This window comes from Ambystoma mexicanum, chromosome 10 (assembly GCF_040938575.1).
Source record: "Ambystoma mexicanum isolate Mex_15411 chromosome 10, UKY_AmexF1_1, whole genome shotgun sequence".
NCBI classification, from domain to species: domain Eukaryota; kingdom Metazoa; phylum Chordata; class Amphibia; order Caudata; family Ambystomatidae; genus Ambystoma; species Ambystoma mexicanum.
In genome coordinates this window covers 1,001,534,637-1,001,678,815 of record NC_090932.1, presented here as the reverse complement: position 1 = coordinate 1,001,678,815, position 144,179 = coordinate 1,001,534,637, and the positions used below count along the sequence as shown (strand labels likewise).

At 45.3% G+C, this 144,179-nt stretch overlaps 1 protein-coding gene across 1 annotated transcript; it reads right to left on the bottom strand.

Annotated features, from left to right (window-relative positions):
* Positions 1-24,187: 24,187 nt before the first annotated feature.
* On the bottom strand, positions 24,188-138,626 carry LOC138491920 (E3 ubiquitin-protein ligase RNF135-like). The gene is made up of 5 exons (XM_069618784.1): positions 138,377-138,626; positions 73,443-73,926; positions 70,386-70,491; positions 55,163-55,450; positions 24,188-26,279 (listed from the first exon to the last, which is right to left on the bottom strand). Exons 2-5 carry the CDS (start codon positions 73,896-73,898, stop codon positions 25,744-25,746), a joined length of 1,386 nt encoding a protein of 461 aa, XP_069474885.1. The 5' UTR covers positions 73,899-73,926; positions 138,377-138,626; the 3' UTR covers positions 24,188-25,743.
* Positions 138,627-144,179: the final 5,553 nt, after the last annotated feature.

The window sequence follows — 144,179 nt, the reverse complement described above, 5'->3', positions numbered from 1 at the left end:
ATCATATCAGTTAAAAGGAAGGTCATACTAATTTATTTATTTTTTAAAAGCACTTTAAGCCTAAAAACTATATTGTGAAGCCCACCTAAGATCTGCCCGGAGCATAATGGAAAAATAATGATTTCACAAAATACATATATCGCTGGAACATTTAATGTTTTACATTTTTCTATTTTGATCTACAGAATACAATGATCCTTATTTTATTAAACTCGCACATTCACATCCACATACATTGCAATTAAACAAAATGCCTTTCCGTAACAGGAGGAGTACAATTCCCTCCCGCATTTACATTCATGGGACTGGTGGAAACCACACCTTAGTCACAAGATGTGTGTAGGAGCTGAAGATTACAAGATCGATTGTACAAAGAACTGAGGAGGTGGAGATGGCAGGGAAGCTGAAACCATCTGGAGACAGAAGCCCTTTCAAAGAGAGGTAACAAGTCCATATTCAAAGAATGGTTTCAAGCAGCAATCTAAGACTGGCTGGTAATATCACAGGAATCAAAGGGGCTAGGAATCAAACCAGAGGATGCAAATGTGCCACAGATACAGCTGCAGTGTTAAATATAACACCCTATTGCCCCCATTTAAATTGAGTGCCAAGTGAGATGTAATTTCCTTAGACCATTATGAATTTTTGAACTGAGAGGCACAATTTAAAATTGACAACATGTTGGTGTAAATTACATGCAGGAGAGTTTTTGTGAAAGTAAGCACCAGTAAATAGAATGCTTGGTTCAAACCAACATAGAGTCACACTGGTCATAGTGTCCTCATAAAATGCTATTACTGAATCAGTAATAAGCACAGATAATTCATCATATTCACAGAAAATTGTGCAAAGTGTTAAACCCCTGACATCCCTTATCTTGAAATGTACAGGCAGACTTTGGTGTAATGTGAGAGGGCAAGGGTGTTTTGACATGATGCCTGCTACTGGAGAATGTACACCTCAAACCCAAATGTGTAGCACTGAAAGTAAATTCATAGGAATAGACTGAAAACTACATACATATAGTTTGAAAGATGCACATAGACACACGTATAGATTAGAAGCTGTGCACATATACTTGGATTGAAAGGTACATGCACATGTTCTTTGAAAGCTTAACAGACATGTGCTCAGAGAAGAGTGCATAATCACTGAGCGTATTGTTTTCCTAATCCAAATCTGTAGGGTTTGGTTTGCCTACATTTAAATGACCTGCACGTACCCAATACATTAAAAACACCCCACTTATACAGGGGAGCAAAGTCAAACAAATTTATGTTTACAGATGTCATTTGTTCAAGTAGCTTTCATCTGATACCATTCTTGCCTTGATACTGGCTAAAATAAAGTGGTTTTGAAGAATTGTGAAATGACTCTAAATGTGTACACAGACTGAGTGATTAGTGCCAATGCTATCATTGATGTATACTGTTTTGCGAGATAAAATTGATCATCGGAATGTATTTAGAATGCCTAGTACCTTTTAGAGTATAATATATACCTAGAATTGATTATAGAAATGAATGCTTGTGTGAATTGAAGTAGCAAGATTTATATAGGCAGGGACATTTTTATTTTTTACTAATTTTTTATGAGTCTATACCATTGTAGTGATTATTTGTTATAAAGCTGGAGACCACCTTTGTTGGAAGTTATGATATGATATTGTCATGAACTACAGAACACGCCCCTTTTGGACTTCCTGGTCCTTGTCTCACCGGGGGTTACAATCCCTTGTACTCCCAACATGGCTGTCCACTGTCAAACACCTTTCTCGTTCTACACCTTGGACGTAGCGTGTTCTATTAATAGACCACACCTCCCGCGGCTCTGTGCATCTCAATGCTATTGCGAAGTAGCGACCAGACGTGTGCTCCGTAGCTCGCAGTATTGTTTTCCTTGCTTCTTTCCAGCCAACCCCATTCCCAGTCCCTTTCCTTCCTTTCTTGATTCCTGGACTTGTGTGCTAGCAGCGTAATCTGTAAATATCCTGGATTCCTGGATCTTTGCATCCCGGAACTTTGAACCCACGCTGGAGTCAGAAGAGACTTGTGCAGCCTTATTCAAGACTCGATCCGTCCGTAAGAAGGCATTGATCAAGAAATCCAGCAAAGATCGAACTCAGGTGAGAAGGGTGGAACTCCTTGACAGATATGACATTTATAATGCGCCTATACACATGTGTTTCAAGGCGCGACCAGGCAAGGGAGGGGGAACAGAGGGAAGACAGACCTTTATCTTACTAGGCAGGTATCATTCAGATTGTGCAAGTGCAAGGGAAGGGGGAAAGAAAAGTGTGGGGTGGGGGAGGGAAAGTGCAGTACATGGGATAATAAATAATCACATAAAATAAAGAAAGAAAGGCCAGCTGGTGGCAAGTGCAGGGTGAGTGCATACATAAGTGCTGGTTTGGGGACTGTAGGGATACAGAAAACAGTCCCCCGGTGCAGAGTTGCCAGGGAGGCAGCGCAAGCCTGCAACTGGCAGGGCTAGGGCCCGAGTTCAGATGGGTGGCCAGGTAACCCGTGCAGTCTCATTGTCAGCCAGGACGTCAGCAAGGGAGAGGGGGGGGAGAAAGCAGAAGCAAAGAGGAAGGTTTTTTAGGAGATTCCAGAACTGAAGATGGTTCTCCTCAAGGTTCAGAGGGGCGGGCAGGCTGTTCCAGAGAGAGATCTACCACCAACTCATTGCTTGGAGAAGTGACTGACCATGAGGGAGTTGGAGGCGGATGAGTGAAGAGCTCGAGAGGGAAGATATTTAGGAAGAGGGAGTTGAAGGTATTGAGGCCCCAGGCCACAGAAGGCCTTGTCGACGATGCAGAGGGTCTTGAACTTAATCCTCGCAGCCACAGGGAGCCAGTGCAGAGATTTCAGTCCTGGAGAGATACGATCCCTGGGCTTGAGGCCAAGGACCAGTCTTGCAGTCCTGTTCTCAATGAGTTGCAGAAGGCGTAGAGTAGGAGCAGGCAGATTTAGAAAGAGGCTGTTGCAGTAATCCAGCCTGGAGAGAACCAGAGCTCTGGAGACAGTGAGCTTCTGGGGGAAGGAGAGGAAAAGAAGAATACCTCTGAGGAGATGCAGCTGGTAGTGTAACTTCTTAGTTCTTTAAATACATTTTGAATTTTGAGAAATCACTCCCTGTTTTCTTGCCAGAATTGTGGGGTGGGCCTATATATCAGGGACAAGAGACTAGTGATGCCACCCTAGTGGGAACAGATACATTTAAATGTCAAAAATAAATATATTTCACAAATCATGATGAGCTTTGAGGACAATACTACACATTAATGTGCTTTAACTATGCTGAAATACTGTATGTACTTGTAAGAAAACTGTTTTATTCTAAATAAAATTGTTGCATGAATGAAGTGTATGCAATGTACCAAATTAATATATTACACATGCATACATGTAAAAATAAATCCACATAAGTTGTTGGTTCCAGGGACTTTGTTAGTGAAGAAGACGTGCATGCAATGCAATCAAACTACAAGCACAAAGTCATATTGTAACATGAATTCCCAAACATTTTGCTTAGCCTTTCCTACACTCAACCACATACATAACGTATGCCTGGATAGTCTAGATTCAAAGGCTACATAAAGTGACAGAAAGTGGAGAGGAAGTCCCATGCTGGGAGTTAGTGAATGGGGCTGGTATGACCCTGTGGGCCCTGTAACCACAGCAAGCTGTGTAATGCAAACTTGGCGGGGAATATATATACAGGGAATCCCACAGGCTCCTGAGTCCATCCTTAACCCTGTCATGGTTCCCCACATTGTAGTTGAGACACTGTTAGCAGAATCTGTGCAGGTCCCAAAGTAGACAAATTAATAGATGTCTAACAAAAGACAGGTGTTTTATAGAAGCATGTGCATGGACAACCATGCACCAGAGCATACTTATGGAAGCACTTGGTTCATTAAGAGACACAAGCCTTCAAGTACTGCTCACGTGAATGTTCACAGACCCATCTTGCGGACATTCATGTGTGCTTGCATGTTTGAGAAACACAAAATTATACTTATGTTCAAATGAAGCGAAAAGAAAACGTTGCGCCCAAGAAGTGGCGATAGCAGGAATCCTCATTCTGGAAGCAATATGGTGGGCAGGCTTGAAGTAATCTCGACTGCCAAAAAAATCTGTCTGGCCTGTCATCCCAAAGGCTCCAACGGCAGAATTTATAGTTTCCTTTCCCATGACCCATTCCCGATCCACACTTGCACTCACAGTACACCACAACCTTCTAAACGTTATGTTTTAAGGCAGGGGCGCAACATAACCTAAATTTCAGGGTATCAGGGGCGAACCCTTCATATGTTGAAAGAGGCGCTAACTTCATTGGGGGAGAGGCAATCTTATTTATATGGGGGCAACTAACTTCTTTGCGCATTCCAATGAGACTATGCTAGTGCCGCTTCAATGTTACAAGCAGTTAACTCTCTCGCTTAAGCCTGAACGCACCCTCTTAAGGACTGATGTGAGAATGAGTAGTCTACTGTCCCCTCTCTACCCTTCCAATTACTCCCCTGGCAAGCAAGTAGTAACCCCACATCACATTTTCAATTGTCTAAAAATGTATGCAAATGAATGCAGGTGCTAATAATCAAATGCATTACATTAGTAATTGCAGAGCCTTTGTTAACAACAAAGCCCAGGTGCCATTTAACATCTGTGCCCTGTTCTGTCCTGCCACAGCTCTGTAGGTCAGCCATTTCGAGTCAACATAGCCCACGTTTTCTGAGGTTGGGGGTGGCTGAAGCCCGGTCATCTCAATGGTGTTGTGCCACTGTTTTAAGGCACGGACTGACGATGAATAAAAGGGCGCCACAGAGTGAAGGCTTGAGGTGGTCTGTGTGATGATTGTGGTAGAGTACGAGGGAGAGAGGAGAGAGAGAGAGAGAGAGCGAGCGAGAGAGCGATGAAGGTGTAGGAGTGGGAACGGAACAAGGCTTTGGTAATAAGAATGGGATCTGGGTTGTTAGTTTGTACTTGTTGTGTTCGTGGGTGAACTGCCCGCAGTGTAATTGCTCTGCCCCACCTTTTGACCTTTCATTGTTTTGTTTTTTTGTCCCCTGCTGCCAATGGTAAGGAAGCAGGGGACAACCCCTCACTCTTGAAACCCCCAAATACCAAACATGGGGAGCGGGAAACACCCCCACAGCCCTGCTCTTCATATTCAGGAATCGAACAAAACGGTAACACCCAATTCGGTAAAAACGTCCATATGGGCTGTTTTTTGGGTCAAATTGAGTGTTACCTAAAAATTGAGGAGGGAAAGAATAACGTGTACAGAGGAGCAGAGAGATGAGTAGGTAGAGTGGTAGATGTGAAAGGAAGAGCAGAGACAAAAACGGATGGAATTGTGGAAAGAAGATGAACAAGGGAGAAAAATGGGGTGAAAATAGCAGTGAGGCATCTGCCACCTCCTTGAAGAACTAGACCTTGATGTCCTTGGTCCTACTGAGATGTGGATTACGGCCAGCTCTGTCGCAAGTTTAGACACTCCCCGCCCTGATGACTACAAGATCCTCTCCACACCCAGATCCTCCCAGTCTGCGGTGGAGGGGTAGCCCTGATCTTTCCTGAGTGGATTTCTGTCTCTATCATTCCCACTCAGACCTACTCCTCTTATGAATGCCATGTCTGTAGGCTCTCTCTCTCTCACTCCTAAATAAAATATCATATCATATCCTACCCATTCTCTTACTGTAGCTACCATCTACCGGCCTCCTGGTCATATCACCTAATTTCTCTCCGAGTGGGCAGTCCTCTCCTCCTCCCTCCTGGCCTCTAACACTCAACTCCTCCTCCTCGGTGACCTCGATATCCATTTAGACTCTCCTTGTTCCTCCTCTGTACTCTTCTGTGACCTCAGTGACTACCTCTCCATGTCCATCCTCCCCTCTGGCCCGACTCACTCTGCAGGGAACACACTCGATGTGTTGATCTCGTCTGACCTCCCACTCTCCATTCCTCTGAATACTCCTCTCTCCTGGAGCAATAATTCCCTCCTCTCCTCTCATCTCTCCCTCTCTTCCCCCCGAGCCAAGCCTACCCCAACACTACTGTGCAGGATGGACCCCAGCCGGCTCATAGGACTGGGGGTTTCCAAACAGCACTTTAAGATGAGCAGCAGCACCCTTGAGATGGATGGGGATGCAGATTCATACTCTAGCACCAAATTAATAATGACAACTCAATAGTTTGACAGACGGAGTCTGTTTAATAACAAGTACAAAAAACGGGGAGTTCAATGAATATCAGCAATCGCTCGATCTTCCTTCTCGCTTCAACTCCAATTCATTTATACCAAAAACTCATCATCACTGACGTGTAACTCTTAAAACTTAGCATGCAAGTTGATTGGTTCTAGGATGGTAACTTTAATATAGGTACTATATCTGCATATGGTAATGGGGAGAGGGGATTGGATAAACAATGTCAGGTGGGGCAACTAAGCCCTCCCTTCAAAATGACTACTTTAAATGTCACTAAAAATACAACGTCTCATTGGTTCTACTGACCATAGGACACTAGATTACACGGTCCACTATGATTGGGTTGGCATCAACCCCACTCATGCTTTTCCACTTGTGATTAGCAGCGTGCAGAATAGCCAGCCAGGTGAAGGGAGTTTGTCTGCACCCAATCTTCCCTACAATTATTGTTACAATCAATCATTACCTCAGTGGTCATGTGTCAATTATTTCTTTGTAGTTGGCCTCGAGTCTGCTTCTTGGTCTGGGAAAGTTAAGGTGTCTGGGTACGGTAAAGGTCCATGCGTAGGTGTGAATATTTCATCCCTTTCTTCTTGCCTGGTCACGTGATTCTGACACCATGCAATCGGCCTTTCCTTTATGCATTTCCGTGTATTTGATTTCATTCTGCCAGTTGTCTGCCATCTGTGGCTTATCTTGGCCTTCCCTGAACAGGATACTCTGTTCTTCTTCTCCTTAATTGTATCCACTGTTGGCCTATTCCAGCTGATATGACCAAGGCTTCTTGGCATGGTTACCTTCGTCTGAACTTCTCCCCGTCTTTAATTCTCAATTTGTTTGCTGAAAAACACTCCTCTTGAGACCTTTAGTAACCTTTGGTTGATTCTGCTCTTGTGTGTGGTGGAAGTGCTTTGTGAGGTAGATAGATGTAAAGGTGGCACTTGCCGCAATCTATCTTACTACTAAGCATAAGCAAGCCTCACGATTTCTTGGCTTCTTGCGGTTTCTTGCATCTGTACATGTTTAAACTAACTGGATATCTTTATCGTGCATATGGCATAGGTTTCTGACACCTTGACATCAATTGTTTCACTTTAGGCTCAGGATGTCGTTTATCCATGGTATTTTGTCTCTTTTGTTATCATTCTCAGGTCATTATATCTTCTATATGTGTGTCAGTCTGGGTTCTTATGATGTCACTATTCGTCTTCCTTCAGTATCTGTAACGCTCACCTGGCTCCCACGGAGGCGCGGGCGTGGCTGGGACTGCTGTGACCTCTTCTGCAGAGCTGCGTAAGACCCGGAAGATGATCTGGACTGGATTCCCCAACCTGGCTTTTCTGGCTCGGAGGAATATCCCACTGTGTGTGAAAAGGAAGGGTTAATAGTCTGCGGGTGATGTTCCGACCTCCCACTTCCCTTCTCTCCCTCCGTGAAACCCTTTTGGGATTCCCTGCGAAGACTCACCTTAGGGACCAAAACGACAAGCTCTCCATCCTGCTTCTGATGCAGGGGCGCGTTGTGATTCCAGTTACTTCACTGGATTGATGAGTTTAAACTAGTTTGTCCATTCCTGTCATACCGCAAATGTTTATGGCAAGTTTGGGTTTATATTCACTCATCTGTTCTTTTCTTTCGCAGGTGCTGGAGAAGATTCCGGGCTGCAGGCGATTTGGATGAAGCCAAATTCTGGTAAGAATTCCGACGAGGGATTCCGTTGCAGTTTTAAGTATCTCCTTTAATGTCCAATGTCTTTTTCCCCATAGGTGCCGGGGTACGGCAATGCCGGAGGTAAGGCGCCGACCCGAAAAGAGCTGCTGTGTCTCTCTTGCAAATGGGTAAGTCTTGAGTGAGCGTATTGCTAATGTTCTAACATGCTCTCGCTAATACAATGTCTGTTTCTCTTCCCCTTAGGGGCCGGGGTGCTGAGATGCCGAAGGTATGGCACAAACCCGAAGGCGGAGAGGGAATTGAACCACAGGTAAGTTCTACTTAGATTCGTGTTTCCCTTCTCACCTCTCTTTCTCCTTCCTTCCAATAGGTGCTGGATGGCGGTGGAAGCTCCGGATGGACGTCGCAGGACTCGAAAACGCCATGTGCAGGTGAGTGAAATGCAGCGTGCTCTGCGCGACGCGATGCGCATTTAAAATGTTTGCCTTCTTTGCAGGATCGTCGGCGTGCAGGATCCGGAGTGCAGATGTATCAGGTAAGGTTCTTGTTTTCACCTGTTTTCTTCCCTTTTCTTCTTTAGGTGTTTCCAGGATGCTGGCAGGCGTGATGGAGGACCAAGGCAGGAGCAGGCACGGTGAGCGTCCAGCTGCTAAGTGCAGAGCAACGCGAAGCGTGGTCTGCTGCTTGGGTGTGGCTTAAATAGCCTTTCAAGTAGTTCCAGGTATGTATTCTTCCCCCAGAAATATGTATTCCTCCACCAGTCACACCCTAGAGATCAACTAGTCCCTAGAAAAATAGTTCCTTCCAGTCTTGGAAGTTGCAGCATGGTCTGCACAGATAAGTTTACACCAAGCACTACTCCCAACCTACTTCTGTATGAGCCTGGCGCCGATGGCGCCAGGACTGATGTCCCCTATGAGCCTGATGCCAACGGCGCCAGGACTGAGTCCAAAGGGCCCCCATCTGGGGCTGCTGGGACTTCCCTTGAATGCATGATGTCTGTCTCTGAGGGTGCCGGGCCTGGTTTGGCTCCTTGGAGGCAGGCATCATGACAGGATCTTCTTAACGTCTTTGGGTTTCACATTCTGACAATCGTCATTCTGTCTCACTTGTCGATATGGTTTTCTCAATGGGTACCTTACTGTCCAGGTTTTCTTAGGTGTCGGTACTTCAGTAGGTGCTGTTATTCTGATAGGTACTGGACAGAGCCCAACTGCGGCTCTGTGCTGGCTTATTTGCTCATCATATGTCACATATTTCGGTGTGAATGTTCCTGGTACTTCAAAAGGGGTGGCTGGAGTGCAGCTACGAGGAAATGGAGGGCTTCTTGTTCATCCTCTGACAAACTGGCCTGTCGCCTGCTCCAAAGGCAATACCGTCTCTCTGTCTCACCACATTCAAGCTTGTGTCTCTGCGGCACCTAACAACTCCGCCGAACTCTTTAAAATCTGCAAGGAGTGGCCAACTTGCTGCAATCTCTACCACTCCTGTTGCCTCCCAGGCTCTTTGCAATTTCCTTGCCTCTCACTTTATCTCAAACACCAAGGACATCCTGTCCACCCCTGCCCCTCCTCTCTCCGTCTGTGCTTGCTGACCCTCCTTCAGCCCCCCCACCCTCCTTCTCTTCCTTTCCTCTTTTCTCCCGTGATGAGGTGGCTAGACAGGTCCAATCTATGAAAGCCTTGTCAAAACAGGTTCATGCCTGTTCCTCTAAAACCATCAAGGACCACATTGACACCCACGCTCCAGCTCTTGCTGATTTTTGCAACCACTCCTTTGCCTCAGGATCCTTCTCCTTTCCTCTGAAGCACTCCCTGTGCATCCTCTTCTCAAGAAACCCACAGCTGATCCTTCTTGTCCGGCTAACTATTGCCCAATTTCCATTATTCCCTTTCTGGGCAAACTCCTGGAAAATCTGGCCATTTCTCAGCTTAACATTCATTCCAATACTGTTGGCCCTCTACATGACCACCGGTCTGGCTTCAGAGCTTCCAGGAGCATGGAAACTGCTCTCCTGAACATCCGTGAAGATCTGCTCTCCAACCTTAACTCTAACATTCCCTCTCTCCTTATCCTACTCGATCTCTCTTCTGCCTTCGATATGGTCAACCATACCATCCTGCTCAACCGTTGCCGTGATAACCTGCATATCACTGATCAGGCTCTGGCCTGGTGACCTCTTTCCTCTCTGATTGACCCTCCCAGGTCCTACTTGGGTCCTTCCTATCATCTATCTTCCTTTCTACCTGTTGTCTAACCTCTCGCCCTGGCTTTTCAACCAATACCTGGAAACTCTTGCCCACTGCATTGCCATGTTCTGCTCAAATTTCCAGTGCTACACTGATGACACTCAACTTATTTTCAGGCTGCCCTCAGCCACCTCCTCTCCCTCTCTCATCTCTGATTAGCTAACTGCCATTCAAGATTGGTGTGCCGCCAATGATCTTTATCTGAATGCCAGCAAGACGGAGATCCTCCTTATCGGCACACCTTCACCATCCTTTCCTCTCACTCTCTGGTCGGCCTCCGTTGGCCCTCCTCCTACCCCCACTTGCAAGGCTAAGAACCTCGGGGTCATCTTTGACTCCACACTCTCCTCCTCTGCCCACATCTCTGATGTCTCTAAAAAGTCAAACTTCCTACTGGACCTCCTCAGAGGTACTATGCCTTTACTCTCCTTCCCCCAGAAGCTCATGGTCTCCCAAGGTCTGGTTCTCTTTAGGTTGGACTATTGCAACAGCTTCTTTCTAAATCTACCTGCCTCTACTCTCCACCCTCTGCAACTAATCCAGAAAAGGACTGAGAGACTTGTCCTTGGCCTCAAGCCCTGGGATCGTATCTCTCCAGCTCTGAAATCTCTCCATTGGCTCCCAGTGGATGCAAGGATTAAATTCAAGGCTTTCTGGGGCCTGGGCCCCAAATACCTTCAGCTATCCCTCCACAAATACCTTCCCTCTCGAGCTCTTCTCTCCTCTACCTCTAACTCCCTCAGGGTCAGTCATTTTTCAAAGAAACAAGCTGGGGGTAGATCTCTGTCTTTGGCTGGGGCTGCCCTCTGGAACAGCATCCCTGCCACTCTAAAACTTGAGGAGAACCATCTCCGGTTCCGGAAGCACCTCAAGACCTTTCTCTTTGCTTCTGCCTTTGCTCCCCCTCCTCCTGCAGATCTGTTCTCTCTTGGCATCGTGCACCTGGCACCCTCCTGCACTGCCTCCGGGCCAAACCTTGCACTGGGGTCTATATCCAAATAGTCCCCCCTCCCTTTTTCTTCCTGCACTTATAAGATCTACCCTCTCTGCTGCCTTAAACCCAGCACTTGCCACTTGCTGGCTGCACTACCACTGTATGTTGCCTTTATTGTTTATTTATCTGTTTCTCCTTTGCTCCGCACTTTCCAATTCTCCCCCTTCCATGCACTTTTCCCCTCCCCCCCTCTCATGCACTTGCACGTTCTCAATGTCACTGGACCTAGTAAGATGCTTGCTTTGTTCTCCCCTGTTCCCCTTCCCTTCCCTTGTCGCGCTCTGAAGCACTTGTGTATGAGCTCAATAGAAATAAAATATCAATTTCAAATATCCATATCAAAGACAGTGAAAGGAGAGATGTAGAGGGAGCAGTACTGATCTGAAAGAGGCAGAGGAGAGTGTGAGAAGGAAAAAGCTGTCAGTAGAAGTGGAGCAACGCAGATGCCCAGATCTAAAACTGGGAGAGGAAAAGGAAGAACAGTGTTTTACGAGTGAGTGAAGGGGGGAGTCGGGATGTAGAGGAGGGAGGAGAAGTGAAAAAAGGAGGCAAGGCCAGAGGAGGCAGTAGAAGAGCAGAGAGATGAGTGTGAAGGAAAGAGGTGATTAGGTAAACATGCTGTAGGGGAGGAGGAAGGCTACGGGCTAGGCCAAGCAGAGGAAAGGTGATGAAAAAAAGACAGGAAGGTCTCAAAATTTCGGAGAGCACATCAGATCGTCCTGTAGTGGGAAGGGCTTACATCTCTGTTGGGGGTTGAAAGAACCAGCTCAGCCACTCCCTTAGAAAGAGAGAACCAAAGCATGCCACTGCTAAACCCCAGATCCAACAGGTGCCCTAAGACACCTGACTCTGTCCAGACAACCCGTGGCAGTAAGGGTGATGGTGTAAGGTTACAAGTCAATGCAAGAGAAACTATCTGACATCCTGACAAGTGCAGAACAAGGACAGACATACTCTAGAACCTGCTGAGATAGAAAGGCAGCGACTCTTAAAGCCCCAGAGCCTGTCACTGTTCAACGTGGTCCTAAGGAAAGCTGCTACTTTTGGAAGAACTTGAGAATTTGAACCCTGCGACCTCCGTTAAACCTACTCATCTATCGTTTGAAGCACACACCCTGACTTTGAGTTGTCTTTTGTTCCCTTGTTCATGACGAGTACAACAAAATACCCGATTGTTTCAGGTTGTTTGTAGGAAGAGGATCCGTTAAGAGAATTTTTTTTTTATTTAAAAAAGAATGACTTCACAAAATGATTTCTAAACTTCACCGATTTTCTGAGCCTAAAAGGCAACATGCGTTCGATACACGTTAATGCCCACGAGCATCTCGGATGTACACCCGCTTCCTCGGTGTGCTGTGACTTTACTCAGTGACGCAGAGTTCCTTACTAGAGTGTCTTAGAACTGAACGAGGGCGGTGAGCGAAATATTAAATAGGTACTTTATGCCTTTGTCAATCCTTTGTTGTCCTCTAGTGGCCAAATGGTGGAGCTGAAAATGCACTCTTTTCCAATAGAAGCCACATGCATCATGTCGGCAAGCTTCGCAGGCCATAGTTTGGGCTACACTGCCTCTATGTGGACGACGGTAAGAGTTCCTTTAGGAGCGTCATTTGCTGTCGTTCCTGTACTCTTTTAGACATTAATTAGGGCCATATTAAAGACACTTTGCATAAGCGCAGATGCAATTAGCATAATGATAAAAAAATGATCAAGTGACACAAATATATTCTGTCAGTGGTTTTTAACAGCAGGGCACGTTTTGCACTTGAGCTAGAACTGGGACCAACGTTACTCTGACACAAACATGCATTGAAAGAATATCTGTTTTACACCAGGGTAACGTGTGCCCGGGTGCTGGTGGTAGCACTTGCAAAGGTGCAACGTGTCTGTACTAGCACCCCCAAATGCGTGTGTGTGATCAATGTGTGGAGATTTAAGACCATTCAAGATAACATAAGTAGGGAAACGTGTCTCTAGTTCAGAACTTGCATGGCCGGCTGAAGATGTGTGGAGGCGCCCGAGAGCCCATTTCAGAATGATACTCTGGCACCCCATGCCAACATTTGGGAAAACCCGTCAGGTGCATAGATTATGAAAGAGTGCCACAATTAACCCCTCGCTGCAGCGTCGGAGGAGGCGGGGCTGTGGATTGTCACTGGTATCAGGTTTACTGTCCTCTGCCCGGCGAAGAGTTGACAAACTGAGGGACTGATTCACAAAAATCTTTCAACATGGAAAAGTCCAATTGAAAACATGTTTGTAAATCAGACCTTAAATGTCCACTTGGGAACACCTATTAAGCTCTCTTTGTCGGTTCTACATTAAAATAGCGAAAATAATATAACTGAAAAATGTATATTGCGCCCTGAAACACTTGTGTATGGTCGCGATATGAATAAAATATCATATCATAACTAGGATGAAAATAATAATTTATTTTTAATTGCGGGTACTCACAAACCCCCACCACATCTCCCCACCTTAAGTTATACCCTTACCCCACCAACTATCTATCTATTTAAAAAGGGTACCAAAATCTCACAAAAATGAGACTTTGAAAACTTGCTCTTTCGGCCTTGTTGTTTTGGTTTTCCTTTTTTTGGGGGGGAATACCCTCTTTGTCAGCAAGATGATAATGTAGGCAACAAGGTGATAAAAACGATGCTGGGTAATGTAAGGCCCGGAGAGCGGGGGCGGCCTGAGGACAGCAGTCTGAATCACGTGCACTGCAAAAACGCAAATGAAATGTAATGAATTAAAAACATTTTGCATGGAGACAGAGCTGCCCCCTGCCCCGCAGTTGGGTTGCAGGGGAGGCTGGCAACAGTATAGATGTGACTAGGTACGGCACAGCTCAGGGTTCACTCCAAGGCCCGGGCTAGTGCGCCGGGGACTGCAATGATTGGCAGTGTCCTGCTTTTAGGATGCCGGGGTGCCAGCCCCAGCCAGTGAAGGGATCTGCAGGGCAGGGTCAGTTGGTACTTGATTGTTGCACGGGGAGTCGTGCGCCGCTTTTATTAACATGGTGACATGGCTACCACGTGTCACTATGCACGTGAATTCAGACAAGCCCGGGAGGGGCTTCAGGTTACAACACCCCACCTCCCGCCACTCGATGCTCAAAGCCCATTTCAACTGAAAAAGTTGAAAGGCTCTGTCCCTGATGACATGTATTATCAGTGCAGGGGTGTTTGGGAAGATGTGGTAGACATGGAAATGCTGTCGGCAGATGGCTCTTTAGAACAAGGCAGTTTGGCAGTGCTTCTGCAAGAAAAGTGAGCAGCTCTTGGTGCCCCTCCCCACCCCCCCACACTCAGGGGTGGACTGGCCTATAGGGAACTCTGGAGATTTCCTGGTAGGCCTCTGCTTCCCGGGCCTCTTTTGTGTGATAACCTATTTCATTTTCAAATTCTCTCACAGGCAAAGGGCTGGGCTTGCTGAAAAAGTGTAATAGGAATAGGGGACCACTTAATTATTTCAAAGGCCTCTTTTGCTTCCCAGTCCACCCCTGCCCACAACCAGCGCCAGTTGGGAGAAATGAGCAGTGCCACTCAGAATGTTCAGCAGCATCCTACGATAATAGAAAGGACACCCACAGTGGAGGTCTCTGTGTCTACATAACCAGGCCACTCTGGAGATGTATGTACAGGCGGTGCTGCGGTATCCAGTGATATTTACGGAAATGAAATAACACATCACTTTTTAAACGAACCTGAAATACCGAAAAACACAGACAGGTTCATTAAATATAAAACTAGGGGTGGGGTAAAGGATGAAAACGTGTGGGAAGGGGTTTGTGGTGTGGTTATAATCATAGGAACAGGGGGCTTGGACGGGGAACCCCCTCTTTAATTAAAACAAATTAAGGTTTATTAAAAAAAAACGTTTTAGATATCCCAGTTTTGCTTAAAATCACAGTGAACCGGGGCTGCTGCTACATGTATCCGATTGTTTGGAGCAGTCCAAACTAAGCACAGTGGGCCGAGAGGGGCTCGGGCTCTCTGAGCATAAGGAGCTGCCAAGGTCATTCTGCATTCGGTAAATACTCACTTCGGTGCCCTGACAGTCAGATCCAGAGGGGCGCAGCGGGGTATTGATGGCAAGCCCAGATTGGGATGCTAGCAAGAGAAAAAGGACAAGGGAGTCACAGCTTCAAGAGGGAGAATGCCCGTTCCATGCAGAAACCCCAAAAAGCGGCCTTTAAGTGTGAATGAAAAAAAAAAGGTTTTATTAAAATAAATCCGTGCTTCACATGAGAAGACACCCCGAGAGACTAAGGTGGGTGCAGGCAGATTTCCTAAAGGCCAAGGTGGGCCAAGGGGTACCAAAGGGTATGAGAACCCCAAGAGGCTGGGGGAAACATAGAAAGAGTTGTCTGTCTGCCACAAAACATGGAGAATACACTTCAAGCAGGCCCTGGCACCTTAGTATAACAAATGACGAGCAATTGGTGATAAGGTGACAGGAATAAAAGGTTTGCACCCATTATTCATTGAGATATTTGTACAACAGAAACATGGCAAGTTTTGATGTGGCTGCTTCTGGGCACACTGACACTGGGAGCATCAAGGGATGTAACAAAGACCGTAGGGGCACCATACAGTAGCTTTACGAGCTGGGTCATTGTTTCTTCCTTGAAGGTTGGAGTTAACCTGGTGTTTGCTGTCCCACCGCAGGAGAATGTTGGCCAGCACTTGCAGGCTTCAGGTGCCTTGGCTCCTGGTGTTGTGTTGTCCTGCTGACATGGTGAGTTTCTAGGCTAAGTAGACGGAGCGTTGGACTTCAGTGGTTCAGGCCATCTTGAAGGTGGTGCAGCTTTAGAGAGGTACCCCGTGAATGTCCTTAACCATGAGAGGGTGTTGCTGTGGATGAGTATCTGCAGGCCTGCACAATGCTGGGTCACCTTCAGCAGGGTGGCATTGCACAGGGACACCAGCATGGTGGGAGTGCACCAACGGTTATACAGTGGTTCTGAAGCCGGAGGGTTAGATAAAAGGATGGCTTCTGCCAAAGAGTCAGAACTGGTACCAGGCAGCACTTTGATAAATACGGTGGTTCACACGTGTGGCTGTATTACAGAAACCTCGAACTAGTTGAAATATTGCACCCCTAAAAATGCATTGAGAATCTGTTTTTTGCATGAGGGCAATTATTGCCTCAGTGTGTATTACAGAAACGTTCAACCAGTGCAAGTGTAATGAGCACTAGGGCAGGGGAATGCAAGCTAAAGCCCTCCAGAGATTCTGCACTGTGACTCCCATGATCCTTCACCATTGACTATGCTGGCTGGGTCTGAGGGGAGTTGTAATTCAACACACCTGGAAAGCAAAAGGATCCGCACCTCTGCACCAGGGCAAACATTGCCATCGTGGAAAAAGCATATTCTTCCAATGCATGTTTGCACCAATTTTCTCTTGTTGCAAAAAAGCACTGAAATGTCTTTTTCACCAAAGTAGTTTTTGACCCAGTGCTAATTGCACTTGTGCAAAGGTACTGTAATGTGGCCCTTAGACTTTGTTCCTTTCTTATCGGTATTTACACAAAACAGACCTCTTCACAAAGGCTATAGTTATCGTTAAGACAGTCTGATAGCTCAGTGAGTTGAGCATGAACTTTAGATATTTGTGCGCATCATATATTCTAACTGGGAGGATCCTTTCTGGAGATGCTGAAGTCTTCTTTCTAAGTTGAAAGTTAGGAAGATCTGAACGCACACTGCTCGCTTCGTCCAAGAAGGACATCGCCAGACCACTGAATGCTTGCAGCCGACTGGCAGATGTCTAAACATGGAAGGCTGAGGGTGGAGAAATCCTTCTTCGCTATTGCACGGCCTTCGGCGTCAATGATAGAATAGAATCCAGCCATACCATAAGGCTCCTGACCAGCCGGGGTCTTCCAAGATCCATTGGCCAGAGGCTACATTCCAAAGTACCAGCAGTCCACGTTTCTGTTTTGCAGGGTTCGCTCTTAAGCTATTGTTCCGCATCCAGATCTGGGTAGCGAGTAGGCCGTCGAAAAAGCCACTAGTTCCATATCATCTAATCAGTACTTCATTTACAAATAAACTGGCTGTCATCCGCATTTTATATGTTGTGACCTACAACTCATTTAATGAGCTTCAATACGGTTAAAATGTAAACATTAAAAAGGTGGCAGACACAGCCCTGAAGGTCACCCCAATACAGCTGATGAGCTTTGAAGAAGAAAGGGGACAGTGCCCCAGATTCACCCCCTGTTGCATAAAAAAAACATTCAAATCCAGTGACGTTGATTGACCAAATTGATATCATAGGCATTATGGCCTTACCGGAAGTGGTGCCACATGACCTTTGACCCGACAGCATCAGAAGAAGTGATTTTACAAGAGCTTCGGCTCTGATTACATCATAGATAGTGACACCAATACTAATGAAGAAACCACAACATTAATAACATTTCAACCAGCCAATAGAGAAATTAGAAGGCTCTTGCACTGCCCTCTTGGCCATTTGCATTCCTGCATGCCAGGCCTAGTCGATATATGTAAGGTCAAGCTTAACATGCCCAGTCACTGTCAGCACCTGTCAGGTGCCCAGCAAAATGCCATGCAACGTCATCCTGTGTCAGGAAATGCCCCCTGTGCATGGTATATTCACTGCATGTAAGGTACAGCCTGATAAGCACAGCTGCTGCCACCATATGCCATCATACGTTAATCTATCATTAATGTGAATCAGAATATGCCCTGGATGCCTGGCACAGCGTCTGGGAAATAAAGCTGTTTTGCCAGAAAGAGGGACTCTGTTTCCTCTGTGTTTAGTGGAAAAGAGCTGCAAGCCACCAAGGGCCCGATTCATGGAATTTAAGTGATTTTGCACTGTCGACACAAACCCCGATTCATGGACCCGTGTGTATTTTTGCAGTGCAAAGTCAGTGCAAGTGGTCATTTTTGCAGTACAAAATTACTTTGCACTGACTTTGCAAAAACACACTTTGCACAGTTCCATGAATCGGGGTTTGTGTCGGCAGTGCAAAGTCACTTTTCAGCAGTGAGAAGTCACTTTGAACCCTGCAAAATAGTCAATGAATCGAGCCCTTATAAGTCGTCAATTTGTAGAGCACAGTAGGAGGTACTGATAAAAAGCAGGGATCTGATGGATATTTTTTTAATGAGCTCAGTGTTATCATAGAAATTGTGTTCTGAAAGAATAAGAAGTCTAATGAACACTGGACCGTGGAGAAAGACAAACAGTTAAGAGGTGGGGGGTATAGGGAAGTGCCTCGAGGGACCTCGTCTAGGCACTTTTTAGAGATGTATTAGAAATGTTCCATTATTATTCACTATGATCTATTGCTAAGGAAAGAGATTGCCCACGGTAGTGGCCAATCTCTGATATGGAGATCAAAAAGGCAGTCCTTTAGAATATTGTCGTTCTCTAGGTCAAAGGCTGATGAGTGTTCAGGGGATCAAGAAATACAAAACAAACACAAAAAAATACAAATACAACCCAGTGTACCTCTGTCGTGCAGTGTAGTACATGTGGGTTTCAAAGAGTGAGCCAAACATTTGATACCCAATATCCCCAGGAGGCATTGACTCCCTAAACAGAGGTCTGCAACATTTGGCTCTACAGATGCTTTCGACTACAAATCCCACCAGTCCTAGCAAGCATGGTCAATTGTCAGGGATCATGGGAGTCATAGTCCAAATATCTGGAGAGTCGCAAGTTGCAGACCTCTGCCCTAAAGCAATATCCATTTTCTAAATTTAAGTCCTCCATGAAGAGCTATAAAAAACAAAATAAAGAGATACTTTGGAGAGAGATAAAATGCAGGATATTATTTGTAGGTGCGGGCTACTGGTGTACTGATCGCCACAGATTTGGATCTTAAAGCAAACAACGTCTTTCAGATGGGATTACCCCAAAAAATTGAGGGAAAAAAAACTGAATGCGCGTTTATTGCGCATTCGGCATTAACCAAAACATTGAATGCCATAATGCCGAACAGGGGATGCAGAGGTTGCGGGGGTGTCCCCCTGCTCCCCTTGCTTGGCATTATGGGCTTCGGGGGTTGCAGGGACAATAAAGAAATAACAAAGAATAGCAAAAAGCACCCTCTAGTGCCAGCTCCGACCCACGTTAGTGGGAGGGAACTGACACTGCTGGGGTACAGGAGAGTCGCCAGCACACTTGTGTGTGTGCCACCGAAAAAGGTAAGTGGGGAAAGTGCCTCAGAGGGAGCAACACAGCAGAGTCTGATGCATAATCACCGCCAAACTGCAAGGCAGGACACGGACCTGGCGAGAACCAGAGTAAATAATGAGTCACCAGTCATAGTGGTTAGGCAAAGATGACAGTCTAGAACCTGGTAGCAGCCGAAAACAAGCATTGGCAATGCCAACGGTTTTGGCTTTTGTGCTGGCATGGGAAAGGCATTTGCCAGGCACTGCCATAGTGGTACTAACTGGCCATCAATGGTACCAGCTGTAAAATGGTGCGGCTACCTGGACTTCTAAATTGAGTGGCTGAGGGCTGACCTGGTTAAGACATTTTTATTACATCAGTAGCAGGTCTACAGTTCCAATTAAGTGCTTCATTGTCAGAAGACTGCTATGAAAAAACACTGGCAGGCACTTTGAGTGCAAGGTTTGATGGTAAGGTTTGTTTAAAGCGAGCTCAAAGAGTTCCCATGAGGGGGTGTTTTGGGTGGGGCAGGGCAGGAAGTGGGTGGCGATGGCCATAGGGATTACCACAGTCATGGGCAGTCAATGGGTGAATTTATAACCAAACAACACCTACAAGCTTTGTGTCCCTCCTCATGTGCCATTTCCCCCTGGCTGTACTCTAATGCAATAGTATCAGTTTATAGTTGGCACTTGAAATTGGCAGGTCTGGACGTCTCATCTGAAAGCTCACCCCCGGTACAGACAAACCAACCACTTGAAATATGCCAGGGCTAGTAAAAGAAAAAAAGGCAGTTGATTGTGACATCAAGGCCCGGTCACAGAAACTTTGCACAGACGCAAGCGACATTTCGCACCGTTTTAGCACTAGGGTAAATGTTGCTCGAGTGCAAAAATGCATTCTTTCAATTCATTTTTGCAATGGGAATGGTATCAGGACTAGGGCAACATTGCCCTGGTTCAAAAAGCACTGAACGCATATGTTTTTGTACTAGGGTAATTTTTCCCATAATCTATTACCGTGCAAAATTGCACCTACAGCAGTGCACATGTTCTGTAATCGAGGCCAGTAGTCTTTGATGCATTCCTATAAATACATTTTTGTTGTTAAAAATCTTGGAAGATATGGAAGATTTGAAATCGAACGACCCGTTCTTGGATTCTTCAAAACAAGCTTTTCCAGTTTCGATTCCAGACAATCCTGGGCATGGCCGACTCTTAGGGATTGGTTCGGGATCCCATATAACACAATGGGGATGTAGTGGTTCAATGACACAATGATCTTTGGCGGGCAAGGGTCTCCAGAGGAACCAGAGAGGTTGCTAGAGGTGGTCCGAGTAAGTTGCGTAAACCTGTGCCTATCTGTATGAATGTATGTGTTTATGCTTGTATAGCGCCGGTAGCCCGTAGGCGCTTGGACAATACAACACAAGTATAGTGAGAGACAGAACCTCACCAATTCCTAACCCTGTGTTAGCATTAGATGATAAAAGACTACATTTCTTACTTAAAGATGTGTATCTTGAGACGTTTCCTAAACACCAAATGGTTATTTTCTGTTCTCAGAGCCTCCGGAAGGTTGTTCCACTGTTGTGGAGCCAACACCACATAGGACCTGCCCAGACCAGATTTCAATCTGAATTTGGGAACAACCAGAAGGCACTTACCTTCCGATCGCAGCCGTCTATGAGGAGCATAGGGCATTATACCTGGGGCTTTGCCATATAGGCACTTATGCACCAGAGTGAGAGTTTTACATTTTATCCGCTCCTCAACTCTGAGCCAATAAAGGGACACACTTTGGCTCGTTACATGGTCCCTTCTTTTCAAATTTTTGACTAGCCTAACAGCGTCATTTTGAATAACTTGGCATCTAGCCACGTCCTTGGCAGAGTACCCTATCAATAAGGCATTCCCATAGTCTAGCCTTGATAAAACGATGGCTCTGGCTATTGTGGCCAGATTTCTTTCGTTCAGGAAAGGCTTTATGGCTTTAATAAGCCTGAGATAGCAGGCTGTGTTCTTTTGAAGATAATTGGTCTGCACATCAGAGTTAACCACTGAGTTAACCATCATGCCAAGGGTTTTGACTTGGGAGGAAGCTTGAATCTTGGCGTCCTTAATCTGAAAGGATTTATATTCCCCCCCAAGTTTGGCTAACTGACGGTTTGAACTGAAGATCATCAATTCAGTTTTTGTATCATTAAGACACATCCAATTAGCCTGCATCCACTCGTCAATTATCCTATAGACTTTACCTATCATGACACTATCTGCATCATGATTTCCCTTCAGCTCTAAAATGAACTGTGTGTCATCAGCGTAGTTCGTGAAAAAACACTCCGGCCTTCACTAGAATACTACACAGAGCCTTCATGTATATATTAAAAAGCATAGGTGACAAACTGGCACCCTGAGGGACACCGAAAAGAATAGAGCACGAGTCAGAAAAACTACTTCCCCAGTGGACTCTTGCCTGGCGATCGGATAAGAAAGACACCAGCCACTCTATCACTTTTTCGGAGCAGCCCACATTATCCCTAAGAGCTTTGATAGGGAGTTGATGATCTACGAGATCAAATGCTGCACTTAGATCCAAGAGAACCAGCATCCCTACTTTATTTCTGTCCACCAAGCTCAGTATGTGGTTCTGGAGGTCCAGCATCGCTGTCTCCGTGCTATCTGCAGCAAGAAAGGTCACACCTTCCCCTCAGTGGCGTTATTTAGATCAGAACAAACAATACTGAAGTAGGGTGACCAGAAGTTCCCGTTTTGCCCAGGACTGTCTCGGAATTGGCTGCTCCGTCCCCCTTTCTCAAGATTATTTTTCCATTGGAAAATCCAGTGGTCCCGGTTTTTGGTAGTAGGTCTTCATCTGTGATTGAAGTGAGCAGGAGCGGCTGTGAGCGGTGTTCCACTACTTTTTTTGTTTTCTGTTTACCATTCCTCTACGTTTTACAACCATATTTACCATTCATCCAGAGGATTTGCCCATTCATGTCCCTTTGCAAGTGTAAAGTTGTAATAGGAATGCACAATCTCACACAGAAGAAATGCTGCATTTTACGAATTAAGATAGTGGTAGTTTGTGATAAATTAATTATAACATGTGTTTATTCCACCAGTAACACATAAACCTTCTTCTCCTCCAACCATTACTGAAGTGTGGCGCCTTGATAGCCACTTTCAAGAGTTAGTCCTACATCTATGTTAGTTGTCCACTGCCGTTTTTGTACTTTTTAAATCTGGTCACCCTAACTGAAGGCATCAGGCAATGGTTCTGGGTGAGCCTCCGCAGTCTGCCTCCTTTACCTCTCCGGCCATGACCCGTGGTCGAGAACATTTTGTTTGAACCAGATCAACAGTACACAGTGCCTCCATCCCTGAAATTGTGCCTCCAGGAGCTTCTTGGCCTAGCATATGCCCATTTGTGCATCAATCATCTGAGAAGTCCTCTTGGGGGGCTGGTAGCTCTTCCTGGTTCTGAAATAAAGAGAGGGTGCAGATTTCATCTGCTTTTCTGGCTCTTTCCTCATTGACCATGGATAGCACACACTCTTTCTCACTTACCAGTAAATATGGATTAGCACACTCTGAGGCCTCCAATGGGCCACATATTGGTACTGCATGCTGTTTCTTGCCTAACCAATTGGCACGCAACATTTTCTGTTGGGCATGCATCTGGAACCGAGTCAATTCAAAAACAGAAAGAGAATAAAACCAAATATCGCCAGAGGCCCTGCCAGTTTTGCAGAATCATTTGACTGCACAGGCTAGGTGTGACTCTCAAGCACACAGGAGAGGTTACGTGACTTTTCTGGCTTACTCCCCACACACACCAGGTGTTTGGAGCATCGTAACCAAGATTGGACCTGACTGAAGAAATGTATGTCGTCATGACCTGCTGATCAATACCACACAGTCCTGAAACTCCCATCCATGGTTCAATCCGGACACGAACTCACAGGGATCTCCCATCTTCTACCACTCCGTCCTGATGAAGGCCCTTTAAAGATTGGCTATCAATGCAGCCGTTCCTGGACGAAACACAGTTGTCGTAGACTTTTTATCTCAGTGTTTGAATCCAACCACTGTTTCAATGTCGTGCTTAGTAGCACAATGTACTGTTTCTTGTTTTACCCATGTGTTCCTTCTATGGTGTAAGGGTATGCACATGTTGTCTAATACCTATCCAAGGGAATTACCTTGGTTGAGCACTACTTACATCAATTGATGTCCTGTATTTGTTTGTTAATCGAGTTTCCCTGTGATCATATTTCACCCGAAGATTTATATCATTTTGTGATGGTAATTAAACTTGTCTGCTTAGTAAGAACCATTGCTAAAATCGGGTGCATTCATTACAGGATTGTGTGTGCCTTTTGGGTCTTTGACCCTGTTCATTTGTTTTGCTTGAATGAGAATAAAAGCATCAAGCAAATGAAGCAGAAGAAACAAAAGAGTTAAAGATAACAAATTGTACATTGAAACTACTAAAATGGAAAGCCAAAATAACCATATTATGTGCCTGATTCAGCAGTGTGGTAAAAAACGTGGTAACGGAATTACCACTACTTTCACTGCGCTGTGAGATTATAATTTTGGCCTTGCACTGGAAGATTTGCCTCCAGAAAGATGCTGGAGGCAAATCCTCCTGGTCAAGGCCAACAATTTCTGGATTTAACGGAGTGAAGTTGATGCTTTTGTTGAATCTGCCAAAATCTGCATCGATTCCAATGGACTCCCAAAAAGGAGACTAAAACCATGTTGATACCATGCGTGACCCCGCAGTAAACCTGGAGGACCAAAAGGTGGCAACAGCAAATGAGTTTGGTGGTAATTCTGACGGAATTACTGCCAAACTCGTAATGAAGCTCTCATCCTTCACTTGTATTTTCTAAAAAAATAAATGAAATAATGCCCAAATGTATGTGTTGGTTTAAAAAATGTGTTTAGTGTTTTTTGTTGATTCAGCAAGTGTCCGAAGCTCCATGCATCCACCCCTGCAGCTCAACACAGTATCCCTTGCTTTTCACATAACTTTTGTCAGTTGCGATAACTGTTGTGAATCGTGATGATACTTGAGGTGGTACCTACAATTGAAATAAAACACATCACACATGCACAAAAGACAACAAAGAAGTAAGAGGATAAAGGGGTCAAAAACAGAGAAAACTCGGGTAAAACTAAGCGTAAGCACTTTTGCTAATCCTTAGTTATACCGGAGTATGGAAACTCAGGGATAATTAAGTGTAAGCAAAAGTGTAACGGGACCTTATCTGTCACACTTTTGCTAATCCTTAGTTATAGCAGAGTATGGGAACTCATAGATACCCAAAGGTCATCAAAAGTGACACAGCGCTTTTCCCGTGCCACTTTTGATAAGCCGTATTTATCCCTGAGTTTACTGTGTTTTTCACCCCATACCGGTTTACTTCTTTGTTGTTGTTATTTAAGGGTAAGGAAGGAAGACAACAAATGTAGCGCCATAGAAAAAGTACCCCTTTCAGGCATAAGTACACTACCAAACAACCTCCAAACCTGCTCCAAATCATACCGCTCGTTGCCAAGTATTGTTCTTTTTGTTTTATATAGTTAGGGATTTTTATTACTTGTTGAAGTCACGCTATTTTTTGCTTTGTTCATTTTTTGCTCAGCTATTTTCTGGAGAAATACATTTTGTGCCATTTTGTTTTCAGTGTTCTTCATTTTGCAGAGCTGCTTTTACTTACCAATACAAATACGCAGCGACTGGCTCCATGTTCAAATTGCCTGCAGTCGGAGAGCGTTCACATGACTGCGGCTATGAAAATGCAGAATGGGAAAATGTATACATTTCTATGTGGGTTCCATGTGTGAGGCATCGCTGCTGGGAGAAACGGCATGATGGGCTCTAGGATCCCTCATTATGTGCAGGACCTCATTTATGAGAGCCACGAGTGACAAGCTTCTTGGGCTCTGTATTTATCCCTGCATTGGATGAAGACTACCTGATTGGCTTATACTTTCCTTAACTCTGACATTGGCGTCAATGTCTGCTCCATTAGAGAGAAACCACTATTTATGCATTTAACAAACAGACATTTGCATTATGGTATAAATACATTAAGTCAATTACAATGTTACCACTTCGGCTATAGTTTCCATATGATCAATTTCCCAAATGTGGAGGTTCTTCATTGAGAAGTCTTCCAAAGAGTTATCGGCACAAACACTATCACCAATCAATACAACAGCTCCATAGGTCATGCAAAGAGAAGAGTCCTCGAGACTTCTGCATCCAATCTTATATCTTCCTGGACCATCGTCTGCCACTTGGAATACTGACCCTCAGCGGCACCTAGAAGATACTTACGGTATAATTAACCCTTCATCGTTTAGAACAGAGCACCATACAGCTGTTCCTACTGAGTGGCATACAAACATTTCCTTTCATGGTTTGTTATCATTTGGGCCCGTTCTGCTGTGCCTCACATTCATACCGCAGGCTTCGTGTGCACAAGGATTCTACTTTCGAGAAGATGTCCAGGTCATGGTCAGCTGTGTCAGTTCCAAGTCCTAAACTCTCAAACCTTTGGATGAAGGGGGAGATGGGCCTAAACATTAGGTCATCTTGCCAACTGCCGGTCCGGCCCTTAGTAGCTCGGTAGGCTGAAGCTTTGGTGGTGAAGACAAAATCTGGGACTGGAAGCCCCGAAGAGATGATGAGCTTGCCCTGTGTGAGGTAAAAGAAAGGCCTGACAGGGCATGGGAAGCTGATGGGCAAGGTGACAAGGTGCTCCTCTGTGATGGTGCTATAGAAGGACAGCGTGCCACCGGTGAAGTTCAAGGAGACACCAATCCTCTGCACCAGAGGTGGAACTGAGTCCAGCTCCTCAACCTCATCACCATAGAGGACCCTGAACGTACCCATGACCAAGCGCTCCAAGCACCAGGAGTGATGCGAGGCAGCAGAGAGAAGAGGGCTATTCACGCAGACACCTGTTTGGAAGAAATATATTGCATTAGAGATGCTTAGATGCAGACATTTAAAAAAACACATAGTATCAATTCAAAAGAACACCTCCATAGTCATCTCATGTCACATTAACCATGCATCCTGCCAAGTGCCTATCTATTACACATCCCCACCTAGAAAGTGGCACTCACGGGGAGGTTTGTTCTGGTGGATTGTCACGAAGTTAAGCAGGATCAACACCAGACAGACACAAAGATGAGTTAAGTAAAATGTTTGTTAAGGGTAGCTAAAACGTGGGGCTAAAATAAAGAACGTCCTCCCACCAATCCCAGATTTCCTAAGAGCTTATCAGACAGCGTTAACCATGGGGATCAAGGAGATTCCCTTCCTTAGGGATAAGCAGAGTAGCAAAGAATCAAGATGTCTTCTCCTTACCAAAAGCAACAGGTCCCAAGATTCCATAGGCCTTAATCTGGCTCTACCTTGCTGTGCAGCCTTGTCACTTCTCACATCTATAAAAGTAGCTCAAGTAAAACCGCAAATCTTCTGTGTTCAGCAAAGAATCAGGCTTAAGTAAAAGTCTCTGGTTTGAATCAAAAGGTCTCTGGGTATCCAAATCCCCACTCCAGCAGTCCCTTTCCGGAATGTGTTGCCCCTTTTGAGTGATTCATTGCCTTGGTGGTTTGAGTGGCCACAAACCTCTTTCTTGGATCTTAGGCCTATAGATGCAGGTTCTCTGCTTCTTGTCCACAACTCCTGGGAGATCCCTTTGTCTGGATCCCAGGCCATGTGCACTCCTATATGTTATGCCTTGATAGGGGCAAAGGGGACGGTTCAATGCGATAGATATAAGTGAGCCCCAAAGCTTACACCAAGGCAGGGCCCCGCTTTGTTTGTCTTAAGGTCCTGAAACGTATCCCTAACACCCCATCATTATTTACTTCCTTGAAGAGTCCCAGTGGTCTCAAACATAAGAGAACATTTCCTGCACTTTCTGACTTATCTTTTGTGCTCTTTCTTTCTCCTCCACCTCAATACTTTCTCACATTCTGGTACCTTCTGGCCTCTTTCATTCACACCTTTCAACATTAGGGGTTGTCAGCCCCTATCTACAATCTAAGTCTTCAACTCCAGTCTTCTCCTACCCACTCACAATATCTTTCTCCACCCCGCCTTGAATGTATTCCTCCTGCCTCCCATAGTAGTTTCTTCATCCTGCTCTTGGTTCTTTCTTGCTCCTCTTTATGTTCCTCCTCACCAGCCCCTTCCTCTTCTCCACTTCTCCTGATAGTCCTTCAATTCACCACCTTTTATTCCACCACCTCTTGAGGTTCCTCCTCAATACCTCTTTTGCATTCACCACCTCCAAGCTCCTTTCCTGCCCTTTGCATACCTCCTTTCAGCCTCCTTCCTCCTGCCATGTCACCTCCTCCCTTTGCTTGTGTCTCCAGCATCCTTCAACACTCGTCCTTCACCTTCAAACTCCCACACCACTATCAGAGGCCACTCTGCTTGCATAGCGTGTTGAGCCTGCTGTTGAATATGCCCTCCCTTAGCTGGGCTCAGGTGTTTATTATTTTCAGACTGGGAACAGGATTGGGTCAGTGGAAATGTAACACATCTTACATGTCATTTTTTCACCCACCCCTTTATATGTGCACACGTGGATTCAGCCTTGTTGAAGGGTGGTCTCAATGTTGAATCTCCATTCTAATAGTGCGGTGAGTGGGGTTACAGCTGCAGAGCTCTGTGCTCCACATTTGTACTAAATGGGACATATCTTTAGCACAGCATAGCACAGCAGAAATGCATGTATTTTCCACACCACATCACCCTCCTTGCCGGTGCAGCCATTTGATTCGGGAGGGCTGGAGCCAGGACGGACTCAGGAGGTTCGACGGAAGCCAGAAGGGAGGCTGGGAAACAGCACAACACACATTGGTGAGTTGAGGGCATGCAGGCGGTGTGCTGGGTAGGGAACAGGGGAGCCATGGACAAGCCAGGTGAGTAAATGGGGAACCGCTCAAGATGAAAACCTGCGGGATAAGGGAGGGGGCTGAGTCTTGCGGGATGGGGCAAGGAAGACATGTAGGGATGTGGGATGTTCCACCCATTCAAAGTGGGGTCTCATTGTGGAATAGGAGCACCGCTATTGCAAAATCAACATTGTAAAAGCTGCGAGGAAAATATTGAATTGGTAAAGGTTGCTGTACTGAAGACATGGAACCACGCCAGAAATACCCTGGCTGCCTATGGGACTTGGAGAAATACAGGTTTGTTGATGCATGGTCAACCACACAATCTGTCTTATTCTGGGGTGCCATATTTTTACAGCTAATCACGGATCTCCTCTTTTCTTGTGGCTCCAGGATACTTTTGTGGATCAGATAAAATGAACCCTCCCTCTCCATCAGTTGCCATACCGAAGGACGTAGATGCTCTCCAAACTGCACATATCGTCTGCGATGGCTTTTGGAGAGGGTTCGGGCATAATACTCCATTTAGAGAGTGCCCTTAAACAGGTTGAGGCAGAATCCTGGCCAATGTGATGAGCATGGAACCAGGGCCCCCACCCCACGCCACCCCAAGTCCCTTCATCATATATATTCCTTTTCCAAGAATCCGGTAGGGGCGTTTCTAACATTCCTAATTCATCACCCTTATAGTACACTCTGCCTACACATATCTCTGTTTCACGTGATCCATTTTAATAAAAGACATTTCAATTAAAGGTCATTGCGCCGGAACTGCACTCATGGAGATAAACACAAATGTATACAGTAACGTGGGGCAGGGCATTAAAACTGGGAAAAAGGGGATTTGCAAATAACAATATGCAAAGCATGAGAAGTGGTCAGTGGCTAAATGAAGGGTGTAATACTGGGATTTCCCCATCATTTAATAAAGGAGGGGCCAATAGAACTAAAAAATAAGAAAAGACAAGACAAGGAAAACCACAATTTGTTATGTTCAGTTGTAGAAGTATACCGAAAAAAGTAGGGGACCTGTGGTCTCGGCAGGGGAGAGGGTAGGCGGAAGCATAGTGCAACATGTGACAAGCTGTTGCGGATGGGGCATTGCAATAGTCTAAGTGACTAGCACCTATGGCTCCTATTACTGGTTTACACTTGCACAAGGACATGAATAGACAAATCCTCTGTATAAAATGGTGACTATGGTCCTAAAATGTAGAGGAATGAGAAACAGAAAGAAGTGGAACACCACTCCCAACCGTTCCCGCTCACTTCGATCACTGGTTATGCTGACTTATAACATGCACCGTTTACCACCCCAGGGATGGTCTCCAGGCGCTCACGTAGCACTGCAAGAAAAGAGGGTGGGATGTGTTAGTGAGGATAAAATGATAGGATAGTTTCAGAAACAGGAGAAACTGGCGTCTGTGTGTGTTGTCTTGCGTATGAGTTGGTTGTTTGACCTGGCTTCTTGTATCCACATAAGTATAAGACTCAGTGCCTCAGTTATGTACTAGTGTTATGTTGTGTATGTGTATCATGTGAAGTTTGGTTGGTAGTATAATCATACGCACTGGCTTGTTGTATCCATAAGGAGAGGGTGCAGTGTTGTGGTAGTTTGTTGTATGCAGGAGAAAGTTATGTTGGTGTGTATTTTAGTGCTTTTTATGAGTTGTTTGCCTCATGTATTTATGGTTGTATGCACTGGTTTGTTCTGTCTGTAGGGTAGGTCTAGTGTCTGGAATGTTTGTTGTGTGCAAATGTTAGTTAGGTTTGGTGTATGTTTGTGTAGTTTGGATAGCCCATAGGTGTGTATGGTACTTGTGAGTTATGTAGGATGGCAGATGGAGTAGGGAGGATTAGTTAGTACATTGGTTGCTCTCAAAATTCCTCCATGTTTGTCCTCAGAGCTCATCCAGTTGCAACTCAATGGTACCCTCCAAGTTTTCCAGCTGTGGTACCTCTTCAAGCTTAGAGTGCTAGCTCCTCCTTCAAGTTACTCTGAGTGCAACACATTGGCTACTCCCACAATTCCCTATTTGTCCAGCAAGAATTATTAGATACAATTATGCTTCTGGGTGTTGTAAGATTAGCAGCTAAAGTAACCTTCTGGAAGTGATGTATGGCTGATCTGCCCAGACTATCTAAGGTGACACATGCTTAGTCTACATAGTTCTATCTAATGTGGTGCATGACTAATCTTCCCAGATTTATCTAAATGTGGCACATGGGATATCTTCACAGATCTGTCTAATGTGAGGCATGGCTACTCTTTGCAGATCTAAGTGTGACTGGGAGAGGGGTTGGGGTATTTTCTTTGGGTCCTCATTCTTTTTGCTGCTATTGTCCCTTTGTGCTGGTAATTTCCTGAAGGTGTGGTGGTCTTCTGTGGTTCTAAATTCATTTTGTCATTGTGTTTAATAGGTTAGCAATTAGGCGTGAAAATGCAGTTACTCTGAATCTCCTTTTTTTGTATTGTTTCGTCTCTATTTGGTGGACGTAATGAGATCATTGCATCAGCAAGACGGAGATCATTCCCACTGGGACCCCTGTTCCCTCTTTTTTCCCCTCACTCTGGCCATCCTCCATGGGCTCTCCCCCTGCTCCTTCATTTGAAACCAGAAACATTGGAGTCATCTTCGACTCCTCTCTCTTATTCCCCCCTCCCGACAAACTCAGGACATTGCCAAGAAGTCCCACTTTCTACTCTTCAAAGGAATTCTCCCTTTTCTCACTTTCCCCCAGAAGCTCAATGTCACCTGAGCCCTGGTTCTCTCTAGGCTTCACTACTGCAATGGCCTTCTCCTGAATATACCTTCTTCCACGTTACAATCCCTCCAGCTAATCCAGAACAGGCCAGCAAGACTTATCCTTGGCCTTAAGCCCAGGGACCGCATCTGTCCTGCCCTAAAAACTCTTCACTGGCTTCCGGTTACGGCACAGATTAAATTCAAATCCTGATGCTTCATCCACAAGGCTGTCTGGGGCCTGGGACCACGCTATCTGCAACTTTCCCTTACTAAATACTCTCCCTAAATACTCTCCCTCTAGACCTCTGCGGTCCTCTGGCACCACCAACTCTCGTGTATAAAGCGTTTCACTAAACAGAGGGCTGGAGGCCGATCACTTTCTTCAGCTGGCTCCCTCTTATGCCACCCCCTTCCTCTTTGTCTTGAGCAGGACTTCCTCAAATTCCAGAAGCTCCTCAAGACTTTCTTTTTCACCGCCTCCTTCCTTTCTCCCCTGCTATGCTAATCTCACAGTTGCTGTGATTGGTGTCCAGGGCCCTTATGTATCCTTCAGGGACCTGGCCTCCCATATCCAATTGCCTTAGCCTCTGCCTACCTCACAGCACTTGCCTCGGAACCCACCAGCCTCAATCCTGTAGGTTTGCTCTTTCTACCCAATGCGGCAACAGGCCGCATGGCACTTACCATACTATGCACTTCATCTGCTGCTCACCCACGAGCACGGACAGTCCAGCACTTACCCCAACCCCCACTTCCCCTCTTCTCGCTGCATTTGCAAGTTCTGACTACTCAGAAGTCATAGTAGGTTTGTCTTTTACCTTCCACTTTATTCATTGTTTTTCAATCCCATGTTCCCTCCCTGCTGCCCTTTGGGCACTATAAAACAAGAATTGACTTACTGTATAAGCACCTAACAAATGCACATTAAATTAAAATAAATCTTGGCCTGGAGAAATTTGGTTCCTTTTCCATTTTGGTCAATTTACTAAACTGATAGTTTGCTTTGAATGGACTGCATTGAGTTGGGCTTCTGGTGAGATGGCTTTCAATGAAATATCAGAGAACCCCTGTTATACCTTGTTAGATGTACAGATGTGCTCTGTTCTCAACATCCAGGGGCGGTCCCTCCAATGCTCTGGTCTCTCCAGACTGGCTCCTTTGTGTATGCAAAACTGCGTGCTTGTCTTCATTTGAGTGAACTCATATAAGTACATGCCATGTCAGATCATTTGGTGCTGGGGTGGAACTATATGTGAACATTGGTAGCATTTGAATGAAGGTGCACTAATGTGTAGCCCACTCTAAAGAGTCATACACACACATTTTTCCCTTTACAACATTTACCATCTACAAAAAAGTAGAGAGCTAATTAAAATATACATTTTACAGGTCTAAAAATAAAGAAGGTAAGAATCAGAGCTACCTTTTCACCTCTGACAAGACAGAGCAAAATGCTCCTACCCGAATATCATGAACATTGAAGCTGAGGGGTCCATGGTTCGCCACAATGGTACCAAAAATAAATCAATTCAAGACACAGTACCCAACGCCCCAATGAACAACAGCATGGAGGGAGGCTGTGGAGGGAAGATTATTTCACCACCTGCCTGATCAGAGGGAGGGGGCTAATTAATGAAGCCTACCATAGGCTTGGGGCATAGGTCTTCAACATGTGGCTCAACAAATGTTTTTGACTACAAATAATCTCTCATTGTTGACTGTGCTGGCTGAGTGTGATGCTAGAAATGAATTGGAGGGATAGTGCCTCCATGTCCTTGTCCTGTACTCCTTTTATCATGTGTGTCCTGTGTTATTCTCTGCACAGGGGTCCATTTGGGACTCCAGGCAGTGCAGCTCTTCCTCTTTTTGGTTTGGTGAACAGACCCTTGGGATACCCTTATCGCACCCATAGGTGGGGGTACAATCCAGAACCACTAGTGTATGTTTCTGGGCACCTGTATGTGGCCCCAAAGAGCAGGGTATGGGCTGGTGGCAGCCTGTTGCTGAATTTGACAGGTGCTCTGAGTATCCTCCATTTTGGGATACCCATTCCCTGCCAATGGAATCAGTTAATTCCTGATGGGAGCCAAGATGGCCCCTGTGGCCTCTTGCTTTCTATTACCTGTTACCTTGTTTTCGCAAAGTCCTGGAAAGCCCTGACTCTGTCCCTTCCCCTGACTGGCTGTTGGGTGGAAGTTCCATACATGGTATTTTGGAGAAGTCCAGGACAGACTGGCTGGAGCCTTCCCAGTGACTGTATGTTGTGGGTACACCCTTGGGGTGGGACCTGGGAGAATGGAGTGTGTGACCAATATGCATTTCATGTTATGGGTGTCTGGTTTCTGGTATGTGGCACAAAGACTTAGACAGCCCTGCCTGAAACTGGTATGAATGCAGTGTGGAGTGCTGAATGACTAGGTGCTTGTCCCATTCTACATTCATTGTTGTGAGTGTCTGGAGGGAGAAGAATGGCCAGAATACACTGTGAGCCTGTTTGGCTGCCTGCATGAATGCCCTTCTGAATGACTGGTTGCCTGAGTGTGTGACCCAGCAGAGTGAATGAGAGACCAAACAGTATATCTGGGGACTTATCACTGATGGAAATTGTTCAGAAGCTGAGGTTGAAACTTGCTGCTTATCCTTGAAGCCCAGCTAAAAGAAGAAGGCTTTGTTGCTGCTTTCCTTTGCCGCAATTCGAAAGATGATGTGTCTCCAAGAACTGATCCAAGAGAGGACCTGTCTAGAAGACCTCTTCCCAAGCTTTGAGGGAGCATCGTGCACCAGCTTATCTTCACCAAGGCTCCCTGGAAGTCAGTCATCGAAAGGCTGCCGACCGGAGACGAGGACTGCTGAGGAAACTAAAGATCTGCTGATTGGAAGGAGCGTTTCATTTCTCCTACGAACGCTCGTGCTTGCAAGGTCCATCCCTCACAGCTGCACTGCGAGCAGAGCTCTTGCAGCCCATTCTGCTTCCTGGAGGGGGCGGACCCCTTCCTGAACATGTGACACAGCACGTGACTGCCAGCCTGCACAAGTTGCCGGCACAGCCGCCCTTGCGGCGTATTTTCTGCTGATTGGAAGGAGCGTTTCATTTCTCCTACGAACGCTCGTGCTTGCAAGGTCCATCCCTCACAGCTGCACTGCGAGCAGAGCTCTTGCAGCCCATTCTGCTTCCTGGAGGGGGCGGACCCCTTCCTGAACACGTGACACAGCACGTGACTGCCAGCCTGCACAAGTTGCCGGCACAGCCGCCCTTGCGGCGTATTTTCTGCTGATTGGAAGGAGCGTTTCATTTCTCCTACGAACGCTCGTGCTTGCAAGGTCCATCCCTCACAGCTGCACTGCGAGCAGAGCTCTTGCAGCCCATTCTGCTTCCTGGAGGGGGCGGACCCCTTCCTGAACACGTGACACAGCACGTGACTGCCAGCCTGCACAAGTTGCCGGCACAGCCGCCCTTGCGGCGTATTTTCTGCTGATTGGAAGGAGCGTTTCATTTCTCCTACGAACGCTCGTGCTTGCAAGGTCCATCCCTCACAGCTGCACTGCGAGCAGAGCTCTTGCAGCCCATTCTGCTTCCTGGAGGGGGCGGACCCCTTCCTGAACACGTGACACAGCACGTGACTGCCAGCCTGCACAAGTTGCCGGCACAGCCGCCCTTGCGGCGTATTTTCTGCTGATTGGAAGGAGCGTTTCATTTCTCCTACGAACGCTCGTGCTTGCAAGGTCCATCCCTCACAGCTGCACTGCGAGCAGAGCTCTTGCAGCCCATTCTGCTTCCTGGAGGGGGCGGACCCCTTCCTGAACACGTGACACAGCACGTGACTGCCAGCCTGCACAAGTTGCCGGCACAGCCGCCCTTGCGGCGTATTTTCTGCTGATTGGAAGGAGCGTTTCATTTCTCCTACGAACGCTCGTGCTTGCAAGGTCCATCCCTCACAGCTGCACTGCGAGCAGAGCTCTTGCAGCCCATTCTGCTTCCTGGAGGGGGCGGACCCCTTCCTGAACACGTGACACAGCACGTGACTGCCAGCCTGCACAAGTTGCCGGCACAGCCGCCCTTGCGGCGTATTTTCTGCTGATTGGAAGGAGCGTTTCATTTCTCCTACGAACGCTCGTGCTTGCAAGGTCCATCCCTCACAGCTGCACTGCGAGCAGAGCTCTTGCAGCCCATTCTGCTTCCTGGAGGGGGCGGACCCCTTCCTGAACACGTGACACAGCACGTGACTGCCAGCCTGCACAAGTTGCCGGCACAGCCGCCCTTGCGGCGTTAAGCCCTGGAGACTGTAAGGGCTGGAGATACTGTTTTGCTGTTTGGCTGTGATCTGTGAGTACACTGTTCTGGGCCTTCCCAAGCCAACCCAATTGAAGTTGTATTCTTACTACGAGGGTTTGGGGTGGAGAGTCGGACTCTGGCAGCTCCACAAGCCGTCGGGCGTTCCCTTCCCAGAAAATGACTATTACGCTGACACAACTCATTTACTAAAACTTTTATTTAATTGAGTGTGTAACATTGCTTTTTATTTTAATTCGCTCTTAATGCTAGGCTACATATATACTTCATAGGGTTTTTAGACAATGTACTGGTCTTTCAGAGTTTGATTTTCGCTATTTGTGCCATACTCTAACACTTGCATTTTTTAAATTTAAAAATTGCCTAGTATTTTTTTTGCTGTGTGTCTCTATGTCTAACTTCCCCTGACATCTAGGCTTATTTCCAGTGTATTTCTGGGTACCTTCTCTGACATAACTCTTATTTTCTTTCTCATTTTGCCTACTGTCAGGCTGAGGTTTTATCTGAATGACACGTAAGGGACTTAGAAGTCAGACTGCTATGGAGGTCTCACCTCCTTTGTCCCCTTCGCCCATTGTCAGTATGCCCTCCATGCCATCTACAGTTAGTGTGCCAGAAACCCCCATTCCTATTGCTATGGGGAGTTCTGATGATGCTCCACTTCAGGCCCATTATAACCCTCTCCTTTTAAGGGACATAGCCCAGGCCCAAATTCATGTGAGAGAGAGGTCTGAGGTTTGCAATGCTATGGGTATCACTTTACGTAACACAGCTCATAATAACTATTTTCAATGGAATACATGACATTTCTATAGATACTCAGGAAGAACGTCTAGCTGCTACTCTTGCCTCCAATCTTTTGGTCGGGGTCAGTTTCTCAAAGACAAAAAGCAACATGGCATATGACAACAACCCTTTGCCTAATATCCCTCTTCCAATGATTGCCTCACTGAATCCTAGTATGCCCATACCCCCAGTCATGGTGGATGAATCAGAAGTTACTGTATCACAACTATTAGAGAAGAAGGACAGTGGGAGCGTTGTTATCTCTCACACTCAACCCTCTTTAGGATCCAAAGCATTACTCAGTGATATTAAGCACACATCTTCTTCTCACGTCAACCTTTCTACTAGTGTGGTGGGAACTCCCTTCTCCCCTAATGGGATCTCTTTGCCGTTCAAAACCCCTCTCAACAAGCCCCGTAACTCAATATCAAAAATAAAAATTAATCTAGGTACCCAGGGTAATCCAATCCAGGGGAAAAACATCACACATTTTTTTGGTAAGAAATCTGTTTCTAGCACTCTGGCTAAATCTCCTTACCCTCTTCCTCCAGTACATACCCCGGCCCACACTAACTTAATTAACGTAGCTAAGAAACTGGATATTGAAGATCTCTCAGTCCAGGATATTGACGATATCAGTATCATAGAATGTGCAGATAAGGCAATTGCTGATAGCCACTTGGACTCCCATCTTAACAAAACAAATAATGTAACACAACAAATTTGTGATGAATCATGGGCAGGTTCCCCTTCAGATCTCACTAACTTTATTGACGAGTATACTGAAAAACAAAACTGGTTAAAAGAAAGAGGTCTTCTTCCGGACTTCAAAACTGATCCGCCCAGTGAGTCTATTCTACATCATACCCTTAAAGATGTTGATGATAGAATTAAACTCTCCCATCCAACTATCTCTGCGTTGAATATGGTTCTGAGTTCCTTTGTGAGTCTCTATGATAACATCTGGTCAGAGGTTACATCCCATTCACGTATACTTTCTGAAATATATTCTAGGCTGGAGGGCCTAGATAGATTTGAAGATTTAGTAAAAATTATAAAAGAAGAAAATCAATTTTTGAACACTCAAGGTCTTGACCCTACCTCCTTCAATCCACCTTTGGCCCCTATACACGATTTTCATCAGGGGCCTACGGGGACTACGGCAACTACTTTAGGGGTGGTCCCCAATGCGGCCCCGGGTCTTCTGGTTCTCCAACCACTAGATCTTGATTCCCGGGGCTCTTCCTCTATGACTCCCCGAGCTGCCTTTGATGGTTTGCGAGAGGCTGACGACCCTACAGATATACTTCCCAGTGTCCCGACTGTATTCTCTACGGAAAGAGGAGAGGACAAAGTACAGGAGGATCTGCCAAGGGTATCCCTCAAACCCTCTATACAAGATCGTTCATGTGCAGGTGGGACTGCAGAGTCGGCCGTCCGTTCTAAAGGTGACCATATCGCATCCTTAGGAGAAAACATGATTATCCTAACTCCAGAAATCGCAGCAATTTCCTCTGAGCCCCCAGAGGAAAATTCCTGTCCAAAAGTCCTCCCCTGTCTAGGAAAGAAAAGGAAAATGAGCCAACAAATGAAGAAAACAAAAAATCAGAAGAATGTCAAAAAGATTACTTCGTATACTAATCAATTTTTCAAAAACCTCTTTATGGCAAACTCTTTAGTCCCTTCAACCACTGTTGCAGTTCCACAGGGGACTGATAACTCTGTTGAACCAATCCCCTCTTCCATTCATGTGACCACTCCAGATACCACCAATGCTCCACCTATTTTACCACCTGCATCTGTTTTAACGGATGCGGTGGGTATGTTGATTAATACCTCTGCTTCTATAGATGCGGGGCCAAGGATTGTTGGTACTGGTGAAATTGCAGTTTCTAGCATTCGGATAACACCTCTTACCGTACCAGCATCCACTAGTACCAACCCTGTAGCACTGCCTACTGATATTGTTGCAGCGGAGGCTATGGACTCTGCCCCAGAAGCAATTCTCCCTTCTACTTCTCTGGAGTCTATTTCTGGAAAAAGCCTGAATCATCCGGACACTTCTCTAACTACGCCGACTGTTAATATGGTTAACATTGATATGGTTAAACATTTATTTCAGTCACTACTTGTTCCCAAGATCAGCAAGGTGACAGTGTCTAATTCCAACGTAAGCTTGTCACAGGACGAGGTTCCTACTACTCGGCTCTCTCCTTCTGACCCGGCATTCTTGTCTGCTCCTGAGGAGCCCCCTGTTAATATGGACTGCATTAAGAGGGATGGAGATATGACAGATCGATCAGACAATGTCTTATCGACTCTCCCCCCTTTTAACCTTGCTTCTCTTAGCATCTCAAATATGCGCATGTCTGCGGCTCGAGAAGCGGTCCCCTCTGGGTTTGACTTTGCCCATAATAAGAACGTTTCCAAATCTTGGGAAAGATTTCCACTGGGGCCAAATGTCAACCATAATAGGACTATACTAAGAGGGGCAAGGGGCTGTGATCTGGCGGCTGACCCCCTTGGTCACTTTACCAAAAAAATTACTGAGTCCTTACCTGTCTCTGCTACAACAAAAGTTTTTGGTGATGTTATACAGCTTTCCAGTCTTTGGGGCGAAGACATGCCAATCTGTTTAAATCGTGGTAACATACTTAAAATCTTTCACCAACTTCCTTCGCTTTCGCTTATCTCTAGCTATGACATAGACTGCATTTTATTCCCTTTCCATGATCGGGTAGATGTTAGTAATATTATTCTTAGATCGAAGGTAGTTTTAAACTTGATCATGGGGCATATGGAAGGGTTGAAGCAACTAGGATTTGAAGCAAAAATAGTGGACTCTTCTCAATTTGCCAAAAATAAAGGAGAGGGGGCTGAATATAGAGGTAATCTTACAATGGTCTACCATCCAGAAAGAACTCCCCCACCCCAACGGAGGCATTTTTTGCCCAAATCTAATGGAGACTCCGCGAGCTGGGCACATGTCACCGCAGGCTTATGGAAATGATTTAATTCCCGCTAAATCAGAATCCTCTTCGAAGGCCCGCCCTCTAAATAGCTTCAGTTTCTTTTCTTGGAACTCTAGAGGTAATTCCCATTTGTTCACGAACCTAGAAACGGTTGCCGTGATTAAGGCTTCGCATTGTTTTTTTCTCCAAGAAACTTGGCTACTTTCAACTCCAGTTCTTGATGGATTCGATATTTTCTCTCAATGTGCCAAACCTAGCCTGGGAGGCCGCGCATCGGGGGGACTCATTATAGGGGTAAGAACCTCCTTCGGCTCTGTTGCTAAGGAGCTTTCGGATACACCTTTTGGCTTTATGGCCTTAGAGGTGTTTTTTCCGGATTCTAATTGTTACTTTCTCTTGGTCAATGTTTACTGGCATATGGGAATCTCTCCTCTCGAATTGTTTCTGGAGAAGTTAACTGATACAATCCTTGCCTGGAGATATCTGCACCCCATGGGCAAACTCATTTTGGCGGGCGATCTAAATTCAGACTGCACTCTTTGTCTGGAATCCAATTATGATGACCTGGGCTTGGTTATGGAAGACGATCCACGTATAGGACTAAAACTTACATGGGGCCGATCTTGGAATCTGGCTTTGGATTCAATTGGCCTAACTTGTCTTAACAGCCATTATGATGCTATTAATCCTTCCTGCCCAACCTGGCGTAGATCGTCCTCATCTTCCACCTTAGACTACGTCTTTGTCGACCATTCCCTGATTCCATTTTCTTCTAATGTCGAGGTGTCCTTCAACTCATGGAGCGACCATGGTATTCTCCGGGTTCAATTTCTATGCCCCTTTTTCACCAAGCTTCTGCCGGAGGGTGGACCCACTCAGCTTTATACTGTTAGTCAAGGGACAGGGATAAGGTGGTCTCCTTTTAACATCAGTGTTCTTAATAACAAACTGATCTCTTCCCTTAACCACACCTCGCTCTGCTGGAAAATAGCAGTCTTTAACACCTCTTCTTTTGATAGTTTTCTCAATGTCTTACAGAGTAGTATTTATGGCCAGCTAAGGAAAGGAGTCTTCAAAAAATTTCACAACCATAGTTTCGACCAACAATTGGCCAATGTTAAGGCCCTTACTAAGAAACTTATTAGGGATGTTCAAGCCCTAGATATGGATTGGGCAGATAAAACAACAAAAATTAAAACCATTCGTCAAAAATACAAAAACTACTGTAAGCATAGAAAAATTACTATGATTCAAAATGACGCACAGTATATGCTTGCAGTACTAATAAAACGAGATGTGAGGGCTTTTTGGGCTTCGGTTTCCAGCCTTGATAACACATTGATGGCTGATCAGCTTAATGCAATCCCAGAGGCCAAATGGTTTGACTATTACTCTAAACTTTTTGATATTGGGGAGGAAGACTTGGCTTCGGATGCATTGATGATTTACCCATCGAACGACGCATGGAAACCAGTTTTTGATCTGGAGACAGTGTTCTGTCTTATTTCTAAGGCTAAGAAATCTAGGGCGCCAGGCCCAAATGGCCTTACGAACAATACATTCAAAGCCGAGCCCGAGATTTGGGCCAATCTACTCTTCCTGCTTTTTCAGGACGTAGTAAATTCCGGGAAGGTCCCTATGAGTTGGCATACGGCCCATATTGTCCCAATCTTTAAGAGAGGCTTACGCTCTGAGGTAAAGAATTATAGACCGATCTCTCTTATAGACGCGGACTGTAAGCTTTTTGCTTCTCTGCTCCTCTCCCATCTTAACATATGGATTAGGGACAATCATATTCTCCCCAAATACCAAACTGGCTTCAGGGCCGGCCACTCTACCAATCTCAATGGTCTTATTATAACTGCCCTTCAGACCTCTTCTTGGGGAAAATCTGATGGTCCTTTGTATGTCGCCTCAATTGATTTATCCAATGCATTTGATCTGGTCATTAGATCCAGATTATGGGAAAAATTAACTAAATGGGGCATCCCGGCGGGCCTCCTTTCTCTCATTATGGCCCTCTATGAAAACTCGGGGGTACACATCAGGCTCGATTTGGCTGGTACTCTTTCTAGGAGGATTAGGACGCGTATCGGGGTGAGACAGGGTTGCTCGTTAGCTCCCTGTCTATTTATCCTCTATTTGGCTGATGTGGATAACTTCCTGAAAAATGCAGGCATGGTGAGTGCTAAACTTGGGGACCTGAGATTCTCATGGTTGGCATATGCCGATGACTTTCTCTTGTTCGACCAGACCAAAGTGGGCCTGCAGAGGCTCCTGTGTAAATTTGAACAGTACGCACTGCTAAATGGGCTGAAGATCAATCCTGGTAAAACACGTATCATGGAATTCTCAAAGGGGAGAACCCGAAACAACAAAGTATGGAAAATGGGGGGAACAAACATTTCTCGAGTTAACAAAATCGTCTATTTGGGCTTTTTGATCTTGGCCCAACCATCGGTGATAGAACTGAGACGATTTCTTAGACAGAAACTGCTCCCTCTCATCTCCCAATCACGTACTTTGGAGAATAAATATTGTATGTTTTCCCTCAAACCTGTGGTAGACTTTTTCAAGGGTAAGGTGACTCCAAAGTTATTGTATGGTATGGAACTCCATTACTTTACACTTCTGCCCTTCTGGGACTCTCTTGAAGGTATTTACTGGAGGAAAGTTTTAAAACTGCCCAATTCAATTCCTACTGTTGCCATTAGATATGAGTTGGGTCTGGTTTCTCTACGAGCTAGGATTCTTTGGAAGGTTCTCTCATTGTTCTCAGCCTTGCTTTCCCCTAGACCTGATACTTTATATGTTGATGTGGGCCACATGATTTTTTCCCAGACACACTCGGGCCACAACATATATCTCCATCTTTTCTCCACTCTCTGCGATAAGACCCTGATGGACATATCCTCCGACAGGGATACATTATTTACAAACCCTAACAAGGTAAAGGAGTCTCTGTTCAGCCATGATTGGAGCAACACTATCGAAAAACTTCATGGTTATTCCTCACTGAGTGATCTTCAATTTGATCATAAGAAGAGAGGTGTGATGTCCTTTATTTTGATCCAATTTCCTAATAGACACTACCGCTCTCTTCTTATAAAACTCAGATGGAACCTTCTTCCCACTCGGGAAGTCCTACGTAAAAGGAAGAAGTTTTCTGATTTGGATCCCACCTGTCGTTTCTGCAAACTTTTGGGGGTCACTGAAACTTCTCGGCATCTCATTCTTGACTGCAAGGCTTTGACCTCTTTAAGGGACAAATATCTAGGCATTTTTAATGTTATGGGGCGACTGGGGGTAGACAATTGGATTTGGTCACAATGTCTCTCAATCTCGAACATCAAGGTTGGTCTGGCTGTGGCGGGCTTTATCAGAGCCCTTGACCTATATGCCCCTTTGGTCTGATTTCTGCTCCTATTCTTGGAACTATGAATTTTTTACTATATGAGCACAGTGTTTTTAATATGAGCAATGTATTTCATATTTTATACCTTGTATTTATTCTATCTGTTATTCTCTGTAACTAGTACTTTATATTGACTTGACTAATCTTAGACAATCAAATTTCAAATCTGAAACCGGTTGATTATCTATTGTCTGTCCCTTTTCTGTAAAATTTGCAAACTTTTGCAACTTATGTAAATCTGTAATTTCGTATTTCTTTAGCGGGCATTTTCTTTTTCTTCTTTTTTCAAATGCAAATGCAAAGCAATGAATGTTTATCTTTTTTTTTTTTTTTACTATTTTGTTTTTAATTATAAAGTTTGTTCTATTTGTAAAGGTTTTTTGTAAACCATATACAATAAATAAAAAAAAAAAAAAAAAAAAAGAGAAGGACCTGGACATCAAGGCCATCCAAGTACATTGCCGTCGACCAGGGTTCGGAGGATCGCCGTAACTGCTGGAGGCCCATCAAAGGTGTGTTGCTCAGAAGAAAGGACCGCTTGATACTGTTCCACCGATGACCAGAGCTGCAACGCTCCATTGCCTAAAGACATTTGAATCCAGGACTCCCTTGCTCATCACCGTCAACTGCTTTGTCCCACTGCAGAAAGTCAAGGTCGCTGACGAAGCGAGGAGAATCTGCCGGTGGGTTTCCCGCCACCCAAAGTCTTCAAAGACGCCAACGATGATCCGAAAGCCAGCTGTGGTCGAGTTCCGATCACCGACGCCAAACGCTGATGACCTGACACCCTTGCTGGGCCTATGATCATCATTGACTCTTGGCGGCAACTAACTATCATCGTCGAGGTGCACTGCATGCCTCATCTTTGCAGGATGTCCACGACCGATTGTCGACGAGCACCGTAAGGACCGAAGCTGCTGCCTCGACAATATTGTTCACCTTTTCTTCGAAGGATCCCTGGCTCCTGCCTGAAAGGGAGTTTCTCAAGAAGGATCCGTCGACAACCCGTCATCAAACTCTGCTAAACCAGGTACAGTGGGAGGGTAGAACATTTATAGAAGGAAATAAGACTCTGCTAAACAATATATGGACTGGGCTTGTTTATTATCTTATTTACAGGTTGCCCAGGTGGGGGGTCTTCACAAAGAACTGTGGCTAGGTAAACTGGGCCAGTATTCTGCCAATTGTCTAACCAACTTGTTTTCCTCCTCAAATCTATTGTTGGTTGACATTATTAATTGATTTGTATGTCATTTTGAAACTGTCTATAGTTGATGAATTTTAATGGAATCTAAGAAATAATCGTGGTAGCACATAGAGACTGTATACATGTATAATTTTAGACTTGCCTGAGCACAAAGTGTGTTATTGTATGTGTACATAATCAAAGCCTTATTTATATAATGAACTGTGTTTTCACTAACATTGTTAGTGGACATTCCTTTGTGGTTGCTTGGGGACTACACTGTACTTAAGAACCAGCCCGCATCACCTCCCGAGAGCTTAAGCCTTGATTGCTTGTCCAAGCTACCAAACCGAGAACCTTGGCAGGGGTGCTCTGTGCTTCTACTCTGCCATATAGAGAGCAGGAGTACAGATACCCGGCTCCAGTCTTTACACTATGGCTGATGGAAGTTGTAGTCCAAAACATCCAGAGTTAAAGGTTTCAGACCCCTAGCTTAGTTAGAGTCTGCTAAGAGACATACAAGAACTCCAGTGCAATACATCTAACTGCATTAAACAAGCTATCCCTGAGCCGCCCTTTGATGATGAAGAGGATTCGTCACTCACTTTCTAATGGCAACTGTGCCTATCGATGCCAATTACTTGAGAGGGGAGATTGTCATTCACATTTACTGTAAAATAATAGTAACATCAGCCACTTGGAAAATATCATGTCTCCAAGTGATACAATTGCGGCTACAGCAAATATTAAACATATTAACTTTCTAACAGAGTGATGTCAATTAGGTGATAATCACCTGCTCATATTACAATGCTCTGAATCTGGGGGTCAGACGGCCCTTTGAGGATTCATTGTTGGTCCGGCCGCCCGAGCCTCTCAGGACCTGCCGTTGGGGTTATCGGCTTGAGCACGGTAAGACCTGTTAAGAGAGGAATGACTACGCTGTTACCAGCTGCGATAGCCTGCTCTGTGGGTGGTTATCACCATTAGCACCCGCAGTATATTGAAGGAGGAGAGCACAGATGCTAATCATGACGAAAAAGGTACCTTTTTCAGAAATTTCAACTGTAACGCTGCCGACCAGTTTGCTCAATTTCCTTTTCAGTATTAATTACAGGATTATAACCAAGAATGGAGGAGGACTTCCAGGGCCCAGTAGGGTAGAGTGAAAGGGGAAATCTACCCAGGAGGTAAGTTTAAAAAAACTATTTTAATTCAAAGCAGTAGTTGTGGGGGAGATAAGGAAGCATTGGACGGAACGGACAATAGTCACTCAGAACAAGGTCTGGTACCAGCGAATGCAGCCATTGTTTAAAGCAATCTGATTGACTGGCCCTGCTGGTTGCAGTACTGCTAGATAGCTGATGCCACGGGCATAGCTAAGAATTGCTTTACTTTTTCGATGGTTCATGAATCCTGTAGTGTAGTGAAGTGTGTATAAGGAGTGCACCCTGTGAGACATTCGTATTTTGGGGAAACCAAATCCCAAGCTCTACAGGACCCTGGAACACATCTTGAGGCCTTTTGACTTTATTCCCCTCTCTCTCTCTACAGATTGAGGAGGCCCCACTAACCTATATTTTATATATGGATAAATAACTCCTGCTCTCCTTCACACCACCAACTCTTAGCCAGGAAAGGAAAGATGGCAACAAACTTAAAGGAGAAAAATATTTTTTTTCAAGAGACTCATGCCTGTGGAATAACCCTGCCACAATGATTCACATCTGCATGATCTCATCGAACAGCTGGCAAAAAGCTGCAACATTAACACTGAATCAAGTTTTCAATGAAAACAACGTACAGCTTCGAATTAATTAAGTTTAATTGTAAGCTGCACTCACAGGAGGTTGGTGGTATTTCTTCCCAATGAATGCAATCTTGCATGATCCTCCTGGATCATACCAGATACTGAGAGCATCCTCTTTATCCGACTCCACTATATAGTAACTGCTTGCCTCCCCTAAAGCAAACTTCAGGTTGTCTAAACGTAGGAGGGCCGTGGAGATTGTTGTGGGTCAAAGAATTTCCCAGATGGATTGGAGTCAAATCTGCTCTGAAGCTTCTCGATAGAAAGTAGAGCTTGTCCTACGAAGCAAAGGCCCGTTCACTAACTATACCGGTCACCGTGGAAGATGTGGTCTATTAAGGCGTTCCCCGCCAACACCTGTTGGTCGCGCAAGATTGAAGTGAGGATGGCCAGCCATGTGTCCTAGTTTTGCAGTAGTTAAAGTTAAGGACTTTTCGGAGGCGGTCCTTCAAATGCATTGACTTAATTCTGGTCTTCCCTTTCCCACATTTATTGTCTGCCTGCATCTTTGGCCTGATGTCACAGCTTCCGGAAATGACTAGTGCCAGGCCGAAATGGTCGTATAGGGCCCATATTTCAGCAACAAAAAAGGAAAATATTAAGGCGTTGGAAAATATTGCTGGTCCCCCATATAATCATAGACTGAGCAGCTTCATTACTCTGTCTTCAAGGGACTAGGTCTCCTTCCAAAAGGAAGACACACTAGACGAATATGAGGAGATGTGTGTGTGTGTGTGGTGGGGGGGGGGGGCATTTAATAAATCATAGGCATGATTCTACCAGATCTGCTAGTTGGCTATTGTTTCCCCTTGCAAATCGGCTTAATTCTATTCACATTGCTTTTCTCTCTAACTCCCCCCACCCCCACTGTAGTTTTAACGCACCGACTTGAAGGAGTGATAGATTCCTGTACATGGGTTGAGAAACCCTGTATCCTTCGTGTCTCCTTGTAAATATCTTCTAGTATTGTTCTGTTCCGTTTCCTGCCCTTTGAAAGGAAATAAAAGAATTGCCATCCAATTCTATACTGGCATATTACCAGAATCTGATGCTTTCAGCCTAATGCAGATCATACAATCTACTTGTCTCAAAAGTGACCTTGCTTAATGGACATGTATACATGGTGCGGGAATACACTATTTTGTCCACATGCCACAGATCATAGCATCCTAGAGAGTGAAAAGGGAGTCTGTTTGCCCGTATAAAGAAAATAAAGCGCCCGATTCTGCATCTTAGCAATACTTGTACTTCCTTATACCGTATTAACAAAGAATTATATTTAGGTGTGGACTGGCCTATAGGGAGTCTATGCATCCTGGACCAGTTTTCTGTGGTCACCTTTTGTATTTCCACATTTTCTCATACGAAAAAGGATTGGGATTGCTGAAAATGTGTTATTTGGGGCCTCTTTGGAAATGATGTCCAGGGTCTCTTTTAGTTCCCACGCCACCATGGTTATGTTGGAGCACATCTTAAGATGCCTCGAGTTAACCCATTGAATCACAGGCTCCAGAGATGCTTTCAGGGTGACTGAAATACAATCAAAGTGGAGCTACTACTACACAGCACAGATATTTTGATGAATAGCATACACTTATCTATTCTCTGTTTTTCATGCACGTGTGTATTTCTGAACTAAGCTAACACATCATTACCAGTTTACTTTATGCCCAGTTATAAAATTACCTCATGCCCACTTTTCCCACTTAGCAAATTGTTACCTGTTTACAGTATACCCAGTTGCCACATCATTGCTGATTTTAAGTATAGCAACTTAGCAAATGACTACTAAATTTAATTAGGCCCACTGTGCACATATTTCCAGCTTTCAATAGTCCCCACATCATTGACGGTTTCTTATATATTCATTTCACCCACACATGCTCGCCTTAAGTGCATCTCCCAGCAGGGTTTGCTTCTTTTCCGGGTGCCCAGGTGGAAGGGGAAGGTGAACACTTGCATGGTGCTCGATAGCCTCACCAGGCAGCATGCTAAACCTGTGGTGGCCAGAGCAGTGGCAGTACAGACTAAAGGCCTGATTCACAGAAGCGTTTTATAATGGCACAATCCCATAGGAAAACGCAGTGTGACGCAGGCCCAATGCAGCCTGGCTTTGATCGGCTGCACTCCTAAACTCAGCTGACCAGATCAAATCTGCAAGTAGACGGGTTTGGGTGGGATAGCCAACAGCACTTCCTTTTGGGAACCTCTTCCTGGCACACATACAGCGCCTGTTGTATCACTAGAGTATTGACCCACTTTGCATTGGTTTTAATGCTGGAGCTGTGATAGGATTTCTGTTGGTTGTTATGTTCTATGCAACATTGTTTCGCCTGGTTTGGTGCACGCAGCAGATATGTTCCTGGACTATGGTACCATCATCATATCTTTGCCATTCAACACTCTGTGTTGATGCTATGCGTTTGTGTTTGGCCGACACATGCTTCGTGTAAAAAACACTTTCTCAAGTCCATACAATTCACCTAAAAATCAAATTAAGTTGGTTTCAGTATGCTTGCACATTGAAATGAAATTAAAATGAAAAAAAAAAACAGAAAACGAAAATGTGCAGCTCCCCAAAACACTGCAGAGGAAAAGAAATCAGTGACACTGTTGTCAAACATTGACCAAATTTCAATTATTAGTTGTGTTTTAAAAGTTGACTTATTCACTTGTTAATTGGAAAAATCTTAGTGACAACGTCTTAACTCAAGCCCACATGCTGGAGAGGAGTCAAAAACGTACTGTTGTCTCATTTGTTGTCAGCAATAGTCTTAAATTCAGAAATGCCCATTTCATGGGGCTATAGGCGGATTCTGAATTATTTGCCCTTGTGCATGTTGCAAAGATCTTGGAGTTAGGCCTACTTTCCTCCACATGTAGTCCATGTATCATCTATATATTATTTAATAATGTATGAATTTGCATTTTTAAAGCACAGCCCGGGGGCTTCGAGGCGCTGTTACAGGAATATGTCTTAGTTGCGTATTTATAACGCACTTTATACCCAGAGGTTTCTAAGCGCGGGCCCGGGGATCAAACCTGTGTTGCTTTATGTCGTCTTGTTTCCAAGGCGAGCACGTTGCTGCTGAGCTATCCTCCCGAGACAATATATCTGTTCTAAACTTTGACATTTGATGTGTCTAACTCTTTTGTGATTTTAATTGAATGTAATTCCTCAAAACAGGACATCAATTTACCATTGAAGTGTATATTTTGCACCCAGAACATCACATTTCTTGTGTTCATAGATGTTATTGTTAAAAATGAAATATTGTTCTCTAAGGGGAATTCCATAATTCCCAGGATGTTCTAAATACAGTTCAGGTAGTTTGCTGAGTCATAACAAATTCTTGCTATATTCTACTTCAAGGCTATGATCAATTGGAATTTAGTGAATATCGTATGGAATTATTGATTAATGTTGTCTTCCCATCAATGGCTATTGTTTACCAGTACCAGAAAGAAGTGTAATGATGTCGATTGGTGGTTTAGGCTGTTTTGGTTGCTTGTGCTTATTACATGCCTGGACATATTGCTTTTTATTTAGTTTTAAGTCCACTTGGGTATATGTTTCTAAGTTGTTGTATGGTGTGTGGTGGTGAACCCCGCTACTAGTGTTGGATGCATGACTGTGTGCATAATTACATACCCATTTGCTCCATGATACTTGTGTTAGCATTGTGCAATTAGTTTCAGTAGACAAATTAGACACACTAACTGCCGGGCTATTATGCAAGTCTATGTAAAAAGGACGAGCATACTCGTCCTTGGCACTTAAGGGATTAAGGGGAGTCCATTTCAACTAAGTGCAGTTGTTAGCCATGCTAGGCTTTCACCAATACATACATGGCTTAATGCTACAAGGTGGCTTGGTAGTTACATATATTTTTCTTTTCAGGCTGTGGCAATTACAGTGGGGTAAAGCAAAGTTGAGTGAGCATACTTAATGGTTACAAATCTTAGCCACTATCCTTAGTCATATGTCATGTTTTATCCTATGTTATGCCATGCTATGTCATATGAGGATATTGTAGGTTATGTAATGTCCTAAAATGTAATGTCAGGCCATTCCATTATATAGCATGTCATGGTATCTTACGACATATGTCAAATATCATATGTAATGTAAAGTGATATAATGTAAAGTGGTCTTATATAGACCTCTTCGACCATTTCTGGTGACCTTTCTGGGGACGGCTTTGTAAGAAAAAAGGTGCAGAAGGTTGTTAGTGGGATCGACATATATCTTCAAACAAGATAAGGAAGATCTTCATAGGATTAGGACAGATTGGTTGTCCTGAGTCATCCAGCTATTACTGCTGGTAAGGTGCTGATTCATGATGAGAGGTGTAATCGGTGTTGACTCCTGGCATGATACACTTACTATGAAATGATGGCGTGTCATGATACATCATATGTCATATCATGTATTTTGTTGTGTCATGATATGTCCACTCATGCAATGTCATGTCATAAGCCATATGTCATGATATGCCATGTTATCCTATGTCATACTCCTTGTCATCATATGTCATTTGACATTGTCATGATATCTGTCAAATGTTGTGATGTGGTAATATGTGCCAGGTTTTGCTATGCCACTTTGCATTTAGTGGCATTATAAATGTATTGTGTCATAATACTTATAATATCTTAAACTATGTGAGGTCATGTCATGCCATGTCATTTGCCATATTATTTCATGCTATGTCATATCACTTGACATGTAACGTCATGATATGCTGTGTTATGTCATGTTCTGAGATGTTATCGTGATATGTCATGTCTTGTTATATGTAATGTCATGATGTCTTAATTTAGGCCATATGGTTTGACAAGTTATCATATGTCATGTCCTGATATTCTATGGTTAATCATGCCATGTTGTCACTTCATAATATGGCCTACAGTTTGACCATCCTAGTAAACCTATCATTCCTAGTAAGCTCCCATGTTGACCTGGCTAGTAAACTTAACATTCTCACGAGTGTGCCATTGGCCATTTCCAATACGTTTTAGAATGTCAGGGCTGTGCTGGCCTGGCTGCACTTACTGAGAGCACTGCTGCCCTGATTTCACTATAAATGAACAGTACAATAAATAAATACAATAAAAAATCCCCTTCCCTCCCCCTTGGCACTTCCCATCTCACTCCCCGCTGCACTTGCGTCTCACACTTGCACGATCTGAATGAATATCAAGTTCAATGGGACTATCACATTGGGAATTAACTGGGAGTTATAGACTGGGAGCTTACAGGGAATGCTAAATAGTGAGTTTACTGGAAATGAGACATTACGCAGGGCTGCCAGATTCAGCACCTGCTGGAAGGGCAATTAGAGTGCAGCGCTTGTGGGGCCATTTGATAAGGGATTGCTCCAGGAGCCATGGAATTTTGTTGTGCAGTAAATGCCAATTTCTTGGCATTTGCCAAAGGGACAAGGTAATGGGGCACTGCAAAATATTTCCTTGAAACACTAGAATTAATTAAATATGCCATGCCTTCAGGAACTAATAGATTGGACATTGATTTGGATGCCAGAAAACCGCGAAAGGCCTCTGGGGCCATCACATGGTCTATTGCTTTTGGGAACATTGCTTATGGGGTCAGAAAGTCAAGTATTGCTTCTGGGGTCCTAAGATAGGGAACTGCCCATAGTTGTGGTCCAGAGGTATCGTATTGGTTTTCAGGACATGAGAGCAGACACTGCTTCTGTGGTCATGGCACTGTAAGTGACTTCAATCTAGCAATCCCACTAAGTCAATTCCTCGTCTGGAATGCCCAATGGAAGCCCTTATTTATATATTTTTATGTCAAGTTCTTAAATCTGGATGATGAACCCTTATATAACGCCCCTCTCTTTGAATCCCCCTGACCTCACTGAGCCAAGAAGTAGGTTTGTTTTGTAAATTAAAAGATTTATTGGAAAAATTAAACAATATATATATCACACTTTTATGAATAAATTAATATTTGATAGCACACTTATGAGTATGAACAATGATCAACAATGGATAATATTACAGTAGCACAATTCCTTAATTACTTAGGAGTTGGTATAGAAAGGATAAGGTAGCAGAGAATACTTTGTATGGTTTCAAGGAAAAGCAATGATGGAAAGAATACAGCACAGAAATAAAGTGGATATGGTTTCAACAAGAGATAATCTGATCACTTTTTCCTTTGTGACAACCCACTCCCCCCCTATGCAACATGAAGAGATGGAAATGAGGGCGCACAGGTTTTCAGGAATATAATCAGAAGCAGTTCAGCTCCCGTTCCCCCCAGCAAGCTTAGAGAAACCGGGATGATTTTAAAACACAGGCCAAATACTTTTAAATGTGGTTGCAATGAAGTGAAAAATATGCTAAAAATGATTTTAATTCCCTATAGGAGATTCAGGGTAGGTGATAGCTACTTTGAATTAGTTCAGGTCAACACTAGCAATGATTCAGGAATGATTATCAGAGTGAAAACAAATTTCAGCAGTGGAAAGCAAGAAGCAGCTATTTTTACATGTGGTGAAATTGAGTCAAATTGCAATTCGCGGCACTTTTTCCGAGTGCGTCGATCGCGATTACGGAAAAACCATAAGGAATTGGAATGTTGTATTGGGTTTGTTGGAAAGCCTAGGTTCTTAGCTTTAAAATGACAGTTACATCTCGCTTCTAGGACATACGGTTCAAATGATACGGACATTTTTGTGGAGGTAGATTTTCAGAAATGAAGTCAAGATTTCAGAATGACAGATGACACTTTTGCAGCTTTGAAATCACAGAATAGACACACGATTTCTATGCAGTTCTGTACAGGTTGAAATGGTTTGAATACGATTACTTTAAACTAAGAGATGGGTTCTGGACAGTTCGAGATACTCACTCCTAGTTTTGGAAGGGAATAGACCTCGTCACAGATCTGGTCAGGTTTAGGCTGCGGTTCTCTTGCCCCGGGGCGGTCTCCGGCACTGGTTCTGCTCACAGCGGGGCCTCTGGTCTGCTATCGGCACTGCACAGCGGTCTGGTCTGGGTCTGGATACAGCTCTGCTTTCTGGGTCTGGATACAGCTCTGCTTTCTGGGTCTGGATATGGTTCTAGCCAGACTCAAACAGCTCGCCCGGCTGTTGAATAGTTTGGTTAGGTTGCTAGATTCTGAGGCCTGCTGAGAAGAGTTCAGCTTTTGAGTTAGGCCCTTGCTAAAGGTTCTAGAGCTGGGTTCTAGAGTCTGGTTTCTGGATCTATCTGGGTTTGAAGTCGTCTGGCAAAGTGCTGCGCAGAAATTGAATGAAGAGTGGAAAATGAATGCCCCCATCTGGGTCTCAGTGGTTCTTTTTTATGTCTTTTGAAAGTGGGTGGGAAGGCTGACTTTCTATGCCCAACCCTCTGAGTATGCTGATACGTTAGAGGATTTACTGTGACCTGACTGGAGAACGGAGTAGTGAGTCAGAATGAGTCAGAGTGATGCTATGTTTATGGCTTGGCTGAAAGAACACTCCCCCTTGCATTTACTTAGAAAACAATGTTTCATAACCAAACATGCTTCCCAGATACACAAGTTGTTGAATTTACATGTACACTTCACAAATTAATTAAGACAGGTCTCTGTTCAACCCTGCTCTTTCTAAGAGCTTGGGTTCAGAAATGACAACTTATTCACGCTTTTAGTGGGTTTTGCCATATTGGTTTTTCATCAAATCTGACACAGAGGTACACACCCTCTCTGGGCATATTACAGTACGTTTTGAGGTCTCTAGCATAAACACAGACGTTAAAATATTAATAATTACACGGCTTGGCCTCAGAACATCCCACAACGTCCAGCTTAGTCTTAAATCGTGGGTGCATTTTTCATATTAAGAATCCCCAAATGGTAAATTTCTGTCAGCTTGATACAATATTTTATAAGCAATTTAATAAAACATACATTTGCTCTCAATTCAGTACCCCCATTGGTTTGTCCCCGCCCCTAGAAACTTGGCTTGACTCAGAGATCAGATGTCTTGCCTTCCCCCAAAGCAGTGTTGACAGTTCACACCCAACATCAGCATACCCTATTCAGCTGAAAGAGTCTACTGTCTTGACTGAGGTCAGTAGATCAGGGTGCCACTCTGCATCTGGTTAACATGACTGTGTGATTTCCTGTGCTGTTGCTGGGAAGGCTAGGTGTGAAAGCTTCCCGGGGACAGCCAGCCTTTGGAGTCTCAGCTAACTCAAGTTACAGTTTATCTCCAGAAATACAGGTCTCCTGTTGGAATTTAGATCACCAGCGCCGGTCAGTGGCAAGCACCGGTATTGCACCCATTTTTGACAGCTGCCTTAAATTAATACATTTCAAAAAGGGGATTTTACTTGATAGCATATGATCCTTGCTAACATTGTATTGATGTGGATTCTGCAGTAGAGTAATGTAGAACACCCAACCAGAAGTTGGATTTTTTTGGTGGTTTTATGCCCATGATTTTAGCAATTTTGACAATCAAGAAAATGAATTGTTGAACAGCTCTGTATTCCTTTGTCTGCTTTTGTTCTGTGGGCAGCCAAAGGATGGGGCTGGCAATGGTCTCCTGTATTAACACTGACAGTTGCAAAAGAAGATGGCACTGCGCACTTTCTGGTGATTTCTGGCCAGCAGCATGCTTTCCGGCAGCCATTATGATGTTTCCCATGTCAGTAATGCACAATGATGTTGTATGGCTTGGATGCGTGGGTTGAAACATCCCACAGCACATGACATTGCCTCTTGTAACTGAGAAATAGGTAATTGCGGTTAGCATCATGAGATCGGATATTGCTAATTGTGTAATGTCATTGGGCATTCCCTTCAGAGTCCTTGGGTGGGGTGTTGCTTGGGGTCTCATCAGATAGGGAACTGCCTCTGGGGCCAATGTGATTAACATTGTTTCCATGGTTCATGCAAAGGGTTACTCCTTCTGGGGTTGGATAATGGGAATTGCATCTGGAACAAGGCATAGGTTCTAGGGCATAGATTTGTGGTCTCATATCATGGCACTCTTCTGAGGTTATGGCTAAGACATTGTCTCTTGGGTCATGGGATGAAGCATTTATTCTTGAGTTGTGTGATATTCCCTCCCAGGTTGTGAGATAAGGTATTGCATCTGGGGTTCTGAAATACGGAATTCTTTCATGCTTCCATTAAACAGTTATTGTACAAATTATGTGCAGTTTTGCCTCTACTGGTGCTTGAAGGAAAGAACCAGACAGACCTTCTCTGGTTATGCCCCCAGACTCTGGAGCCTCTTCCCCATGAACACCAGACCCGCCCTCTCGCTTCTACATTTCAGGAAGTAGCTGAAGTCCCTCCTTTTCATGCAATAGCTCCTCTTTAATAACTAGGTCCACACACCATCCACTTCCCAAAAACCTGAAGGAGGGCAACCCCCCCCACACTTGTTGCTAGTAGATCCCTTGCTCCCATATTGCCTGCCCTCCCCCACTGTTAGCTCCCCGCTCCTTTGCACTGATCCCTTTCAATCGGATTCCCTTGCCGTGTTCTTCCCCTATGACTTGAAAACCACTGTTTTGCTTCCCAAAGCTAGATTTGTGCTCCATATATTTCATAATAATCAAAATCCATGAGAAAGAGAATCTTTGCTCCAAAGGGCAAATGTAAAATTAGAGAGAAATTAGAGCTAGGATGCTCACTAAATAATGGCATATTTCAGGCAAGAATACACGATTATATAGTATGTTCTGGGGACTCACCAATTCTATAAGCACGGCAGTTGCAAACATCAACCTCCCAGTAGAAAAGGCCTCCCTTAATGCTCACGTCGGCCATCACCTGGGGCAGCTGTGGAGACCTCTGAGCATCACCTCTGTCTTCTCCCAGGTTGGAAGGAATTGATCGATGCACCGAGCTGAGTTTCTTCCTGGATTTGCTGCGCTTGATGCAGGATGAGGGATTTGCTCCCATGTAGGTCACCTGGAGGCCGGAATGGGAGATGTTCAGAAGTGGATGAGATGTGCATGCATCCAGCTGGAAGCGCAGGCCTAAAGTAAGAAGACAAAACATGGGAATGACCACACTGCTTCCAGGCCTCAGCTGGAAAGCCCCTGTCAGCAACTTTAATCACACAGGTTGGTTAGCTCACTGGCATCAATGTCACCCCCATCTTATCACCAGAAACTCCACCTTTTTACTATCAAACAATCATGCTGTGTTCTACAGAAGTGATAAATACACTGGTAAACCACTGAGAGACACTAAGTGATCTTGCCACTGACTTGCACAATCCACTATTATCCAACTACTTGACCACAAGGGTCTGCCGATAAGTCTGGAACCACACTTTGTAGCCTCTGCAAAGCTCTGAAATCCACTGTTAGGAAAGATTTCCATTTATGGGTAATTTTCCCTCCAGTTGTTTTCAACACCCAACTTTTTGCTTTTGTCTGACCATCCTAGCTTGACTTTAACCAGTGGAGCCCAGCCTTTTGCTGTACTCCGCTGGGCTTTTGCTCATCTTGTTAAGGGGAAACGGACATGCCCTTCAGACTGTACTGGGAGACTTTGTTTCCCTTAGTCTTTCACTTTGTTGCCATTACTTGGCAACATTTTATCAGGGCACAATCTACCTTTGTGTACAGTGTGCTGCAGTCTCTTTTTCATTTTGAAGGCCCTAGACAACCTCAAATGATTTTTCGTGAATGTACAAGTGTGTCCAGGATAGAGCTAGTGGCAGAAGTTACTTTTAAAGCATTTTTGACACTTTTCAATGGTCCATACCATGTTTGGCCTAGGACAGTGGCCATTGCCTAAAATGGCCATGGTTCTTTCCTTTGGCCATTTTATCCCTTGGCCTTCCCCAGGTCGAGCAGACCCGGGAAATTCCTTATTTGGTCATGCATCTCCCCGCACAAACCGAAGCTTTTGCTGGCTTCTACATGCCTTGTGTGTGTTCCCAGGATGTGAGCTGGAGCTGTGTAGTTCCAATACATATCCTGGGTGCCAGGATGTCTGGTGTGCTCGGATGACTGGGACCACCATGTTCTGGGATTGGTCCACGACTGGAAGGATAGCTCAGCGACAACATGCTCACCTTGGAAACAAGACAACATGGAGCAGCACAGTTTCGATCATCGGGTCCGCGCTTAGAAACATCTGGGTATTAAGCGCATTATAAACAACCTATCATATCTAGGGGTGTACCGAACTTCGGCTTCGAGTAAGTATTTGGCCGAATTCCGGCTGAAAAAAAGCTATTCAGCTCTTGCCGAATACTTTGACATTCTCATTTGAATACAATGCAACATGAACTCAGAAAGGCAAATATAGACTTCAGTTTGCAAAACTGAATAGAATTAGACCAGACAAATTGCTATCACACAGCTGAAAAATATCTTTAGGGCATGTTTTGTTACAGATTCTTAGACAAAAAAAGGTGCTTATCTTTTATGCTTAGACTGCAACAATACTGTAACATCTTTCAGTTTGGTGAATGTTTATATGGAATGGTCACTTTTTTCAGTCGGAAAAAACAAACTGAAGGAAATGTGCATAGATACTTTCAGTTCCTGTCATGTCGCTTCCCATTGTGTACGTCATAGTCTCCCCTTTTCTTTTTTTAAGGACTTGAGTCCTGAGTTTAACATTATCTGATATTTTATCAGGAAATTATAAGTTGCATATGTTTGTGTATTGACGAGAAAAAGTGGCTAGGATAAGGGAAAAGTGAGCAGCATTTGTTTGGGTGGGGTGAATAGTTGTGAGATGTAGTTCACACATTTCATATTTCCTCTTGACTTTTGTCCTGCATGAGCCAACATGAACCATTTTATACATTTCTATGTGAGCTGCAAAGAAGTTTCAAACTCGACCACATTGACTTTACAAATGGATAGAGAATGCAATGCATCTGATTCACAAAGGCAGTCCTTTTGCATTTGTGAAGCCTCCTACTTTAACTGGCACAGAATATGCAACAATCTTCTGCACATTTGGCCCCATCGTTTTGGTGAAATCTGCTTTATTGCTGGCTTTTATACTTTAAATAAAGATGCTACATTAATTACAATTATGAGAAATAAAAGTATAGAATGCATTTAAAATGGTGCTTTATTGAGTTTTTTTTAATAAGTGTGTTTTTTGAAGTTTGGGACATGATTTATTAAATAAAGAAACTATTCGGCTTCATATTCGGCTTTGGCCAAATAGTTGACAAGCTATTCGGTATTCGGCCGAATACTAAATATGCTATTCGCTACAGCCCTAATCATATCATATCAATGAGAGAAGATCTCTTATTGGTTTCTCTTCATGTGGGTGCAAAGGGACTTTGGATAAGAGAAGGCACTCTAGACCTATTCCAGGTCGATCTCCTGAGTTTACACCAAACTTAGTAAAGGAGCCAAGTATCCTTAACTGAAGAAACAGATCTGTGGAGTCCCTGGTGACCCGCTGGAAGGTTTGGCACCGTGACCCCCGCTGTTGTCCCGTCAGAGGCCGTGTTTCTCATCGATCACAGAAGGCCTGCAAGGGTGCTTTGACCCATTGGAGTAGTGAGACTAACCACTCTCGGCACCTCCTGCTTAACCTGCAAACGAGCCCCTTTGGAAGTGTTCCTGGACCGCCCAATGAACTGACCAACTCGTGCAGGACCTTTGCTTTGGAATCACCGCCATCTTCAGTTTCGACTTGAGATTTTGGAAACCATACGTTCTTGTAGAAGGCACTCTGCCACCGAGTTTCGCACGCCTATTATTCTTAGGTCTGGAATTAGGAGAGTCTGTCTGAACCTGAGCCTATGCGGTACCTGTGTCACCCTGCTCTGGTGATGAGCTTCATGGGGGCCTTGCTGCAGTGCCCTAAGATGACCTGCAGTGGAACTGGCCTGATCCCTTCCCCAGAAGCGAAGCCAATGACTGAGGTCCCGGAACGCAGGCCTGAAAGCCAGAGAGACTCACAACTGCGGGACTCGAACCTGCTAGTGAGCTGGACTTGACTGGTGAAGTTTGGTCCAGACTGCATCGAGGGTCGGTGAGTACTTGCAACACTTACCGGTGGCCCCTGTCGCATCCATAGACTTTTACGCAAAACTGTCCCCCAGGGGCCACTCACCTTTGTTAGGATAGTCTGAACTACCATCCTATTCCCGATTCCTGGAAAAAGCTCTGTGCACTTGTTAAGACCCTCCTTGAATTGTGGAATTCTATTCTTCACCTTAGCCCCCTTCCTGAGACACTACAGCCCCTTGAAGAGATCCGTGTTGTACTTCAATGCATGATTGAGCATAGCCACACTGAAACATACCTTTGAGCACAATGCTCCACATTTTGTAGGGATTGGACTGCCTATTAGGGTTGAGACTCCTGAAGAATTGCTTAAGTATATTTGCACTGTCTGACCCTCTTCTGTTACAGGTTGCGGATCATTACTTGTTGAATATTGCTTTAGGCCAATAGTTTCTTATATATGTTCCCTAGTATAGTGTTGTGTTAGTATTGTTAATATTGCTGTGGTTTCATCTTGTGTTTGACTTAAAAGGCATTTAATAAATGTATATGGATTTTTGATTTATACACCTGACTGAGAGTAATTTGTGATGTTGTTTACAGTGTGTGCTCATTGTGGGCCTTCGATTACCCTCATCCTTCCGGAGACCTAGTCTTGACTGACGCCAATGTTACCATAATTGGTGTGGCTTGTCCAGAAGGTTACGCTGTTCCAAGAATGTAAGCTAGCCTTCTGAACCTCTGCCCACCAGGTCAGAGTTCAGAAATCCATCTTAACATCCACACACTGTTGCAGTGCATTGGGCTTCCGGGGACGTAGTATCTAGAGAACAAATGGTGAAGGAAGGATGCTGTCGGAGGCCGGAGCCCACAGCAGTTTTCTGATGATGAATTTGTCTTAAGACCTGTGTCTAACAGAAGTTAGTTCTCCCTGGTGTGCAATACAGATACAAAACTACAGCTACAACTACTACATGACTCAATGACTGGACCACAATTCTGGAAAATAGCAAATCCTTATGTTCTAATAATGCTCTGACAATTCATCTCAAACCTGACCTTCAATATTACAGCCATTTTGTACTCGAGTACTCTTTGATTTTCCAGTTCTTTGTGCTGCACATGCACTGCCCTGGCAGCTCACCTATGTGTGTATGCATGGATGTAATCCTATGCCTCATTTTCCATGTGAAACCCACATTCTCAATGAATTTGTGTTATTTCAGTTTGCCCCACATTTTTTAATAGATTCGGATGACAGAGTTGGGCTCATGACAATGTCATGTTGATTAAATGTTGCTGTAAACATTGGGTTGAAGTGTTCAGACCTTTCCCTGCTAGCATATGTTCAAACAAAACAAAGTATACAGTTAATAGAATAGGTCAGATATTTCTGCCAGGAATGCTCAATTAAAGCAAAATGTGTGAATGATTCATGTTTTCCACCTGGCTATTTCTTTTATATTGAAACCAAAATAAACTTGGTATTTCCACTTGACAAAAAATGGTAATGTGTTAAACATTATACCAAATTCAGAAAAAGGAATGCAAGCAGAAAAATGCACAGATGATGCATTACTTTTATTTGCATTACTTTGAGTAATGATATAATATGGTATGATATGATAAATCATTTATAACACGACTGTACACAAGTGTATCTAGGCGTGACAAAACATAGAGGGGGAAACAGAAGGAGGACAAACAGCGATCTTACTAGGCCTTGTGTCATTCAGATCGCACAAGTGCGTGGAAGAGGGGAGGGAGAAGTGCCAAGGGAGTGTAGAGGGGGGAAGTGCAGGTGACTCAATAAGTGCTGCCAGAGGGTGGCTCTTAAGTGCAAAGAGAAGGGACTGCAGGGTTACAGATACAGTCCCTTAAGTGCTGAGGGCGCCCGGAGGCAGTGCAAGGGCAACTGGACATGCAGGAGCCTGGGTCCGAAATCAGGCGTGGCCAGGTGACCAGTGTGCAGACCTATCAGGGACATTAGCAGGGGAGAGGATGAGAGAAAGCAGAAGCGAAAAGGAAGGTCTTGAGTTGCTTCTGGAACCGGAGGTGGTTCTGCTCAAGATTGAGAGAGGCAGCAAGGCTGCTCCAGAGGGAGGCCCCAGCTGAGGAAAGAGATCTGCCCCCATTCCCTGCTTGAAAAAGCATCTGATCCTCAGAGAATTTACAGGTCACCTTATTCACACACATTGTGAATAGGGCACATCTTCGTTGGGCACAAGTGACTGGTTACACTAGCGCATCACATCAAATACACTCACAAAAGATTTGCAAATGTGCTTCTTTCTGTAGAAATGTTATGTGTTTTTTCCCAGGTACGGAGCTCAACATATTTCAAACCTACATGACTAAATGGTATTACTTTAAGGAATTTCAGAGTTTACAGCATGAATGTTTAACATGTGACTGACTTTTGTCTCGGCCCTTTGGGCCTTTCTGAGGTCATTGACCCACAGACACAGACTCTTCCTATTAATTGAATAAATAACCTCAGTAGTCCTCAAGAAAGCAAATTCAGCAGGATGAATCTTCATGCACCCCTCATGCAAGACTGACTCTTGCCCAATCTCATAAGCTTTCAGAAGTACATGTCGGTTACGTATTCCCTTTATTGTAAATCTATAAACCGCAATAATACTCAAAGTGTCAATCTCTGAACGATGAAAAAGAGACCCTGGAACCCATAGGATGACCTCCCGCCCCATCTCCCTGTGATGATTATTAGCTTGTTTTCTTCCCAAGGCAGAAGAGTTGGATGTGTGAGTCCTCTCTCTTCTTTCGCTCTTGCTCGCTGTTATTTTGTTCTCTCACTCTCTTTCTCTCTCTCTCCCCCATTCTCCTTTGTCTCTATTTCTTTCTCTACATTGTGAAACATAGATAAAACTGAATTGTTGATAACCAGGGTCAATCTCAAACCTCTGTTCTCTTCAGTTGTGACTGAACCCACGGGAAATTGCCAAATAAACTTCAAGTAAGGTTTTTATATTAGGTTTTGTGCCCAACATTTTTGTGGTGTACTGTGCGGTTGTTGCAATTTCACGGTTGCTTTCAAATTGGTTACCCCATGCCCTGTTTCCACTGTCTCAAGCACTAATTTTCCACACTTGTCTTGGCCCTACCTAACCCCTCCCCTATCTATCTATATAGCTATCTATCTTTCAATCTATGTCCTATGCTATACATAGCTGTGGAGATGGATTTACCACTTGTAAAACATACACTATAGGAACTGGGGGATAAAACTGATGAGGACTCAAGTAAGGTACGGAATCTCGGCCTCCTTATCAGCTCTGACCTTTCTCTCTAGCCTCAAATATGGACATCATGGGTTTTCTCCATTTTAGGAAAGATGTTACTTCCCTTATTAGGAGACTAAACATGCTGCTGTTCCTACCATATTATCTTTCGTTGATTATGGCCATTTTCTGCATCAATTGCTTTGACTCGGGGTGATTCAGAATGAAGCAGCAAGAATAATATACAGAGCGGGCAGAAGGAAGCAAGTTTCCCCTCTCCTTCATGGACTGCACTGACTTCCTGTGACCAGGCAAATGGATTTAGGTATTCTGGCTTTCATTAAGTATGGCGCCGATTAAATACGTGGCAGTGATGGATTTACAGCCACTTTTACCATGCCAATGGGTTCCGAGTTTGAAGAAAAAAGTGGAGAACAAACCTCCAACACTTGGCTAGTGTCTTTTTCGCCACTTTACCAACAGAAAATGGAAGAATTACCACCCACGGAATCACCACCGATGGCAATTCCTCCACACAAGAATGCAGTCCTCTAGGACTCCGTAAAGGGCAACAATACGACTTTAGAACCAGAAGGATTTACATCCAGTTCTAAGGTAGTACTATGTTGATAACATTAATTAAATATGGCAGAATCCCCACTGTTACTTCCACCTTAATTTGTATGGTGCAAAGATCCTGGCATGTCAGAGGCCCCTCGTTCATGAGGTTCCATCACACTGACACAGATAATAAAATCTCTGTCTATGTCTATATGCGCAATTTCGATTCAGGCAATTCCGGGTCGCTCCTTTACTCTAGTGGCACCCGGGCTTTGGAATTTAATGCCTCTAGACCTTAGACCTAATTGATTATGTTTAGAAATAAGGTTAAAGCATGCCCCTTTGCAAAGTCAACCTAGATTTTCCCCGGTTTGCTTTAGTTGTCAAATACTAGCACCTTGAGAACTTCAGGTGTGGATTTGCCCTAGAAGTATCAGTGAACATGAACATAGGCATTAACACTGCTTCAATATTGCCCTACCAGTTCAGTAATATTTATAAATGCTATGAATGTTGTTCTATAAGGGTGTGGGCCTTTGCTCCCGTTCACACTGACTCCTCTCTGTCGCCTTTGTATGTTGCTTACATCGTCACAACAGCTTTAACAACATAAAAATGTATTGGAGCAATGTTCCTGGTAAGAGTGGAGTTGTCATTGGGGGTCATATCATTGAGCAACAGATGTGCATGCAGCTGTGTGATGGGGCGGGTGTACGGGCAAGTGAATAGGGTGGCAAAAACATGAGGGCCTTTGTGGTGTGACAGATTGCCATTTGGCAAGGGTGTGAAAGCCCTGGCTTTTCTTTATTTTTATTAAATAATAAAATGATGCAGGTAATTCCATCTCTGAAAGGGGTCATCTGCTGATCAGATTCCCCTTTCACATGCTCCATAGCAAAAGCATAGTGTGTTGAACCTGGAGGACCGGGCCTCTTCTTTGATGTCTTTGTGAGGGCAGGACACACCCTCCGCCAGAGACAGCTGCATAGCATTCAGCTGTTCTGGGCCAAGGTATCAAAGGAGCACACCCATTGAGAAGGAGTAGCCTCACACCAGGTTGCTGCATCTCTAAAGGCCTTTATTCTTAGCGAGAAGGTAAGGGAAGTTAGAGAAGGCAGGAGTGATCTGGTCAATGGAAGGAGATTCCACCATTGTATTTCTCTCTGTCCCTCTTTCCCTTTCCTGTCCCCTCCACTTCTTCTGGAGCAAATCACTTTGGGTGTGCCCAGAGCAGGGATTGGACCACTAAGGGAGGCTAGCTTAAGTCCAATCAGATGGGGACTTTTGCCTTTAAAAGAAGGAGTCTTCCACCCCTTATTCAGATTATCTAAGATCCCACCAAGTCTCTCTGACACTCTTTGAAAGACCTCTCTGGACATCCTTTGGGAAAGTTGTACTTTCCAAAGCCCTCAGCCTGAGGTGAAGAAAGAGCTGTCCAAGGCAGTAGGAAGATATGTCCCCAACCCTCTCCTAGAGCCCATAAGGATTGCCTTTGCTTTGGACCAAGACCTACCACCCTTCACCAGAACCTCCTAAAGCTGGGAGAGCAGCCCCTGAACAGAACCATAAAAAAATACTCATAGGCGCCCCTCTACAAGAACGGACATGGCTAAATTACCTGTTCTTTGGGAAAGTACTCACTCAAGAGTCCGCAGCCACACTTTCACTCACTGTACCTTTCACAGAAGGGACAAATCCATTTGCATAGCAATCTTTGTCCTGCCCACATGAGAGGTCCAGCACCGAAATGCTATGGCAATTCTCTTCTGAATAAGAGTACCAACAGCAACCCCGGACACGGATCCATCCTGTCCTTGAGTCCCCGAGTGGGTCTCACTGCAACTGAAGGGTCAGACCAGCCAAAGCTCCCGGTCACTTTGTGTTCACCACACCTTGAACGAAAGGGAAGACAGCAGCGCTGACATCGTGCCCTAGCTATGTCTGTCACTCTGACTAGGGGATACAACCACGGTTCAACCCAACTAGTCCTTGAACGGCCGCCTCATTGACCTGCACATCAATGCCCCCAAGATCACCATTTCGACAACCATTACCTGCCACTCGAACCTCTGGAGCATCACTTATCAAGCGTTCCCAATGGCTAAAGCCTGATTCGGCCTGGCACAACTGCGAGCAAAACTGTGACTGCCCACGACCGGCATCCTTGATAGCTGCCCTTCGACCACACTGACCCCTGCTCAATGCCTGCTTGCTGATTGGTCACACACAATAAAACGTGCCCGAAATTGAGATTGATCCACTTGCATCATCGTTCAACACTGGGTCTGACTCATCAAACCACCAAGAACTAAATCCAGGTACTGTTGACTCTGCACTGCCCCCTCATTGCTCTTGGACCCTAGTTAGGTCATGATCGCTCTTGGTTTCACCAACAACATAACCATTTTGTGGCTAGCAATTTACCTACCACCGCTGAAACTACCATCAGAGTGCTACTTTCCTCGATCTGTTGCATCTTCTCTGTTCTTTCTTTAGATGGGTTTTTACAGAATATTTTCTATTTGTTCTATTTTAGATGGTGTGTTTAATTATATAGCAGGTATATCTCTTAACGGTCCCTGTTTTACCTTTATGACTGCCTTGTGTTTTGGTTTGTAGACGTGAGAGGGCTGAGTGGGCCATTTTGTTGGTGTGGGCTATAACTCAACATTCTCCATATCTTCCTTCTTCTTTGGCCTCGCCCCTTCTTCCCATGTCCTCCTCTATTCCGCCCTTTCCCCTCCACCTTAACACTCCACCACATCCTTCCCCTCTTTCCTTTCTTCTTTCTTAGTTTAACACTCTCTTTCTCCATTCTGTCACATCCACTGATTTCCCCTCTCTCTCGCTTGCCTGCTTTTTCTGTCTCTATCTTTTTCCGTTCTTCATTCTCTATTATTTTGTATCACCTCTCTATCTCCACTCTACTCCACACTCTCTTCTTTATGCCAACTCTCCTCCTCCTCCTCTTCTCTAACCTGATTCTTCGCCTTCACGTCCCCTGCCCCCTCTCTTCTCCTTCACCTCCTCTCTACTTCGATCGTCTCCTCTCCTTCTCTCTATTCTTTCTCCCCACCTCACCACCTTGCGAGACCAGCATGATTTTACTGTCTCCTGCACCTCTGCATTGTAGAATCCACTATTATAGACGTGCTTGCTTTGATTCAGCTCAGCTGAGTGAGTGATGTGAGATTGGCTTGTGATTGGACAGGGCCTGCACAGACTACAGGTTCCTCAGGCGATTGTGTTGGATAATCGACCACCAAACAGCCTTGCTGGAGCAGTTTACTAAACCGCTATCTGCCATCTTAGAATCACTCGTCATGCAAGTTATGTTTCTGCAGCAGTTCGTGAAAGCTGTCGGTTCATTGACCTTGTATCTTCATAGGAATCACGATATCCGGTTTTATCAGCTCAGAGTGTCTCTGGCTCACCCCCAAGCAACCCTCATGAGCCTCTGTCTATTGGCAAACCAGGCTTTTCACGTTAAATTCTGCTGCTTTCGGTGATAGGGTTACAGAAATCTTGGTCTGCGTCCACCCCAGCACTTGGTATTTCCCTCACTAGAGCTCTGCTTTTGAGGCTGTACAAGAGGAGTGTGTGATTAGTAGAACTCTTCACACATACAATGCTAGGGATCACCTGGAGAGCCTGCTAAATACCTCCTCCAAGGCCAGATTCACGGGGCCACAGGCATCAAGATCACGAAGTCACATCCTCTGACCTCATTTATGGGACTTCGTCACAACCCAACTGTATACCACTCACATAGTCAACATGTTTGGTTGTCACAATGTCGTATCTGCCCCTTTTATTCTTTATAAACTTCAGCACTCGCTTCTCTCAGGAAGCCAGCCTAACGCAAGCCTTCACTTACCTTCTTTGATTTCTGCTAGCCCAACAAGCTGAGTTGCCAAAATGGACACAGATCTGAACCCAGGAGAGGCGGTAAGAGAGCTTGGACCAGTGACGCGCTGGTCTTGGCCGCCCTCAAAAACGAGAAAGAGAACATTCTAAAAACAGGACCCTGCCTTCAAGTGGGTCAAAGTTGCTTCCAATTGCATTACTTTTAGGAAATAATTGGAATGCTGTTTTTGATGCATGGCCTTTAAAAGTATTGTTCTCCGTTCTTTTGATAGAGGCAGCTGTGTCCTGTACATCACTCACAGATCGTTGCATCAGGCACATGAACCCCTTGAATGCTGCATTACTGGGGATTTCGGACATGTAGATTACAAATATAGCTCTGCAGCAGGCACTTTAAAACCATGGGCTATTTTTGTATCTTGAAACCTGCATTTTAGAATTCTATTAATTTTTATGATTTTTATATTATTCTTTTTAGTTTTTACTATTGATTAATCATACTATACTTAACACAACATTAATTATATAGGGCCTCATCACGACCTTCGTGGTATCTCGGCGGTAAATCGGCTGGGATACCGGCAACTCAAATAGCGCTACCGCAACTCGTTCCAGCGCTATCAGAGTTGTGGTAAGGCTGTTACTCCACATTTTATTAAGAGTCCATAGGCCTCCATGGGGGAGTATTGGCGCTATTAACGCCGGCCCAAATAGCGCCACAGTATTAGTGGCGCAAGTGGGCAGAACATGGAGAGTTTTACGTCAAGTAAAAAGCCTGAGGTAAACCATCTTTCTCCCCAAACTCAGGATTGGACAAACATCCAACTTTCTGCCCAAACTCAGGATTGGGCGGATCGGTAATGCGGTGGAAATAACGGTACCGCCACATTTTTGCCTCTCTGCCCAACCCCTGATGAGGCCCATAGACTTTTTTCCTTTGATAGCAAATGTATTTTGTAATAGAAAACGTACCTGTGTGTGTGGGCAAATGCATTAGTTCGAATTTGAAGCCACACACATTGGTTTGAAAACCTTTGAACCAAGATCAAACTTATTATGAAAAGTTCAAACTGAAAACTCAAACCCCATACATGGACGTCCTCCTTAGGTGGTCGAGCCCATTCGAGCCACATTTAAACCTATAGAAGCAATAGAGGTTCGAAGGGTTTTGAAGTTGGCTCCACTATTGCAATACTACTCAATTCGGGGATACTGGAGCTTAAGGGAAGTTTTCTCATAGGTCCTGCACTTGCTGTCTGGACCATTTGCTTTGCAAACACAGCAGAGAGAGCCATCTGTGCCTGGATTTGCTTAATGCACAGCCATACGTTATTTCACCACACATGCACTTTACACATTGTGCTGTTTTGTAGTTAAAACATTTTAATTTAAAAAAATAGTTTTCTTTTGGTTAAATTTCGTTTAGAATGGCAAAAGAAATGAGTGCCTCGTTTATTAAGGGCCAGTCTTTAGAGCACATTGTATAAAAGGGAAGTCAGAGCATGTATGTGCATGTATGTGCAAGTGGCATCACTGTAGTAGGTGGGCATCCCTGAGAGTGAGGTTAGGTTGGGTTTCTGGTCCATGGGGGATACACAGGCAGGACTTGTTATTGGGGTCTGGAGAAAATAACTGTGACACTGGGTAGTGTAAAGCGACAGCCCTCAAGGGAGTCAAGTTATACAGACTCTAGATGTTAGAGCACACGTGCAGTGAACGTAACATATAATGAGACTTGGGTGAAGGCATCCAGGGAGTCATTAAGATGCCTACAAACAGTTTTCGTAAAGAGTAGACCTGCACACGTGCCCCTGGATAACACTTGGGTGCAGGGAGGAACGTAGAATCCCTTAGCAGAGCGTGTGCTATTGTGTGTTGAGACAGTGATGTGACACTTGGGGTGGCAGAGAGTTACAGAAATCCTGGTTGACAGGACCTTGAAACGAGTGACCCTCCGTCTCTTGAAACGAGTGAACTGAGAAGGCCAGACAGTATTACTGGAGTACAGGAACAATGCAGAGCCAGGGGAGACATGCTGCCCGTGTTCGCTTTACACCAGCTGCAACACAACAATGGGCAACAATGATTGTGCACCCTGACTTTTTGGTGAGGTTGCACTTTCAATTTGATCCGTTATTGCAGGAGGTGAGACACCCTGGCAAGCCTTTCCATTATCTGCCAGGCAAGAGGGGCCAGGATAACGCATGGGAGCAATGCATGCTTGTCTGACAACAAGCAGCACTTTGCATGAAAGGATTTCAGGGCAGAAGCCAAGGGGGGTGTGATATCTGGGAGAAGGTGGAGGAGGTATAAGCAAAGTGGCTAAGGCCTCATAACTTGCATTGCTGCCTTAAGAACTGGCAATTCTATGCACATTCCATGCTTTACACGTGCACTACACCTGGTTGTCATACACTTTGTGAACAACTGAGATCAACGCCGATTTTAGCAGCTTACCATACAAAAAAATCCTGATGCAAATAGCTTCCTCCTCTCTGGTATATCTGCTCTGTTATACCTCTGCAACATTGCCAAGGCCCGACACTTGGCCGGAGATGAAGAGGCAGCACCAATGGTGAGGGGCATCCTTACAACCTTGCGTGTTGATCCATAGGTAGGTGAAGTCAAATGTGACGTTGGGTGCCTGCTAGCTTTGTTTTTAGACCCACATTTTGAGCTGAAAGTGGGCGTTTTTAGTCACCCTGTGGCAGGGGCGGAGGATTTGCAAGGAACAATTATAAAAAAAGGAGGTACTTTGAAAGCATGCAAGGATGCATTGCTGCGTGTTTTGGATAATCATTTGGAGGAGGAAAATAGACTACAAGAAAAGCTGCAAGCACCCCTACTTTTGCAACACCAGGAATCGCCGGATTGACTGCACCAATGGCCACAACAGCACTGAAAGCAGATGAACACCTCATGACCAGTGCAGCCATAACCCATTGAGAGGAGATCCTGTGGCACACACTTTTCATGAGCTCTGGCATGTTGAATACCGATTACGCATAAAGCAAGCGGCGGACCATCAGCAGCACAGATACTTGATGCCTATCTGCTGGCCTGGGAAGTGATGACTGCCCAGTACAGTACTGGAACAGGAACTGGTCCATACGGCCGGCGGCTCTTGTGAGAGTTGCACTGGAATCACTATCCTGTCCCCCCTGCAAGTGTACAGTTTGAGAGAGTTTTCAGTGCGGCTGTGGCTATTGTCTCGGATCACGGGATTACCCCACCAGTGCTGCATATAGAACAATTGACTTATTTAAAATTAAATCGCCACTTCATTGTGGCAAGCTTTGGGAAGTCATATAACCAAAGCCGACACAGAATCTCTGATGATGACATTGAGTTGTCACTCGCCAGTACCGATACGTGTTTGACACCAAAAAGTGGAGCAGGGTTGTTTCATGAGGCATCCGGTTAGGAAACAGATTGCTCTGTTAGTGACCAAGATGCCTTCAGTGTGTGCAGACTTGTTGGTGATGAGGACATGCCATTGTTTTCTGACCCTGTAAAGTGTTACCAGCCTACTGTGGTAGGTGTTCTGGCTGCACGTCTTTGTGGGCTCTCAGATAAAGGATGTATGTGCATGTTTTCACCTATCTATCACTGCACTGAATGTGTGGGTTCCCATCTTCTGGGCTGCATATTTGAGTGGTGACTCAGAAAAACTATGCTAGAAATGATGCAAGTTCTCAAGGTGTGTCTTGAATGACCCTTACATTTTCAAGTTGCATTTGTCATAAAGGGGATGACCCTTCATTTTTCATGGTGTGTCTTTCCTACAAGGGATGCCCCTTAACCATGTTTTGAAGACCTGCTTGCTACAAGGGATGACTCTTAACTCTTAACTTTTTTTTCCAGGAGTTACCTGCTACAAGGGATAAGCTTGGCTTGGACCTAAAATGTCTTTGGACCCCTAAAGAAATAGCCCTGCACAGGAAGTTTGCAATTTTGTTTACCTTTCTCTTAGGTTGCACCACTTTGACATGGCGTAAACTAACAGAGTCCTGCGGTTCGAAAAGATCAAGCTGGTTCAAATCAATATGCCTATCCAAGAAATGCTGTAATCCCATTTGAGCCATAGAGACTTATTGACTGAAAGTGGACCAAGCTGATTCAAGCCATTCTCAAACCCTTGCAAGTTTACAATTGATTTGAACCGTTCAAGTCAGTTCGAGATAAGGAATGAGGAGGTTAGTGACTGCGGGAATGAGGGGGTTACTCACTGAGTGAAAGAATGGGTGTATTTTTTTATAGTGCTCATTTTATTGCAGTCCCATATGCACAGCGTCATCACTTACCTATTAAGGATAGTTCCATCTCCTCCTCATCAATTTCCACGCCCGTCTCCCAGCACCAACCATGAGGGTTTCCAGTTGGAGGGCTACATAGTGATCTCCCCTCCGCCTAGGAACACAAAAGACTGTTATAGTAATTTAAGTGCAGAGAAAACTAGATGAACAATGGCCTCTATGTCCACCCCGCCCCCACAAAAATAATACAAAGAGGTGAGGGAAAGTCCTTGTTTTTAGTTTGGGCTATTAGATGGCACTTTAGTACCACCTATAAGCCGACACTATTGCATTAGAGTACATACATGGAGACAAGGCATATGAGGAGGAACACCAAGCTTGTAGGTGTTGTTAGGTTATTTGCCCACCCATTGACTGCCCATGGCCAGGATAATTCCTATGGCCATTCTCACCCAGTTCCTGCTCCTACTCGCTCAAAACACCTCCTCATGGGAACTCTTTCAGCTCACATTAATCGAGCCTTATCATCAACCTTTGAACGCAAAGTGCCTGCTAGGGTTTTCTCAAACCAGTCTTCTGAGAGTTAATGGGCCTCATTACGACTTTGGCGGTAGCCATGCCGGTAAATACCGGCACGGCTGCCGCCTGAGTCATGAATTTTCTGGGGCACGGGAATGGGCAATTACTGGGGCATTACATCCCTGGTGGATCCGGTAATTGCCCATTCCCGGGCGCTGGAAAATATCACTCCCCATTCCCATTTGAGTCCCATTGGACTCAATGGGCAGGTCGGATGCACCAGCACCATTCGTGAATGGTGCATCCGACATGGTCTGCGAGTGGGTGCCGTTCCACCCGCCAGGTCAGACCTGGCCGGCTGAAAGTCACCCACTCGCTGAACTCTGCATTTTGCCTAGAACCGCAACCTCAGGTAGTGCGTTCACTCTGTACATGCAGCATTATGTGACAGTGTACTGATGGTAACAGCTGCTCTGTGATGCAGAACAAGTACTTCCTGGTAAAAGCTCTGTTATAGTGTCAGTCATTTGTTATAAGCTAGTAGAAATGCATAACTTGGGAATAGCCTTTTTGGATTTTTCTTTTTAAAGCTTGTGTTTCCATGCTCTTTGCCACATTGATGGTTTTTTTTAAAAACATTTCTGCTGAGTTGCAGAGTGGTTCAAGAATGTAATGATGAGGCTTCAATTCCATAACAAGCCGCTGTTCCATGATGTACAAAGTGTGTTATATGGACCAATTGTTCTAACTGAACACTATTTTTACATAGAAAATGTTGGGATAGTAGAATGTATCTGAACATGTTATTGTTAATTTATGTGTGTTAACTCTGTGGTAATGTTTCTGCTTGGTGCCTTCTTCTCTGTGTGCCTGCTTTGTGTGTGACAACAGTGTGCAGCATTTTATAATGATGCATTTTAGTGAATGAAACACTGTATTAAACTGTTGTGGACCATTTTTGCTGTGTGCATTTTCCTTTTGTGTGACAACTTCGATATGCTCTGTGAGAAACCTGAGGGCATCCTCACATCTACTCCCCTTGGGTCTCCTTCTCGGGTGGCCAGGGAAAGGCCACTGCTTTTGGATCCTAACCCTGGGGGTGGAGAAGTCCTTGGGGACTGGGGATGAGATGTCCTTAGGTGAGATGCGGTACGCCACATTTCCATTTCAGGAGGAACACTCAATCCCAGAAACAGTTATGAGGTATTGTCAACAATGTCCCCCTGACCGAGAAAACACCAGGAGATCTTATAAATATAAGAACACCAGGAACGGGTGAAGAAGAGAAGGTTTATGGGGGTGACCCCCTTTTCCTTATGCTGACCACTCTAACCCTTCACCGGCCTATATAGACCATTGCAACACATATCCCCACATTTTTCCTTATTAAAACTATTCTAGTACTGGGACGAGGAAGAGGCAACAAGGAGTAGTGAACACTAGTAACACATTTCACCATTCTAGTACTGAGACAAGGAAGAAGGCTGCAGAGTGTTCTAAGAGACCAACAGCATCCACAGACAGGAAGCGGAGCTGCCAGTCTTGTGCAGAGCGAAACTGAAGTGTGAGCGAGGCTTGCAGACGAAACCAGATATGCAGGCGAAAGCGGGAGCAAGGTGCACAGCTGCCCGGTGGCCTCTCCGAGAACTGGTGAGGGCAGAGGCAAGCCACTAACTGATTTGGGGTACATTTCCTCATCCCCATGCATGCACATTATTTTCACCAGGAAAGCTCCTTTCAACTTTTTTGTTGGTATTAGGTCAGCCCTCTCTGTGGTCTGTTTGCTGACAGAATTCACTAAGGCCTGTACTTGGACTGCGTTAACCACAGTTGATTCTTAAGCGGACTTGGAAGAGGTGACACAAAAAAATTACTTTGTACTCAAGTGTGTTACAGGTAAAGACTTCTTGGAAGGGCACTCGAGCCTTGTATTTTGGAACAGATTCAAGCGAGATCATTATTGTGAAGTTTGTGGCAACCTTGAACGTTGAACAGAAACACGACTTGCCTTGAGGAAGACCATTAAATGGTCAAAACACGTGTTGGTTGTGGCTGTTCATTAAATATTATTATGTTGATGTTTTGGTCGTTTGACTACCTGGTCAATCTTTTTTTGACACTTGTGAGGATAAGTGGGAATAGGTTGGGCGCAAGTGGCTAGTAGTGCTGCTCACATTTTAAATATATGTGATTTATTTATTGATTAATTCATGAATCAAATATATCTAAAGAGCATAGATCCTGTTACTGCATCTTGGTACTGAAGAGAGGCCAAGTAATTGCATGCATTATAATAGTCACAAAAATGTTTTTGACACACTATCAATTTTCATTAAACTATGCAGAGAAAGCACACGATTTTACTGTTTTTGTATCTGAACTCCAACACCCAGCAAAATGTATCCAGTTTAGAAAGTATGCCCTTCTTCCATTAACACACACATAACGCCACCTTTGGACTGGAAAATCCCAAAGTGCTGAGAGGCCCTGCAAATGGCAAATATTGTGCTATAAGAAAGACCACTAACATAGCATAACATATCATAGTGGAAAATGTCACCTTTCTGCATTAAAGTGATAACTTACTTCTCCACGTGTGTTCAGCGTCTCTTTATGTGACTTGCTGCCTTTTCCTAACACAGTTGGTTCCTGGAACTCCCATTCCAAGATGTCTTGTTCTTTGCAGTCCTCCTGCACAATACGCTCCTTACTTGACTGCAGACTCCTCTCCAGAAGATCCTTTACAGCCCAGTTCACGGGAAGATATGCCATAGCTGCCTCCAAGGAAGGGCTGGGGAGCTCCACCTTGCTGTGGCACCCAGGGCAATAAATGCTGCAGCTCTCTCTAAGGAATTTGGCGGCCTGGGAGTGACCGGCACAGTTTGTGGAGGCAGCCATCTTCTTTTCCTGATGTATGCAAGTCCTGCATAGGCTGTGAGAGCACGGGAGGAGCAGCGGGAGGTCGTAAAGCTTCTGGCATGATGGGCAGACAAGGTCCTCCTGGGACATTATCCCAAACCCTCCAGCCACGCCGGGTCTCATTTAATGCTATTTTGTAGAACATAATTCTCTGTGAAATAAGCAATAGCACATCTGAGTAACCCATATGTTTGAACAAAATCTCAAAAATAATTGAAATTATCATCTCTTTTATTTTTAAAGAATCAAATATCACCACGCACACACGCGGGTAAACCAACAACTTTACAAAATAACATTTCAAACAGAAGGTATAAATGAAAGAATTTCACAACTGGAATCGCCTATTATATTGGAAATTCTTGCAGCAAGACCAAAATAATGCTAGATCGGATATACATCTAAAGTTTTGGGGAAATAAAGTGATTCCAGGAGCTAAATTCAAGACCGAACACATAAATCATGAGAAGGTTGCAGTCCCATCAGTGTGAATACCATGAAGCTCCATGAGTTGTTGCGGGGGCCTCATACTCTCCACTGCATGCCCCCAAGATGACAGATGACACCCACTGAAGCAGCCCCGCAGACCATAACTAGATGACATCACCAAAGTAATCATGAAGAGGTGATATGGCTGAATACACATGTAGAGGCATTAGCCAGGTTCCAAAGACACACATGAACTGCTTGCAGAAACCTAAAAGCAACTAACATGAACAGCTGTGACAATAAAGATGGAAGCTGCAGCTGCATTGAAATGAATGGAAGCCATTGGAAAGGCTCAAAACACAGGGAGAGGTCTCACACACTGATTTCCTTGAGAGACTCAAAGCAGAGCTGGCAGTGCAGCCGCTGTCCCCAACCTTGTCAAGGGAGCTGGGAGAGAGTGTTTTGAGTTAACGGAAACATATGCAAGGGCTGGGAGCTGAAATTCATCATAAATGCAAGCCGGGAGCTCAATTCTGTGGTCCCTATAGACTTGATCGGAGCCTGGGGAACAAGGCCCATTCATTCGAGGCGAGCAGAAACTGTTGTTCCTGTCAAACCGAAGGCAGAAGTTTCAGAAATGTAACAGCATGAAGCTGCAGGCTAGAATGTCTTTGCTCAGGGCCAGAGGAGTCAGAGAGATGGTAACATTGGTGGGAAACAGGCGGGACCCTGAAGCCATTCTCTCCACCCATTATTGTGCTCACATGGTGGTAATTTTCCCAAAACAAGAAGGCTCACACTGGCCTTCTGAGGCGGGTGCCAGGCAGAGCTACCTAATATAATCAGGCCAGTTAGGTCACCTGTTAGGCAGAATCCTGTGCCGTTACCTTAGGGAGCACTACAGAAGATTAAGACTACAGGTATATGCAAGAAATCCCCTTTGGTATTAGTCTGTACCACAAAGATTTAGTTGGTAGCTGTGGCTAAGCAGTCAGACTTATCTCAAGAGGGAGATGAGCAGTATTCAGGGTTTACACAATAGGACTACAATACTGTGGAACAAGGAAACACTGAGCAAAGCTTTGTATCAAAAAGAATATATATATATTTATTTTACACACTCTGATGTTCACACACAAATCACTATTCTTAAAGTAAGTTAAACTAGTCAGGAAAAGTATACACAACTCCCTATTTAAATTGTAGACAAGTTTGAGCAAGAGTGAACACTGAGCAAAACGGCACAGTGATAACTGAGCAAAAATGGCACTCTAACAATTTCTCAAAGGGGAGGGAAAGGACAAGTTATACAGGTTTAGACTATTTAACACACCAGCGATACTTCCCAAGTAGATTGTGAACAAGTTAGGCAAGGCAGTACTTTAGCATATGCAATACTGAGGTGAAAACCGAGCAAAATGGCACTTCACAAGTTTAAAAAGAGGGAAGGAAAAGGTGGTTATAAGAGTTAGGTGCACCAACACATTTCTAAGTGAGAAGCAATCTAGAGAAGGCAGTTGTAACAGATTTAGCCAGAATCAATAGGCCTGTGCCAGTGTCAATGGTGCAAGGCAAAGTGCCTAGGTGCAAAATGTTCTAGTAGCTGCAGTCAAGTCTTTGTTTAACGATTCAAAAAGGCGGTTGCAGAAGGTGAAAGACAATGTTAGATGATAGGGGCGGCCAACCCAGTAGGTAAGTAAAGGATTTAAAACACCTTTAGCGATACCAAACAAAATGGGAGGCATGGCGAAACAATGTACCTTTAAAGTAGAAGAGGCTCCAGTGGTGGCGGTAGTTCCTAGCAGTTCCTGCAGTTCAGGAGATCCAGCAGAGGAAGAGAGGCTCTCATCATGGAGGAAGGTTTGAGTTACTGCACTGCCCAGGGATGAAACCAGCTGCGGTGCTGCCAAACGAATAAAAGGTACATTCCTTTAAATCGCTGTCTGGGTGGAAAGGTGCCTGGCTATCTGGTCTCCGAGTGCAGGGCACTGGCGATTCGACCAAGGCAGGTCGTAGAAGGCGACTGGCGAACTGGTTGGCCCCACCAGCTCAAGAGAAGAAGACTCTTGCAGGTGAAGATCTTCTCGAGTCGTTGGAGAAAAGTGGTGAGGATCTGCAGCAAGGTTTCACCGGTGGTTCAGTTGTTGCAGATGTCTTTGGCTTCTCTCCTCTTCGGTTTCTTAGTTCCAGTGGCGACGTCTTGTCCAATAGTCCTCAGGACCCTGCTTTTATGCAGCAAGACCCTCATTCATACAGCCTAGCTGTCACTCAAACAGTGGGGTGGCTCTCATGGCGGGAGAACCCCCCAGCCTATTAGGGCAGAGTGCGACTTGGGTTGCATAGGAAATCCTGTCCAGGGTGCCTATTCCCCCTCCCACACATCCTGTCTACCCCAGACTCAGTGGCGCCGAGAGGAGGGCTTCTGTGCAGAAGCCCGCCAAAAGGACGAACAAAGGATCCCCGACCTGGGTTAGGATTATAGAGAAAGACACGGGAAAGAATTATTATTAAAGTTCTGGCAATAAAAACCTACCGGAGTAAAGTTAATATTAAAATAAACCGGCGGTATCTTAGAGGCTGTCAGTAAAAGTGGTAGCCTCGAACAATGGGAAAATCCCATAGGGAAATATTCGCGTTCGAATATTTACGGTAGTAACCACTGCCACCAGCCAGAAGCATTTGAGAGAGGGATTGTACGGTAACCCCTCGAAAATGAACATAAGGGAAAAATGATTAACCCTTCCCAGTACTTCCATATTAAGATGGGGTGTACTGGTTTAGTTCATAATTATTGACTAGTAAAGTCAATGGGGACTTTACATGCCTTGGGAGACAGTAGTCAGTCCCAGGGTATGGAGTCTATGTATGGGGGTCACTACAACACCCCTATGGTACGGCACAGAGGGTGCTGTGTACCACACATGTTAAAAAGATGATTCCTATGAGAGTGCGAAAAACCCCATAGACCATAAGCACACAAGAATGCCTAAAACACACACTAGCAATCTGTCTAAGAATGGGAAAAAAGGGTCTCACTCTTAGCAGGAGATTCACTCTCCTCCTCCTCTTGAGCTGAAGCTAGAAGCAAAGCTCCCAGTTCTGGTCTCGAGACATAAGCTTTTAGATGGTTGGTGTGAAAGAATCTGGGAGCCTCCTTAGGATTGCCTAAGTCCACCAGATAGTTCACCGCTCCAAGTTTTCCCACAATCTTGAATGGTCCTATCCAATTGTCCTGCAAGGCCCTCTGCCTTGGCACCATAACAAGAACTAGCTGGTCTTGAGCGAACTCAACCATGTTGGCCTTCTGGTCATGCCAATGCTTAACCAGAGCCTGACCTGCTTTCAAGTTATCACTTGCCTCAGCCATCATGTGTGACATTCTCCTCCGGAGTCCTATCACATAGTCAGTCACTCTGACTGGCTTGGGGGAAGGAGCACTCTCCAACCCCTCCTTGATCAGGGCCAATGGACCTCTGACCAGATGGCCATAGAGAAGTTCGAAGGGACTGTAACCCACTCCCTCCTGAGGAACTTCTCAATATGCAAAGAGAAGGCATGGCAGTAGAAGATCCCACTTTTTCTTAAGGGGGTCTTCTAAAGCTCATATCATGCTCTTCATGGTTCTGTTGAACCTTTCCACCAACCAATTTGTCTGAGGGTGGTATGCTGTTGAGAACTTGTAGGTAACTCCACAGTTTTTTTCACATGGCCTTCATGTAGTGCGACATACAATTCGACCCCCTGTCGGATATTACCTCCTTAGGAAACCCAACCGTGGTAAAAATACCAAGGAGGGCCTTAGCCACAGCCTGAGCTGTAACAGTCCTCATAGGAATTGCTTCAGGGTACCTAGTAGCATGGTCTACTACAACAAGGATGAACCTGTTGCCTGAAGAGGTTGGAGGGTCAAGAGGACCGACAATGTCGATTCCCACCCTCTCAAATGGTACTCCCACCACAGGGAGAGGCACTAAAGGTGCCACATTCTTGGAACCACTCTTACCAGAAGTTTAGCAGGTGTGGCAACCTTTGCAATACTTATCTACCTCAGCCCCCATTTTAGGCCAATAAAAGTAGAGAGAGAGCCTTTCCTTGGTCTTCTTGAAGCTCAAGTGACCAGCCAAAGGTATCTCATGGGCTAGTTGCAAGAATTGGAGTCTGTTCTCTTGGGGCACTACAAGTCTTTTGTAGTCTCCAGGGGTGGACTCAGTCAGTTCACTATATAAGGGGCCATCTTCCCAGTGTGACCTATACTTCCCAGGCTCTTGCCCTTCAAGCTGAGAAGCTACCTGGTGGTGAAGACCCTCCAGAGTTGGACATTCTCTTTGTCCCCTAATGAAGTCTGCCCTGTTGGGGGCACCTTCTGCCAGTAAAGACTGCAGCTCAGGATGGTCCAAAGGGTATAGATCTCCAAAATGATCCTGGCCTTCTACTAAATCTGAATTCTCAGGCCCTAGTTCAACTACACAGGGTGGTACCTCCCTCTCAGCCTCAGCTGGTGGAGGAATCACAGGTGTGATTTGTGACAACCTAGGAGATCTCCTGGTTGGAAGCACTGGAGTGCTTTCTGCTGGTTTCTTTTTGGAAGTCTTGGGTTTCCCCTTTGCTTCTGGTTGCTTAGACATGGCAGTTAGTAACTGCAGTGGAGCAGGAGTGATTTATTTTTCTATCAACTCCTCAGGAGAGCCTCTCAAGGTCCTCTCCCTTGCAGGTCTGGTGAGCTCCTGTAATCTCTTACTAGGAGGCCTAGGAGTACTTGACACTACTCTAAGATCTTTAAGATCATTGCCCAACAACACCCTTCAAGGTACTTCAGATTTGATACTAACAGGTATTCTGACAATCATGTCATTGCACTGGATGGGAGCTGGTAACTGGGGAAGTATCTGCACAGGCCCTCTAGCTAACTTGGTGAGGCATTTGGGTGCCGTAGCAACATCCTCTACCTTGAAAATAGATTCATCCAGCACAGTTATGCTGGACCCAGTGTCCCTAATGGCAAGGTCCTCCTGACCATTCACTAGGACACTGTCCTTATAATACTGTTTAGTATTATTTGGGATAGAATTATACACATCTAAATTCTGTTGTTCCCACAACCCCAAGGATAGTAAAGAGACACTAGCTGAGACTCAGATGGGGTCTTCAGCTAGTAGTTGAAAGTTTCCACTGGTCATTGGTACTTCCTCATCTGGAGTGAAGACTAAGGAGACTGTATGGATCCCTGAAGGTTTACCCTTACATCTGGGATCCCCTTTCACATGGTCAGTTGAACCACAAACATAACATTTTCCAAATGTCTTTATGAATGGTGGTTTGCTCTGACCTCCTTCTGGTCTGGGACCAGAAGGTACTCTAGCCTGATTCGATTTCCCTTGTGGCTTACCCTTAGAATTTTGTTTGTGGCCCTCTTTGGAATTGGAATTATTTGAATTCTCTTTGTTGTCTTTCTTAGGCTGCTTTCCCTCATCCTTTTTCTGAGTGACCCCTGAATCCTTGTGAGTAGCCCTATTGGCAACCCACAAGTCAGCAGCCTTATCTAGCTTCTTGGAATCTAGTTCTTTTGAATCAGCCAAGTGCTGTCTGAGCTCAGCAGAGCAGGCATCATAGATAGACTCCAACATTACAAGATTTCTCATTCCTTCATAAGTGTTCACTCTGTAACCCTTAATCCATCCCTCTAAGTTTTTCAAACACTCATTCACCCAAGTAGCCCAAGGGGTACTATCATGCTTTTTATGGGTCCTAAACCTCTTAAGGTACTGGCAATGGGTCTTCCCAAATCTAGCTATCAAAGCTAGTTTCCCACATTCATAATCCATCCTATCCACCTCCCCAACTCCATTACCACATCAGATGCAACAGGGGGGAGCCTAGAGAATAACGAGGGGATCAACTGATTCCCTGTGATATCCTGGAGTCCATGATTGTATTCAAACATAGCTAACCAATCTAACACATCCAACGTAGGTTCATACATACCCACAATCTCTTTAGGCATCCGGGGTCTTTTTGGACTGGAGGATCTAGAGGATTCGGAGAGAAGCATTTTCCAAACACAATTTCTTCATCTCTAGCTCATGATTGAGCTCCATTTCTTTGAGCCTTAGTTCTTGATGTTTCTGTTCAGTTTGGGGACTAATTCCTTTGAATTCCATCCAGACTTTGAAGTCTCATTTTTTCTAGAGTGATAAATTCAGGACTTAATGTGGGACCTGAAAATGGTCCAGTAGCCACAGGTTGAGGCCTTTGAGCAGGCAGAGGGCCAGAGGGGGTTGCATTGTTATCCTCCTCTTCCTCATCTGCTTCAACAATAACATTATCAACATTATATTCCTCAATGTCTGCTACATTTGCTGGAGGGGCAGGCACTACAGCCCCACTCTACAGTCTTTGGTGTTCTAACAATCTTTCAATCATTTCTGATTTCTTGCCTTTGACAGGAAGACTTTTCTGTCTGCACAGATCCCTTAAATAATCAGCAGTATTTACAAGGAGGGTCTCCTAGCTATAGCTTTCCATATTTTACTTTTTTTAAATGAACTTTTAGTGATTGTTAAGCCTTGTGGTTAATTGAACCAAGGTACTAGCAGCACTCTAAAATGTAAATCCAATACTTTTATCCTCACCGCTGTACACCAGTGTTAGGCAGAATCCTGCGCAGTTCCCTTAGGGAGCACTACAGAAGATTAAGACTACAGGTATATGCAAGAAATCCCCTTTGGTATCAGTCTGTACCACAAAGATTTAGTTGGTAGCTGTGGCTAAGCAGTCCGAGTTATCTCAAGAGGGAGATGAGCAGTATTCAGGGTTTACACAATAGGACTACAATACTATGGAACAAAGAAACACTGACCAAAGCTTTGTATCTGTTACGCTCACCTGGTATCCACGGGGATGCCACCCAGCCCTGGTTGGATGATTTGCACTCTCGAACCCTATTCCGGTCCCTTGGTAAGGCCTCTGGTTAACGATGGGTCTGCAATATAGGAGAGCTGGATTCAATACCAGATTGTCTTTATGTTTTCCCACCTCCCTTGGCCTCAACTCCTTCCTACCCCTTGGGCCTTCTCCTCACCTTAATATTGTAAAAGGTGGATTCTCGATCCTGCTCCTCGTGGCAGGGGTGCGTAGATGTGGGGTGCGAGCAGCGACCAAGTTACTTCACTGGTGCAAGCCCCACTGTGGGAATCCAGGCCTGCTGCGACTCCGTAGGTTTGTGTCGCCTTTTATATTGCTAACCTGTGTCTTTTCTCTCCTTGCAGGTTAAGATGTTCCTCGCTGAGTGCCATAATGTTCCAGCAATGATACTGACCAGGAGATGACTACCCAGGTAAGAATTGTGTGGCTTTCTTCATTCGGGAGGAAACGTGAGTAAACGCTTACTAATGCCGTCTTTCTTTCTCCTCTTTCCAGGTTATGGCATTCCAGGATGCATGCAGTGCCGGATGATGGAGTTCGTACGTTCAGGTGAGTGGAACTGAAGTCAGCGATGGATTGAAGACAGGATACTGTTCCAGGTAAGTTTCGTAGTTTTCTTTCTCTCTCTGCAGGTCCTTGGCTTCAGGTAAGCTGGCATCAAAGAACCTGACACAGTGAGCGTTACGCTGCCCGCAGCAGAATAACGCAAAGTATGTTCTGCTGTTTGGGTGTGGTTTAAATAGTCTCAGGTAAAGTAGTCCAGGTAAAATAGTCCCAGGCCTGCCACTCCCAAAGTAGTCCAGGTAAAGTAGTCCCAGGCCTGCCACACCTAAAAGAGTAGACCGCATAGCTCAGTTCCTTGTAACTGAGCTATGTGTGTGCCTCCATGTTGGCTGAACCCCCCAAGTTAAATAGTCCCAAGTAAATAGTCCCATTCTAATGTTGGTCTTCATGATGGCTATGAGCCTGGCACCAAAGGCGCCAGGACTGACTCCAAGAGAGTCTTGGATGAGGTTTTAAGGCCCTTGACCTGGCCCTAACTGGAAGGCTGATTTGCCAGTGAGGACAAGGGGCAAGGATCATGACAGTATCAAAAAGAATATATATATTTATTTTACACACTCTGATGTTCACACACAAATCACTATTCTTGAAGTAAGTTAAACTAGTCAGGAAAAGTATACACAACTCCCTATTTAAATTGTGGAAAAGTTTGAACAAGAGAGAAAACTGAGCAAAACGGCACAGTGATAACTAAGCAGAAATGGCACTCTAATGATTTCTCAATAGGGACAACAAGTTATACAGGTTTAGACTCTTTAACACACCAGCAATACTTCCCAAGTAGATTGTGAACAAGTTAGGCAAGGCAGTACTTTAGCATATGCAATACTGAGGTGAAAACCGAGCAAAATGGCACTTCACAAGTTTAAAAAGAGGGAAGGAAAAGGTGGTTATAAGAGTTAGGTGCTCCAACACATTTCTAGGTGAGAAGCAATCGAGAGAAGGAAGTTTTAACAGATTTAGCCAGAGTCAATAGGCCTTTGCCAGTGTCAATGGTACAAGGCAAAGTGCCTAGGTGCAAAATGTTCTAGTAGCTGCAGTCAAGTCTTTGTTTAACGATTCGAAAAGGCGGTTGCAGAAGGTGAAAGACAATGTTAGATGATAGGGGCGGCCAACCTAGTAGGTAAGTAAGGGATTTAAAACACCTTTAGCGATACCAAACGAAACGGGAGGCCTGGCGGAACAATGTACCTTTAAATTAGAAGAGGCTCCTGCGGTGACGGTATTTCCTGGCAGTTCCTGATGATATACTGCTCATATCACACCCTTCTCAAAATACCCCCCAGGTCACACTGGATCAGAAATCAGGCTAGTTTGTAAAGGTAAATATTTATTATTTATTTTATATTCAAATCACACATACATTTTAATATATAGATATGGGGCAGCAATCACCAAGCGGTGACAATACAGTACAGATAATAAGTAAAGCAATTGAATTCACTTATAATAATGTAGAATAGAAAACAAAGGAGAATGAACAGTTTTGGTTTGTGAACAGATTGCGTTCAGGTTAATAGTTCCCCAAGCAATGTACTGAAGGTACAAATGAGCAATCCTACACAGGTGTCAGTAATCAGCAGGTATTCTGGAATGAAAGACAATGCCTAGGGTTTAAATACAATCTTCCCTCCCCAAACAAGAGAGAAAATTGCTTAAATGGAGAAAAATACTGAGGAAAGCAACACTAAAAAGGTCCTAACACACATGAGCACAAAAAAACACGTGTAGGCTTTTGAAAACTGCAAATTCGCAGCAAAACGTCACTATGCAATTTTAGATATAAACGGGTCAAATACACTGTTCTGTGATGTGGTTTCTGGTTGTGGATGTAGCTAAGGGTCTTAGGGTTTTAGGTATCAGGGAGAGCTGACATTTAGTTTCTATCTATAAAATTGAAGAAGTTATAGAGGTTTTAGTGAGAGGCATTTTTTGCAAAATAAGCGTGAAAATGGAAACAGAAATTTGGTTTTAAAAATGACAGATTGGTTTCATTACACTATTTTAATGACTATGAAAAAGAGGATGCCACCCGGGAATCTTCACAGTTACGTGGCCACCGTAACCCTTTACATGGTGGATAATCGATTCCTTTCTGGGATCTACTTAGTTACTCAAAATCACTAATGATTTAGGGATTTGTAACACAGATGAGAGAAAAATCAGCACAAGAATGGATCTGAAGTTAAAGATGGGATGGGTTGAGATTGGGATAAGACAATGCAAATATACTAAGGGTCACTGTTCTTCCTATTAATACTTACAGTCCCTTGTGATTAAAATGGACAGTCAAGGTTCTGGTCATGGATCGGGTCAGGTCTACCGGCAACAGGGCACTTCTGGCGGGATTGGATCAGCGGCGCAGTTCTGGTCAATTTTGGACTGCACCTCACACTGGATTTGGATGGGCCCTTCTGGTCACTGGACACGGTAGGTTGCAGGATGCAAGTTTCAGCGGGCCAGCCTTAATAATAGCAAGCCAAACTGAATCAGAATTATTCTTTTAAGTTTTGGGATGGTTGAATTTGGGCCTAGCTAAAAAGAGTTCATCAATACTAAGGCCTGGATTCTGCAAATAAATCTGGAGTCAGCTGCAAGATGAAGAGTTCTGGACAAGATGAAGAAGTCGGGAACAAGACGCTGCGTGGAAATCTGGATGTGTTCTGGAAGCAGTGTGTCCTATGTGGAGTGAAGTTCCTATATTTATACTATCACATGACATCACCAAGTTTATGGTGTGAGCAGAATTTCAAAACACACCCCCTGGCTGTGAGTGGCCACAGGCACTTGCCTTGTCCTGGTTGGCAGTCATAACAGAACTGTCATCTTTACAATGAAATTTAGGAACTCCAACATTGATTTTGACCAGAGCTTCACTTTTACACAAAGGTAAATTTCTAGAATTATGTCCCTAATAAAATCAGACATATCCATTTATATTTGATGGGCTATATTCACATTCAATCCCCATCTCTGTGCGAGCTGTCTTTCTCATTCTATGGAATTTTCTCAATTTTAATCATAACAGTTTGGATTAATAATTTCTAATTCAGTACATCTCTGGGCGCTTATCAATGGATCATGTACATACAATCTTAGACTTGCAAAATTAATAGTTCTGCTACAATTAGAGTTTTTCCTAACTTTTGTCCTTAAGTGATACAGGTTTCATCAATGTCTTCAAAGCAAAAGCCTAAAATTGGGTTAACATCTACCAATGTTCAGACTTATCCTTCTTCCGGTTGCAGAGTTAAAGAGTTTCACATTTCATCAAAAATAAAGGTTTAAACATCAAAAAGTTCCACCATTTTTTTTCTCTCCTTTCAACAAACAACAGCTGTCAGATCTCTTTGATCAGGGTGGGGTGTAGAGGGAAGCATCCTGCCCATCTCCAGCAGAGGTAAATGTGTAGCCTGTCCTTTGTACTTGGCACAGCCAAAAGATGAATGTCTAATGAGGCCTCATTGTGCTCCTTGTTGTCAATATGCGGGAACCATTAGGCTTCCTGTATCAAGGAAGTGTCAAACTGAGATGTCAAACTTTCCCAGGCTGTTCACTGCCCAATCAGAATTAAGCAGTTACTTAACTCCAATACTGGGTTGCTTTAAAAAATTCACAATAAAGTATGTTTTTTAACACATATCAAAATAAGCACGGTTTATAAGGGATTTGGTCATTTAAAAGAATTAAGCCCTTCACAAACAAGCTTTAAATAGGTGCATTTTGAAATTTCTTCAGGAAAAAGAAACACCCCTAAACTGGGTTTGACAGCTAATTTTCTTTTGCAGCTGTCAGTCAGTGAGGCCTAGATTCCTCTAACTACCTGGAGAATCTATAGTTCCAGCACTTTTCATTTTCAATAGTTCACCTGGAAAATACTGAAACTAGGGCCAAAACAGCACTTTGAAGGTTGCCATTGATTGGGAAGCTGTATATAAAGGCATTTTCAGAATTTAGCCCACTTTTGTAGCCTTAATTCATGTGACAGGTAACAGCCCCCACTGGCATTCTCCTGCAGGGAGCTCTTGTTTTGACATCAACTTTGCCTGTGTTTGGCAAGGTGGTTCAGCCTTTTTGTGATTGATGCACCATGCGCAGTTTTGCAGATTTGGCGCGCACACGGGTTGGTGCCTCCATTTTTGGCTGTTTTCTTTCCACATCGGCAAAGGGGTGTATTAGGGTGCATTGGCATGGGTTGAAATATCCCACACCCCCCCCGGTGACTTCAGCGTGACATCCAGTCGTGGGGGAGTCGGGCACGTGGTATTTTTTTCCTTCAGTCCATGTAAAGAAATCCGGGTGCTTCTCCCATCAGCGATTGATGCGACACGCTCTCCTCGCCGTTCTGGTTGGAAGTGTGGAATGACACTCCGGGTCTCTTGTTTTTTTTTTTTCGTCCCAGTCCCCGACGACGTCCTCCTTGGTGATTAGGTGGATTTAGTTTCAGTACTAGAAAACAGAACATAGCACGGTTATGGACATTTCCCCACTACTGTTCCCCAAGGGGTGTAGTGGGGCAGATACATGCATTTAATAACAATATTCCCCGCCTATATTCAGTGATAGTCTTAACACTTTCCTCGCACGTAATTAATGAACCTTTAATACATTTTTTTAGATTTCTGGATTTTCCCCCTCTGGGTTTCCGGTAGGCTCTTCTATTTGCCACAAAGTATGCCTGGGCTGGCAACTCTTTAGCTGGTTTATGTGGACCCACTTGTCTTCCCCTTCTTTCAAATTTCCTTGGGGATGCGGATTCTGTAGGTGAGGCCTAGGATGGTGACCTCTCTTTCTTTTCTGAAATTCCATTTCCTACCCTAGCACTAGTGCTGACCGGAAGGCTTTCCTTAGGAGCACCAGGACCCTTAGATTTCCTCTCCAATTGGGACCGGGCTTGGCCATAACTGGGGTCCAAATTAATTTCAAGTTGGTTGAGGAGGTGACTGCTCATATAAAAGGTGGAAGGAACACCTTGCACGACCCAACAATGATGTATTATGCTTTTCTTATCTCTAGAAATTTTGATCATGCAACTGCTAAGCAGAGAATGTTTGAAGCAGGGCGTTTCCAGGTCCCACACCCATTGCTGCACCGACTCAACAGCGGGTAAGGTCTGGTCTTTTGGGAGTTTCTTAAATAATACTTCGCTGATGAAGCTTTCTTCACTATTCAAGTCAACTCAGGCAAGGACAGACTCCTTCCCATCATTTAACTGAATTGGGAGGAAGAGCTGTTCACCCTTCTTCAGAATGACAGCTATGTTTTGTGCTGGTTTGATATCAATTTTGGCTATGGAATTGGGATTTTCTGATTGTGAATTTGTATAGAGCTTTAGAGTATCCCCTTCCAGTGTGGAATGCCACTTGAGACTGGAAGGTTGATTTGCAGAAATAGAGAGGAGTTCCCATCACCAGTTTGTTGTCCCACAGCTATGATGGTGACGTCAGGTATGTCATTGTTTTGAAGGTACAACTTAATTTGGTCTGGTTTTTGTTCAACCATGTGGCATATGCCATTTAGACTAACATGGTTGACACTTTGTTTTAATTTAATTGGCCTGTGAGTCTCTGTCCAGAGTACCTTATTCACGCCATGTTATAGGGGAAACAGCCTACGGAGGACGTCATTCCCTAATAGACACAGGTTTCCCTCTGGCACCACGACTATGACCAGGTGCTTCATTTTGTGTTGCCCAATTTTAATTTCCAGCTCTGCAGACCCCTCAACAGGAATTTACTTCCCGTCAAAGTTCTGGAGCTGTCCAGAAAGAGGATGTGGTATCTCTCCCCCCTTCATGAATTTAGCTGCTCAAAGATCCTCTTTGACAGCAAAGTTGCTTGGGATCCAGTGTCCACCAGTGCTGGAATTGCACATTGCCCTTGCACTTGGACGGAGGCGTAGAATCTACCTTCCTTCTCCTCCAATGAGCAAAGGTAATGGGTGTTCTTGGTAAGCTGGATGGTCCATTTACTCATTTCTGACGCTGACACCGGCATAGTTGGGTCAAGAGACGGTGTTGGAGTTGAGGAATCTGGCAAATAATTTGGACACACTGCTATTTGGGGAGTTTCAGGCGCCCCTTGTTCTGGGCTGCCTCCCCTTTCTGGAGGCAGTCAACAGAAGTGGTTGGTGAGGTTTGGGGTTCCTCTTGTGCTGCCCCCCCTTCTCGGAGTAGGTTCCCAGTATGGAGTTGGGTGTTTTGGGAATCTGAACAGGCAATTTCACACTCAGTGAATTGAGGAGTCCCGGGCTCCTCCTTTTCTGATTTGGGGCTCCCCCCCTTTTTTGGAGACAGTCCCCAGAATGGCTTTGGGGAGCTAGGGAATCTTCTTTCTCTGGTTCTGAGCCGCCCCCCCCTTTTTGGAGGCAGTCCCCAGAATAGGTTTGGGCATGACTTGGTGTGGGAGCTTGGGGATCTGCAAAGAAAATAGGGCAGTTGGATATTGGGAGAGTTTTGGGCTCCCCTGGTTCTGACTCTGGGCTCCCTCCCTTTTTGGTGGCAGTCCCCAGTCTTGATTTGGGCAAGGTGATTTTCTGGCTTGTCATTCTGGGGTTCAATGATGGGCAGTTTTAACTCAGTCCCCACAATTACCCAGTCTTGATTAGCATATCTCGGGACCCATTTTTCTTTGGGAAGAGTTCCCCCATACCGGAAGGAGAAGATCAATTTCCCAGAGTCCTCTGGAGACCCCTCTCCTTCAAATTGGAAGACTGTAACCTCCTCCACAAAATGGGTCTTTTTAGGCCCTTTATTTCTCCTACCCGCCCTCTGTTCCTCAGGTTGCAGACTTTCGGGGGTAGGAGATTTTGGTTCCAGTTCCTGGGTTTCCAGGGGCTTTTCATAAGTGGGGAAGGTAGCTTCCTCTAAGGCTTTGCACCTCGCTTCCCCCCGTCCTTCCTCCTTTGGAACCGGTGGGTTATCGGGGTTCTCTCCCTGTCTTTGCTCTGGAGTACCAGACCCTTGATTGGTGGAGTTCTGAGCTGGCATGCTCATCTGAGGGTTATGCTGAGCCCTCAACATGTGACCCAGATCCTGTCACAAGTTCTGGACCTGGCGCTCCAGTTGGGAAACACGCTCTGGCTGGTATGGGGGTCTCTGGTCCATCCTAGGTGGATCACGAGAAGGGTAACTGTCCCTTCTCCCATAATACCCTTGGTTGGGATAGTTCTGGTAACCCTCCACCCTTGGCCTCCCCTCTCCCGGATTGGGCTGTCTGGGCTCAGGAAAGTGGGGAAAGAACGGAGGGTTGTTTTGGGTGTTGGAGTTTGGCAGATACCGGGGAAAGAAGCTTAACCCGGCATTTGGGGGGTTACTGCCCTCCTGGGGAAAATTAGGAGCGAAGTTTCCTGGGTTGGTAACTACCTGGTTGGATCCCCCCCTTGGGCTGGGGGAGTCCACACATACCCCAGGATGTGTTTGTTGCCCTTGTAGCGGGGGCTAATATAATCAGGGGAGTTATGGGTCCCATGGGTGGGGTTACCTCCCTGACCACCTGTTTGGGATTGGCCCAAGGGCCTTCTGGTTCTTAGGTTAGAAGAAGGATTCTGTGCAGGAATATTTTTAGGCCCCCCATCTCCAGATCTAAAATGGGGGCAACCTTCACCTCCGCCACCTTAGCAGCAGCAAGGGTGTTGGCTGGTTTGGGGTTTTTATTTGTATTTTTATTCTCTACTTGCTTCTGCACTTCTTAAATACAAGTCACCTGTTCAATGACCCAGTCTAGTGATCTCTTCTCGTGAAAGTCCCTCACCAGCTGGGTCATGATGTATTTAGGGAATGCCTGAAAGAAGGTATTAATTAACTCCCTACTGTCTGTGTGCACCCTCCCGGTGGTCTGCGCAAAGGCACGTTTCTGTTCTTGCAAAACAATTTGTGGGGCCTGGTCTTCCCCACACTGTAGGTTGTAGGCCGCCTTGCGGGCCTCTTGGGGGTTCCTATGTACAGAAAAATGTTTTAAGATGGTCGCCCTGTAGGTGGACCATCTTCAGTGATTTTGATCCTCCAGCCCTGCAAAGAAGCTGGAGTATTCAGGGGAAAATGTCCACTTGACATATTGGATACAATTATGACTATCTTTCAGGTGGACAGTATCCATCATTTGCTCGTATAACTCAAGGTGCTCCCAGACTGAAGACTTGGCATTTGTGTGATAGGGAGTTATGACGCTCCTAATGGCCTTGATCTGTTTCAGGGGATCTTTTAGTAGAGCCCTCTTAATTTTGTTGGCCTTTTTAGTTTTAGTCACCCGTGTCCACTCATCCTCTGACTCAGAAGCACTGCTACAGGAGGTGGCTTTCTGATCCTCTAGGCCCTCCCTGATTCTGCGAGCTCGAAAATGGCTGGCAGAATGTGGGGGCCTAGTTTCTTGATGCCTATGGTGCTCAGAAGAATCTTCTGACTCCCCCTTGCTCCCAGGATTGGCAGAGTACCCACTCCCCCCCCACTGCCCTATCTGGGAAGAGGTCTTTAAGATACTCTTTGTTGGCCTACTTTCAGGGAGTTCCCCACCAAATTTGACAGACTGATCCTTTGGTAGGCAGTATTTTTGGGGATCCAGTTCCCTGATTCTCCCCTTAATGGAGTCTTCCTGATCAGAGAGGCTAGCCCTAACTTTTGGGAATCTGTACAGAGACGCCCACCCATCCATTCCTGGGAGGTGCTGATCTGTCAGTCCCATATTGCCAATTCTATTGAAGTCTACCATCCCCGTGGCTCTGGGTTCATATGCGCCAGTGGACATGAATGTGGCAGAGTCCATGGTACTGAAGGGGTTAGAGTCCCTGATTGCACGGGTCCTGATGTTATGCTCAGGGGTTTCTCTGTCCCTTCCTACCTTTTTCTTTCAGCCCCTATTCCCTGGTGACATGCCAAAATCTTACTCTTTTGCTCCTCTATTAAGGCCTTACTGGTCTCAATGAGTTGCTCTTGCATGGCTATCTGTTTATGGAGCCTATCATTCTTTTCACAGAGAGCCTCATTGTCTCTCTGTGCTTCCTGCCTGGATTGGAAATACTGGGCCAATTTTTGCTGCAGGAGGCTCACCTCCTGAGTTGTGTCATTATTGGTCTGAGTGTTCTTTTCCAGAGCATCCTCCACTCTCCTGGTGTGCTCTAGTAGCTTCTCATATTCACTTTTTACCTCACTGAGCTCCTGCAGGGCCAGCTTTCTTTCCTCTAACTTAGTTTTTAATTGGCTGACTTCCTGGCCTAAGGCATCCCTCTCCTGACTTATAGTGCCCATCTGTTCAGCCAGGTCATCCCTCTGTTTGTTAAATGCACTAGATTTCTGAGAGTGGATGTCTTTAATAATTAACCTATTGTTTTCCTCTTTTAATTGGTCTATTTGGTCTTGTAGGACGACCATCTGTTCTGCGCAGACTCTATTAAAAGTTAATTGTTGCGCCAGCTTTTGTTGACTCTGTTGTAAAGAGTCAACCCTTTCCTGACATTACTTTTGCAGTGTCTGTACTTGGGTATCTTGCTCTGCCTTCTCTTGCTGTAAGAGGGCCAGATCTTCCTTTAGTTTTGTCAAGTACTGTCTAGCTTCTGTCTCTGATTCGTGGCTCTTCTGGAGCCTTTGCTCTGCAGAGTCCAGATTGGTTTGGATTGCCTGTAGTGTTTCCCCTTGCTTCTTTGCCAGAACTATGTTTTCTGCATGCTTTTCCTGTATTATTCCTATGTGGAGGCACAGGTAGGCCGCTATTTTGGCAATTTTACACTGCTCCTCTTTTATTTTTGGGGCCATGTACAGTTCACTGAGCGCTTGGTGTAATGGGCCTTGTCCTGCCATTTATCTGGGTCTATGGCAGTGACCTGTTCTTTTATTTCCTGCAGCCATACCTGTTCATCCGGTTCGGGCCACTCACCCCTGACAAACAGTTTGTGCAGGGGGTGTCCCCTAGCAATATTAATTTCTACTGGGATCGCCATTTTGGAAATATCAATTTCCTTATGACTTATTTCAGGGTTAATTTACTTTTACAAACGGGCACGATTTTTTGAGTATTTATTTTGAGAGGTGCTTCTACAATGCAGCACAGTACCCCAACCCAGCAAGGTGTTTGTACCCTGCAGGCCAGTATGCTGTGCAAGACTGTCACGGGTGGTACTTCAAATTCAGAATAACGGCACGAGCCCCCAAGCTGTTAAGGATTTCAATCAGGCACACACCCAGGTCTCGCCTAGCATGTAGTGCGCAAGGACATACTTATTTTATTTGTGTCTATAAGTTCAATATTCTGACTGATATACCACTCATATCACACCCTTCTCAAAATAACCCACAGGTCACACTGGATCAGGAATCAGGCTAGTTTGTAAAAGTACATTTTATTATTTATTTTATATTCAAATCACCCATACATTTTAATATAAAGATATATGGAGCAGCAATCACTAAGCAGTGACAATACAATTCAGAAAATAAGTAAAGCGATTTAATTCACTTATAATAATGTAGAATAGAAAACACAGGAGAAAGAACAGTTTTGGTTTGTGAACAGATAGCGTTTAGGTTAATAGTTCCCCCAGCAAAGTACTGAAGGTACAAATGAGCAATCCTACACAGGTGTCAATAATCATCAGGTATTCAGGAATGAAAGACAATGTCTAGGGTTTAAATACAATCTTCCCTCCCCAAACAAGAGAGAAAACCGTTTTTGGAAATAGACACTTTTAAAATGACAGGTGAAAAATGGCTTTGTAAAACAGTGCAAAAGGTTGCAAAATTGCTTAAATGGAGAAGGATTCTGAGGAAAGCAACACTAAAAAGGTCCTAACACGCATGAGCTACAAGATAAACAACAGTATGTACTTTAGATCAGGATGCGAGTTTAAGAAACACTTTAAATGGGAAAACAAAGTGTAAGCTTTTGAAAACTGCAAATTCGCGGCAAAATTTCACTATGCGATTTTGGATAAAAACAGGTCAAATACACTGTTCCGTGATGCGGTATATGGTTGTGGATGTAGCTAAGGGTCTTAGGTATCAGGTAGAGTTGCATTTCGTTTCTATCTATAAAATTGAAGAAGTTATAGAGGTTTTAGTGAGAGGCGTTTTTGCAAAATAGGCGCGAAAATGGAAACAGAAATTCGGTTTTAAAAATGACAGATTGGTTTCATTACACTATATTAATGACTATGAAAAAGAGGATGCCACCCGGGAATCTTCGCAGTTACGTCGCCAGCGTAACCCTCCACGTGGTGGATACTCGATTCCTTTCTGGGATCTACTATAGTTACTCAAAATCACTAATGACTTAGGGTTTTCTAACACAGATGAGAGATAAATCAGCGCAAGAATGGTTCTTAAATTAAAGATGGCATGGGTTGAGATTGGGATAAGACAATGCAAATATACTAGGGGTCACTGTTCTTCCTATTAATACTTACAGTCCCTTGTGAATAAAATGGACTGTCAAGGTTCTGGTCATGGATCGGGTCAGGTCTACTGGCAGCAGGGCACTTCTGGCGGGATTGGATCAGCGGCGCGGTTCTGGTCAATTTTGGACTGCACCTCAGACTGGATTTGGATGGGCCCTTCTGGTCACTGGACACAGTAGATTGCAGGATGCAAGTTTCAGCGGGCAAGCCTTAATGATAGCAAGCCAAGCTTAATCAGAATTATTCCTTTAAGTTTTGGGATGGTTGAATTTGGGCTTAGCTAAAAAGAGTTCAGCAATAGTAAGGCCTGGATTCTGCAAATAAATCTGGAGTCATCTGCAAGATGAAGAGTTCTGGACAAGATGAAGAAGTCGGGGAACAAGACGCTGCGTGGAAATCTGGATGTGTTCTGGAAGCAGCGTGTCCTATGTGGAGTGAGGTTCCTATGTTTATACTATCAAATGACATCACCAAGTTTATGGTGTGAGCAGAATTTCAAAACACACCCCCTGGCTGTGAGTGGCCACAGGCACTTGCCTTGTCCTGATTGGCAGTCAGAACAGAGCTGTCATCTTTACGATGGGATTTAGGAACTCCCACATTGATTTTAACCAGATCTTAACTTTTGCACAAATGTACATTTCTAAAATTATGTTCCCTAATAAAATCGGACATATACATTTCATATTTGATGGGCTATATTCACATTCAATCCCCATCTCTGTGCAAGCTGTCTTTCTCATTCTATAAAATTTTCTCAATTTTAATCATAACAGTTTGGATTAATAATTTCTAATTCGTTACATCTCTGGGAGCTTATCAGTGGATCATGTACATACAATCTTAGATTTGCAACATGAATAGTTCTGCTACAATGAGAGTTTTTTTCGTAACTTTGGTTCCTTAAGTGATACAGGTTTCATCAATGTCTTCAAAGCAAAAGCCTAAAATTAGGTTAACATCTACCAATTTCCAGACGTATCCTTCTTCCGGTTGCACAGTTAAGGTGTTTCACATTTAATCACAAACAAAGGTTTAATCATCAAAAAGTTCCAGCAGTTTTTTTTTCTCTCCTTTCAACAAACAACATCTGTCAGATCCCTTCCTTTGATCAGGGTGAGGTGTAGAGGGAAGCATCCTGCCCATCCCCAGCAGAGGTCAATGCTCAGCCTGTCCTTTGTTCTTGGCACAGCCAAAAGACAAATGTCTCATGAGGTCTCAGTGTGCTCCTTGTTGTCAATATGCGGGAACCATTAGGCTTCCTGTATTAAGGGAGTGTCCAACTGAGATGTCAAACTTTCCCAGGCTGGTCACTGCCCAATCAGAATGAAGCATTTACTTAACTCCAATACTGTGTTGCTTTTAAAATTCACAATAAAGGGCCTCATCACGAGATGGGCGGTAATGCCGGCGCTATTACTGATGGCGCTATTAGCCCTACCCCCAAACCCCCGGCGCTATTAGCGCGGGATCACGGGTTTGGCAGAACGGTTAGTGCACATTCCCCATTGGGCCCATTGGGGAATTCCTCATTCCCCATTGGGCCCAATGGGGAAAATTCATGCTATTACCACCAGCGGATTTCCTGAAATCAGCCAAGGTCATGATCTGGCGGACCCTTAAATGCGGCGGTAATAGCGCTACTACCGCATTTAAGGGTTACTGCCAGACTCATGATGAGGCCCAAAGTATTTTCTTTAACACATATAAAAATAAGCATGGTTTATAAGGCATTTGGACATTGTAAAGAATTAAGCCCTTCACAAACGTGTTTAAATAGGCACATTTTGCAATTTCTTCAGGAAAATGAAACACACCTAAACTGGGTTTGACAGCTAATTTTCTTATGCAGCTGTCAGTCAGTGAGGCCTGGATTCCTCTGACTGCCTGGAGAATCTATGGTTCCAGCGCCCTCTTCATTTTCAATAGATCACCTGGAAAATACCGAAATTAGCGCCAAAACAGCACTTTGAACATTGCCATTGATTGGGAAGCTGTATTAAAAGGCATTTTCAGATTTTAGCCCACTGGCATTCTCCTGCTGGGAGTTCTTGTTTTGACATCAACTTTGCCTGTGTTTGCCAAAGTGGTTCAGCCTTTTTGTGATTTATGCACCATGCGCAGTTTTGCAGATTTGGCGTGCACAGGGGTTCGTGCCTCCATTTATGGCTGTTTTCTTTCCCCATTGGCAAAGGGGTGTAGTAGGGTGCATTGTCATGGGTTGAAATATCCCACACAACACACCCCTGGCCTGCCTAGTACAAAAAATCAAGTCACACTAAAAACTGACTAACAAATGTGATTCTCTCTCTGAGATGACTTCTACGATTTTGTTCTATGGGGTTGTCTCGTGTTTTACTACTAAAGCCTCTAAAATAACGTGTAGACTGTTCCTGGATTTCACCGCGCTGAGAGTGCCAGGTCCGATCAGTGACAGGCTACCCTTAGGATGGATCACCTTAGGGATTCCCTATGGATGGATCAACTGTGTGCTGCCTTAGGTCTTAGCCAAGGAGCAACGAGGCAAGGGGAGGGGGCAGAGGGAAGACCGAGACAACGATCCTGCTAGGCCAGGTGATATTGAGATCATGCAAGTGCAGGGGAGTGGGGAAAGGGAAAAAGTGTGACGGGAAAGGGAACGGGGCAGTGCAGTACATTGGATAAAATAAAAAACAATAAATAAGAAGTGCAGCAGGATGGTGGCAGGTTCTGGGGTAAGTGCAGACAGCAGGCGTCAGGTGCTGGTAGGGTGCTGTAGGGATACACAGGACAGCCTCCGAGTGCAGGGGGCAGTGAAGATGTGCAACTGGCGTGGAGGGGAACTGGGCCCGAGAACAGAGGGTAACCTGGTGACCAGTGCAGTTTCAATTTCAGCCAGGAGTTCAGCAGGGGGGAGGAGGAGGGAAAGCAGAAGCAAAGAGGAAGGTCTTGAGGTGTTTCTGAAACCAGAGATGGTTCTCCTCATGTTTCAGTGAGGCAGGGAGGCTGTTCCAGAGGGAGGCCCCAGCCGAGGAAAAAGATCTACCACCAACTCGTTGCTTGGAGAAGGGACTGACTCTGAGGGAGTTGAAGGTGGATGAGGGAAGGGCTCAAGACGGAAGAAATTTAGAAAGAGAAAGTTGAAGGTATTGAGGCCCCAGAAGGCCTTGTGGGCAATGCAGAGGGTTTTGAACTTTATCCTCTCAGCCACTGGGAGAAGAGGGCGGAGTGTAGATGCAGGCAGATTTAGAAAGAGGCTGTTGCAGTAGTCCAATCTAGAGAGAACCAGAGCTCTGGAGACAGTGAGCTTCTGGGTGAAGGAGAGGAAAGGAAGAATGCCTCTGAGGAGGTGTAGCTGGTAGTGTGACTTCTTGGAGATGTCAGATGTGAGGAGAGAAGGAGAGTGTTGAGTCATAGATGACTCAGAGGTTGTTAGCCTCACAGGTGGGAGCAGGAGGAGGGCCAAGAGAGGCCGGCCCAGAGAGTGACAGGAAAGGAGGGAGCAGGTGTGCCGATGAGGAGAATCTCAGTCTTACTGGCATTAAGGCAGAGATCATTGGCGGGACACACCACTCCTGGACAGCAGACAGATAATCAGAGATGAGAGATGGAGAAGAGGTGGCTGAAGGGAGCCTGAAAATGAGTTGAGTGTCATCCACATAGAACAGAAAGTTGGGGCAGAGAGCGGCAATGCGGTGGGCAAGAAGTGCCAGGTATTGTTTGAACAGACAGGGAGAGAGGTTAGACCCCTGGGGAACACCACAGGTAGAGATAGAGATAGAGTAAATGAACGACCCAAGTTGGACCTGGGAGAGTCGATCAGAGAGGAAAGAAGTCAGACACGCCAGGCCATGATCTGTGATACCCAGGTTATCAGGGAGACGGTTGAGCAGGATGGCATGGTTGACTGTGTCAAAGGCAGAAGAGAGATCAAGTAAAATGAGAACACAGGGGGTGTTGGAATCGAGGTTGGGGTGCAGGTCTTCACAGATGTTCAGGAGAGCAGTTCAGTGCTTCTGGCAGCTCTGAAGCCAGACTGATGATCATGGAGACAAACAACAGATTCAGAGTGGAGATTAAGGAGGTTCTCTGAACTGAGCGTGCCAGATATAGTTTGGGTTGCCCAGAATGTTCCTATGGATGTTAAAATGTGTTTGAGATGCTTTATGTGAGCTGTTTGGTTGGAGGTCTGGTAGTGCTAACTGCCTCTTGGCTGTGCATGGAATACCCTATCAGATTATACACGTGCTAGGGAAATCCACATTATGGGGTTGAGTTTTGCAACCTTCCATGATATTCTTGTGCATTTTGTTTTAGTCTGTGTGGTGAGTCTATTTGTAACGTTGCCTGGGTGTTTTATAAAATGGCTGGGTCGTGGGCCGTGCAGTTTGGCGGTTAGTCTAGTAGCACTGGCGGGCTTGCTTGTGAAGGGAATGTTCAGTGTGGGCTCTTGTTCAATGGTGTACATCCAGAGTGGTGTAACACAAAATGTGGGGGCACTCTTGCAAGCCCTACTGAGGCCCTCTCCACACAGCCCCTTGTCCCCAAGCGCTGGGCATGGGCAGCATGGGGCCTCCACACCGCGGGGACTGCTGGGGCCCATGCGCCGGCTGCAGCTGCAATGCAGGATATGTAAGACTGAAAGATGCAGATGTTGTCAGCCCTTGTGAGAGTGGCTCAAGCAGATTGTCTATTTGGTGTCGACTTATCCTCGGAATAAAATGCAGGTATCAAGCTTCTGCATACATTATGAATAAATGACACTCCAATTCATGAATACTCTTCACTTCTTAGCCCTGCCCCTTTTCCCAACTTACACTGATTGTAACACTACCCCACTCCACCGAATGTGACCACTGTGAACTTCTGGGATTCTTCTCACTGTCTTTATTTACTCTGAGTGTGCTAAGTATTGTTTTCCAATTTCAAGTCAGGGTAGAGAGTGCTTTGCCCTCCCCCTGCTCGTAACCACGCAAGCCGTAAAACACAAACCTGGGTTTGCACGGAGGTTGATTTTTTTTTTTTTAAACACAGGCTACCCAAAGGCAACCAGAGGTGGGAGAGGGTTTCGGAGAGGCTGCGTATAGGAAAGGAGGAAGTAGAAAGTAGTCATGGACACGGAGAGGGATTTCTTGGATAAACACAATTGCAATAAAATGTACCACTGTTTTCTCTCCATCAATATTACACTTACACACAATGGGGGTCATTTTTGAATGAGCAGAGTGTACAATGAAAGCATACAAGCTTTCATTTTGCACTCAACAACACAGTAATTGTGATAAAGATACATATATCAACCAATTAAGCAACACCAAACTCTTAATTGTCTCGGGCAATAAAATAATTCCATATATATGCCTTATTTTTCTCTCAAGCTCATGTTTGTGCAGATCCAAGGCGTAAGAAGGGTACGAAGTGGAGTTTGCACTTTAGCTTTGCTTTCCATCTCCGTATTGGAAGTGAACCAAGTTTTACATCTGCTTCAGATTTTCATGCAGGTGTAAACCCACTGGATTCCTATGGAATCTGCTTTGCATTTCATCTTCAAAATAGTAGCAGATCGCATGGGAACCCATTGCCAAATGATGCTTGCAAAGTGTATGATAGAGGTGGCATTTATGTTTTGCAAGATAGAGCGTTAAATTGAAGAGTAAAGGAAATTTTGCCTTGCTTTACTCTTCACAATTAATTAATTAATTTATTTTTGGAATTTGTATAGAACACTAAACCCGTGGGCAACAAGGCACTGGTTACAGTAAAAAAAAAGTTACAACAAGACAGCAAACAATACTTGGAATATTGACAATTAAAGGAGAAATGTACAGAGACAGAGTAAGCCGTGCTTAGAGGCTACCTCTTGTTTACAGATCCTGAGAGAAAAGCCACGTTTTAAGGTGCTTGCGGAAAGCGCAGTAAGAGTGCTCCGATCTTAATGTTAATGGGATGGCATTCAATGCTTTGCCACAATAACTGGGAAGCTGAGACCTCCTAATTTTTCAAGTCTTAATCTCGGGGAGGTGAGGCGGTGCATGTAGGTAGATCGGGTAGGACAGACAGACTGAACTTTGTTCAACTTTAGCGACAGGTGTTTTGGGGTAGTGTTTGAGAGACATTTGTAAGTGATGGCTAACAGTATTCGCTCCCGAATTGGCAACCAGTGTGTATTTCTTCTAGCTGAGGAAATATGATATTTTTTGGCATGTTCAGGGCAGCTCTCAGCGCATTGTTCTGTATGATCTGCAGCATATTCATGTTGCGGGCACTAGTGCCAGCGAATAAGGCGTTGCAATTATCGAGCCTGGACCAAATGAGCGCTCTTGCAATTGTAATGCAGCTGTCAGAGGAGAGGAATGGCCTTCAGGCATTAATTAACTTGGTGGTGTAGGCCGCCCAGGAGGCGATCACATTTGCTTACTTTGTTAATGACAGGTTGGAGTCTAGGTAGACCCAGAGGGTTTTTACTTCATGTGAGACTGGGATGGTGATACCCTCAATAATGAAGGATTTGTTAGCTCCGTCAAGTTTGTTTCGTAGGGATTGCGACCCGACCAGAAGCAGCTCTGTCTTGTCGTTATTGAGGCATAACGAATGAAGTGCCATCCACGTGTGGATGGTTTGGTAGACTACACCCAGTGTGTTAGTGTCAGTGGTGTAGTCTCCTGTGATAGGGAGGAGGATATGGGTATCATCAGCGAAGTTGGTGTAGGAGATACCCTTGTTGTCAAGGAGGTCGAACAGAGGTTTAGTGAAGATATTATACACGGTAGGTGAGACACAGGAACCCTGAGTGATGCCACATGTGACAGGGGCTGGAGGGGTTGAAGCTGATGAGTAGAAAACTCTCATGGTTCTGTTAGAAAGGAAGGAAGAACTCCAGGCAGATGCTTCCCTAGAGAAGTGAGCTGATGATGAAAGGTGTTGGCAGAGAATTTGGTGATCCACCAAAGCAAAGGCAGCTGAGAGGGTGTGCAAGAGGAGGAGAACTAGCTTGCCAGTGTCTTTGAAATTGTCAATTTGGTTCTTTAAGTCAAGTAGAGCCGATTCTGCACCATAGCCAGGCCAGAACCCTTATTGGCGTAAACCCAGGAGGTTGTTAGATTCAGGTGTATCTGGATCTGTAGGTACACTGCTCTGTCCAAGATTTTGAGGAGGAATGGGACAGTATTGGTGGGGCGGTGGTTAGTAGGGATGTTAGGGTCTGGGGTAGTTTTTTAAAAGAAGGGTAGAACCCATGCATCTTTTAGGTTGGCTGGAACTAAACTGGAGGAGAATGAGGAATTCATGAGCAAAGAAATGAATGGTGTGAGTGCTTCTGCACAATCGTTGATGACTGTGGCAAGGCAGATGTCCCATTGGCATCTAGAGGGCTTGAGGCCATTGATGATTTTGATTACATCAATTTCTGAGAAATGTTTGAAGTCAAAAAGATGAATGTTGTGTTTTGCTTTTCTTTAGCAGGATCTTTTTTTGAAGGGATGATATTTTGTCAAGTAAAGCATTTTGTATGTTTGTGTATCATATGTCATCTTTGGTGCAGTTATTATGGAGGGACTGGGGATTCTAGTTCCCGTAGTATGGCAAAGAGCTCTCAGGTGCATGAGTTGGCTTTGTCGATTCAAGCATAATACTTGGAGCTTTTAGCTTGAATTATAGCCTGTTTGTAGCCTTTTGCTAGGGTGGTTAAGTGTGCTTTGAGGTCGGGGTGAACCATGTGTTGAGGTGGGCCACTGGTTTGGCTTTGTGTTTCCCCAGAGGTGCACAGCATCGGTGGTGCTCCGTAGAGATAGATTGTATGTATCTGCCATTGTGGAAGGATCGCTGAGCATGAATTGATGGGCAGTGAGTGCCTCCAGCAGGGGCAGGATATGGACTGGAGTGATGTTCCTGGAGTTTCTAGTTAGGGTGACAGGCAAGGGGGTTGTCAGGACTGGTGATTGGTTATAGATAGGAATATTAAAGGATATGATATGATGATTTGACCAAGGCCAGGTCACGTTAGATACAATCACGATGTTACAGTTGTGGTCTGCAAGCCAGTCTAGGTTGCAGCTTTTATCATGGGTATGGTGAGACAAAGGTAACATCCCAGATACCTTGCACTTCTTGATTTAAAGGATATATATCTACACAGTAGTTAGATTGTAAACCAAAGTGGTTTTATTATAGTAGTGAAGACACATAGGCTTAGTGAGTCAGTCGACACGTGTTTCGACCTCTATGGTCCTTTTCAAGGCTGTCACTGTACATACATGTGTTATAGTGGTGATTGTGACAAGTGGAAATGTGTGACATATGTGCACAGCAGGATTGGGACAGCCCCATTTCTCATAACAATATAGAATGAATTAGAGTATGTCAGTCATACAGTGTTTGCCACATGTTGCAAAACCAGAGGTATCATATATTATAATCATCCAAGTTTTAAGGTTAAAAAACAAAACAATTTTCAAATGTGGTCATGGGGGAGAAAGGAGAGGAGGGGAGAGAAGAGTGTATAGGTTAGACTCTTGGGGTTGTAGGTGCATGTGCCAATATAAATGAGATTGTTTAACCTGGTGTTCTGTCCTTGTCTTACCTAAAAGTTGCTTCCTCATGTCCAATATGATTCCTAGGCTGGTTGGCCTCCTGAATAGGCTAGAGCAATGTTATGTCCGTCCTCTGTGATTCTGGGCTGGTGGTTGTCCTGGATAAGCTGGGGAGAAAGTATGCACACGTTGAGTCAAATGGGTGGAGGGCTAATCCCATCCACATTGCCAGTGTTCCCTGGTCCTCCATGTGCTGGTGCGGTGCCAGGTGTAAGGTGCATGTGACGACAATGTGTGATTGATCCTGTATGAGATCTAGAGTGTCCTGTTAATTCCCTCTGTTAAAATGAACTGGGGCGGTGATAGTGGTATAGTGGTATGGTGCGGCATGTGGGTAGTAATGCCCTATGCTGTGATCATGTAGTGCCTGAAGTGATGGGGTATGGCATTAGGGTAGTAATGCCCTATGCCGTGATTATGTAGTGCCTGAAGTTGGCAGTGAGCATGGCGCCGGTGGCAAAGCTATAAATTGTGCCCTTAGCCTGCAGACCCATGTCTAATTGAACAGTGTATGTCATGGACATCCATGGCGGTGAGTGAGGAGGGATAGTTGGTGAAAGGCGCGGCGTTGCCCAGTCCGGGTGTTTGTTCAGTGTACGGCCAAGTATTGGGATTGTCAAGACTGTAAGTGCTGTCATGGCTTCGTTTACGAGAAATCAAACCTGTAGAGGTTGTAGTACATGCACAGTGTTTCTGGTACCGTCAGGGAGGGGGATTGCTTAATTTGGACCACTGGGGTTTACCTTTGTGTTTGCTACTCCGTTGCTATGTGTTCCTGCTCCTGATGAGGTGACTGTGACTAAGGCGCCCTGGTGCACCATATATTGACATTAGACATGCGGAAGTGTAACTACACCTGTGCGCATGCTTTGTGACTCAGCTAGTGTCCATGAGCGTGCAAATGTGTGTGTGCCAGGTCAGGCATCACAATGGAGACAGTCTTTCTGTGCGCATGCGCTTGCCTGAAGGCATTAGCTCAGTAATACTTAGTATTGAGATGAGGCAGGGACTGGTAATGTGGTGTTATGTTGCGTGAAGCCTAGAGCTTCGATGGCATTTGCTAAGGCAAGGGCATTGGTGTCAGTGTTGCCATTATAGCCTATGTTTGCATCGCTCAAGAGGACAGTTCTGGAGGATGGCTTGGCCTCCACTGAGAGGAGATGTGTGATGTTGTCCTCAAATGATAGTAGGGGGCCTGGTGGTCGATAGATGAAGTGCAGGGCTATAGTGGCAGTGTAGGATAGGGTCAATGTAATAGTCAGTATCTCCCCTGATTGGATGGCGAGGTTATTGATTTCTCTAATACCCAAGAAGTCTTTGGTTGGAGGTAATGGCTACCCCCCCGACCCCTTGTATCCAATCTATCTTTACAAAAGATTGAGTAGTTGTTAGGGACAGCAAGGGATAGAGTAGGGCCTGAGGCAGCATGCAGCCAGGTTTCTGTTATGGCTAGTAAGTTTAGGTTATGATCAGGTCACTGATGTCCAGAGCTTGAGCTGTGAGAGTTCTGGCATTGATCAATTCTCCTTTGAGTGGTTTGGTCAATTGGCTATGATGCAGCATCGAGTGTGGGTCTCCAATTAGTGTAGGAAGGGCTAACGCTAGGGTGGAAGTAATGGACTTATGTCCATTGCTGGGGTTAGATGCAGCAATGTTAAAGTGGTGTGAGGTAGAGTCTGTGTGTTCTGGGGACAAGGCGGGAGAGTCTTGCTTGTTGCAAGTGGGTGGAGACCGGAAGGGCAATGGTGAGCATGAGTGGTCCGAAGTGCTCCCAATAGTTAGCAATGGCCGTGCCTTGGTGTTAGTCACCGCTCCTGGTTTCATTGTGGTTCAGGTGAAGGAGGAGTGCTTAATGGTCTGGTGGTAAGTTATATAGTAATTTTGGAGGACTTTCCTGTGGAGGGCTATGGGGGCACAAGGTGGTTGTACATGCTTGGAGGCGTTTGTTCCACGTTTAAGTAGGTCATGGTTTGCAGGGAAGACCTGAGCGGTGGGCGGTACGTGCTGAGCGGTGCAGATGCCTTGCTGCACTGCAACATGGTCTAGCAGTCCAGCTTTTAGTGGCCGCTGGCTGGATATTGAGGGAACATTGTGTATGTTGTGAAGTGGAGATGGTTTGGGATGTTGGGAGGGGCGTGTTGCAGCGGGGGTAGGAAAGTGGAAGGAGTGATGGATTTGTTAAGGGGTAGAGCGGGTGAGACTGACAATTAAATAGATTGCTTATCAATGCACGTAGGGATGTACCGTGGGGTGTAGGCAGCCTTCAGAAGCCTGACAGGGACAGACAGGGGATGTCGAAGGCCATAACAGAAGGCCTTTGCAGGGGGCTGCGTTGCTTTTGAATGTTTAAGATTGCAAGCATGGGACCCAACAGCACGTAGTTGCTAATATTGGTGGTTTTCTGCTTGCAATTTGCATTTAATTTAAAATGACCACGGGTAAATCACACACAAGAATACAGCCCTAGGTCTCTGAGTTTTCTAACTCGGGAAGGACTTAAACAGAGTTCAATGAGGTACTTAACTCACCAATGACTAGAGAACACATTAACTACAGACACTCACCACTGCCGTCCCGCTGCTGCTGTGTCTCTAAGGGACTGTGCCACGTCTCAGAGGAAATAGGTTGCCGTGCGTGTCCAGGTCTATCTAGTCAAGTCAAATCAAGCCAAAAGTGAAGCTTCAAATGATTTGGACATCCTCATGATGATGATCGACACCCACTTTAACCCAAAAACAAGCACAATATTGGGACGATATAATTCTGGTGTGCCTGTGCAGGAGAGTGGCGAAAGCTTTGAGGAATACATAATGGCCCACCTAGCTTTGTCCTGCAAATCTGGTGATACTCTAGACGAACACATCAGAGATCAATTTATGATTCACTGCTGGAACAACAGAATAAGAGAAGAGCTATGGTTAAAAGTGGACACAAATCTTGATGAGGTCATTGGCATAGCGAAGAGAGTTGAACATTTAATGGTGTATGTGGCAAAGCTAACAAACTCTGAAGGAAAGGAAGCATCTCAGACGTATTAAAGGTGCATGGAGACGAAAAACTGAAAAAGAAAAACAAGGGAGGCCAGGGAAGCCAGATGGTGGGGAGTGAACAGAAAAGTGAACAACCAGATCCGAAAAGCGCAAAGGGAGACGAGCGTCAGTGCTTCAGATGTGCAAGCAAAACTCATTTTGTAGGGTCCCCGATATGCTCTGGGGCAGAAGGTGAACTGCACCAAATGCAGGAGATGGGCACACTTTGCCAACTGCTGCAAAAGGTGTTCTATGTGGCGGGGGAGGGATATGAGTCATCTGAGGACGAGAAAGAAAACCATGTTGATATGATCACGGTGAATGTACTGAGTGGGCAGGATGATGAGGAGTGTGAACGTCCCTATTCTGACACCATGGTGAATGGGCAGAGAGATGGAATGATCGCATAGGGAGGTGTTCAAATATCCTTGATGTCGAGGAAGGTGTTTGAGGACGTGATTAAGGGGAAGTTCGAGGATTTACACACCCCTGACATCAATACACAATGGTACAATTTGGATAGAATCGAGCACTTGGCGTACTTTATGATGGAGCTGGAGTTTAAGGGACATAAGACGGAAGACAGGGTCTATGTGACCAAGAAGGGAGTGACCCTGTTTGGATGTTGTGAACAAAAGAAGCTTGAAATATGATTAGATCCCAAAACAAACTATCAGGTTCTGCATTTGGGGCCTACTGTGTCATTGATTGAGAGATATAAGAATGTGTTTGTGAAGGAGTAGGTAGGATTAAAGGTATGCAGCATCAAATTGACGGGAAGGAGGGCAGCAGGCTGGAGACAACTAAGCTGTGACCCATGCCATTCGTTCTGTGGGAGGGGGTAAAGATGAAGTTGAACAAGTTGTGTGATATGGGCACTATTGAGAGGGCTGGGAGTGTGCCGTTGATTTCGCTGTTGGTGGTGGTGAAGTAGCCAAGCAACGAGTTGCATTTGTGCGTGGATCTTAGGGAGTTGAATCGGTGTGTGGTGGTTGAGAGACATCCCCTACCGAACATGGCAGAAATGTTAACTATGATTGGCAAGGGGAAGATTTTTACTAAATTGGGCATAGCGTCAGCATATAACCAGGTTGAGCTAGAGGTGGAATCCAGAATATTAACCATTTTAATAACGCATGTGGGTGCCTTCTAGTTTTGGAGAATGCTGTTCGGACTCATGTCACCATACTCCATGTTTCAGAAGGTGATGTACAAGTAAATCGATGGATTGTACATTGTTTCCATGATGACATTTGATTGTTGGGGAGAAGATGGAGGAAAATGAGAAGGTGCTGGGGCTTGTGTTGGATATAATTGAGGTGAATAGGGGGTGACACTAAGGGGCGAAATGTGTCTTTTCAGAAAAGATTTGGTGGGGTCATGAGATTTCAGCGGAAGGGCTAAGGCCCAAGAAAGAAAAGGTGGAAAGTATCATTACAGTTCAGTCTCCAAAAACGAAAGGGGAGTTTCAATCCTTTTTGAGAGCATGAGTGAATTCTAACAAATGTTTGTTGAAAATTTCTCTGACGACGTTGTTAAAGAAGGGTGAGATTTTGAGTGGAATGAGGGAAGTTAGAGAATTCCAAGAGATAAAAAGAGGAAATTGATATGGCAAAAGTTCTTGAACAATTTGACACAAGAAGAAGATTGATAAGAACTGTTGATGCCAGTGATGTTGGTATTGGAGCAGTTTTGTCTCAGGTGGGAGAGCGAGGGAATGAGAAAGTGATTGCTCATACATCAAGAGTGATGTAGGGCACAGAAAAAAGGTAATCACTACTGGAAAAAGAAGCTTTAGCCTGCTATTAGGAGGTTGAGAATTCAGAAATGTTGTGTGAGGGGGGGCTGAATTAATTCTGCGCACAGATCATAGGCCAGTAAAAGGCTATATCTGAATCATAGGGTTTGGATAAAGTGTCCAGGAGGATGGCATGTTGGGTGGCAACGATGCAAAGTCACACATTTACCATGGAAAATATCGGAATTGAGTCTTCAGGGATGCATGTTGTATAGGTCGGGCCGCCGGTTGTGCCCATGTCGGTGAGGCATAAGTTAGTGATGTTGACCCATGAGGGACATTTAAGCCGCATTATGATGAGATTACTGGTGGCCTGGATTTGACCGGGAGGTAGAGCGGCGGTTGGAAGGTTGTATTGAATGCCTGAAGGCTGTGAAAGGAGTAGTAGCATATTCAGAGCCCATGATTAAGGTGGAGGGGCCCAGTGGAGTGTGGGAAGAGTTAGCAATGGATGTACTAGGGCCTGTTGATGACGTCGGCAGCCATAGTAAGTTTACAATGGTAGTGATAGATTTGTTGTCACGATGGGTTGAGTTTAAGGTGATGAGGGAAGCAGGTGGGTTGCTGACACAGAGTTTCTGGAAGAGATATTTGAGAGGGAGGGCTTGCTCATGAGTATTGTGACTGGTATTGGGAGACAATTTTTAGGAAATTTGATGGAAGGTATTTGAGGAAGTGTGGGATTGTCCACAAGAGGATAGTGCTGTACCTCCCGGAGAGTAATAGTGTGGTGCAGAGAGTAAATAGGTGCATTATTGATGCAATAAGGTTGGCAGGAGTGAGTGGGATGAGTAGGAAGGAGGTGATGAAGGAGTGCTTGGTGCCTCTCAGGATGCCGCCTCCCTCTGCCACTGGGGTGAGTCTGTTTGAAATGATGAGAGGAAGAAAAGGGAATATGAGAGGTGTGCGAGTACGGGAATCAGAAGATGGGGCGAGTAAGAGAATTGCTGGGGCGAGTATGGGAATCGGAAGATGTGAGAAGGGAGCTGGAGGGCAAAAAAGATGCATGGTTGAGGAGAGTGACTGAGAGGAGGGGGCTGAGAGCAACATAGACTGTGCAGGGTGACTGGGTGAGGATTAAGAAGAGGGTGGTGAGGAGGAAGGTAGACACTTAGTACAGTGATCCTTTACAGACTGACAAGGTTATGAGGGGTGCTGTGAGAATGAATGAAGGAAGGACAGGTATGGAATCTGGGAGGGTGGCAAGAGTGAGGAGAAGAGGTGGTGTAGGAGGTGGTGAATGAGGAGGGAGATGAGGTATGTTGTATCGTGAGCTGGGCAGAACATGGGAAGAAGAATGTAGAACGTAGCGTGTCAGGCGTGTTGTTGTTTGTAAGAATTACAGGGTGTCAGTTAACCTGGTGGCTGAGAGATAAATAATCTGGGTGTTGCTGCTTGCGATCTTAATTGTGAATAAAGGTAGTTCCACCCATATGACTGTATATGTGTATTTAGAAAAAAACTGGTTGACACCAGAAGATTTTTATCTTTCCAGTCCAGTTAATCACAACGGAGAAACAAGCACATCCAAGCTGTATCTGTGGCAGGTTGCTGGCAAGATTTTTCTGTAAATCCAGCAGAATGCAAGTGGGCAAACCATGAAGCACACAAATGTGTGCAGCACACGGTGTTAGCTCAGACTTTTATAAGTGTTAGTAATATTGCAAATGCTTGTGGTTAAGTTCTCTTAAAAAGATTATTTTTTGCATATTCTGTTGCATCACAGAATCTCCTCCAGGATGTATATTTTTCTCCAGAAAGCACTGCCCACATCAAAGCACATTTGTATCTATAGAAGAGAATAGCAAGTGATTGGTTACATAAATGTCTTTACGTCCACACATACACACACACAACACAACAACTGTGCTTATTTAAGGCCCTGAGACTCATGGTTTGGGCTCCATGGCCTTGGTCTCACAATTTGGATAGAAAACACCTTTTCCTATGGCTTCCCGAGACCCGAATATGGGTTCATAAAATGTTGCATAGGATATAATGAAGGAGCTGTAATTCACAGTGTGTGGTGGCAAGGAATGCAACTTACAGAAGGCAGTGATGCCCCAATAATCATTGCACCCGTGCCACCCCAGCAGAAACTCAGCCAGAGGCATGAGCGAGGCAGGCCTAATATAGAGTTTGCGGTGCATGCGTGGCATGATGGGAACTCTGGGAATTGTAGTTCCCATGCTCTGTGGCCATCCGCAGTGCTTTCTAGCCTGCACTGCCACATGACAGGCAGGCACTTGACAACCAGGGACAAAATGGCAAAGCATACAACTCAGTGTTTGAGGCAGCTATTGGTGTCAAGCAGTTGATCTTGAGGAGGGAATTGGCATTGTGACGGACAGTGCCAGAAGGTAAATATATTTAGTCAATATATTTAGTGGAAGGACATTAACATTGCTCGCAAATTAGTATGAGCGTCCAAGACTAGAGATGGAGATAAACAATCTCCATCTTGACAATCTAGTAAAGTCAAATCAAGTCAAGACCATGGGTAGTGGGGAGGATGGAGTCGCGAGCATCAGTGGGATGTGATCTTCAGTATCTCGTGCATCCGAGGAAAGGACCCAGTGGTATATAGACGTTTCCCAACCAGGCAATCAGAGGAGGATCAGGGGTTGCCAAGGCAACATTGCAGCAGCAATGCGGGCGAGGACAGCCACACTTTTCTCTGTGTGGAAAAGGCTCTAGCTGTAATAAGGAACAGAGGCAGAAGCTGTGTCATGAAGGAATTAATGAATAGGAGGAGATCTTCCAAGATTTCTGCACAGTGGCAGACATAGAAGAAATCAGTGAACCTTGGGCACATCAATCTCAGACAAGCCAGTGAGTTTTTTTGTGTGGATTTGGGTAATCAATAAAGGCTTGGCCACCCATTTTCATGGCTTCACCAGGTCCACCCAAAATAAGATGGGGACAGTGGAAGAAGGGTTTCATGCACTATCTTAGAGCATTGTGTGGGGCCACGTTTTCTACAGACAGAAACTTATTGATGTGGATGCATTTTCTAGGTTATGAGGCCCACAGCATCTTTGAAGCACTGCCAGAAGTGAGGGATGTTGCCGAAAAGTGAAGCTTCAAATGATTTGGACATCGCCATGATGATGCTTGACACCCACTTTAACCCAAAAAACAGGAACAATATTGGAACGATGTAATTTCAGTGTGCACGTGCAGGGGAGTCACAAAAGTGTTGAGGAATACATAATGGCTTGACAACACCTAGCTTTGTCCTGCACATTTGGTGATACTCTAGACAAACACATCAGGGATCAATGTATGATTCACTGCTGGAACAAGAGAATAAGAGAAGAGCTATGGTCAAAAGATGACCCAAATCTTGATGAGGTCACTGGCATAGCGATGAGAGTTGAACATTTAATGGCGTGTGTGGCAAAGCTAGCAAAGCTTGAAGGAAAGGAAGCGTCTACATAAGTATTAAATGTCAGTGGAGATGAACAAATGAAAAAGAAATATAAGGGAGGCTAGGGACACCAGAGGGTGGGGAGTGAACAGAAAAGTTAAAACTAGATCTGAAAGGAGCAAGGGGAGAAGAGTGGCAGTGCTTAAGATGTGCAAGCAAAAGTCATTTTATAGGGGCCCCGATGTTTCCTGTGGCGGAAGGTGAACTGCATGAAATGTAGGAGATGGGGACCCTTCGCCAACTGCTGTAAAAAAGTGTTCTATGGCGGGGGAGGGATATGAGTCATCTGAGGATGAGGATGAACAAAGCATTGATGTGAGCACAGTGAATGTACAGAGCGGGCAGGATGATGAGAAGTGTGAAAGTCCCAATGCTGACATCATGGTGAATGGACGGAGAGTCCAAATGATGGCAGATTCAGGTGCTAAAATGTCCTTGATGTAGGTGGAAGGTGTTTGAGGAAGTGATAAAGGGAAAGGTTGAGTATTTACATACACCTGACATCAATACAGGATGGTACAATTTGGATAGGATCAAGCTGTTGGCATACTTTGAGGCAGAGCTGGAGTTTAAGGGACATAAATCGGAAGGCAGGGTTTCTGTGGCCAAGAAGGGGGCGATCCTGTTGGGATGGTGCGAACAAAAGAAGCTTGAAATATAATTAGATCCCAACACATACCATCAGGTTCTGCATTTGGGGCATACTGTGTCATTATAAAAGTGTGTTTGTAAAGGAGTGGGTAGGATTAAAAGTATGCAGCATCGGGGGCGTGGCCTGGAGTGCCAGCGATGAGGCAGCTCCTCTGATGGCCTCCGCTCGGATCCACGGCTCAGCGTTAATTTTACCCGTTTCCAGCTAAGTTCGTTGGTCGTGATGGGGAGCTTTCACCTGCTGTGGTCCTGGGCAGTGGATGGCAGCGTTTTGAGGGCATAACGCCGTTGCTAACGGCGAAAACGCGACGGGGAGCGCGAAGGCCGGCTCCCGTAACATGACCTAAGATGGCCGCCGCATCCTCGCGACCCGCTCCAGGCTGGCGGCTGGCTACCATCATCTGCCCATGAGACGCGTATGAGGCTCATCCCACCCGACACCCTGCACCGGAGCGTCCCCCCCCTGTGCCTGGTCCTTGATGGTGCGAGGCCTGCTGCCGGGGCCCCTGTGATCACCCGACTCGGCGGTTCCCGCCACAGCCGCCTCGCTGGGATTGCTCTCTCTGCGGACCCTCCATCCTCGTCTTCCTGGGGCGCCCCTGCCCACTTTCGGCCTGCTGCCTCTCCCGGCCACCACCGGAGGCCCCCCGTGATCCCGGCTCGAGTGAGAGCCACACACGTCGCCCGGCTGAGATTCGCGGCCCCTCAGCTCCACCTCAGCACCCTCTTAGATTCCTGGGGCGCCCCTTCCCATCTTCGGCCTGCTGCTCTCGGGGGTGGGGCCCTGCCTCCCCCAGCTACCATCAAAGGCCTTCTTGATGCAGCGTGGCCCCGGCTCGGGGGTCGGCCACGCACAGGTGAGGTGGGCTGCCTCTCAGCCTTGCCCTAGCAACCCCCCCGGCCAGCCTTCACTCCGGAGGCCCCCCATCTCCAGCTACAGTGTGGCCCCGATTTGAGCAACACACACTGCCCTGGGACGACTTTGTGTCTTCTGGCACCTCTGCTACCTGCTCTCTGCCCCCCCCAGGGTTACCCTAAGGCCTATCACAACACCCCCTCCGGGCACCTAATATCCCCGCCGAGAGGGCCCTCGAGCTCCACCTACTCTGACCCCACACGGAGCGTGTTTTCCCCCCTGCGACTTCCTGGGGCGCCCCTGCCCACGACCCTATCCTGGGAGACATGGCAGTGAGGGACTCAATCGCCAACTCCTTTAGGAACTTTTTCGTTGAAAACCGGGACGAGGACACTTCCCTGGCTAACACCTGGGACGCCATGAAGGCGGTCCTCAGAGGCGAGCTGATAGCCCAGGGAGCCGCATACCACAAAAGGAAGAGGGAGTCGCGCGAAGCTTTGGAAGCAGCAGTCCGAGAGGCTGAGGCTATACATAAAAGGAAGGGCTGGGCCCCTAAATCCTACAGGATCCTGCAAATGGCCAGGAAACGGCTGGAAGCCCACTACGCTGAGGCTATGGCGAATCTGCTAACCAAGTCTAAGCAATCTTACTACGCTCACAACAACAAGGCCAACAAACTCCTGGTTAGCAAACTGGCAAAGGCGAAGAGCAGAAATACTATCTTGGGCCTCCGTGATCTGCAGGGGGTGCTCCACTATGCTGACCATGAGAAAATACACTTGGCAACAGCCCACCACCTGGAAATAATGAGGGCAGCCCCGAAAGATCTGATTAAGCGGCACTCATACATCCAAGAGGCGACCCTACCACACCTGACCCAGACGGCCAGGGAAGACCTGGAAGCCCCAATTACGATCGAGGAGGTGGAGGCGGCCATTGAGAGCTTAAAACCCAGAGCCCCGGTCCCGGATGGATTTTCCACTCGCTTCTACAAAATCTTCCGGCCCCAACTAGCGGCCCCCCTGGCCCGCCTCTTCAACTCATTCGTGGCCACTGGCACCGTCACCCCAACGAAGCAAGAATCTATTACAATCCTTATCCCCAAGCCCGGGAAAGACCCTCATGATATTGGCTCATATAGACCCGTTGCGTTGCTGAATTTGGACGCCAACATATACTCTAAAGTCTTGGCCAACCGTTTGGCACCTATCCTCCATAATATCATAGACCCAGATCAAACAGGCTTTATAAACCACAGGTCGACGAAAGACAACACCCGCAGGGCCCTGGATCTCATTGAAATCGCCACTCGGGATTCCCAACAGCTAGCCCTATTGGCATTGGACGCAACTAAAGCATTCGACAAGGTGGACTGGTCTTATCTGCGCCTCACTCTGGGGGCCTTTGGCTTTGGTCCGACCTTTCAGAGGATGATCCTGGCGAACTACCAGTCCCCCAGGACGAGGCTGAGAGTCAACGGCCGCTTGTCGGACCCAATCTCCCTCACGTGCGGAACGAGGCAGGGATGTCCTCTATCCCCTCTGCTTTTCGCTTTGGCTATGGAGCCGCTGGCTCAACGAGTCCGGAAGAACCCCCGAATCAGTGGCCTGTGCACCCTCTCTGCGCAACATAAAGTGGCCCTCTACGCGGATGATGTTTTGCTTACCATCACAAACATTGAAAGATCCATGAGCGAGGCCTTAACTGAAATCCATAACTTTGGGACGGTGTCGGGATTCGCGATTAACTATCAAAAGTCAGCGGCGCTGGGAGTGGGCATGACGCCAGCGGAACGGGAGGCCCTGGTGAAGAGAGGTCTGTTTCAATGGAGCATCAAATCGATCCCCTACTTGGGGGTTCATATCCCCGCACCCCCAACGGAAGTTTACCGTGATAACTTCCTGCCACTCTTCGAGGAACTAGAAAAGGATCTGACCCACTGGCAACCCCAAGAGATCTCCCTCCTAGGCCGGATCACGGCATGCAAAATTAACTTACTCCCGTGCTTCCTCTATGCCTGTGTCGCCCTCCCGATCACCATTCCGCTTCCCCCCTTGCAGCGGCTCCAAAGGAAGATGGTGGACTTAATCTGGAAGGGGAAGAAACCGCGCATCCCACGGAGAACAATGATGGCCAGCACGAGATTGGGAGACATGGGGGTCCCCGACCTCCGCAAATACCATATGGTGGCACAGCTGGCCCACCTCCAGGCATGGGGACTTGCTACGGGTCGACCAAAATGGGTGGAGATCGAAGAATCCTGCCTCTCTCTTCCCCTTCGCTTCCTCCCGTTCTTACCCACAGCTTTACGCCGCAGCTGGCCGGGCACTCTCACAGCTACAAAACAAACAATTAGGGCCTGGGAGTTGGCTCGCAGACACCGGGATGTTCCAGGAGACTTGAGTGCGCTCTCCCCAATCTTCCTCAACCCATCTTTCTCGCCCGGGGCCCGTCCCCAAAACTTCAGAAACTGGGTTGCAGGGGGCCTTGCCACTCTAGAACAAATTTTTTAAGGGGACTCCCCCCTAACCTTTGAACGCTGCAAGATGACTTTTCAGTTAGCGGAAATGGATAGGTACTCCTACGCTCAGCTCAGACACTGGTGCTCTCACCCACAGACCCGAGCGGCAGCCACAAGACCCCTTACCTCACTGGAACCGACGGTGAGAGACCTACCGGCCTGGGGGAAAATATCGACCCAGTACAGGCTGCTACAGGAGGACCCCCTCCGGTCCAGGTCTTCCTACATGTCCCAATGGGAAACAAACATCGGACACGCCATACATGGGTAGACATTTGGACAAGAACGCGGACGTCTTCCCGCTGTATAACCAACAGTGAGTGTGCCCATAAACTACTACTGCGCTGTTATTACCCCCCTCTACGCGTTCATCACTTCCAACCAGCACTAAACCCTCTCTGTTGGCGACTTTGCGGCCTCCCAGGATCCTACTTCCACATGTGGTGGACCTGCCCCCGGGTGCAGGAGTTTTGGTCTCTCTGTCTGGCCACCATTAAAGACGTCACCCAGGCGATCATTCCGCTCACGCCCGAACAGGTCCTTTTAGGGATTCCATTGTCAGGCTCATTCCTTGCGGTCGGGGAGAAGAGCGGCCCTGATATCCCAGTTCCTATTAGCGTCTAAGATCACGGTGGCCCGCACCTGGAAGTCTGCGGACGGACCCTTGATGGCCCTTTGCTGGGTCAAACTTTGTGATATTTTAATAGCTGAGAAAGTCACGGCAGCCGGACTGCTTCATCGTTTTCGGGACATCTGGGAACCAGTGCTAGAATTATCCGGCCCTGACCCACAAACCGCTCCTGATCGCAAGGGCCCTTCACGCTATGGAGGACCCACCATGCCGCCGAGCCAGTCTGACTAAGGCCGAGAACTATGCTTGCCGGGGAACTTACGGGGTGGGCGACGGGGACTCTGGGTTACATGACCTGAGATACCATATGTAATGTCCTTGTATAATCTCTCCTGTGTGTCGATTGATAAATAAACAAATTAAAAAAAAAAAAGTATGCTGCATCAAATTGTAGTGAAGGAGGGTAGCAAGCTGGAGTCAACTAAGCTGCGACCCATGCCATTAGTTCTGTGATAGGGGGTAAAGATGGAGTTGAGAAAGTTGTGTGAAATGGGGATGGGAGTGTACTGTTGATTTTGCCGTTGGTGGTAGTGAAGCAGCCAACCGGAAACTAGCGTTTGTGCATGGATCTTATGGAGTTGAATCAGTGTGTGGTGGTCGAGAGACATCCCCTACCGAACATGGCAGAAATGTTAACTATGATTGGCAAGGGAAATATTTTTACTAAATTGGGCATAGCGTCAGCATATAACCAGGTTGAGCTATAGGTGGAATTTAGAAAATGAACTATTTTTATAATGCACGTGGGTGTCTCCCAGTTTCGGAGAAGGCCATTCGGACTCGTATCACCATACTCCATGTTTCAGAAGGTGTTGTACAAGTTAATCGATAGATTGTGTGGTGTGCATTGTTTCCATGATGATATTTTGATTGTTAGGGAGAAGATGGAGGAACGTGAGAAGGTGGTGGGTGGGTGTTGGATATACTTGAGGTGAGGGGGATGACACTTAGGGAGGAAAAGTGTGTTTTCAGAAATTATTTGGAGGAGTATATAGGTCATGAGATTTCAACAGAAGGGCTAAGGCCCAAGAAACAGAAGGTGGAAAGTATCATTAGAGTTCAGTCTCTAAAGCAAAAGAGGAGTTGCAATCCTTTTTGATGATCATTGAATTCTACCAAACGTTTATTGAAAATTTCTCTGACAACGTTGTTAAAGAAGAGTTGGATTTTAAGTGGAATGAGGGAAGTTAGAGAATTCCAAGAGATAAAAAAAGAGATTGATATTTCAAAGGTTTTTGAACAATTTGACATGAGGAGGAGATTGATAATAACTGTTGATGCCAGGTATGTTGGTATAAGGGCAGTTTTGTCTCAGGTGGGAGACTGAGGGAATGAGAACGTGATTGCTCATGCATCAAGAGTTCAGCGGGGCACAGAAAAAGGTACTCAGTACTGGAAAAATAAGCTTTAGCCTGCCATTGGGCAGTTGAGAAATTCAGCAATGTTGTTTGAGGGGGCTGAATTCATTCTGCACACAGATCATAGGCCACTTAATGCTATATTTGAATCAAAAGGTTTGGATAAAGTATTCAGGAGTGTGGCATGTTAGGTGGCAAGGATGCAAAGTCACGCATTTACCATGGAAATGATCCCCAGAAAGGATACTGAACTGCCAGATCATTTGTCTAGGTCAGGTGGCATTGAGTAGAAGGGTGAAGCAGGGATAAAGGACATGGTGTTTGTGAAGCAGTAGAGTGCAATTAGAAGAGTAGAGTGGGAATTGGCTATGAGGGATGATGAGGACAAGACGTGGGCTGTTCAGTACATGATGTCGGAGTGGCCAGACAAGTGAAGATTGAGGAGGGAGGAGAGAGCTTACTGAGAGGTAAGAGAGGAAAAGAGTGTTGAGGGAGGCATGTTGTATAAGTCGGGCCAGGCGGTTGTGCCCATGTCGGTGAGGCATAAATTGGTGAGGTTGACCCATGAGGGACATTTAGGTCGCACTAAGAGAAGATTAATGGTGGCCTGTATTTTACCAGGCGGTAGAGTGGAGGTTGGAAGGTTGTATAGAATGCCTGAAGGCTGGGAAAGGAGTAGTTAGCACATTCACAGCCCATGATTAAGGTGGAGGGGCCCAGTGGAGTGTGGGCAGAGTTGGTGATGGATGTGCTAGGGCCTGTTGATATTGTTGGCAGCCATGAAAAGTTTATGGTAGTGGCAGATTTGTTGTCACAATGGGTTGAGTTTAAGGTGATGAGTGAAGCAGGTGGGTCTGCTGACACAGATCTTCTGGAAGAGATATTTGGGAGGGAGGGCTTGCTGATGAATATTGTTACGGGTAATGGGAGACAGTTTGTGGGAAATTTGTTGGAATGTATTTGAGGAAGTGTGGGATTTTCCACAAAAGTACTGCACTGTACCACCCAGTGAGTAATGGTGTGGTGAAGAGAGTAAACATGTGCATTATGGATGCGATAAGGTTGGCAGGAGTGAGTGGGATGAGTAGGAAGGAGGTGATAAAGGAGCACTTTGTGCCTATCAGGATTTTGCCTCACTCTGCCAATAGGGTGAGTCTGTTGGAAATGATGAGGGGAAGAAAAGGGAACACGAGAGTTTTGCCTCCATTGGTGGGGCGATTAAGAATAAGATTGTGTGGTACCGCATGTGAGAAGGGAGCTGGAGGGCAAAAAAGAGGCGCAGTTGAGGAGAGTGAGAGAGGAGGTGGCTGAGAGCAACAGAGATTGTGCAGGGTGACTGGGTGAGGATTAAGAAGGGGGTGGTGAGGAGGAAGGTAGACACTTTGTACAGTGCGCTTTACAGACTGACAAGGTTATGAGGGGTGCTGTGAGAACAAAGGAAGGACAGTTATGGAATCTGGACAGGGTGGCAAGAGTGAGGATAAGAGGTGGTGTAAGAGGTGGCGAATGAGGAGCGAGAGGAGGTATGTTGTATTGTGAGCTGGGAAGAACTTGGCCACAAGAATGTTGAATGTAGCGTGTCAGGCATGTTGTTGTTTGTAAGAGTTCCAGGGTGTCAGTTAACCTGGTGGCTGAGAGAGAAAGAAGCTGGGGGTTGCTGCTTGAGAGCTTAATTGTAAATAAAGGCAGTTCAACCCATATGACTGTGTATGCGTCTTTATAAAAAAACTGTTTAACTCCAGAAGATGTATATCTTTCCAGCCCAGTTAATCACAAAAGAGAAACAAGCACATCCACGCTCTATCTGTGGCAAGTTGCTGGCAAGCGTTTTCTGTATATCCAGCAGAATGCAAGTGGGCAAGCCATGGAGCACTAGGTGTTAGCTCAGATGTTTAGAATTGTTAGTAGTGTTACACATGCTTGTGTTTAAGTTCTTTTAATAGGATTGTTTTTTGTAGATTCTGTTGCATCAGATAATCTGCTCCTGTGTGTTTGTTTTCCACCAGAAAGCACTCCCCACATCAAAGCACATTTGTATCTATAGGAGGGAATACAATTGGTTGGTTACATAAATGTCTTTATGTCCACACACACACACACACACACGCCCTCTCGTACACAACAGCTTTGCTTATCTAAGGCCCTGAGACTCGTGGTTTTGGCCCCCATGGCATTTGTCTCACAATTTGGCTTCCTGAGACCCGAATATGGGTTCATAAACTATTGCATAGGAGATAATGGAGGAGTTGTAATTCTCAGTGTGCTGTAGCAAGGAATGCTTCTCACAGAAGGCAGCCATGCCCCCATAATCATTTCACCTGTGCCGCGCCAGGAGAAACTCAGCGAGAGGCATGAGCAGGGCAGGCCAAACATAGAGTTTGAGGTGCGTGAGTGGCATGATGGGAACTCTGGGAATTGTAGGACATCCACAGTGCTTTTTAGCCTGCACTGCCACATGGCAGGCGGACAGGCACTTGACACCCAAGGACAAAATGGCAAAAAATAAAAAACTCAGTTGCTATTGGTATCAATTAGTTGCTCTTGAGCAGGGAATTAGCATTGAGACGTTCAGTGCCGGAAGGTAAATATATTTAGTGGAAGGGCATTAACATTGCCCACAAAATAGCATACGTGACCAAACATAGAGATGGAGCCTTAAAGATAGTGGAGTGGCATGAACTTATAGCACACATTAGCACCCGTGTCCAAGAATAGTGAGGAAACCTTACATGAGATAGGGTTGTTTCAGGGCAGGGATAGGATCTTTCTGGAGAACATTTTTAAAATATTATGTTGAAATGGTGCATTTTGCAGAACAACTTCGAAAAATAAAGTAGTAGAATGCTATATACAAGCTACAAATAGATGGCATGTCACCAACAATGCACAGGGGCATTTAACAACATTTTCATATTGTCTGTGTACACAATATATAACAGCATTGCCATTATAAAGCAAGTTGATGATGTTGTGCACACAATGTATGCCAGCATTGCCATTGTATATCAAATTCATGAGGCTGCGCCTACAATATATATAAGTAAATACAATGTTTTAGCACTTCAGGTATATGCCAGCATTACCAATGTAAATCACATTGATGATGTTGCACACACTGTATGAACGTGTGGCCACTGTAAAACGGTTTTATGAAGCTACACTGCAGTATATGCTTTTATTCTTCCCTTTGCCTCTTCTCCTTGCAAATGTTTCAAAAGTAATGCAGTGGTCCCAAAAGCTGGCAAGTGCAAATTCTGGTGGTCCGTTGGATGTGCTTAACATTTCATTTAAAATTACCTTGTGTGATGATGTGATGCACAACATCTTTGCCAGCGTTAGCACTGTACATTGCTGTCATGAAGCTGTACCCTTTAAATGAATAAATGCCAGTATTGCCACTGTAAAACACTTTCATGATGTTGCTACCACAATATATGCCAGCATTGCCATTGTATATCACTTTCATAATGCTACAACCAAAACATATGCCAGCATTTCTAGTGTAAATCATTATCATGATGAAACACCCACAATATATGCCAGTCGACATTCATTCAATAAATCACCTCACTATTACATGCTAGTATTGCCACTTCAAATCACTTTCATGAAGCTGCTGCCACAATATATGCCAATTTTTTATAGTAAATTATGTTCATGATGTAATGGCCACAGCATATAGCAGCATTTCCAAATCATATCACGTATTTGATATTTTTCCTACATTTCCACTAGAAAGTAATTTGATTATGTCATGAACATTATATATGCTGGCATTGTCATTGTAAGGACCTTTCAAGATTCAGCTCCTGCAGCAAAAAGCCTATATACATTGTACGCGCGCACACACACACACACTCTCACACAGTCACACTCACACGGACATACACAGACTAGCTAGTTCACATATGTGCACAATCATTTCAAACTCTTGCACACAAACACGGGTACACATTGAACTGCCTTTAATGTTATATGTTTGTACAATTTTCATAATGATAGCATTGGGATGAATAGACCAAGACTGTGCAACAGGGGACAGGCTAGTGAGCGCGGTATGAGCCTCTCATCTAGTGCTCTCCTTATTTTTCTTAAATGATAACTGTTATAACCTGAAATGGTCTACAATAAAATCATACAACATGATTGAAATATGCAGTTTTATGTTTAAACAAATTGGTAAAGATTGGCAAAATAAAACAATATACAATAACAACTTTGTTATCCAGCATTTAATTAACCAGTACATTTTACTATCAGGCTTCTCATTTTGCAGCAGTAGAAGGGGTCTGTTTGAATATATAACTGGTAATAATGTTTCCTTTGCGATGATTGAAAGCCCAGCTAGTAGAATGTCATTACACAGAGGAAATAGATCAGACAGTTTGGTTACCTGGCAATTTGTCTCATCCAGAAGATTTGATGAACTGACATCATTGGTGTTCCAATGCTGCCAGATAACAAAGCATTTACTGTACATAAAATAAGGGGTCTGTTTCAGGGTAATTCTCAAAAAGAACAGCACCAGGGGATGAGTGTTCACCGCTCGCCCAGTACTGTGCTATTTTGGTCTGATTTTATCAATTTTCTGGAGTACAATCGACCGCTTGCCAATTAGCTTTGATTATACAAGGCCATCACTTGACACACACTTCATCAATGTGTTGTTGTGACAACAGCCATCCTCCTAACCTCCTTTTTTTTAACGATATTTAAAAACAACAGAAGAAAAGAGGAAAACAACAAGAAGGAAAAGACGATTGGTTGGTTAGGGGGACTGAGCTTTGGTACTCACTTTGACTATCAGCACAATTACCTGCAGCACTCCCAGAAACAGTTCCCCTCAGCTACCAAAATCACAGAATCATATGAAGAATGATTTAGGAGAAAACAAATATTAAGTACATAATGTTTACAATAATATGTCCTCAGTTGTTGAGTTGTCCAAACTGAGTTGTCCAAAATAACATTTTCCATTTTTGCAGAAAAGCAGTCCATGACTTAAGATCCCTGTCTTATTTTTAGGATTTTAGGAAATGCAACAACTCCATCTGTATGTACACATCATTTAAGGTAGAGGGACTTTTTTGGGGACATTTTATTAATGGGTTGTTTAAAACTAATATAATTCCTTTCACAGATTGAATAAGTGGCTGGTGGTGCTGACGGCCAGTTGACTTACTTTGAAGTATTTATGCATATAATTACTTACAAAAGACGTATATCTACAGTATTAGTACTGGAGAGGAATTGACAAGAACTTGGTAAAAAGATGTCAGCCTTACAAACATTGCCACTGCTTTGCTTTTTCTTGTTTTCATGTAAACTATTATGACCTCAAATGTCCTACATTTATAGTACACTATTTAATTGACATATTGGCTATTGTTTATAAGCACATTTGTCTGTAACACAATTAAACATAAGCTATAATATAAGGGTTCATCTACACTAAAGCACTAAAAGAGATCCGCCCTGTGAGTTCAAACCACTACACAAGTGCTCTCTTTTTTGTCTTTTTTTATTTCTTGACTGCAAAAGGATAAAAGGATGACCTGCCAAGTGGATGTGATTATGCACAGCCATCACTGAACTATCCCAGCATCATCATGTTGCTGTGGCAACAGACACTGGACCTACCGTAAGCTGCTATGGCTAGTCAACACACAGCTCTTCTGCCTCTCTTCCACAGTAACAGTAGAAGATTGGGGTGGCTTGATTTGTTCATAGCCAATAAAGTACTGTATTGATGCAGTCCTGCTAATTCAAGCTCTTCTGGTGGCACTTAAGGGAATGCAGCCAGGGCATGGTGGTTGTCAGTTTGAGGGGCGGACAATATCAGCATATGGGCACATAGATTGGTAGAAGTGCACCAATTATCTACTGTTGAGATTTTGACAGTACTCAATGTCTGGAAGACTGTTTGTGTTATTGATGCTGTGGTGACACAAACAAGGAATTGAGGATCACATTGTGGCAAGTGGCAATAGTGATGGGACAATGAGCCTCATGACGTGTACTGCGGTAACCCTGCCGGTGCTACTGGGGGGTTGTCGCCGACCCATACAAATTTACCGGTGCCTGACTTCCCAGTGCCACCGGCTCATTGCGAGTCAGACAGCCGGGGTGTCAGGCGCCGGTAAATTTGTTAATCCCTATTCCCATAGTGTCCCATAGGACTCTATGGGAATGGGGACATGGAAGCACCGGTACCGTTGATAACAGTGCCAGTGCTTCTGTGACAGGTTTGCTTACCGTGACTGCTGCGCCCGGCAGAGTCAGACCTGTCAGGCACAGCGGCTCTGGCAGGTAAACTTGTAGTTTGCTGGTACAGAAACAAGGGTACCAGTGAGTTTACCGACACCCTTATTTCCGGATTGGCAAACTTGTCATGAGACCCACTGTGAAGTGTGCTGATCCAGATATGACAGATTGGATACATAATCATGTGCTTCAAGTGGATCATGGGAAGAGAGAAGACCTTTTATGTGTAATGGATGTGGATGGATCAAAGATGTGAAAGATGACAGGTTCTGGTTTTCCGTATTCCATTATTTCTTAAGAGTATTAGACTCAAATGGGTGAAGAAGTGCATAGGTTAATTAAGACAGATATTGACCTGGGTGCACATGTTGGTAGCAGTATTGATATTATTAGATATGCAGTGGTACAATGTACCTGCAAGGATGTGAACATTAAAGGAAAGTTTTATATAGGGGATAAAGGGTCTGAAATATTGAGATGGAGACACCAGAAGGGTCTTAAAATTAGATTGGATCGCAATGTTGAAAACCAGTGAGGAATGCAAGAATGTATGTTATGAATATCCTGCCTTTTTCAGAGACAAATTAGGGATGTTGAAGAGGTTCAGACATTCTATTGAAATGAACAAAGGAGTGCATATTGTTTGTATGGCTTACATCCTACCATCTTGCTCATGAGATGGCCTCTTGGGAAGAATTGTAAAAAATGTTAGTTAATAAGACTTCACAGAAAAGATTGAGGCTGCTGTGTCAGTATTCTCAATTGTGATTGCACACACAGAAGGTGACACAATACTATTATGTGTAGATTTTTATTCTTTAAATAGTAGGTTGTGGGTGGATACTGGTAATGTTGGATGGAGTGGCGTTATTTACCTTTGTAAGTTTATCCCAGGCATATCATCAGGTAGGGTTATTTCCAGAGTTCAGGAGTTCATGCATTGTATTGCTCCTGTGAGCACATTTGTTTTCACTTGATGCCTTTTGGATGAAACAATACATCAGCTTTTTTTCCAGAGACTTTTGGAGGGCCTATTTAAGTCAAATGCTTTCACTAATGACATCTTGATTTTTGCTCATCTGGTTGAGCATAACAGAGTGTTATAACGAATTCTAGAAATATTACAAAAAGTTGGATTAACAATAAACAAGAGAAGTGTACATTTAGAGTGCGAGAAGTATTATACCAACGAAATGTTATTAGTGAGAGTGAGACAGGTTACGATGTCAAAAGAGTCACCAACACTAGTTTCCACTAACCAAATGGGAGAATTCCTTGGTCGTGCAGAAACATTTTGTTTCAAAGATTGTCAGTTTCAGAGATCGTCTATTTCTGAGACTATTTTCAAAGGGAGTGAAGTTTTGTTGAACAGGAAAGTATGAATCGTCATTCAGAAGAATTAAAGGGGAAACAGTTCAATGTTTGACGTTAGCCATGCCCATTGTGAAATTAAGCACTGTTCTGATGATAGTGGCTAGTGGCCTTTATTTAGGAGCTATGCTGTCCAAAATCAGAAAAGGAAATGGATTTAGTATTGTATTTGCACTGAGGTTACGGAATACTACCTAACCTTGGAGGCGGAGGCACTGGCTTGAAAGTGGGCCATTGAGCGTTTCAATTTTATTTTGCGGTGTAAACTCTTTAAGGTGAAGACCAGTCAGATGCTGTCAGTTCATGCCTGGTGGTTGAAAGGAAAGCAGAATGAATCACCTAGGGTTGGCAGATGGGCTTTGAAGTTGCAGATTGTTCATTGTGATTACCGTTCAGGAGGTCGGGAGAAGAGGTAGCCAAGAGAGAGGATTGGGGTGTAGCAGCACGGGGTGCTTGTAAGCTATTTTGACGCAACAAAAACAAAATTAAAAGTGCCAGGTCGATGAGGATTGGCAAATGACAATGAGACATGTAGCAGAGGGGTGTCAACTTACTTGAAACATTAATGTGGAAGTTCAAGCAGGAATTATGTCTGGCAGAACAAATGTTCCTCAAAGGGAAGTGAGTTTTTACCCCAAAAGCGAGAGGAACTTTTGAAATGAATGCAGCATAGGAGTGGCAACTGGGGAGAGGAATGACAATGAGATAATGAGGGGCGTGTTATTGGTGGTCAGATGTGGACAAGGACACAGAAACACTGAAGCCAACAAAAGTGTTGGATGGTCCAGGAGAGTAGGTATAATAGTAGGTATTCTAGGATCGCTGGAAGGGCTTAGACGGCATGATGTTTAATTTTAAATGAATTGATTACCATTCAAAGTAGCCTGTCTGAAAGAGTGTGATTCAGGTTATGGCCAGGGTAGTAGTGAGATTTTTAAGTGACACCTTTCATCAGAGATTGTGATGGATAACGGCATGCAACTGATCTCAGGACATCCACTGGAGGCAGAGTGTTGTGATACGCCCATGCTGACACATTTGATACCTCCAACATGCAGTCAATCAACATGAGATTCCGTCACTAGTTAAATGCTGCCTTTATATTCATATTCAATCTCTACACGAGTCTCATCTGATGAGGACAATATAAACTATCCTTTAAATATCTGACCATGTATGGCTTTTGATTGCAGTGTTCCAGCTAGTAAAACAGTTCCAGGGTGAATGGAAGTGACAGGGGCCATAGGTGTTGATGAAAAGGACATTTTAGAGGAGAGTGGAAGAGGGGATATGATATGAAATAAATATTGGAAACAATACAGGAGACCTGGTGAGAGCTATAAATGGCAGGACACATTAGGAAGTGTGAGATAAGATTGCCCGTGGTGGGGAAAGTGGCACGAGTGACAGTGTCAGTGGTGGTACTGGAAAGGGGATCCCAATGGAGTTGAATTAGGATGGTCAAATGTCGGGAAATGGAGGACATGATGAACTAGGATGTGTGGAGTAGGAGGCTCTTCCATGAGGCTTGGAAAGGAAGAAGATGAGGACTACGGAAGGTGAAGGAGGAGAGTGCCTTGGCGACTAGTAAAGAAATTGTCTGACCGGTTGTAGAAAGACTGGAATGTGCCTGTGAAGTTGGGAGGAGGATGTGTCCCATCAGAAGATCACAAGTGCTGCTTCGATTGCAGCACTCTGTGGCGGGGTAGTGCGATATATATCAATTTTCAACATTGTGTGAACACTTAACTTTTTTATGTGCTGGGCCCGTTTAGATAATGGTTGTTTTATTGCGTTAAATGAGAGGAAGCGTGATGATGTTGTACTGATCAGGGAAAGACGATCGAAACTTGAGTGGGTGGATAGAATGTGATACGCAGGGAGTGGTGGAAAGCAGGAGGCAGGTTCGGACTGGTCTATAGGGCAATTTATTATTATTATTATTATTATTATTATTATTATTATTATTATTGTATTTATTGAGCGTGGACCTAGATTTTGGACGCAACAGAGAGTTTTACAGAGGTATACAACAGTACAGATGCATAACAGAGTGCTTTTCAGAGGTAACAACAGAACAGATAAACAGTTGGGGTAGAATACAGAGGAGCACAGACGAGGAGTACAGCTGTACCGGTTGGCAGGGAGGAGGGGGGCGGGCAGCATCTAGCAAGTCGGGTTGCACAAGGGCCAACGTGACTGCCTAGGTGTTGAGGAGGAGACTCCTTGAAGAGGTGGGTCTTGAGTTATTTTCTGAATTGTAAGAGCGTGGGGGCGAGTCTGATGCTGATGGGGAACACGTTCCATAGTCTTGGAAAGTAGGCTGAGAACGCTTGTTTTCTAGCCCTTTCCTTTTTGCAGCAGTGGATTTCAAGTCTGCACGTGTCCTGGCTTCTGGTATGATATGATAGGATGAGTCATTTATAATGATCCAGTACACAAATGTTTTTAGGCACAACAAGACAAGGGAGGGAAGACAGAGGGAGGACAAAACAAACAACCTTACTAGGCCTTGTGTCATTCAGATTGTGCAAGTGCGATATGCAAATGTGCACGGAGGAGGGAGAGGGGAAGCGCTAGGGGTATGGAAGGGGGAAGTGCAATCAGGGCAGCAGTGCTCCGAGTAAGTGCAGTCAGGGCAGCGCAGCTCTGGGTAAGCACAATGAGGCAGAGGACTGTGGGGTTCCAGATACAGCCCCTAAGTGCACAGTAGGCCCTGAGGTAGTGCAGAGGCTACTGGTCAGGGGGAGACTGGTACCCGTGAGACTCTGAGGGTAGCCAGGCAACCAGTCAGTGCAGCATACAGGTTGGTCAGCAGGGGAGAGAGAGAGAGAAAGCAGAAGCGAAAGGGAAGGTCTTGAGCTGCTTCCAGAACTTTAGGTGGTCTGGCTCAAGTTTGAGAGCGGCAGTGAGGCCATTCCAGAGGGAGGCAACTACCAAGGAGAGATATCTACCCGCCACTCTCTGCCTGGAGAAGCATCTGAACCTCAAAGAGTTGAAGGTGGCTGAGTGAAGGGCTCAAGAAGGAAGGTGTTTAGGAAGAGAGAATTGGATGAAGTGCAGGTCCCGGCCCCAGAAAGCCTTGTGGATGATGCAGAGGGTGTTGAACTTGATCCTTGTCGCCACTGGGAGCCAGTGGAGAGATGTCAACGCTGGAGTGATATGGTCCCTGGTCTTGAGGCCAAGGACAAGTCTCTCAGTCCTGTTCTGAATTAGTTGTAGAGGACAGAGAGTAGAGTAAGGCTGATTGAGAAAGAGGCAGTTGCAGTAGTCCAGCCTAGAGAGAACCAGGGCTATGGAGACAGTGAGCTTCTGAGGGAAGTGAGGAAAGGAAGAATACCTCTGAGGAGATGCAGCTGGGAGTGGACTTTCTTGGCAAGGTCTGTGATGTTTGGCGAGAAGGAGAGAGTGGAGTCAAAGATGTCACCAATATTTTTAGCCTCACAGGAAGGTAGAGGAAGAGGGCCCAGGAGGGCAGCCAGAGAGAGAGAGAAAGCAGGAGCAGGGGGCCCAATGAGGAGGCTCTCATTCTTACTGGCATTAAGGCAGAAATTGTTGGAGGTGTGCCACTCCTGAATCGCAGATAGACAGTCAGGAATGAGTGAGAGAGGAGCGGAGGCTGAGGGTAGCCTGAATGAGAGCTGAGTGTCATCCGCATAAACTGAATGTTAGAGGAGAAGGTAAAGATATGGTGGGACAAAGGGGAAAAGTAGACATTGAGGAGCCAGGGTGAGAGGTTTGAGCCCTGGGGAACTCCACATGTGGAAAGAGAGGTGGTGGAGCGAATGGACCCAAGTTGGACCTGGGAGGGACAGTCCAGGAGGAAGGGGGACAACCAAGCCAAGGCCTGATCCATGATGCCCAGGTTCTCACAGAGACGATTATTCAGGATTGCATGATTGACAGTGTCAAAGAAGAGGAAAGATCAAGGAGGATGAAGACAGAAGGAATGCTAGAATCAATATTAATGATTAGATATTCACGGGCATTCATGGGAACAGTATCTGTGCCTCTTTCTGCTCTGAAGCCAGACTGATGCTCATGGAGGCAACCAACAGAATCAGTGTGCAGAGTAAGCTGGGAGATGTCCAGCTTTTCCAGGAGTTTTCCAAGGAAAGGAGTGATAGAGATTGGGTGGTGGTTTGCTGGAACAGGAAGCATCAGCAGAAGGATTTTTCAGGAGGGGGTGTACAAGAGAGTGCTTGTGGGGAGAGGGGAAAGTTCCAGTGGCAAAGAGTGATTGCAGAAATTGTCCAAGGCTGGAGCGATGATGTCAATATGGTCATGGAGAAGAAGAGGAGAGGGGACATTATGTCCTGAGTTTTAGTGATGAAGTGAGAAGCCAGAGCGTACAGAGGGCCTAGGAGGGCACAGGAGAGGTGTAGACTGCAGAAGGATTGGCCAGCTCCTTGCAGATTTTAAAGAGTTTGTATGTGTTATTAGAGGCTGCACAGATGTGGGCTTGGATGTGGGATCTCTTCTTGATCATGACACAGCATCTGTATTGCCTTTGGAGCAGGCGGCAGGCCAGTTTGTCAGAGGATGGGTCTGATGCCCTCCACTTCGTCTCAGCCACTGTACACTTGCGTTTCAGGGTGGTGAGATTGTGGTCATACAAAGAGTTGCACTTGAAGGTAGGCGTCAGACAGATTCTCATGACAGGGGCAAGGACATCCAGAGTGTTGGAGATAGAAAGATGCAGATTCCAGAGGGCTGTGTCAGGGTGTCAGTCAGCTGCAGGCATGGGAGGATCAGAGAAAGTAGCGGCAAAGGCCTCCACTGACACATACTTCAGTGGCAGAATGACCGAGAAGGGAGGTGGCAGTGCTGGGTTGGCTTCACCTGAGGGACAAAGAACTTCTGGAGAGAGGAGAACAGAAAGTGGTCTGTCCAAGATAGAGGAGTGGAGAAAGGGTTAGAGATGCGGATGACTGAGGAGATGAGAACATTCAGGGTGTGTCCAGCAGAGTTTGTCGGACCAGAGGGTAGAATGGAACGAGAGAGCATGTTGCAGAGGTTGTAGAAGAGCCCTGAGGAGGGATTAGAAGCATCCAGATGCATGTTGAGATCTCCGAGGAGGAGAAGTTGAGAGGTAGAGGCAAGGAGAGAAGAGGAGAGGTCGGCCCACTTTGAGAGGAAGAGGAAGACCTGGCCAGGTGGCCTGTAGATGGTGACCACACTCAGAGAGAGACCAGCAGAGAGAGAGGCTGCAGACCAGGCATTCAAAGGAGGAGTAGGCCTGTGCAGGAATGACATAAGCAGGGACCCACTCCAGAAAAATCAGATCTACTCCACCTCTGGGACAGTTGGTTCTGGGTTTAGAGAGGATCTTGTAGCCATCAGGTAGGAGAGTGTCAAAACTGGTGACAGAGCCGGCTGTGAACCATGTCTTGGTGAGGGCAGGGACATCAGGTCAAGATCAGCATTAGGACTGCAACATCTTTTATCCAAACTTAGTGAATATGCCAAGTTAAATGGCCTAATAATCAACCCACTAAAATCTAAGGTCCTGATTTTCAAACATCCAAGAAAAAAGGTAACATCAAGGATCTGGATGTTGGACAACGAGGAAATTCCCCGAGTAGATGAGCTCACATACCTGGGATACGAAGTCTCTGCCCATCCAACTGCAGACAAGGTGAACTCATCTATTCTCAACAAGACCTCGAACATTATTGCACAAATGAAAAACTTAAACGGAAAATTTTGTAAATTTTCATTGTCACCACTCAAGAAATTCTACGTAGGCAAAGCAGTTCCTGTCCTCCTCTATGGATTGGAGGCAAAACCTCTGCTGTGGAACTACGATTGGAACAAAATCGAGGGCCTCATTTGGAAATCGTCCACTTCGCTACCAATATGCACATCGTCAGTCAGTCTGAGGTTCGAACTAGGCTTGACCTCATTGAGCTGCCGTGCAGAGTGGAAACTCCTGTCACTCTATCGTAATATAATCACAGCTAGCAAGGCCACTCTTTATTTCAATATAAACCAACACCTAAAGAAAGCAAAATCAAACCAACTATCAAGCCTAGAAGAGAAGATTGGACAGATCCTGCATAAGCTTGATTTACCAACAGAACTCCTTCTACAAAACCCCTTGAAAGTAAAAAAAAAAACTAAAAATGGCTGACTGGATCGAAACAATCACAGGAGTCAGAAACCTAAAAACACTAAACTCCTTCTTGATAGTAGACAGGAAACTTGGAACTATGCCACGTTACCTGGAAAAATTCCCAGATCGTGAGATAAGGAACAGCTTTCTCAGACTGCGAGTGAATCTAGCCTACACAGGAGAAATACTGGCTCAAAGAAACCAGGGAGAAAAGGCAACGAAATTTTGCGAAATCTGTAAAACTTCGAACCTCCAAACTTTGAAACATCTACTGCTGGAATGCGAAGGCACATGGGTCACAAGAGTGTCTTTACTGAGGAGATTTGTAAGCAGAGAAGAGAGTCTAAATCAGGATGCATTCTGGAACAGACTGATCTCCGGCCAGGAAATCATGCTCACCGCAGCGATAGTAAAAGTCTCAGAGAAACTCACTATACTAACAAAGTATCAAAAGATGACATGGCCTACTGAGCTTCCTGATTGACATTCTTTAGCCTCCCCAGTTATTCTAGTTATTCCCTGGTTTCCGAGATCCTATTGTAATTTTATTTAAGGAAATGTTCTATTCTTTTGTAAAGGTTTTTCTTTTAAAACCAAAAAACAAATAAATAAATAAAAAAAAAGTTCTTCAAGGAGGTGGTAGATGTCACAGGAGTGTTTGACAGCAGAGCGAGAGTTGAGAGTAGCGACATGGAGCAGGTTGCCACATTTGAAAGACTTTTGTGGAGGGGTCGAGGCATGCCCTGCAGAGGTGGAAGAGGGTCCCGAGAGTGGTCAGTGGAGGTTGAAGTAGATGGCAAAGCAGCCATAGAGGATGAGAAGGGTGCCAGAGAGGTGGCGGAAGAAGGAGGTGGTGGAGGAGCCAGAGAGGAGCTGGTAGGAGTAGCACGAGAAGGAATGAAGTTGTGTCTCCCCTTCCCTTAATAATATTTTCACGGTCCCCTTCTTTGCTCTTCTGGAACAGAATGGTGTGGCCTTTACGAACTACGCAGATGACACACAATGTGTCATCCCTCTGACTGGTTCACATGAAGATGCCAAAATCCTTCTTACTAGAGTATCCAGTCTTATCCAAAATGGAATGCTGCAGAATGGTCTTGCACTGACTAAAGATAAGACTGAACTCATGGTGTTGGCACTCGAAACATGATTAAAAAATTAGGATTTTCCTATGATTGTTTTTTTTTCCAGAAAGTAAAATTGCTACAAAAAAGAAAGTTAAGATGCTAGGCACTATTCTTGATCAGCACTTGAATATGATGGCACATGTTACCAGCTTGGTTTCATCCTCTGCTTATTATATTAAATTGCTAGTCCATTTCTGCCCATATATTTCTCAGACTAATGCAGAAACTATTGCCAGGGCCATAGTAGGATCAAAAATGTATTATTGTTGTAGTCTCTTGTATGGCATTGCAAAGTCGGAATGTAACCGCCTACAGGTGATCCAAAACAGTGCAGTTAGAGTAGTAACAGATCTTGCCTGGAGAGATTACGTCTCTAAGGCGAGACGGAGTCTGCACTGGCTCCCTGTGGAATCTAGATTACTGTATTGTTTATTGCTGAGCACACATAAATGTTGTGTTGGAATGATGCCGTCTAACATACAGGAACTTCCCAACGAGAAATCTAGCACACGATTCCTCAGATCGAATAACCCAAACCAATTGAAGTGCACTAGATGTAACACTAAAGCCATGAGAGGAGCTTTTGTGAATGTGGCACCAAGGGCTTGTTATGCCCTTCCGCTGTACCTGAGAGAACTAGAGTCTACTGATGTTTTTAGAAATAAATGTAAAACTCTGCTATTCTTCTAAATATTTATTAATCAGATCTGCTTACACAAGGTTTCTTTTTATGTTCAATACTCTGCCTGTTTGTTAGTACATGTTTATTCATGTGCGCCCTTAAGCCTACGGGACACTGGCTGCACGTTATAAATTAATTAAAGTAAAGTAAAAGATAAGATGCGAGAGACACCTCTCAAAAAGGAGGAGATTGGTCTGAGGGCCTTGGACCAAGATTGTGCCATTCAGATAGACATTAATGATGGTCTTGAAGGAGTGCAAGGAGGCCAGGAGAACCTCCCACTGCGTGCCACCCTTAATGTGAGAGGAGGAAAAAGGAGAGAGAATAGAGACAATATGAGGAGACCATAGATCTTGAAAGGGAACGACTAAGAGGATGTTGGTAACAGTCTGTCTGGAGGAAGCACTGATGTAGGTATCAGCAATAGGGAGGCCGGGGTTGGAGACCAGGATGTCCCACTTGAACTTCTTCCTTCCTGACTTAGTGAGAGGGATAGGATAGGAGATAGAGTAGCAGGAGAGATGGAAAGCACAATAGAGGGTGCAGGGAGGAGGTAGGTGGAGGTGAAGCGAAAGAGAGAGTATGCAGAATGTGCGGAGGAGGGGGTCATGATCGCACAGTAGGGCACACACAGAAGGGGCAGACATATACAACTCAACAGTACACAGGGTGACCCCAGCGGAGTGCGTTCCTCGAGAGTGGGAGAGGGCCTAAGGGACACAGATCATAGTACAACAGTAAGCATGATTTGGGGGGGCAGGGATAGAGAGTGGGAGAGAGCCTACATGACAAAGATCAAAGTACAGGAACAGGGGCACCGTGTGGTTTCTTTTCTTTTTTGGTGCCTTCAGGGACAAAGTATAAACCCAAGCATGGGAATATTTTACCTTTACTATTTTGACAGATGTATTAAGAGTTGGGTGACAGTAGAAGTGTTATAAGAAAGGATGGTCATTGTAAAGCAGTTCCTGGTATTTTAGAAAATTAAGGGTGGATAGTCCATGAACATTTAGATTACCTAACTTGCAAGTTAGAAATAAGATGCAGTTTGAGTTTATCTCTGGAGAGTAGTGAATCCCTTAAAGAAGACCTTTATGTGTATGTCGAAACACGTGTCGGGGCATTACCAGTAAATGAAGAATATTCATAAATATATTGTTGAGTTGTATTTTTATAATAACAATCCAATTCATAATGATGAATTTATCTACAACATTTGAGGGTGTAGCGCATTAGGTCCCTTGGTTCTTTTTCTGTATTTTGAGTATTTTGACCCAGGCTAGTTTCATTTCCAGGTGAACATTGCTAGCTGATCACCCAAGTTCTTGACAGTCTTCTTTTTGAATTATATTATGCAGGTATATTTGAGGTACAGGGCTCTATGAGGAAATAGCTCAGTGTCCCTTCTTCACAGTACAGCAGTTACCACAGTTGGAGGTTAGGGGGGGGCTAGCGAGTGGGAGAGAACCTAAAGGACACAGAATACAGTACAACAGAAACCACAGTTAGGAGCGGGGGGGCTAAAGAGTGGGAGAGAGCCTAAATGACACAGATCACAGTACAACATAAACCACAGTTGGGGGGGGCTAGGGAGTGGGAGAGAGCCTAAAGGACACAGATCACAGATCACAGTACCACTTCTATGGGGAGGGCCTAGAGAGCGGGAAAGCACCTAAACGGCACAGTTCACATTAAAACAGTAACCAGAGTCTGGGGGGGCCTGGAAAGTGGTAGAGAGCCTAAAGGGCACAGTTCACAGTACAATAACCAAAAATGAGGGGACCTAGAGAAAAGACAGAGAACACAAGGTATGGCTAACCCCTGGAAGGGGAGAGCCTGATGGTGTGCCTTCCGCAAGAGATGCTGAGTTTCTCCGCGAGGTAGCTGGGTGACTTGAGGGCGACTGCCTTATAGATGATGCAGCAGCAAGACTTGAAGGTGATTTGTCCGTGCAGTGGGAGCCAGTGAAGGTCGATGAGGGCCAGGGTGAATTGGTTGTATCTGCATAGACCCTTGATGAGGCATGCAGCCAAGTGTATGTCACTTCTCAGTGGCACAAGGGAGATTGACAGGAAGTCTTCAAGGAGTTCATTGCCCCCATCCAGGTAGGCTCAGACCCGTGTTTGAACGGTGGATCTAAATCTGTCTGGAGGGAGGAAGAGCTTGACTTTCCGCAGGCGGGAGAGCTGATATCAAGCTGTCTGAGTTGTCTTAGCTATGTGTGTCTTGAAGGAGAGGTATTTGTCGCTGTGGAACCCGAGGGAATTGGAGCAAGAGGTGAGCTTAGGTGTGAATCTCTCAGAGTTCATGGTTGATAGCCAGGTCTGTATGTCTGGGTGTTCAGTGTTCTTGGTGAGAAGTAGGAATTTGATCTTGGAGGGGTTGAGCTTCAAGTATGCACTGGACAACCAAGACTGGATCAGCAAGAGGCAGGTTTGAAGCCTATGGATATTCTTGATGGAATCGATCTTGAGGTATAGTTGTGTGTGATTGCTGTACTGGTGGATGTGGATGTTTTTTGTGGCTGGGAGGGCTCTGTGTATAGGCTGAAGATCACTGGGGAGAGGATGGAACCCTGCGGAACTCCACAGGTGACGGGTAGCATTGGCAATCTAGAGGAGTCCATCTGAACAAACTTCTGGCGGTTGTTGAGGTAGGACTTGAACCATCGTAGGGCATGGTTGCTGATCCCCAATGTGCTGATGCAGGGTGTCCGTAAGCGCCTGATGGTCTACCGTGTCGAAAGTGGCCGAGAGGTTGAGTGGAACCAAGAGGCGGGGTGACCATCGTCAAGGATGTTGAAGGCTACATCGACAACCTGTATGTTTGCTGTCGCCATGCTGCATGTGGGTCTGAACCCGGATTGGTGGGTTTGGAGGAGATTGTTGGTGTTGATGCGTTGCTGCATTTGTGCGGTTACTGCTTTCTCGATGATCTTACCTAGGAAGCAAAGATGGGCGATGGGGCCATAGTTACCTGGGTTGTCGGGATCCAGAGTGGGTTTCTTTAGTAGAGGGACGTTTTGTCCTGTATTTAGGGTTGATGGAAAGGTGGCTTCAGTGAGGGAGCTGTTGATGATCTCCAGGTAGGGAAGGATAGCCTCTCTGGGCAGGGCCTTAAGAAAGGATGCTTGGAGGATGTTGTCTGTACACAATGTGGCTTTCAGGTTGACTCTGGTATCTACCAGGTTCTCTGTTGAGAGTGTTTCGAATGTTGTTCAGGGTGTGGAGATTTCACGAGGAGGCACGTGACTTGGGTCTGTGGATGCAGAGCTGGTGTCCATGTGCTGGCTAATCTTGCAGATTTCGTCGATGAAGGTGTTGATGGTGCTGGATTTTTGATGGAGTGGAGTATGGCAGGTTCAGGTAGCGGGTTGACACAGTGCTTGACCGATTTGAAGAGAGCTCTCCATTTGATGTCAGATTCTGCTCTGGTGTTATGATAATAGGAAGCCTTGGCTGTGTTGATTTGTTGTCGGCGGGTTGCTCAGAGTTCCTTGAGGAGGGCCATGTCAGATGCAGTCTTGGAGCAGTGTCAGGTTTTCTCTTGTTTCCTGATGACTCTTTTGCTGAGGTTGAGTTCTTGCATGTACCAGGGTGCTGATGGTTTCGGGTTGCAGGTGCATTGTTTTAGAGGTGCGTGTTGGTCGATGGAGGCAGAGAGGGTGGCGTTGAATGCTTCCAGTGGAGAGTCGCAGTTTGGTTGGGGGTGTTCAGTTCATGTTAGGTGGAGGTTGGCAAGGTCTTCTGTCAGGGCTACCACCAGGAAGTTCTCGAAGGACCTCAAGGTTTATCTGCTGGGTTTCTGCTGGGAGTTCTTGATTGGGGTGGTGTGAAGGATGTTGAAAGTCATGGCAGGCAGACCAGACAAGCGGGGGAAGAGAGCTGTAGTGGAGGGAAGACTGCGTAGTGATGATTAGGTTGAGAATGTTACCTTTCTCATGTGTTGGGTCTTTTGTATGCTGTGCGAAGCTGAGAGTGTCAAGAAGGCCAAAGAGAGCTTCCTGTTGTTGGCATGCGTGAGGGACATGGTGGTGACTGGGTCGGGGACAATCTCTGATGAAGGCAGTGTAGGGTTTGGATGATCTGTAGATAAGATGGAAGGTGACTGTGTCCACCAGGGATGGCGGCAAGTGGCAGGAGAGGATCTCAAAGGAGCCATGGTTGTTGACATCAAATCTGGTGAAGGGCCACAGGGTCTTGTGGATGACTGCAAGGCCTCCGCCTGTCTTCTTCAGTCGGTCTCTGTGTTGGATGCTGTAGCCGTCGGGGGCAAGGACGTCTATGATGTGGGTGGAGGTGGATGTCAGCAAGGTCCTGGTGATGAACATGGCATCAAGGTTGTGTGTAGTGATGAGGTTGCAATGTCTGCTGCCTGGGTGATAGCTGAGCGGACGTTGGCAAGAATCAATTTCCATGTTGTAGATGGTGAGGGGGGGCTGATGTGGGTGAGGTTGCTGGATTGTGGAGTCCATGTCTTAGAGAAGTGACAATGTCATTGACATTGACATTGCCAGGTGATGGTGGGGAGGGCCATTGGGGACAGAGGAAAAAAAATAACATGTTTGTGTGTGCTTATCTGTTGTAAGAGCAGGGGTTTGGGCTCTGGGTACTCACTGTCCTGATAGGTCCAAACAGGAATTACCCTTTTCTACATCTGCTCTTCACTTCGGATGCCCAGACGTGAGACGTCCTTGATCTAAGAGATAAGAGCAGATGGGAAGAGGGAGGGCTAAGAAGTTGGGTGGGACTTAGGCCAGCACCTAGATCCACTTACACCTGCTCACCAACTGCAAAGGAAAAGAGGCTGGAGTGCTGCTTAAATAGGGAAAAGGGTCTGCAAAACAGGAATGCACCAACAGTTTAAAGTGATTGACAGGTAGGTGGGGCTTACGCCACGTGACCTAGATCCACTTGCACCTGCTCACCAACTGCAGGGCAACAATGCCCGAAATGCAAGCCCAACATGCTAGTGTGGCCCAGTTTTTGGGGGATAAGTAGGCTACTGTAATACTACTTCACTGGACAGCTAGTTTTTTTGGCCATTGTTACTAAACACTTTCTTTAAAAGTTATCACCACATTTCACCAAATACTCATCCTTGGATGTACTCAAACAGGCTGTCACAACAACAGCCATTTGTGATTCTGGTCCACTTTTCCATTGGTGCCGGAGACCATTTTTATTTATTTATTTATTTGCATTTGTATAGCACACTTACAGCCCGGAGGTGCTGTTACATGAATTTGTAAGTAAACTATTGCATGGCCCGATGCGACTTTGGCAGGAGGGCTGGGTGGCAAAGGGGCGGCTGGACTCAGGTAGGTCCTTTTGCCTGGGGTCTTTACCTGTATGTATGTATGGTATGTATACAGTGCAAGCCTAGCTATGAAGCAGCGGGATACTCTACACAACGAAATACTAGGTTTACAAGAGAAACAGCATTGCAATCTCTTAGGATGACAGCAAGCTTGCTTGGGATTAGGCAAGTCACTGGTGCTCCGAGAGGAACTCACTGGACCTGTAAACTCATATTAAAGTGCCCAGAAAGAAGTTGGGTGTCAGCATCCTTACGGCTGAGAGGCCAGCATAATTTTCCATTTTTGCTCGAACCCTCACCCGAGAGGCCTTCTAGGTGTCCAGTTAAAGGATCGATTACAAAAGGTTCGAATGCAAAAGGTGAGAGTCAATAGGATCTCAAACCAAAGGTTCGAATTTATTTTTTTAATTATATATTTTTTTAGGTTTCCGTGTAGATAAAAAAAAGTGGTTTTTACCACAAAAACAGGGGTTGGAGGGGACCTGCCCAAAAAATAAAAACATTACAAAAAAACATTTTCGAACCTTTTGTTTTCGGTCCTTTTGATTCGAACCTATTGTAATTCGAACCTTTTGATTTGAACCTTTGACCTATTACCGGCCCTCTATCACTTTACGTTACAAGTCAATTTCTGAGATGAGGTGTCCAGCATACTTTCCATTCCAGCTTCAATTCCCTGCCGATATGTCCTACCTCACTTTACATCATTTTGACTCAAAGGCGAGGGGCCCTGCCTCATATTCCACCATTTCACCTTCAGTGTCAGAGACCCTGCCTCACTTTCCATCATTCTACCTTAAGAGGCCCTGCCTCACGTTCCATCATTCTACCTTAAGAGGCCCTGCCACACTTACTATCACATGCCTGAGCTAGAATGAAAAGTAAAGCAGCACCTTTCATCAGGGAAGGGGGCTGCTCTACCTCAGCGTTGAGAGGCCTTCTGTCAGTGTACAGACCTCCTCCCCAACCCCCCACCCCCAGCAACACTTAACATTCATGTTTCAACTCTCGGGGGAGAGGCCCCCGCCTCACTTTCCATCCTTCTACAGCACAGCTGGGAGAGACTATGCCTCACTTTCACCGCGCAGCTGATACTGAAGGCCCTGCATGACAAAGAGGCAATCCATCAGTGTCGGCTGCCGTCCCCTGTCCACTCAGGGCCTCCCGATAAATATCCTACACTGTGTACACTGCCCCAAGCAGCAGTTCTCTAGGGCAGAGCTCCGGGCATCGCTGGCTAACAACATGCATCGCTGGCATGAGACCTCTTTGACTAGCCTTAGACGAGTGCTTTCCATGTTGTCATTCAGTTGTCTGACCCCTTAAAAAGCATATACATCGAACAAACAGTTTGTTCCCAATATCTATGCTGGAAAAACAGAATGTCCCATTGCAGCGATGGCTCAGTTGGTTAAACGCATGTGTAGAGATGTGCCTGTGTGTGACAGGCAGGTAATAGGCACAAGCAGCGATGACGCGTCGCACCAGGAAACAATTCACGGTGTGGTGTGACCTACAGCAGATGGCGAGGGCCGAGCTGTAGTAGCGCTACTGTTAAGTGGCTAATATTGTTCCCTGGTTCTTACCTATGGCGGAGCTGAGCGCCACCCTCCTCGCCTCCGCTCAGTTGCTGCGCGGTACATCTTTTGAGAGATATCCGGGTCTCTTCGATGATAAGGATACAGGGTGGTGGCTGAGTCCCCGCAGTGACCAGACAATTGTGGGCGTGGGGACCTCTCGCGTTGTCTCGCCCCCTGCAAAGCTCTCTGGATAGACCCCTGCGCGCTCGTTGGACATTGAGCTGGTGTGGGAGACATGCGGGGGGTGGGGGGTGGGGGTGCTTCTCGAGGGGGATACGCTCAGAAGGTTCCGGGAAGGGAGTGGACGTCCTTTAAGTTTCCCCCAGGTTGTTATGGAAACGCCTGAGGTGGCCTTAGACGCAGGCCCTCATAAACACATCCGAGGTGGTGGTGGCTGAGGCTGATTTCAGCGGCTTTATGGCGCCAGCCAAGCAAACGAGAGCGGAAGAAAGCGCCGCACAGGAATGCGGGGAGAGAAGGGAGCGCTTGGGGGGCACCTGGCCACATACATCCCCATGCATACATTCTGCCTTCAGCACACCACTGCACAGGGATAGAGGCACCATGGACCTGCTTTACACAGAACAGGACACGTTTCGGTTTTTTAACGTTTGTTTCGCGCACAGAGGCAGGGCTTGCCGACAACACTACCAGAAAACTCAGAACAGACTCATTAATCAGAAAACGGTTCACGCTGCGGACGGAAGGGGACATCTATTGCATGACGCCACAACATGTTTCAGTGGCCAGACGTCCCCAAACAAAAGGACATTCTAGAATGTGCACTTCTGGTGGCACGGGATTGGCGGAAGAAAAGTGATTTTTCTGTTGAAGGTCCATTTTGAAGACAGGTGCACGAATTAATATCAGGGGAACAGATGCACGCATTTGGTGTTGCACACAGTGGCGGGTGAATGGACGGTCCTGAGAAATGTCGCCATGGTCTTTACTTGGGAGTGTAGCACAGAGGGATCTTCCTGGATCCCTCTGGCAGAGATCCAGGAAGTTCTATTTTGACAGTCCTTCTTCTACCGTCACCTTATCACCAAGTGAGACACACATCTTCCGTCCCCCCATTCCGGGGTTATGCTGTTAATTTATTGGGTTTTGTATATCGCCACTGGCCCACTGCCATTTGCGTGATGGCCTTGTGGCACTTTGGGACCTGCAGGAACACGGGTTGGGCTGGCAACAAACGAGAAAGCTGTTCTGATGCACAGACATCTCACACACATGTGTTGAGCCTTTTATGAAGCAATCCAATGATAGATAATTCTGTGTGCAGTTTCTGTGCCGCAATGGAACGAGGAGACCAGAGTGTCTGTTTTTGTTGTTGTTTTGTGTGAGATAACAGAGAAACATAAAAAAAGTTCAAAACAAATGGTTGAGATCCATAAAGAAAAAAAAACACAGGGCACAAAAAGGATTAAAATGGAGTATACCTTCTCCTTACAAGCGCAGTGAACATGAGCTACTGTAGTGGTAAAACACGTGACAGTGATTCAGAGAGGAAAAAACAGAAAGCTTTTATTAAGATGATGAGAAATTATTATTGAGAGAAAATACAGTGATCTGTTATCAAGATGATGATAAATTTGCTCTCTTCACAAGCTGGTTGACTTGTGGATTATAGAATACGGTAATCACGAGTTGGGCGGTTAGGCAGAATTATATGCAGTTCCCTTTGGGAACACTACACACAATTAAGACTACACGTGACAGTACAATTTCACCTTTTGTACAAGCCTGTACTTCACAGTTATAGTGGTAGCAGTAGCGGAGCAGCCAGACCTATCTCAAGAGTAAGTGAGCAGTACAAGATAGTTACACAAAGGACAGCAATTACTATGATTCCGGCAAACACTGACTCAAGGTTTCAAAGTAAAAGAATATATATTTATTTACTTAGCAGTTGTATAACAGTTCACCTTTCTAAGCAAGTTAAAAATCACAATCATAAATACACCACACCACTTCCCTTAAATTCTAGACAAGTTAGGCTCACAAAATGAAGTGGGAGCAAAATGGCACTCCAGCAATTTAAAAGAGAGGGAAAGACAAAGTTATCAGCAGTTAAGTGTTAGGGAGAATTCTCTGTTTAGGCTGAATTTCCTAACCTAGTGAGTCCACCAGCAGCTTTGCTGGATTTCTGGAGTTTGTTTTTTTCATCCTGCCAAGAGTGAGACTCTTTTCCTCCCACTCTTGGACATGAATGTGGTTGTTTTCTTTGAATGTCAATGTGTTCTATGGGCTATGGGGTCTTTTACTCCATAGGGCCTCATGTGTTTTGTTATGTGTGTTACACCGCACCCTCCGTGCCGTAACACTGGGGTGTCCTAAAGGATCCCCACCGTAGACTCCATACCCTGGGACTGACTACTGTCTCCCAGGGCATGTAAAGTCACCATTGGCTTTACTAGACCTAAATTTACTAACAGAACTAGTACAAACCATCCTATTGTGGACATACTGATAGGGGTAATTTGTTTACCCCTGGGTCTGTTGTTCGAGGGGGCACTGTCCCGTCCCCCCTCGTCGAGTTTTGGCTGGTGGCAGTGGATACTACTTTTTATATTCGACCGCGAATATATTCCTATGGGATTCTTCCCATTGTTGGAGGCTAATACTTTTTCACATTAGTCTCTAACATACCGCCGGTTTATTTGTCTTAAATAAATCCACCGGTTGGTATTTTCTGCCAGAACTCAGTTTTTAAAATGGCGTATGTGTTCGCCTCTGTAACTCCGAACCAAAGGTTGAGCCCTTTGTTCCACTTTTGGCGGGCTTCTGCACAGAAGCCTTCCAGAGTGGTGTCATTCTGTCGGGGTACCACAGGGGGTGTAGGAGGGGGTTTAGGCACCCTGGACTGAGTTGCCTTGCCAACTCAAGTCGCACTCTTGTGTGATTGGCCCGAGTGGTGAGCCGCCCCGCTCACCACTTAGCATGTTTGATTGACAGCTAGGCTGAATGAATGGGGGTTTTCTGCATAAAAGCAGGGCTTTTGGGACTGGAACTTCAGAAGTCGCCACAGGACCTAAGAATCCGACGAGGGTAAAGCTGAGCCGACCTGCAACGACGACGCCTCCGGTGGAGCCCTGCTGAACCGACTCACCACTTCCCAACGACAGAGGAGATCTCCCTGCTGGAGAGTCTTCTTCCCTTGACTGGTGGGAACAACCGGTCCCTTGCTTTTTCTTCGCTTCCAGGACATCTAGTGGTCGAATTGCCCGTGCTGAGCACCCCGGCAACCGGATAGCCACTAACCACTGTACCGCAACCAAAAAGTGGTGCCTTGTGATGGAGCACTCTGCGGCTGGTCTCTTCCCTGGTGGTGCAACGATCTTCAACTTTTCCTCGACAACGAGATCCTCTCATCTTCTGGCAAAGCTCGACTTGCATCCATCACCAGGAACAACTGCCCCCGCCGGAGCTTTCTCTTCACTTTTAAGGTACCGTGTCCGCCTGGCTTCCCTTGAAACGGTTAGCATGAGGTGTCTTAAATCCTTACCTTTCCACTGGGTCGCCTCCAGACCTTCTTAACTTTTGTTCTAAAACTGGTCCAACCTTTCTATGACATTTTGCTACAAAGACTTGAAGTGCATTTCCACTGTGGTACTTTTGGGAAATATCGCCTTGCCTCTCTCCGAGTGGGCCTGGCCTCTGAACTTTGTGATCTACAGTAGACCCTGCGTTGTTTGCCTTGCATTGGCTTCGTAAAAGTGTTGGTACTGAGTTGGTTTCATACCCTGTCTTTTTCTCTTCCTTTTCTAACGAATACTAGAGTGCCATCTAGGTTAAAGCATTCACCTCTGTCTGCAAATAAGTGGTGCCGTTGAACCTAGACTTGTCGAAATATTGTTATGGGATTGATATATACTTATAGTAACTGGGATTGAAGTTGTTTGCCATATTAGTGCCAGTGTGTTTTTCATAGATGTGTTTTTAAATAAAAAATTATATATCTTTACACCCAAGCTCTGATCAGTGTCTGCTTGTTCTACTGTGTAAATTGCCTTATCTTGTATACTGCAAATACGGCCTAACTCATCTTGAGAGAAGTCTGACTGCTCAGCCACAGCTACCAGGTAAATCTGGGTGGTGCAGACTGCTACCAATTGGGTTTACTGCTAACTCCTGTACACTTAAGCCTTTTGCAGTGGTCCCAGAGGAAACTGCACAGATTTCTGCCTAACATTAGGTCAAACCAACAGGTAAGTATTCTGAGCAGTTGAACAAGAGAGGCTACAGGGTTAAAATCAGATTGACTTTGGCCCTAAGCCTTTTCTATGGTTCAAAAGTCTTTTGCTCAAGATAATAGGTTCAATGTAGTTTGCAGTAAAGTTTGTGGCACAGATTCTGGACGAGGTTGGTTTGTAGAAAAGATAGTTCAAAGAGAAGAGAAGGACAAGCCCTTGGATTGGAGAAAGATTTCAAACACTTTCAACGCGGCTTGTAGTTTGGGCAAACTGGTTGGTCCCACCAGCTCAAGGGAAGAAGTTTTTCCTGGAGGATCTTCTCTGTCGTTGGATTCGGAGATTCGGACCTGCAGCAGGGCTTCACTGGGCGGTTCAGTTGTGGTATGGGTCCTCTTCTTCCAGTTCCTCGTTGGTTCTTTTGTTCCAGTGGCGACTCTGCTCTCCCAGTCCCAGAGACCTGCTTTTTATGCAGTTTTCCCCATTCATATAGCCTGGCTCTCAATCACACAGCAGGGTGGCTGGCCTGGCAAGGCCAGTCCCCTTAGCCAATCAGACAAGAGTGCGACTTGGGTTGCTAAGGCAACCCATGGCAGGGGTCTGAAGATCCCTCCCTCACATCCTGCCCCTCTAGACTATCAGGTGCCTTAAGGAGGGCTTCTGAGAAGAAGCCCGCGAAAAGACAGCAAACAAAGGAGTCAATGTACCATACAAAAACCTTTTACCGCATGAAATGAGATTGATTAAAGATTTGTACAGCGATACACGAATCACAATTCGACCAGCTGACAAGGGGGGTACCCTTGTGATTCTCAATACTGTGGATTATGATGCCGAATGTTATAGGCAACTTCAGGATGATACTACATACGCCAGATTAGATCATGATCCCACTGTCTCTATCAGAAACAACTTGGCTATCTTGCTTGATAAAGCATTGGAACTGGAATGGATTAATGAACATACACGCAAGTTTCTCCTGAACAACCACCCACGAGTTCCCAACTTCTACACACTTCCAAAAATCCACAAAGATCTCAGAAAACCCCCTGGCAGACCCATAGTCGCAGGGATGGACAGTCTCAACCAACCATTAGGAATCTACATTGATTTTTTCCTTCAACCGCTGATACAGAAAACCTCGACCTACACCAGAGACACTACCCATTTTCTGCAAAAACTGAATTCAATCAACCCACAAGAGAACCAATTGATGTTCACCATAGACGTCAAACGTTTGTACACCTCCATTCCACACGACCTCGGCATTGAAGCCGTTGAATGGCTGTTACTTCAATCACCGGATGTACGCGCACAAAAATAATTTATCCTAGCTTTGTTGCAATTCATCTCTGAAATTCCTATTTTCAATACTGCAATAAGTTTTATTTACAAACCTCAGGCACCTCTATGGGTGCCACCATGGCACCAACTTACGCCAACTGTTTCATGTTTAAATATGAGATGGATCACATACTGGCCAAACAAGAATGGAAGAAGGACATCCACATGTGGACCCGTTATATCGACAATATCTTCGGTGTATGGACAGGCACTGAGCAACGATTCGATGAGTTCCATGAATACATCAATAGCATTGACCCACGGATACAGTT

Excerpts from the sequence above, each read along its gene's own strand:
- LOC138491920 (XM_069618784.1), bottom strand. The coding sequence starts at position 73,898 with ATGAGACCCGGCGTGGCTGGAGGGTTTGGGATAATGTCCCAGGAGGAC. Across the intron at positions 70,492-73,442 it reads CGCTGAACACACGTGGAGAA|GCGGAGGGGAGATCACTATG; the intron begins GTAAGTTATCAC and ends TTGTGTTCCTAG. Across the intron at positions 55,451-70,385 it reads GATGGAACTATCCTTAATAG|GCCTGCGCTTCCAGCTGGAT; the intron begins GTAAGTGATGAC and ends TTCTTACTTTAG.